This window comes from Trichosurus vulpecula, chromosome 3 (assembly GCF_011100635.1).
Source record: "Trichosurus vulpecula isolate mTriVul1 chromosome 3, mTriVul1.pri, whole genome shotgun sequence".
NCBI classification, from domain to species: domain Eukaryota; kingdom Metazoa; phylum Chordata; class Mammalia; order Diprotodontia; family Phalangeridae; genus Trichosurus; species Trichosurus vulpecula.
The window spans coordinates 400,502,802-400,644,670 of NC_050575.1; the positions used below are offsets into that span (position 1 = coordinate 400,502,802).

Genomic DNA, 141,869 nt, shown 5'->3' on the forward strand with positions numbered 1-141,869 from the left:
TCCAGGTGTGGCCTGGTCAGACTTTTAGTATTGACATGGTGTTCAAGTAGGCCTTAGTAGTTAATAGAATAGTAGGCTGATTAGGGGGTGTGATTTGAAGGATCTTGCACCCCATCACCCCCAAATATCCTACCCATCTGCTAGCCCCACTGATTAAAGTTTTGACATTAGATTCCTTCGGATTAAGGCCTTCTAGTCTTCAAGAGCCTCCTCTTAAAATATTAGTGCCCGTGAGAGAGAGAGCACCCATATTGTTAGTTGAGATGGTTTTTCACTTTATAAGCTAGTTAAGTTCAGGGCCTTATGGGTGTGGGAAACAGGACAGGTAAGTTCTGAAGATGTGGGATAGTCCCATGTAATGATAGAAAGACCACTGGTTAGGGGCTCAGGATACCTCAGTTCTACCCTGGTTATGTTCTTGACTATGTAACCTTGGAGCCTTCATTTTCCCTCTGGTAAAATAACGGGGTAGAGGTGAGGCTGTTAGACTAAATCAGGAGTTCTTTGTCTATGAACTTCAGAAAAAATTAATGCCTATATTTCAATATAATTGGTTTCCTTTGTGATATAGTTTATTTATGCATTTAATAACATTATTCTGAGGAAGAGTTCCACCAGACTACCAAAGCAGTCCATGACACACAAAAAGGCTGAGAACCTTTAAACAACATTTGACTACTAAGGTTCCTCTAAGATCTAAGATCCTTTGAGGGGGATCTCTGGGTATTGGTCAAGGTTTGGTGGCTTTTGGTGGTGGGGGGGAATAATGAGGGGATAGGATGAGAATACCAGGCAGAGTCTCAAAAGGAGAGGTTAAGAGAGCCCCAAAGACCAACCTCATCACCTTCACATTTTTGGAGTTGGCCAGTCCACCATTGCCAGACTCCTTTTCCCATTTGGAAGAGAATCAGACTGGGCTTGAGTGACCTGGAGTTAAGACGTCTAGGGTGGGGTTGGTATTTGCTGCCAATTCCTGGGTCTCCCCTCAGCCACCACACCCACAAGTTGGTGTTAGCTCCTCCCGACACCAATGTTGAAAGAGGCATGGACCTGCCTACTCCCGGGATGCAGAATTGCTTGACTTGGCGGTACTGGAGGCCGATTCCTCTTTTAGACTTGGGTAGAAAAGGATGGCAAACCAGCTGAACATGAAAACACCTGTAAATGAGGAGAGGTTGCCTTGAGCCTTGGAGGTGGAAGCCAGCCAGTGCAGGGCTGAAAAGTGGGGGTGTATGTTGTGAGGGGACGTGATGTACAGCATGACCAATTATTGGGCATGGACCCCAAGAGTTGGCATGTCTTAGCATTGACTGCAGGCCAAACACCATGTCTTTTTCCTCTCTCTAGCCATCATGGAGCTGGAAGACAGGATACCTGGGTCCTTGCCTCCTTCCTTGACCTACGAGCTGATCTTACATGATTCTTTGGAAAAAACCATGAAGACCTGAGTCAAGAGACCTCCACTCCAGTCTCTGCTTTGCTATTATCTATTTGGTGACCTTAAAGAATTTTATTTCTCTGTAACTTATCTATTAAATAGGGAGAGTGAAAGACATCTCTAAAACGAGCATAATACTAGCATCTATCTGAAAAACTGTTAGGAGGATCTCAAAGTAGGTGCTTTGCAAACCTCAAAAACCATGTAAATGTTAGCTGGCAATATGACTAGCTGTGTGACATTGGGAAAGTCACTTGGCTTCTCTCTAAGCTTCAGTTTCTTCTCCCAGAAAGTGGGGCTAATAATAGTACCTACCTCACAAAACTGCCATTGGGATCTCAAATGAGACAATCCATGTAAAGTGCTTGGCAAACCTTAGAGCCTTATATAAATGTGAAGCACCATACAAACGTTAGCTGTGCAACTGTGATTATTACCGAGTTGTCGCCTTAGGCAAGTCACTTAACCGTTCTCAGACATTTCTTCATCTGTCAAATCCTGCCTCCCAGGATTGTAGTGAGGATCTTGAATGAGATAATGTATGTATATGGAGTGCTCTGCAAAACTTACAATGCTGTGGGGGCTCTGATTATTATTGCTAGCTGGGCACAGAGCCACCTTCAGTCGGAGTGTCCTTAGCTATAAAATGGCGGGAACAATAGCCCCTACGGCGCAGGGATTTTATGAGAATTGAATTAGATACTATGGAAAGTACTTTGTAAATCCTAGAGTGCTATAGAAATATTATTGGTATTACTACTACTACTACTACTACTACAACTACTACTACAACTACTACTACTATTACTATTACAATTACTATTATTACTACTACTACAACTACTACTGCTACTACTACTATTACAACTACTACTACTACTACTACTACTACTACTATTACTATTATTATTACTACTACTACTATTACTACTACAATTACTACTATTACTACTACTACAACAACTACTACTACTATTACTACTACTACTAGTACTATTACTACTACTACTATAACTACTACTACTACAACTGCTACTACTATAACTACTACTACTATTACAACTACTACTACAACTACTACTACTATTACTATTACTACTAGTACTACTACTACAACTACAACTACTACTACATTACTACTACTACTATTACTACTACAATTACTACTACTACAACTACTACTATTACTACTACTACAACTACTACTATACTACTACTACTATTACTACAACTACTACTACTATTACTATTACTACTACTACTACTACTATTACTACTACAACCACTACTACTATTACTATACAATTACTACTATTACTACTACTACAATACTACGCTACTACTACTATTACTATATTTATTACTACTACTACTATACTACTACAATTACTACTATACTACACTACTACAACTACTACTACTATTACTACTACAACTACTACTACTACTATTACTACATTACTACTACTATTACTACTAATATTACTACTACTACTACACTACTACTTACTATTACTACTACTACAACTACTACTACTGCTATTATACTACTAATTACTACTAATATTACTACTACTACAACTACTACTACTATTACTACTACCACTACTACTACTACTATTACTACTACTACTATTACTACTACTACAACTACTACTACTACTACTACTACTACTACTACTACTACTACTACTACTACTATGACTAACACCACCATCACTACCACTACTGTTACTGCTACTGCTAGTACTATTTGGGGCTCCTGTTTTCCTCTCCATTCCCAGAACAGGTTGGTCTTTCTTTGGTTTGCCTCCCAGGGGAGGTGGGGAGAGGTGAGAGTATGTGACACGTTAGAGAAGGACCAGGGTCTGCAGGTGTTTTTACCTTGGAGAGAGTTGAGTAGTGTGAAGGCATAGATGGCCGTCAGACCGATCGGGTTGAGGAGGACCAGCCCCCACGTTCCTCCTACCAAGCAGGAGAGGCCAAGCACTGTGATGACCCCCTTCCAGGTCTGGTTCTGTTCCTTGCCTGCCTTGGAGCCACGGAGGTGGAAAATCTTCCAAGCTACCAGGCCCAGGACCACACCACCAAAGAGGAAGGTGACAATGAAGTAGCCATGGACTGTGATGTGCAGGGCTGTTTTGTCCTCTATCCAGCACCTGGCCAACATCCAAGGTGGTCAGCACAAGGAGTGAGCCTCTTTCCTTTACCCTGCCCTTATGGTTTCCCTTCTTTTCACCCTGGACCTGTCATAGAATGCCTGAATCTCAAAGTTGATGGGGATCCCAGGGGCCATCATGAACCCATCCCTGAACAGGGGTGGCCTCTTCAGTATTCCCGGCAAAGTCTTCATCTGATTTCTAGTGATACAGAACTCCCTCACTCCCTTGAAGCTCAGGTAGTTTCCTGAAACCAACTTTGACTAACTTTTGTTGTCCTGCGGTGACCTTGGGAACTAGCCCTGCCTACTTTAGTCTCATTACAACATGGGCAGGAGAGAGGATGTTCTCCATTTTTACAGATGAGGAAATGAAGGTCTCAGTTTTTCATCTGTAAAATGAGAGGGTTGGGGCTCAATGAGATTATCTCTGAGGCACCATTTAACTCAAATTCCTATGATAAATAGCCTCATGACTTGGTGCTTCCTTTAGAAATCTCCCCCTCCTGCCTTCCCTGTTTTCCCCAAATTTAGAGGCAGCAGAAAGCTGAGGTAACTCACAGCTCCAAGGTGGTATGGTTAGCCCCATCTTTGATGGTGTAGCGCCCGTAGCTGCCGATGATTCCAGTGATAAAGACCACTAAGATGGGAAGTCCTGGACCCCAGAGGGAGAGGAGGAAGAGGAAGAGGAATAATGGAATTTCCCCTGAGTTCCTCCCATTTGGTGCCCAGACCTGGAGCTGAGGTCAGGCTCCATCCCTACCAGACACACTGAGGACAGTCACCTACCCCAGCCCACCAGACACAGCTTCAGGAAGTAGTGGCTTATGTATGTGTTGAAGATCTTGATAGCCAGCAGGTACAGGTGGAGGGCCTCGATCCCCATCCAGGTGAAACAACAGAGCAGGAAGTAATGGAAGATCCCTCCCTGTGCCCGGCAGGAGGTTCCTTGCTCTGGGGAGTTGTTCCCCAGCATGATGATGAAAGTGAGATTCAGAAGGACCAAGCTGATGCTCAGGGCCACATGGATTTTGGGGGCATCTTCTGACTTGAACCTCTGCTTTGTGAACCTAAAAGGGGGACGTAGGGACAGGAGGCAGAGAAATGGAGCATGAGGAGGAATGGAGGTAAAGGAGTAGGGGAAAAAAAAGGAAACCAATCAGAAGGAAGCTAACGAGTTCCTCCAAAGCAGGAGACACTTTATTTAAGGTAGAGAAGAGAAATGATAGCAATCCTCGTCAGAGTGCATTGTACAGTCAAAGCACTTCCCCCAACAGCCCTGAGAAGTAAGCAGGATAGCTCTCATCCTCTCATTTTATAGAGGAGGAAATTCAGAACCAGAGACATGAAGTGTCCAAGGTCACACAGTGAGTTAGAGATGGAATGAAAACCCAGGTCTTCTGACCCTTCTCACACCATCTCCCAAAATGACCACTTTCTGTTTCCTAATGCTAGCACTCTTCCTTCAAAAACACCTTGTATTTACCTCATTTATACACACTCACACATATATAGATACCTGGATGTATTTACCATACACATATACACGTATGTATGCATGTGTATGTGCGTATACAGGCATTATGTGCTTGCCTCCTCCGTTAGGATGTGAGATTATTGAACATGGGGCTTGTTTCATTTATTGTGCTTCTATCTCAAGGGTCTGGCACATGGTAGGTGCTTAATGGATGCTTGTTTCCTTCCTTTCTATGCCTTGATGCCTCTCACTGTAGACTTATAGCTTGGCAAAGCTGTAAAAAGGACTTTAAAAGTTATCTAGTTCAACCTCTTGTTTCACAGATGAGGAAAGTGAAGTCCAGAAAGGAAACACAGACTGCTCAGAGCCACACAATAAGAGTAAAAAGATCTCACAGTCAGGCAGTGGGAAAGGGGGCTTTGTTAGACTGTGCTCTTAGCTCATCACCTTCTGGGCATGCAGTCATGTCTCTGAAGGTCTTTAAATTGGCACAGAGCCATCTAAAAAGTAGAACCAAATAGTCCATTGAGTCTGGGCTGAGGAGCCAGATAGGGCTATGGCCCAAGGCAAAATTTATTAGCCCATAAAATTGGAAAAAGAATTAAGTTTTCTAGTTGCAAGTCACCTTGGTCCATCTCCTCTCATTTTACAGTTAAAGAAACTGAGGCGTAGGGAGGCAAAAGGACTTTCCCAGTTAGAAAGGGGTTTGAGCCTAAGCCTTGGGATTCTAAACTCACTGTGCTTTCTACTACGCTGTGTGGCCTTTGCAGCATGATGTTACTATAGCAGCAAATCTTCTAGGGGAGTGTAAAGAAAAGATTTATTTCTAAAAGCGAGACCTGGGCACGCACTGAATGCCCTTGTTTCTCATTTGTTTATTTATTCATTATATTTTATTTATTTATTTATTCTCTCCCACCTTTCACTCCTTACCCCAAATACTTCAAATTGGGAGTGGGGGGGAAAGAGAATGTTTGAATATTTCCAGGTATGTTCCATGCAATGTATCCTTAGGAAGCTTTTTGGGACCCATGCTTATCCAGAAACCCCTTAGCTAAGCATTATGTTTCCACAGTCTAATAGATGTGAGGTACTCCACATGCTCCTGCTGTCTAGCTACCATTTCCTTATCAGATTGGGGAAAGGAGAGATTCCTGGTTTAGTGAGAAAAGCACTGAAAAGGATGTCAGAACACCTGGATTCAAATTCTGGCCTTGCCAGTAACTAGCAATTTGACCTTGGACAAATCTTAGCCCATCGCTACCTTTCAATTTCTTCTTCTATAAAATTGGGATGGGGAATGAATTAGATAATCTCTACAGATAACCTGAGCTCTAATAATTTATGAATTAAGAAGGAAGGTTAAAAAAGGAAGAATTTAGAGGGAAAGAGAAGCTGTGGCCACAGGTAGCCTCGTGGAAGGAAAAGAAACCTCAGGGATGTCAGCACCAGGGACAGATCCTGAGACATGACGTCAGCTGCCTCCACTCCCATTCGGTTTTTCTCTTCTTCAACCATCTTTACAAGGGGACATTGTTGCCTAGACCAGAGTGTAAACTCCAAAAGACAAGTCCCCCTGACTGAGTTTTCATGGACTAGTGACAGAGGCATCCTCACTACCTCTGAAAAAGGCTTTTTGTTTTCCTAATTATGCTTTTAACATTCCTGTCACCCTCTCCGCAGCTGTCCTGTGCCCTTGTATGACCCTAGGCAAGTCATTACACCTCTTTGAACCCCAGTTTCCTCATCTATAAAATGAAGAGGTTGAACTAGGTGATCTCTAGGGTTCCTTCTGGCTCTGGAGCCTGTGATCGATCATGAGTAATGATGTTTTCTCCATCAATTAATCAATTGATAGTTATCAAGCTTACCTTGTGCCAAGAACTGCGCTAGATACTGGGGATAGAAAGACAAAAGAATGAAATAGTTCTTGCCTTAGTGAGCTTATATTCTATCAGAGGAGAATGCATCCATACAAAATAAATACAGGTTGGTTTTTCTGGGGAGGAGGAAGACACTAACAGCTAGGAGGGATCAGGAAGTTTTGAAGGAAGCAAAAGATTTGAAGACATGAGAGGTGATTTTCTGTCTAGCAAAGGTAATGGCTGGTAGGTAGTAGAGGATGGGCTTGGGCATTAAAAGAGTCTTGCACCCTAGGAGAGAAGCTCTGCCCTGTTGATCACACAAAATTGGAGAGTTGGACCATCCCCCTGGACCAAGAGGCTCATTCAGAAACTGGGGACAGAGAGAAAGAGAGAGAGAGAGAGAGAGAGAGAGAGAGAGAGAGAGAGAGAGAGAGAGAGAGAGAGGCCATACTTGAGTGGTGTGGAAGTGGGGATAGGAAGTTTACCTACCTCAAGGCAAAATAGAAGATTATGGCGAGAAACAGGAAGCACAGAGAGGTGCCACAGCCAGCAAGAGAGATTTGAATCAGAGCCTTCACTGTGGCAGCATCAAGGACTGGCTTCTATGAGATGCACCCCCCAAAAAACAACATAACTTTATCAGACAAGGATAGCATACAACCTCAAAGTCCTCCTCAAACTGGAGAGACTCGGTTCACACTGAGTGCATTGACCAGAAACACTAGGGAGCTTGGCCATTAGGGGAAAGTGCTACCCCACTCTCCTCCCCAGGGGCCCAGATATGTCACCAGCAATAGGGCAAAGAAGGTCAGGTGGTCACAGAGGCAGATGGTTTGGTTGGTCCTTTGCTCTGTGGAGCAACCTGTGGGTTTCCAGTCTCCAGTCGTTCCTGCAAAAGTACCTATTAGGATCCCAGAAGGGGAAGCCATGGACCAACTCTCTCTCTACTCTCCACCCTGCCTAGGCCCTGGGCATCTGCCCCTGGATATCAGGAGACAACGATGTGATGAGGCAGAGATTCACCTACCTTTACTGTCATCCCAGAAAACACATTGGAGTTTCTGAAACCACAGAAAAAAGGATTTATTTCTGAGTGTGGGTTGAATATATTTGCACATTTTTTTGTGATGTGTACATATGAATGTATCCATTTGTATGTGTATCATTTGCCTTGCATGCATGTGTGGGGATGTGTGTGAGTTCTGGATACAAACATACTCTATATTCATATTCCATGCACATACATCTGTGTGTTTGTTCAGGTAAGTATGTATTTGCATATATGTGTATGCTTGCATCTGAGCATGCATTTATTATTGTCATGTGTGGGTATTGTGTAAGCCTACATATATATGCATGCATGAATTTGTGTTTATGTGTGCAAAGATACAAGTGCACATGTATGGGTTTGTGAATGGCATGCTGGGGTAACATGCCACTGGGTAGTGCTGTGGAAGGTTCCTGATCCTTCCTGTTCCCTCCTACCTTCTGTAGGCTAGAGATTTAATCAGCCACACTCTTAGAACATTTAGCTAACTTTTAGCCTAGGGTCAATATAAGGGCCCCCAAATCTAGGTGGTCCCTTCTTCTTTTGGAATTTATATCAAATAAAAATTATTAATACAATCACAAGAGCTCAGAGCCCCTTATTTAGGAAAACTCCTAACATTCAGACATAGGTTTGGCTCAATGCCCTGATTTAAACTTTGTGTACTTCTAGCTAACCCTTGGCTTCTTTATCCTGGAGGCAAAATCAGGATAAAGGAAATGCTTAGGTAAGAGAATAGCAAAACATCACCTGTAATGATAATAATAATGATAACTGGCATTTAACTAGTGCTGGACAAAGCACCTTCCATGTACCTTTGCCCACCTACCCCACACTATCAGCTTCTGTTTGTCTCTCCCCATCAGATCGGAGTATCTTTGAGGTTAGGGATGGTCTCTTTTTTGTACTTGTATCCCCAGTCCTAGCACATAGTAGGTGCTTCATAAATGGTTGTTGACTATTATCTCATTTAATCCTCAAAACAACTCAGTGAGGTAGGTTCTATTATTATTCTCATTTTGTAGGTGAGGAAACTGAGGCAGAAAGAGGTTAAGTCGCTTTCCCAGGAACACACAGTTATTCAAGCAGTGTGTATTAGAGCGCTTGATACTGGGCACATCACCGGTAAAATAGGATACCTTGGGGAATTTAGCTAAGTCTTTTGAAGAAGTGATCGCAGCCAGCAGTTTCACTGCAAATTTTATGTTTCCAAGACACTTGTAGACTGCAACCCCTGTCCTCAGTTTTCCCCTTCTTTTCTGTAATTTTGGTCTCCTTTGTGTTTCTCCTTTGACCTGCTGAGGCCTGTTAAATCCCATACAGTCCCTCTCATTGCTGCTGCTACAGAATGCAGATAATCCACTCTAATTCATCTTAGCTAGATGGAATCAGGAAGACCTGAGTTCAAATGTAGCCTCAGACACTGACTCACTGGGTAATTCTGGCCAAGCCATTTACCTTCTATCTGCTTCAATTGGGGCAGCTAGGTGATGCAGTGAGTAGAGCACCGGCCCTCGAGTCAGGAGGACCTGAGTTCAAATCTGGCCTCAGACACTTGACACATGTACTAGCTGTGTGACCTTGGGCAAGTCACTTAACCCCAATTGCCCTGCCAAAAAAAACCTATCTGCCTCAGTTTCCTTGGGCATAAAATGGTGATCACAAAACCAGCTACTTCCCAAATCCACTGAGATCTTATCTGTAACATGCTTATCATAGTGCCTGGCACATAGTAAATGTTTATAAATACTTACTCCCTCCCCCTCCTCCTTTACTTTGTATGTCTCTTTTAAAACTGCCATGTATATAGGTCTCTCTTCCAGATCAAAGACTGCAGTAGTCCAAATCCTTTCAAGATTGAAAGAGAAAGTTTGTCCTTCTAAACTGTAAGTCCCATGGGATGAGTCAGTTCTCAAATCTCTGTTCCACATACACATATATGAATGTATATGTACCCAGACTGATCTGCATTTCACACATGGGTGCATTTGTATGGATAGTTATGTCTGTATTTATGTGTGTGAACATGTACGGATATGTGTTTGTTATGTATTCACACGTGCATGTGTTTGTATCCATTTGTATGTTTGTCATATATGCAATGGTATGTGTCTATGTATATAAGTCTATCAGTATGTATTTAAGTACGTATATTTGTAAATTATTAGCACCCATGTGAATATATGCACGGTATGCATGCATGGCTATATATCTGTAAGGATATGTGTTTGTCCCATTCCCCTACTCATCAGGGCTGAGGGTTTACCTGGTCCTGCTGCTGGTGGGAGAAAATGATCTCCACAGGTTCAGACAAATTCTTAGTAGGCTCAGTTCCAACCTGAATGCCCACCATGCGATTGTCTAGCACAGAGCTGCTGAACCGTTGGCCAGTGGCTGAGCCCTAAAGAGAGAAGAGAGGCCATCTTAGGCTTCAGGAGGAAGTATCCCCTAATGACCTTCTCTTCCTCCTACCTCTCAAACGGGTCCCTGGGACACTGACATGGGGAGCAGAGTTCTGAGCTGGCTCTCTGCAATCTCAAGGCACGATTAAGTAGATAATAAATAAATAATGATAGCATGCAGAAAAAGAACTGAAATAGAACTATGTATGGAATAATTTTACACATATATAGCTATTTATGTCTAATAGTAACCATCTTTAGGGTGGAGGGGCAGGAGGGAAGAAAAAAATTTACACGATAATTTTGTTGTATATTTGAAAGAAATAGCAAATTGTGCACAGTAGATTTGCAATCTCATATGCAATCATCTTTTTATTGTATTGTATTATGGAAATTCTTGTTTTATTCCATAAATTAAAAATAAAATAAAGTAATAGCTTCCATAGACTATATGGAATATTTTATAGGATTTGTATATTTTATAAGGTTCTTAAATGTTATACACATGATTTTAAGATCTCTTTCCCCCGACAACTCTAAGACTGTTTATATAAATATTCTATTCCTTATACATGGTGGGGAAAACCAAATAGGAAGGGTTTTTAACTACCCATACCTCTTATAGATAACTGGGAATTACCTATATTTGAAAGGCTTTCACAAAAATGTCCAAAATTCAAACCCCAGGCGTGAGCAGGATAAGAGGTTTGAAGGTAGCCAGAATCCTCACATAGTACTCAAAATACAAGTAGTAGCAATATACATAAAAGAAGAAAAACAGCTTAATATCACATTCAAAAAATAAAAATTAAAAACAAGAGCAAAGGGAAGAAAAGTGCTGATATATGAAATTTTTATTACATAGTAAATAAAGCACATTAAATTTATATATACACGTATGTCTAAATATGGTAGAATCAAAAATAGAGGAAGCAAGGGATACCCTCCAGGATATCCAAAGAGATGTCTTCAAATAGATAAATGACACATTTAAAGACATTAAGCAATATTTAACACTGGTAAGGAAAATATGTGAGGCAGCATGGCACAGTATATAGAAATTCAGCCTCAGAGCCAGGAAGATCTGGGTTCAAATTCTTCCTCTAACAAATACTGGCTATGTAAACTTGGGCAAGTCATTTCACTTTTCTCTGCCTGAGGCAACTCTCTAAAACTCTAAATCTACTTTGGGCAGCTAGGTGGGTCAGTGGATAGAGTTCCTGGGGTCAGGAAGATTCATCTTCCTGAGTTCAAATCCAGCTTCAGCCACTTATTAACTGTGTGACCCTGGGCAAGTTACTTAACCCTATTTGCCTCAGTTTCCTCATCTGTAAAATGAGCTGGAAAAGGAAATGGCAAGTTACTCCAGTATCTTTTCCAAGAAAACCCCAAATGGGTTCACAAAGAGTTGGACACAACTGAAAACAACTCAACAAATCAAGAGGAGATTTTCTTATTGGGAGTTTCTTATACCAGATTCAGATTTTTCCTACTTTTTCCTACCTTTTCCCTACTCCCTCCTTAACAAAACACAAGAGCAAATAAAAGTAGATCTTGTAAAAAGTTTAAAAAAATCCCAGGAGAAAACTGAACTAGAAATAAAAGATGTCTTTTAAGAAAGATCAAGATAAATAATAAAGAAATTGTGTAATCTGAAAAAAACATGAAACCTCAAAAAGAAATCCATAGAAGCCGTCAATTAGAGGAGAAAACAGAAGAGCAGGTAACACAGATCAACTAGAAAAACACATTTGGAAGATCACTGAATTATCAAAAGTCCAGAAAACATGCAGCCTCATATGATATGCCTTAAGGATAGAGACACAGTTTTAGGATTACTGATAGTCTAGAAAAATAAAAAAAAAACAAAAGAATCTAAACACTTCATTCCAAGGAATGGATTCATGCAACTTTATAGAAATAGAAAGAATCCATAGGACTCTGACATGAAGAATCCAATGTTTGCCTCACCTACATATAATATAGTTAAACTCTAACCATATCAATCAATAAGCATTTATTAAATGGGACAAGGAAAGCACAAACAAGAAATGATGTAAGACTTAGAATAAAATACAGAAATAGCATACTAAGGATCATCAAATAAGGCAAAAGCAAACTTCTCAAAGAAGGCAACAGCAGGGGTTGGAAGAAAGTTTAATAAAATATTTACAACATTAAAATTCATGGTCCATTTACCCAGAATTATCTGCCCAGTGAAGCTCAGTACATAGTATGAAGGCATGAGATAGTCAACTGAAAAGCACTTAGGCTTTGAAAGGTTTTCAGAGAACTATGCACTTCAAGGAAGGCTTTGAATAGCCATACAATCCACAAGTCAAAAGGGTGAGAACTTAAATCTAGTTAGTTAATAACCAAGTTAATAGTTAATAACTAATAAATAAGTCTGTTAATAGCAACAAATGAAAAAACTTCAAAGTGTTGTGTTGGCTAAGTTGTTGAATTTTCCAAAGAATATTTCAGATAAACATATTTTAAAAGTTGGGGACAAAAGGGGAGGGAAATATTAAAGTAAATCTAAAGATACATAGAGAAAATTCAATAGGAAATGCCCTGTAAAAGTTCTTTTCAAATGTACATGGAAGTTACACAATAATAATAATAGATAGCACTTATATAGCGCTTTAAATTTTGCAAAGCACTTTACAAATTTTACCTCATGAGATCCTTACAATAGCTCTGGGAGGTAGGTGCTCTTATTATGGCCACTTTATAGATGGAGAAACTGAGGCAGAATGAGGTTGTGATATGCCCAAGGTCACACAGCTAGTAGGTTTCTAAGGCAGAATTTGAACTAGGGTTTTCTTGATGCCAAGACCAGCATTCTAATAGTGAATATATAGCTACATATAAAAATCAAGAGATGTTGCTTACCATATTTGTGGGTCTTAATACAAAAAAGTTAACAGGAAGCAAATGATACAATGAATAAAAGGCATAGTTTTCCCCACATGGAAATTTTAAAAATGGCTTATTAAAAAATGCTTGAGTAAGATAATTATACAAACAATACCGGATTACATTTTATTGGAAGTTGCCAAAGCAGTAGTCAGAGAATAGCATTGAATGCCTAGATCAGTAAGAAAGAGAGAAAAGAAACCAGCTAATGAGCCTGAACTTAAAATCATATACTAAACAATATAAATGAAAAGAATGGGGGCAGCTAGGTGGTGCAGTGAGTAGAGCACCAGCCCTGGAGTCAGGAGGACCTGAGTTCAAATCCAGCCTCAGACACTTGACCCACTTACTAGCTGTGTGACCTTGGGCAAGTCACTTAACCCAATTACCCTGCTTTCTCCACTCCAAAAAAAAAATAAAAAGAACAATCATAAAACAATCAAAAGTGAATGTTGCAAAATTATAAAGAACAAGCATGTCCCCAAAGAAAAGGTATGAAAAGACGTCTCATCCCACCCCTCCCCTTTGTAGAGTTAGGGGGTCTACAGGCATATTACATTGCATACATTTTCAGACTTTTTCATATATCGATTTACTTTGTTGATTTTTTTCCCCTTATCTTAAAACTTTTTTATTATATGGGATGAGAGGGGGGAGGGTACTGGGAGAATTTCTGGCGATATAAAAAAAATAAGATACCAATAAAAAGCTATTTTTAAAAATAAAAGTCTTGTTCCAGACACAAAGCAGTACACAAGAAGAAAAAAGGGGGAGAAAAGAAATAACAGAGATCAGGACGCAGAACAACTTACAAGAAGAAAGTGATTAAAATAACAAATAAATCCAAGAACTGTTTTTTTTTAAGACAAAGAGGATTTTTAAAAGCAGAGAACAAACCCAAATCATCTGTATTAGAGATGAGAAAGGAGTGGTCATGAGGGCAAAAGAAATGAAGAAAATTAGCAGATTATCCCACACAGCTCTATGCTAATCAGTTAGAGGATCACAAAGAAATTGACAACTGCCTACGAGAATATAAAATTCCAAAATTAAAAGAAGAATGGGACACTCTCAGGAGGAGAAATTAAGCTGGCCATCAAAAAACTTCCCCGCAGAGATGCCTGGTTCAATTGGATTCAAAAGCACCCTTGTGCTGGTAAGTGTTTAACAACTGTTTAATCTACATCACTTTCTTAAGTCTAGTTTACCGGCAATGCAATAAATCAAGTCCTGGTTCATAGTATTTGCTGATTTCCAAGGTGCAAATGCTAGCACTGAAAATTTAACAATTGTTCTCCCAAGCTAGAACAGCTGGCTTTATCACACACCCCATGTTCTATCAAATTTCCAAATTTAATAAACTCATTCCAAACTTGTTCCAAAGAACAAGTAACTCTGACATGATGTAGACTAACTTAAAACATAACAAAAGACAGTAGGCTATCCAGCTTGTTCTAGGAGGCAAATATGGTTTTAATATTAAAACCTATAAAGACAAGGCTGAGCATGAAAAGTAGTATCATTAATATTAATGGACCAATATCATTAATTAACACTGACAAAAATATTAAATGTAAAAACAATACGACAATGCTACCCACTGTGACCAAGTAGGATAGAAAACAACAGCAATAACAAATCAGATTAACAAGAGAAAAAAATACAGTGTGATTCTTAATGGAGTTTACCTTCTATTAGAGGTGGGCAAAACATGTCTACAGATAAATAATAGGACAGCTAGGTGGTGCAGTGGATAGAGTTGGAATCAGGAAGACCTGAGTTCAAATCTGGCCTCAGACATTTATTAGCTGTGTGATCCTGGGCAAGTCACTTAACCCTGTTTGCCTCAGTTTCTTCATCTGTCAAATAAGCTGGAGAAGGAAATGGCAAACACTCCAGTGCCTTTGCCAAGAAAACCCCAAATGGGGTCACGAAGAGTGGGACATGACTGAAAAAAGACTTAACAACAGATAAGTAAGTAGAGATACATATAAAATAAATATAAAGGAATGGGGGCACCTGACAGAGTGGATGAGTCAGAAAGGACCTTGAAGAAGCCATTTGAGCTGAGCTTTGATAAGAGCTAGGGGGAAGAACTAAGAAGCAGAGGTGAGGAAGGAGAGAATTATGGGCATGGGAGACAACATGTACAAAGACACAAAGTTAGGAAATTAAACATCTATGGGAAATAGTAAGTAAGTCTGTTTTGATGGAATGCAAACAACTATGTGCAAACAAGGTATATGTAGGATAAATAGGAAATAATTAAGAGAGGGAAGGCAGTAGAAATGTAGAGAGGTTAGGAAAGACTTCCTGTACAAGGTTAAGATGTCAGTTGGGACTTACAGGAAGCAGTGATGGAGCTGGAAACTAGATTTCAATGGGTTGAGAATGGAGTGCAAGATGCGGAAATAGAGACAGGGAGTTTAAGACAGCTTCTTGTCTCTCCCATTAGATTGTAAGCTCCTTGAGGGCAAGAACTGTCCTTTGCCACTCTTTGGATCTCCAGTTCTTAGCGAAGTGCCTGGCACATAGTAGGTGCTTAACAAACGTTTATTGATTCTGTCTGTGAAAGATAGGGGAGATACAGAATTTTAATTTAAAACATTAAAAATTTAGGAATGAGAATTTAAAAAAATATGTAAAGCAACAATGGCCACCCTTACTACTTCCAGAAATCTTAGAAATAACAGTAACACCTGAAAAAGGAATTAGAGAAATGAGAGATTCTATCTAAGAAGTTAATAAATCCCTATCTAAAAGTGACATTTTTGTATAGGAGAAAAGTGTGGTAGATAGAGAGCTGGCCTCAGAATCAGGAAGAACCATGTCCTGATCCTACCTGACATGTCCTGGCTGGGTGACCCTGGAAAAGTCATTTAACTTCTTTGTATAGGCAATTCTCTAAGTTAGAGGGTGCTGACCTGTACTGGCAGAAAAATCCCTTCCCAGGAGTACCTTACATGGATGAAATCAACGGTGCAATTAAAAAAAAGATTGTACACCTAGAAAACCCATGATCATTAATGACAAAATCAAAAACCAATGGAGGTAATAAATGACTTTAGTAAGATAGTGAGATGATAAGATAAACACAAAAATATTTGTCTTCCTTTACACTACTGCCAAACTGATAAAGAAATATCCCTTGTGATAGCAATAAAATGCATCAAATATGTTATCACAGCTTATCTAAATGTACGACATACGATAAATTCAAAATGGTTATTGATGGAAATCAGAGGAGAAATTAAAATATGGAGCAATATTCCACATTCATGGTTAGTGAAAATGACTACTTCCCAAACTAACCTGTATACCTGATGCAACGCCAATCATGCTAGTAAAGGGCTGTTTCATAGAATCAAACATGATAACATTCATATAGGAAAACAAGTAAGACTCTCAAGAAAGAAAACCAGCAAAAGAAACAAGAATGACCATATTTCAAGATGTACTTTTAAAGTAATTATTATGAAAATTATCTGGGACAGGGACAAAATCAAGAAACAGACTGATGGAGCAGAAAAGAGAAAAAACAACAAATAGAAACCAACGTAGGTAATAAGGATTGTGCCCAATAAACTCAGAAATGCTGAATTATTAAAAAAAATTATTGGGAAGATTGAGTGGCCAAAATGGGTCAGATTCAAATCTCAATATAGGCTCTAAATGGGTAATCAATCTAAGTAAAAACAAATAATTAAAACTGGAGTAAATAGTAAAGTCATATTTTCCTCAGATGGAATAATTGGAGATTAAATTGATCGGTTTGATTATGCAACGATAAAAGGACTTTCCACAGCAAAAAACCATTGCTGTTAAAAGGAAAAAGATTGGGGAGGGGGTGGGGGGAGTAGCCATTGATAGTAATTAAAAGACTGACAGCTCAATAAGGAGATTATATATGTGTGCGTATAAATATGTTTGTGTATATATTTATATGTATGTGTATATAATGTATGTATTTACATTTGTAGATATATTATATATCTATTATATATGTACGTATATGCAGCTGTGGGATGCAAATGAATTAACAACCAGTTCTCCATGGAACTGAGCCAAGGCTCCATCCCGCTGCTGACGTAGTGGGCGCAGGCCCCGCCCCCGCTAACAACCAGTTCGAGGAACTAAACCTAAAATTAGGTACCAGTTCTACCGAACCAGTGAGAACCAGCTGAATCCTACCACTGCATATATGACATAATACATCCTCCCTCAATGGAATCACAAACATGCAATTTTCCTGGGAGGAAATAAAAAATAATAACCCCATGAAAAGATGCTCAAATACCCTATAATCAGAGCAATATAAATCATGAGAACCTTAAGAAGGTACCTTATATATACTAGAATGGCAAAAAAGATAAACATTCCGTTTTGGTGGGGCTATGGGGAAGAGACTTGAATACACGATTGCTGGAATAGTAGATTGACACAAAGATCTTGGAAAACTATCTGGCAATGTACAGTGGGAGGGACCAGCCCCTGGTGATTTCACTGGCGTAGAGAACTCACTGGACGTCTTGAACTGGATGCCTTGTAGACATCTGAAATTCAACATGTCCAAAACTGAACTCATCTTCTTTCTCCTCAAAACCTCCTCTTTTCCAAACTTCCCTATTGCTATTGAAGGTATCACCATCCTCTCAGTTTTCGAGGCTCTAAACCTCAATGAACTGAAACATGATGTCATTTTTGGCTCCTCACACGCCCTCTTATCCCCCTATACCCAATCTGTTGCCAAATTCTTCAATTTTATTCCTGTAACATCTCTTGCATATGCCCCCTTCTCTTCCGACACTGCTATCACCCTGGTGCAAGCCCCTGTTACATCATACCTGGACTGTTGCAACAGTCTGCTGGCAGATATGCCTGCCACAAGTCTCTTCCCATTCCAGTATACCCTTCATTCAGCTGTCAAAATGATCTCTCCAAAGCCCCAGTCTGACAATGTCATCACCCTACTCAATGAATTCCAGTGGCTCCCTTTCTCCTTCAGGATTAAATATAAAATTCTCTCTTTGGGATTCAGAGCCCTTCTCAACCTGCCCCTCTCCCACCTTTCCCGTCTTCTCACACCTTACATTCTTCCCTCTCACCACGTACTCTGGAAAGCAGTGACTCTGGCATCCTTGCAGTTTTGTTGATGCCAGGCATTTTTCCTGGCTGTCTCCCATGCCTGGAATGCTCTCCCTCCTTACTTCCACCTGCTGGCTTCCCTGGCTTCAAGTCCCAGTGAAATCCCACCTTCTACAAAAAGCTTCCTACCACCACCCCCACTGCACCACTCTTGCCGTGGTTCTAGTTCCCTTTTTCAGTAATGATTTCCATCTTATCTTGTCAATAGCTTGTGTGTACATAGCTGTTTGCTTGTTGTCACCTCCCCATCCCCATTAGATTGTGAGCTCCTTGGGGGCAGGAACTCTCTTTTGAATCTTTTGGTATCCACAGTGCTTAGCATGGTGCCTGGCACATAGTAGGTGCTTCATAAATATTTATTGATGGAGGAGGAAGCACTGGCTAGGCAATTTATGGTTTTCAAGAGTTGTCTGGGGCTTTAAGAGGTTAAGTGACTTGCTCAGAAGAACTAACTGTGGGGGTCATAGGTAGGATTTGATTCCGGGTCTTTCTTACTCTAAGGCTAACTCTCAAGCCTCCAGGCCATACTAAATCACAAAGTTGGTTCCACAAATGTAATTGCTAGAATTTTGTCCTAAAAGGATCCTAAAGGACCTTTCCATAGGAAAAAAATCATAGCCACTCTATCTGTAGTTACTAAAAACTGCTAACATTCCATGTTCAACCACTGGACAATAGTGAAGTTAATTATGACACATTAATACGAGGGAATATTATGGTGTCACAAAATGACAAATACGAAGTAAACAAGGAAATATGGAAAGACTTTTCCAAAGTGATGAAAATCCAGATCAGAACCAGAATATATACATATACCTACAACTATGTATTGTTTGTGGTTGTTCAGTTATTTCAGTCATAGCCAACTTTTCATGACCCTATTCAGGATTTCCTTGGCAAAGACACTGGAGTGGTTTGCCATTTCTTTATTCAGCTCATTTTACAGATGAGGAAACTGAGGCAAACAGGGCGAAGTGACTTGCCCAGGGTCACATAGCTAGTAAGTGTCTGAGGCTGGGTTTGAACTCAGAGCCTCCTGAGTCTAGGCCTGGTGCTCTATCTGCCACACCACTAGAGAATGAGATGGAGAGACAGAATCATGGAAACAATGAACATGAGTTTGGACAGACTCTGAGAGATAGTAGAGAACAGAAGGGCTTGGTGTGCTGTGGTCCATGAGGCCATGAAGAGATGGACACGGCTGAACAACAATACACGCACGCACGCACACACACATACACACACACATATATGAAGAGGGATGAAAATGTCTAATTATGGCTCTGTCATCCATACATATGTTATAGATGACACACGTATATACATATACATACATGCATGTATGTGTATATATTAAATACGTATATACATATGTGTGTATGTGTGTGTGTGTGTGTGTATATATATATATATATATATATATATATATATATATATATATATATATATATATATATATGAATAACAGAGCCATAACTAGAAATTTTCATACCTTGGGGGTGGGGAATTCTTTATGAAGCATACCCAGGACAAGCAATATGAAAAAACGTTCTCAAAGTACCCTTAAAGATACACTCTTGCTTGGCATGTAAACCGAGACCCCAGAAATGAGGCCGTTGGTGGTAGTGGGGCTCCCCTGGTGTGTGGCACCTAGGAGATGGCAGGTGTGTGTAGAAGCCATCTGGTAGCTTCCTATTTTAACTAATTCCTCTTGCCCAGTGCTAGGCTCACCCCCTCTCCACTGCTGAAGGGGTACAAACACTATCCGGGCTCTCTAAATTCCAGCACCCTGACACAAAGTCCCGATTGTCCTGCCCTATTTATGATTCTAAAAACCAATGTCACGGGCAGTGAAACTTCAGACAGACCAAAAAGGGTAACGGACAAAGGCATATTTTGTTACTTTGTGTCCCGTCATTCCTTGGGTTCTACTTTGCTAACTGCGAAAGGTTTTATGTGAGATTTTATTCCTTTTTCTGTACATTTGTATACTTATTTGTTTATTTTTATTGACGGTTATTTATTATGCAATTCAAAAAATTTTAAAGAGAAACTCAGACTCTGCCTACCCTCTCTCCCCGCTCGGACTCTGCCTCCTCTCTCTCCATTCAGTTGCCAAATTGATCTTCCTGAAGTGTAAATCTGACCATGTCATCCCCCATTCAACAAATTCCAGTGGTTCCCTATTCCCAAAATCTTCCGTTTGCCTTTTAAAGCCTTCTCCCTTGCCTGCCTTTCCACTCTCCTTACATCTAATTCTTCTCCAAATACTCTATCCACTGTCATCCAGTGACACTGGTCTCCTTGCACACAAGGCACTCCATCTCCTGACTCCTGACATTGTCACTGACTGCTTCCCATGCCTGGAATTCTCCCCTCCTCATCTCCACTTTCTGACTTTCCTGGCTTCCTTCAAGTCCTTGCTAAAGTCTCACCTTCTGCAGGAAGGCTTTCCCAATCCTCCCTAATGCCAAAGCCTCTCTTGACTTATCCTGTGTATGTTTTGCTTGTCCATAATTGTTCATAGCTCCTTGAGAGCAGGGATTTTTTTCCTTTGGTCTTTCTTTGTATCCCCAGAGCTTACCACAGTACCTGGCACATAGTAGGTGCTTGATAAGTGTTTGTTGACTTTACGACTACCATTTGATGCTCAGGTTAGCCCCATAAGCCCAAATTGAGTCACAAAGAGTCTGACATGTCTGAAATGACTCAGTAACAACAATGAGAAGGTTAATACAAGGAAGGAAGAATGAAAGGGAAGTCGGATCTCTCTGCTCCCTCCATTTACAACGGAGTGCTAGGTAACCCCTCACCTTGAATATGTCCCCTTCTCCAATGTTGATGACCGCCAGGATGACTCGGACGGAGGTCATGTTTGGTCTTCTCAGGCTTTCAAATAGGCTTCTGGGTAGCCGGACTCTGTCGGGTGCATCCATCTCATTCCCATTCAGTGATGCTGGCACCTGTAATTGCAATCCAATCATCTTCCCCTTCGCCAGAGGGCTCAGAGGCTCTATCGGTCCCACCAATCAGATGGAGAGACTGGAGCATCTTGTGGCGGAGAGACTAATCCTGAGAGAGTGAAGGGGAGGAACTCTTGGAAGCCCTTCTAACCTCAAGAGTTTGAGATGAGGTCTAGAAATCCTAGTCCTTGTCTGCCTCTAACTCATTATGTGGGTTCTGACACTCACTAGGTGACCTTGGACAAGTCAGCTTATTTAGTCAGTTTCTCCATCTGTAAAGTGTTGGGGGAAGAGGTTGGACGAGACCAGGGGCAGTCTGGTGAAGCCTATGGATCCCTTTTCAGAGTCATTTAAAGAAAACAATTGAAAGAAATGCTGAATTACAGTTAGATGTTGGTGAGAATAAAGATGTTATTTTCCCTCCATCCAATTTCACAGATCCCCTGAAATTTCTCTGTGGATGTAAGATTAAGAACCCCTGGACTAGATGGTTTCTGAGTTCCCTTCCTCTGAATACTAAGATTCTATCTCTGTTCCTCATGGGGGAGGGGAGAGGCACTGGCCTTCCTAGGGCCAAATCTAGCCCTTCCTGGAATAGACGAGATTTGGGAAGGCATGACCTGAGTGGAGGAACTGGAAGGCAGACTCAAAGTGGTGGGGGAAAAAACATAGCTGGAGAGATTGCATGATTCATGAGAGTCCTGGTAATCCCAAGGGATATGGCTGAGGGGAGTAGAAGACCAAGGGTTTGGGAACCATTCACCTGAGATGGGGAGATGGAGAAGAAGAGGTCTTGGGAAATGTTGACAGAGACATTGTGGATGGTTGCCTTCACCGCGGTCTCATCCAAAACAGGCGCTGGTGATTTTTCTTTAGACAATTCATCGAACTTCTTTATCCAGAATCTGCAGAGGGGAATGGACACTGGGCCAGGAGTTGGGAGATCCTGTAGATTGACTCGGCTCTAACCCTAAATTTGCTCAGGCCCCCTCCCATGCTTCTGTATGGACGTAGAAACTTGGGAATAAATGACTAATGTTCATTCTGCCCCTGACTCATAGCCATTGGCTGCTATCCAGAAGATGCTTGGGATGATTAGATTTCCAGATAGCATCCCTACCAGGCAGAGCGAGTGTGTGTGTGTGTGTGTGTGTGTGTGTGTGTGTGTGTGTTGTGTGTGTGTGTGTGTGTGTGTGTGTTGGGCATAGTGGGTGGGGATGCTTACGTTGGGAGGTTCTGGTGCTTATTAGGACCTTCCCACCCTCCACCAAGGGTTCTAATTAATATTCCTAGTGCTGCGTTTCTGGACCCCACCTTGCTCCAAACCTAATCTCCCAAGGCCCAATCCACAACCTCTTACTTTAGGGGTTCAGGTACAAACGGAGAGGGGCAATACATAAACCCATCAAACCTCTTCTATTATGGGGATGGGGAAGAGACAGTGTTTGCCTGTCCTGAGTGCAAACCACTCACTCTCAACTGGCACTGAGTCTCCCCTTCTTTATCTAGTTCAAATGAAGTCACAGAACCACACTGCAAACTCATCTTCTGCAGAAGACCTCTCCTGGTTTCCCTGGCTCCTAGTGCCTTCCCCACTAAGATTTCCTCCATTCTATTCTGCGTATATCTTGTATGTATCTAGTTATTTACATGTTGTTTCCCTGTTAGAATGGAAGTTCCTTGAGGTCAAGGGCCATTTTTAACCCTTCTTTGTATCTCCAGTACTTAGCACAAGGCTTTGACCATTATAGGTACTGAATAAATGTTTTTTGAGAGAGACAGAGACAAAGAGAAAGGGACAGATAAAGACAGAGGGAGAGCAGGAGAGGGACACACACACAGAGAGAGACAGAGACAGAGAGATTAAATCTCAGGGTTGGGAGGGATTCCTGGAGGCCATAAGTTCAAACTGAACTTGGATTCTACAACTTCTATAACAAATCAGTCTCCAGCTTATACCAGAAGACCTCAAGTGATTATCCATTTTGGGTGGTTTCCATCATTAGGAATTCTGTCCTTACATCATTGTACAGTGAACCAAGCATTGGCTTTGGAGTCAAAAGACCTTAGTTCAAATCCCAGTTTGCCAGTCCCTAACCTATGTGACCTTGAACAAGTCATCCAACATCTCTTGGCCTCAGTTTCTTCATTTGTAACATGAAGAGATTAGACCAGATGACTTCCGTGGTCCTTTATAGCTTGGGAATTATTATCTTGAAAACTCAAATTCGAAACTTCTACCCATTGTTCCCAGTTCTTCTCTCTAGGACAAGGAGGCTAAATCTAATCTCTCTTTCCCAGGATGATCAACAAAGACCTGAATGTAGCCATCATGTCTCCCTCAGTCTTTTCATCACTAGTTCCTTTATCCAATCCCAGAGCATGGCATGGTCTCCATTTCCCTTCCTGCCCTTGTCACCCTTCCTTCTCTGACTGCTCTTTAGCTTATCACCAGACGTCCTAAAATGTGGTACAAAGAAGTGCACACAAAACTCTAGATCAACAGTGTCAAACTCAAATAGAAACAGGGGCCACTAAGTAGTACATAAGGTTCCCTGTGGCGTTCATATTGGCTTAGAAAGCCACATGTTGATATCATCTAAGCTTCATTGCATTTTTATTTATTTTTGTTAGATATTTCCCGATTACATTTTAATCTCTCAGGAAACACTTGGGATTATTGTGGGTCAGGTGCTGCTGTGATCCACATGTTTGATACCTCTACTTCAGATATTATCTTACCAGGACAGGGTACAGTGGAACCATGGCCATCTTCATTCTGGCCACCATGCCCTTTCCAATGCAGCCTGGGATCATTTGCTTTTTTTAAACTGTCACATCATACCATTGACTAACATCGATCTGCCAAAACCTCCAGATATTTTTCATATGAATTACTGTCTTCCACATTTTGAAGTTGGGAAGTGGATTTTTTGAACTCAAGTTTGAGCCTTTTCATTGATAACAATGAAATGTCATCATATTCTATGGTGCCCATCATACTAACCTGTCAAGTTCCTCTTGGATCCCGACCCTGATCCAGGGTGCTAGCTATTTCCCCTGGTTTTGTGTCCTCTGCAGTTTTCATAATTATTCACCTACACATTTACCCAAGTCACTGATAAAAAATATTTAGTAGCACAAAGATGAGGACAGATTCTTAGAGAACTAGCTCTCCTGAAGACCTCCTTCCCAAGTCAAATGGACCCATTAATGAGTATTCTTTAGATCTAGTCGTTCGACTAGTTCTGAGTGAACTTAACCAAATTATCATCTAGTTTACTCCTTTTTTTTCTTTTTTCTTTTTGCAGGGAGGAAAGCAGGGCAGTTGGGGTTAAGTGACCTGCCCAAGGTCACACAGCTGGTAAGTGTGTTATGTGTCTGAGGCCGCATTTGAACTTCGGTCCTCCCGACTCCAGGGCTGGCTCTCTACTCACTGCGCCACCTAGCTGCTCCTAGTTTACTTCTTTTCATCTTGTCCACTACATGAATACTGCAGGATACTTGTTAATTGCTTTGCCTAAGCCTAGCATCTCTCTGAGCTATTGGTCTAATGACACTGTCAGAAAAGGAAATGAGGTTAGTCTGGCATGGTCTCTTTCTGAGGGAAAAATGCTGACTATGACCACTACTTTCTTTTCTAGATACTCATGAACTATCCCTTTGATATTGATTTTTACCATTTATCAATGTCCCATGGTTTATAGATTCTACTCCCTTCTGGGATTTTTTGTTTTGTTTTCATTCAGAAAATTGAGATAAGACTCGTCCATTTCAAATCATATATCACTATTCTGTTCTCCACAATCTTTAAAAGATGACTGATTAGCAGTCATGTCCACCAATTCGTTCAACAATCTGGATTGTGATTGATCTAATTCTGGTGACTTGAATCTCTGGAGGGTTGCTAAGTACTCTCTTGTCCTTATCCTTAGTGGAGAAGAGAAGCAAAATAAGAATTGAGTAGTTCATCCTTCTTACTGTCATTTACTCTCTCCTCATTCACCCATTCTGAGCTAGGGTCGTATATTTTCCTTTAATCTTCCTCTTCCTCATATTACAGCTTTTAAAAATAACCCACTTTTTGTTGCCCTTGGTGCTTATCGTTAACCTCAATGTACCTTGAATGTTAGTGGTTTACCACATTTTGGTACATCTGCCTCTATTGCCACCTTTGCTCCTACCTTCAATTCGATTTAATAGTTATTAAGAGCCTAGTATGAGTGAGCCATTGTGCTAGATGGTGGGGATACAAAGAAATGAAAAATAGTCCTACCCTCAAGGAGTTTATGTTCTACTGGGGGACATAACATGGAAACTCATAAGTAAATACAAGATAATTTGAGGAGGGTGAGCATACTAACAACTTCTGTTTTGTGGATCTTAAAAATCTAAGGAGAAATCAGTTTCTTCTTGCAGAGCAGAATTAGATCCAGAATAGTAGCTCCCTTCATTTCTGCACATTTCTGAGGGATGAAATGACCATTCTCACCTCTCTATCACCTCAGGCTTACACTTTGGAGTACTTCTGGTACATGAAGTAAAGCATCGAGCAGCCGCATACTGAGACGGATCCGGGGCTTCTCCAGAGCAGTAATTTTTTTCTTTCTCCTTGGCCCTCACAGGATCTAGAAGACATGGCCCCCAAAGAAAGAGGAAAAGGACTCACATGTACAAAAGCTATTTATGGTAGCTCTTTTGTGGTGGCAAAGAACTGGGAGCTAAGGAGGGTGCTTGTCAGATAGGGAATGGCTGACCAGATTAGGGTATATGAAGGTGGTAGAATACTTTGGTACTGTAGGAAGTCACCAAAGGTATGATTTCAGAGGGTTTGGGGAAGACTTCTATGAGCTGATACACAGTGGGATGGGTAGAACCAGGAGAACAAAATTATGAAGAACAACTTTGAAAGATTTGAGAATTCTGGTCAATGTGATGACCAAGCATGATTCCAGAAGGCTGATGATGAAACCTGCTACTCACCTCCTGACAGACAGTTGATGGACTCAAGGTATAGAATGAGGCACATTTTTGGACATGACCAATAGGGGGTTTCCTTCTGCTTGACTATGCCTACTTGTTACAAGGGTCTTTCTTTTCTTTCTTCCTTCCTTCCTTCCTTCCTTCCTTCCTTTCTTTCTTTCTTTCTTTCTTCCTTCCTTCCTTCCTTCCTTCCTTCCTTCTTTCCTTCCTTCCTCCTTCCCTCCCTCTCTTCCTTCCTTCCTTCCTTTCTTTTTCTTTCTTTCTTTCTTTCTTTCTTTCTTTCTTTCTTTCTGTCTGTCTTTCTTTCTTTCTTTCTTTCTTTCTTTCTTTCTTTCTTTCTTTCTTTCTTTCTTTCTTCCTTCCTTCCTTTCTTTTTTCTTTTTCAGTGGTAGGAAAGGAGGGAACAAAATGTTTCCTAATTGAAAAACAAACCAAAGATACGATCCCAGAGATACAAACGAAGTTTCCTTGTGCCTCATTAGAAGTGTGAAGTACGGATGGAGGGAGTGATGGGGAACTGACAGATCCCATCAATACGTCTTTGCTCTTCCATGAAATCTTCCCTGAGTACATTATTTGAAGATGGCCTTCCTTTCCCATTACACACCTAATCAGCCCTTTAATATATATTGTCATATATGATACATCTTGTATATTAAAATGGATAGAGAGCTGGTCTCAGAAGTGGGAAGGCCTGAGTTCAAATCCTGCCCTTGACATATTGAATGCGTGACCTCAGATAAATCACTTAAGCTTTCAATGCTTTAGGTATCTCTTTCAGAGTAGGTACCAATATACTATGGTAGAAGATACTTCTCACCAGGAGCTCACTATACTGAAGAAATCTCAGATTTGGTTAAAAGTAGATAAGGAACAGTTGGCACAATACTCTATTCCCAGCCTCCCTCACAGTAGTGTGGTCAGATACAATTACCATAAGGGATATGAAAATACCTTTCAGAAAAATGGCAAAACCCCATACATATGTTTATATTAGTGTTAAGCATTAGAATTTTTTCATATGTATGTGTTATGATCAGGCGTTAGTATTTTTTATTCGAAGGTTGAGGAAATACAAGAACACTCTAAGGGATCATACTTTTTCTTGAGAGATGGAAAAGACCTTCAAAGCCTGCTGGTTTATAAGAGAACAAGAGGAAAACCAGAGAAGTGATATACTCAAGGTCACACAAGGGTTAATGAGGAGCCAGCTGGGATTCAGCCCCTCATTCTCTGCCTTCAGAGTTCTTTGTACTAAACCTGGAGGATCTAAATCTTTCCTTTTTAGAATACAAGTGGGAAAGGCCCAAAGTGAAGACCTCTACTGTCTCTGATGAACTCTCTATGATTCCCATATGACAGTCTGCTTCACTTTCATTGCTCTCTTGTGGTTTGTACTGGCCGGCTTACTAATGTGTGTCACTGGGTCATTCTCTCTCTATGCATAAGGGTGAGTATATCCTATCACCCTTGGTAGAGGTTGAGTTCTTGGGGTTATACAAGGGGTCTCCCATTTCTTCTGTCTCATTGTTGGGTCTAGCAAATGCTGTTGCTAGTCTAGCGATGGTAGAAACGCTCTCCCCTCTCCCTCCCCTCTCCCTTTTTTACAACATGAGCTTCTTGAGGGAAAGGAGTGTGTGTTTTGGCTTTCTTTAGATTCTCAGAGTGCCTGGAATAATTAATAAATGCACACTGACTGACGGCTAGGGGTCCAATCTATAAACAGTGGAGAATGAAGAGCCTGCCACACTTCCTCTTACAAATGTCACATATAATAATGACAATTCAAATGTTGGCTCCTTCTGTCACTGGCTATGTGAAATTGGGTCAGAGAAAGCTTTATGGAGGTGTTAAGACTTGAGCTAGGCCTTGAAGGACATGCCGCAAATTCAGAGACTAGACAGAGATCCTAAACAGACAGATAAAGCTAATGTTTCCCCTCACAGATGCCACTCTGTCTGATAGGCAACAACCCAGCCCCAGCTGTTTGCTCCCCTTCCACTTCTGAGTCCAACCCTCAGTCCCTCAGTTCCCTGAAAGGAGGAGAAGATCTTGTTTTGTCTCCTAACTGACTAAATTCAGTCCCAGAAGGGTAAGTAGCTCTTAGGAAGTAGGAGGGATCATTTGGCCTACTCACCCAGTTGAAGCAGGAGAAGAAGCTGGAGAAGCATGGTCCCCAGGTCTGTTGGTGTATGTCGGCTTGGTGATGCTACCGTGACCGGTCTCAGCCTTGTTCTCTCCCCGTAGGAGACCCAGACAGATCTCTCCCAATGTCTGTCTGAGCTGTGCAAGGCCCCGTGATCATTCTTCATCTCTACGATGTCCCTTACACTTCCTGTTTGTCCATTCTTCCTGTTATGAAAGATGGTAACTGTCACAGATGGATGTGAGGATTAGGGCACAGACATTCAAGTCATATCCTGAGAGCTCCTCTTCATCCCTCTCTATAACAGTTACTATGAGAATAAATTGTAGTTGGGGCTGGATGCACGTCACTGCCAGGCAGGTCCCTGGAGGCTGGGCTAGGAGAGCAAAAAGTATCTGGGGCTTAGGCCAAGGTCACTCTTTCCTGGAGGGTGGGGAAGGACTCCAAACTTTCCCAACTCCATGGCTACCCAATTGTCCTCTGAAGGAGCCTCTTTTTGCTAACAAGGCTCCATCAGGCCTGCCTCTACACCCATCCTCATGCTGGAGAGCATTTCTGGCGAGGCTTCAGGCAGGATGTGCAAAGAGGAAGTCAGTCGCTTTCATATTTGGTGTTGACCTGTAGCTCTGGCGTTTGGCCCACCTGCAAGTGCACTTTCAAGAATTCCAGGTGGTAGCCTTTCCTATGAACCCAGGATGGGATCATAGCACTGTATTTAGAGCAGAAAAGGACATTAGAGACCATCTAGTCTAACCCTTTCATTTTACGAATAAGGAAACTGAGGAAATTGTTACATATTTTATGGTTTTATATGTACATGGTATCTCTCCTGGTAGAATTAACATCCTTGATGAATTCTCAACCCAAGAAAGAATAAAAACAATTATAAAAGATGAGATAATTTTGATTATGTGACATTGAAGAGTTTTTGCACAAATAAATCTCATGCATCTAGAATAAGAAGGAAAGCAGTCAATTGGGAAAACATCTTAGTATCAAATATCTCCAATACAGCCTTGGTATCAAAAATAAATAGAAAACTAACAGAAATGTATAAGACAAAAATTTATTCCCTAGTGGACAAGTGGTCAAAAGATATGAACAAACAACTCTTAGAATAAGATTGCTAACTATTTACAGCCCTATGAAAGAATCCTCTAGATCACCAGTAATAAATCGAAACAATGTTGAGGTTTCCCCTCTTGCCAATTTGATGGGTATGAGGTGTGATCTGTGTAAAGGTAGGCACAATAATGTGTTATTGTTGGAGTTATGAATTAGCCCAACTATTTTGGAAAATAATTTAGAATTCTGCAAATAAAGTGACCAAAATGACCTTTAACCAGATATTCCACTGCTAGGCATATACTCCAAAGAGATCATTGAAAAAAAAGGCTCTATATATACCAATATATTTGTAGCAGGACTTTTTGTCTGGTAGCAAAGAATTAGAAACAAAGTCTATGCCCATAAATCAGGGCAATGGATAAACAAAGTGCGGTACCTGAATGTAATGAATATTACTGTGCTATAAGAAATGGTGAATGTGGTGAACAAACAAACACACGTGAAGACATGTGAACTGATACAGAGGGAAGACCAAGAGAGCCGGGAAAACAATATATTCAATGGCCAGAAGGATGTAAAGGGAAAGAACAGTTGTCACAGAATGATCTCATATGAATATTGTAAACTTTCTAAGAATGATCTTGGTGGCAAAGAAGACGTGATGCCTCCATCCCCTTCTCTGCAAGGGTTGGGGGGGAGGTGTCTACAGATGTGGAACACTGAATATATGAATGTCAGATTTTTTTTGAGGGGTTTTGTTGATTTTTCCCTTTTATTTTAAAGAATATTCTTTGTTTATAAGGAGTGGCTCTCTGGCAAGGAACAAGAGGATGAATACAAGGGGAAATCTAGGTGATATAAAGCAAAGGAAATCAATAAAATCTATTTTTAAAAAGAATTCAAGCTTTTCAACTGCAGAGACTGTTTCATTTATGGCCTAAATCTAGCACATAGTAGGTATTTAATAGATGCTTATTAAGTGGCTCTTCCAAAAGCCACATATTGTGTGTCCTGTCCAACTCTTGGTGACCCCATTTGGGATTTTTTTGGCAGGGATACTGGGGTGGTTTGCCATTTCCTTCTCCAGCTCATTTGACAGGTGAAGAAACTGAAGCAAAGAAGGGGAAGTGACTTGCCCAGGATCACACAGCTAGGAAGTGTCTGAGGCTGGATTTTAATGCAGATAGATGAGCCTTCCTGACTCCAGCCCCAGCCTTCTAGCCATTGCACTACCTAACTGCACCTCCTCCCAATATCGTAGTAATTATTAAAAGTGAGATTTGAAGTCAGGTCCTCTTACTCCAAAGCCAGCTCTCTCTGCACTCCACCACTTTAGGCACCAGCCTAATTACTACTCCACCAATCTTTCCCATGAGGCTTTAGGGGATATCCACCAGGTGATACTTGCTTTCCACCAACAACCTTTTGTGCATCCAGTCTCTCCCACAGAAGTGGACGCTGCCTAAGGGTCAGAACTCAATCTTCTATTTCCTCCATTATCTCTTCCTCCATTCTCTTGACACCCCCTTCCCTGACTTTTAATCTCTTCTACCCTGCCCAGCCCAGATCCTTTGCCTAGACAGAACAAGGCTCTGTTTCTAAATCTCCAATACGTGACTGAGGCCTTGACTTGGGGGAGAAGTTGTCCATGGTCTCCTGCAAGACGTAGGGACTGAGTAGAAAGAAGACAACAAGCCAGGAAGCCAGCAGTCCCTGCCCTGACTTCTTGTTCATAGGAGCTGCCTCTCATCTGGGAAGCCAAACAGTGACAATGTATGAATTTCAGATAAAATAATTCCCTGCTTTATTAAAAAAAATACCAGCCCTGACTTGTCTACATGGAGGGCTACATGGGGGCCTATTTGCAAAGGGCTTTGGGATCCTTGGATAGGGGGGTGTGCGGAGTCTTGGTGAAGACCTCAATAGCTGGAATGATTGGGTTTTCCAGGAAAAGACAGGCTTAGCAGAGCAAGGGGAAAGCAGCCTCAGTAATAGGCTAATTCATCGGCATCAAGTGCTCCCAGCTGTGAATAGGATGGAGCATGGCCACAGTAGGGGATGAGCTAATGGAATCAGGAAGGAACAGATGAGGCCTCCAGCACCACCATTATCCCATCCCCAGGCCACCTCTTACCCCAGAGGTCTAGCAGCAGCTGTGAAACCTTCAAAGTATAGCTTAAATGAGCCTGTGGTCTTCAGGCACACCCTCCCAAGCACTTCTCAGAAACCCCCCTAAGGGGGATAATTGTTTCCTTAATAGAGGATAGTCATCCACAGGTCAGTCCTCTATATGGAGGCTGACATCCCAGGCCTAAGGATGGGGAGTGAGATCAGACTCTTGATGCTGGAGGCCAGCCCTATAACTAACTTAAGTGAATGGGATATTGTCCAGGAGAAATCTAAGTGGGAGCACACTTCCTCCTTCTGCCTCTCCTTGAGTTCTTCTATAGGCCCAGGCCACCACCCTCAGGATCCTGCTGTGTTTTCCATCTCCTGGATGCCCCTCCCCTAGAATTCTCTTTTTTTGAGGTGGGAGATGGGGAGGGGGAGGCCTAGACTTAGAGCATCCCCTCCACCCTTTGAGACTACGTTCTAGGCCAGACTGTCCTTCCTACAACTGCCACCACTGACTCTCCTTCTATTTTTTCCCTGGGTACAAAAAATCCTCAGTTATGGCACTTATCTTTAAATAGGAAAGTCACCTAGGCAGGTATCTGTCATCTCCTGACAAAGGGGCAGGGTAATCCACAGACAAAAATTCCTCTATATTATGATTTGCTCTTGATTTGATTTGAGGCTTGGCTTCTAGTCTTGACTAGCTCATGGTGTGAACTTAGGGTCATTCTCTTTCCTGATCTGGGTCATAATTTCCTCATATAAAAGGAGAGTGTTGGTGTGGTACATTAGAATTAACCTAGATTTAGAATTAGAGGACCTGTGTTGAATTCTCATTTTCCTCTTAGTAGCTGTATTACTTAGGGCAAGCCACTTGACCTCTCATCTATTAAAGGGGAATGAACTATAAGGTGATTTCTATGGATTCTGTCTCTAAATTCTATGATTCGGTCATGAGATGATCTGTCTCAAAAGTCCTTCCCAATTCTGATATTCTATGATATACGATTTCAAAATATCTTGGCCATCAGCCTGTCCCTGATGGCTGAGATTCCCACGGTCAAGTAGCTTGGACATAAGGTATCTGGTCTTCAGAAGGCCCTTGCTATATAGGAGGGACAACCTGCTAACCTGTTAGTGCCTGCCAATAGCTGCACCCAGATTGGCTCATCAGATTATCCAGCTCTCACTTGGCAGGCCCTCCAAGGAGAGGAACCAGAATAGTAAACTTCTGAGGGTGATAGGGCCTCATTAGTCTCCCTCATCCCTTGAGCCTTCTCTCACTGAGAGGCAGTATGGTCTAAAGGCAGAGGACCTGGGTTCAAATCTCAGCTTTGCTATTTGTCACTTTGTATAGGTCATCACTGAGAGACAATCCTCTCCCTCCACCTCCACCTCTACCCCCCCTCCCAGATCCCCCTTTTCTCATCTGCAAAACAAGCAAGATCATAGATTTATCGATAGAAAGTGAGTTCAAAGGCCATCTATCTTTTTTTTTAGATTTTATTTTATTTAGATTTTTTTACTTTTCGTTTACAACACTCAGTTCCACAGGTTTTTGAGTTCCAAATTTTCTTCCCCTCCCTCTCCTCCCCCCTCCCCCCAAGATGGCATGGAATCCAAAATATGTTCTACATATACCTTCACGTTAAACATATTTACACAATAGTCAAGTCGTAAAGAAGAACCATGATCAATGGAGTGAATCATGAGAAAGAAGAAACAAAACCAAAAAAAAAGTTGTAGAAAAAAAAAGAAAGCAGATAGTTTCCTTCAATCCGCATTCAGACTCCATAGTTCTTTATCGGGATGTAGATAGCTCTTTCCAGCATGAGACCTTTGCGGCTGTCTCTGAACTTTGTATTGCTGAGAAGAGCCAAGTCTGTCAAAGTTACTCATCACAGAAGCAATATGTCTGTGGTTGTGTACAATATTCTCCTGGCTCTGCTCCTCTCACTCAGCATTATATCATGTAGGTCTGTCCAGGTTATTATGAAGTCCATATATTCCCCATTTCTTATAGCACAATAATATTCCATTACATTCATATACCACAACTTGTTTAGCCAATCCCCTATTGCTGGGCATCCCCTTGATTCAAAGGCCATCTATCTTGATGTCTTTTTCTTACAGTTGAGGAAATAGACACAGGAAGACTGACTCTTCCAAGGTCACACAGGGAGTGTCGGAAATGGGATATGAACCCCAGGCCCTCAGACTCTATAACTAGTTCACTAAAGACCCTTCTCTAAAGCTACAACTTTTGTTAGGATATGCAAATATATTTCTCTCTTTTCTTGGTAAGTAGTATTTTATTTTTTCCAATTACGTGTAAAGACAGTTTTTAACATTCATTTTTATGAGATTTTGAGTTTCAAATTTTTCTTCCCCCTCCTTCCCATCCCCCCTCCCCAAGATGGCAAGTAATCTGATATAGGTTCTACATGTGCAATCTTGTAAACGTATTTCCACGTTAGTCATGTTGTGAAATCAAAAACAGAACAAAAGGGAAAAAGCCACAAAAAACAAAAAAGGAGAAAATATGCTTCGATCTGCATTCAGACTCCATAGTTCCTTCTCTGGAATGAGCCTTTTGGAATTGTCTTAGATCAATATATTGCTGAGAAGAGCTAAGTCAATCACAGTTAATCATTGCCCAATGTGGCTGTTACTGTGTACAAAGTTCACCTGGATCTGCTCACTTCACTCAGTATCAGTTCATGTAAGTCTTTCCAGGTTTTTCTGAAGTCCACCTGCTCATCATTTCTTAGACAACAATAGTATTCTATTATATTCGTATACCACAACTTGTTCAGCCATTCCCCAATAAATGGGCATTCCCTCAATTTCCAGTTCTTGGCCACCACAAAAAGAGCTGCTATAAATATTTTTGTACATGTAGATCCTTTTCCCTTTTTTATGATCTCTTTGGAATACACACCTAGTAATGACATTGCTGGATCAAAGGGTTTGTACAGTTTTACAGCCCTTTGGGCATAGTTCCAAATTACTCTCTAGAATGGTTAGATCAGTTCACAACTCCACCAACAATGTATTAGTGTACCAGTTTTCCTAAATCTTCTCCAACACCTATTATTTTCCTTTTTGGTCATTTTAATTCATCTGAGAGGTATGAGGTGGTTTTAATTTGCATTTCTATTTCTCTAATCGATAGTGATTTAATCAATATTTAATTTAGTGATTTAAAGCATTTTTTCATATGACTATAGATAGCTTTACTTTCTTCATTTGAAAACTGCCTGTACATATCCTTTGACCATTTATCAATTGGGGAATGACTTGTATTCTTATGTATTTGACCCAGATCTCTACATAGTTTAGAAATGAGGCCTTTATGAGAAACACTTGCTGTAAAAATTGTTTCCTGTCTTTCTGCTGTCCTTCTAATCTTGGTTGCATTGATTTTGTTGACAGAGATGTATTTCAAAACTGACAAGCTATGTCATAAATCTGTTACCTCTCCCCCATCTCATCCCAGTTTTCTAGATCCAACACAGGGTTAGGACCCTGATGTGTTGCTTCTCCTGCAATGTGGTTGATGAAGGACTAACCCCAGCACCCTGCCTGACTGTAATGACTATGTTGTCCATCATGGCATCCACCTAGTTGAGGCTAGGGTTTGGGAGGGGAGACAGAGTAGTTTTAGAGGCATCTGGGAAGGTTGGCAGCACAGATATCCTTTAATAAGCCAACATCAGAGGATTTGATCAAAACCACAGACTATGTACAATATTAAAAATATATACAATGAGCATGGTGTATGACAGCTGCTAACAAAACAAGTTATCCCAAGAAGGTGGATCGACTGGAGATGGGAGGAGTGGGAGGCTCCTTCTGGGGAAGATGAGGCCGGAGACTGCAACTCCCTAATCCTAGCTGTTCTTGGGGGCTCAGAACGGAGATTTGGTCTTGTGAAAAGGCAGTATGGTATAGAGGAGATCAAAGATGGAGGCCTGACTCTGTGACTTTGTATATTTCACAGCCCCTCTCTAGGCCTCAGTTTCTCTAGCTGTAAAATGAGAGGGTTAGACTACATGATCTCTAAGAGCTTTCCAACTTTGATGTTCTTTGGTCTCCAAATTAGGACAGTAGACAGCCAGCTCTCCCCCAACCCCCCCCCCAACTACTTCCCATAGAACATCTTGGTTTTCCCTCACATTAGAACAATGGATGAAAATGAGAAGGCTGATGGCTGGGATTTTGGCTAAGAGCTATTCATTTCAAAGTTAGGGGAAGAGCCCACAGAAAAATACTCCATAACCCTATGCTGTTGGGGTAGGGGGCAGAAGATGGTAGGAGCTTTTAGCTCTATAAAAATCTGAGTACTGACTGTCATTTCTGCCCCTGAACCCAAGGACTGGCCCAGGCCAGGAGAGGCTGGTGTCACTCCTGTGGCAAGGGACAGAAAGAATGAGTTTGGACCTGAGAGGTTACCCCAGACCTGGGTCATGGTTGATCTGGAGAAATTCATGACTTACACCTGCTCTGAACTTAAAGGGATTCTCCTACCTGGGAAGAATTCCCATCTAAATAAATTCATGACAAATATTTGATCATTGACCTTCCACTTGAACAATTCCATTGATAGGGAATGTACCACCTCATTCTATTCTATTTTGGGGTACCTCTAATTAATTGTTAGAATGTTTCTCCCCCACCACATGTTGAGCTGAAATCTGAAACAACCTCAGGAAAAAAGTAGTTGAGTCTAGGGAATTTACATAGAACCAAAGTTTTGGTTCCTCCGGAGAATGGATCAGGAGATGTTCTTTGTTTGGTCTCCAGGCTAAAGCTGAACCAAGATTAAGTTGGAATATCTGAAGCTCCATCTCGAGCTTTAGCCTCCTTGAATGACAGAAGAGCTGACAAATGTCAGAGCCACGAAAGCCCATTTCTCTTCTCCTACCACTCCATTCAAGCCTATCAGCTCCTCTTTCCCCACCGCAACACTAAAGATGACTTTCATTCCTTAAAACACCTCACATGCCTTTCCTCTTCTTCATAGTCATCATAGCAAGAGTCACTCCTGGGCCAAAGAAAGCCCCCCACTGCTTTGTCCCATTAGACTCTGGAGTCCGCAGCTCCAGAATATTTATAAGGAAGGAGAAGTCCAGTGAGACAGACTGAGAAAGTCCACACATGAGCCAAAGGTGAGGGGTGAGAGAAGGAGGAAAGAAGGCCAAGGGCAAACTGGTTTTCTCCTCTCCTCTTCTCTCTGGAGTTGGCAGGCATGTCCCCTCAGTGCCTAGATGCTTCTGCGAGAAGTGCTACCAGAATTGATGGGTAGCTTGACGCTGTCCGAGGTGCTCTTCAGAGGGGAAGGGCCGCTGGCCTGGAGCTTCATTGACCAATACCAGAGGAAGATCAGGAAGCCTGAGAAGGGGGAGAGACAGAGAGAGTGATTGGGTGGGGGGACACCTATCCAAACCTATCCTTCCTTCAAGGCTCAGCCCTCATGCCACCTACCTATAGGTCCTAATGCCTCTATAGACCAGCCTGACAGCTCTGGCTCTAACCTGTTTGGCCCTTCCTCAGAGCTGCTGCTGAGGCTCTGAACTACACAATTCTCCATTTAATCATTTACTGTATTATGTGATCACTGAGTTCTTCTCTGTGTGAGTCAGATGTTTTTCACTACCCTGGCAGGTCCTCAATGGAAAGGACTGGTGTAGTGGAAAGAACCCTGGGTTAAGGGTCAGGAGACATGGGTTTGAATCCGAGCTTGGCAACTTCTATCTGTGTGACCTTAGGCTAAATCACATCCCCTCTGAGCTTCCGTTCCCTCATCCATAAAATGAGAGGTTTGGACTGGATGACCTCTAAAGTCTTTTCTGTGCCTGTGTGTTCTCCTGAATCTCCTATAGCATCCCCCAGGGCCAGGCCTAGAGTAGATGTTATTTATCACCTCGCTATAAGACACTTTTCTAGATGCCTCCAACTATTGGTACTTCTTGCCTTTAAAAAAAATCTGTTCAGCCATGTTTGACTCTCCGTGACCTCATCTGGGGTTTTCTTGGCAGAGATAATGAAGTGGTTTGCCATTTCCTTCTCCAGCTCATTTTCCAGGTGAGGAAACTGAGGCAAAGAGGCTGAAGTGAAGGGTCACACAGCTAGGAAGTGTCTGAGGCCAGATTTGAACTCAGGAAGATAAGTCTTCCAGATTCACTCTATCTGCTGTGCCACCTAGCTGCCAAATCACTTGTTTGTTTGATAACTAGGTGGTACCCTGTCTAGAGTGCTGTACTTAGTGTCAGAAGGCCTGAGTTTGAATTTTATCTCAGATAAGCTATGTGCCCCGGGGCAAATCACTTAATCTCTCTGTCAGTTTCCCCATCTCTAAAATGGGAGCAGCTACCTCCCAGGGTTGTGGTGAGAATTCAACAAGTATTTTGCCTATCTTAAGGAGCTATATAAAAGTTAGCTATTACATATTTCTTCTGCATGCACATTGTAACCCAGCCCCCACCCCTAACTCCAGTAAATTCGAAGCTCTTTAAATTCAAAGGTAATTTTCTTCCTCTTTTTTGTCTTTGTATCTACAGTGTCTGGAACATAGGAGGAGCTCAATAAACACTTTTGGACTGGCTAATAGAGAAATGACTTCCCATGTATAATTAATGTCATATTGATGCCTTCTCAGTGGGTTGGAGAGGACCTAAAGGGAGGGAGAGAATTTGGAACTCAAAAAATTTTAAAAATAAATGTTAAAAAATAATATTTTTTAAAACTGAAAAGAAAAAAAAATATTTGTTGATTCATAGAATCATAGATTTAGAGCTAGGAGGGACCTTAGAGGCCACTGAGTCTAAACAGACCCCCTCATTTTACAGATGAGGAAACCTAAAACAAGAGAGGTTAAGCCATTCAGCTGGTCAGGATTTGAGTCAGGATTTGAACCCAGATATTTCTCATGCCAATCCTAGTGTTCTCTCCATTGAGCCACATTACCAAGAATGTCAAGGGGAAGACAGAAGGGTCAGAAGACTTAGACTTATAGCACCTTCAAAGACCTTACAAGTCATCTAGCACAGTATCTCATCTGATTATTCTCCCCTGGTGTTGGACAGAGGCATTGGATACAGCAAACAAGGATTGGGTCCCAGCAAGGGGGTAGGAACCCTGTGCTACTCTTCCCTTAGGCCAAGTTGGCTCTGGAGAGAAGGGACAGAGAAGGGCCTGTACCTACCTTGGAAGGAAGTGATGATACTGAAGAGGTAAAGCACGACCAACTGGAAGGTGCCTGAGGTGAAGGCAAAAAAGACCAGAGCCCAAGGGATGCCCAGGACCAGGCTTAGACCTAGCAGGGTGAGGGCATGCTGCCACTTCTGGCCACGTTGGTTCAGCCGGAGGATCTGCACTGTCATGGTTCCCAGCATCACAATGTTAAACAGAAACACCAGGCAGAAGTAGCCCAGGTTCATGATGTAGCTGATGATAGGGTCCCTGATCCAGCACCTGTAGGAGGCCCAAGGCCCAGGAGGGGAGGAAACAAGAAAGGTGAGAAAACTGAGACTAAGTCTACCCCAGGGGGGGAAAAGCTCAGAACTAGGAGTTAGGAGACCTGAGCAAGCCCTAGACACTAACCAGTTATATGAGGGGGAGAGATAGACCTGGAGCTTCTACCACTCTCAGAAGAAGGCAGACAGGGGTCAGCAGGAGGGTTCTGGGCATTTAAAAGGATGGAAAGAGGGATGCTAGTAATAGGAGGTAGGTGAAAAAATGAAGATCAATGCAACCAACTGGCAGGTTGGGCAGAGAGACAGAGACACATTTAATTAGTCATGGCCGTGAAGATAAGGTAGAATAGCTTCGAGGAGGGGAATTAGAACTAGACAGTCCCTAAAGTCTCTGCTCTCTTCCACACCATCCACACTGGACACATACATGGAAGGGTAGATGATGTCTTCAGATGACTTCTGGACAGTGAGCATGATAGAGCCATAGTTGTTCCCATCCACCAGTGCTGTCACTATCACCAAAAAGAGAGGGAGCCCTGGAGGAAAAAAAGTCCCAGAATTACCTTCTGCCCAGCCAGATACAACCCTTTCCTCTCCCCCCTCCCTGGCCCTACCCAGCTCTTCCTATGTGGCAACTGCTAAGAGCCATGTGTGGTGTTGCTGAGGAAGGTAGGGAAGAGGAAACTGCCTGAGAGCCCATCAAACCTTGACCCACTTGCACAAATATTTTGATCTTCAGGAAAGGATTATTAGGTCTATTAAAGACAGGGGTAGTAAGATTAAGAGAGAACATGGAATAAAACATCTTTAAGACTGAAATTTTAGGAAGACCCCTTAGAAAGATACTCTGACATTTCCCTGAACCCCATCCATCCTAAGGACAGAAGCTGCCAGGTGAGAAGGAATAAAAGTGACTTAGAGAAGAGGCCACAAGACTAGGTGACTGAAGGGAAAGGTCAAAGGTCATAGATATAGGTGGCAGGGACTTTTATTGATGAGAAAACTGAGACCCAGAGAAATTGTATGACTTGCCCAAGGTCATGCAAGTAGCAAGAAGCAGAAGAGGGATTTGAAGCTAGGTACCATGGGTGATACAGTGGATAGAGCACTGGCCCTGGAGTCAGGAGGACCTGAGTTCAAATATAGCCTCAGGTACTTACTAGCTAGGTGACCTTGGATAAGTCACTTAACCCTGTTTGCCTTAGTTTCCTTGTCTGTAAACTGAGCTGGAGAAGAAAATGGCAAACCACTCCAGCATCTTTGCCAAGAAAACCCCAAATGGGGTCACAAAGAGTTGGACAATGACTGAAATGACCAACAGCAACAACCATGGAATGTACCATCTGTGTCTGGCTAACTACAAAAATAATGATATCATAGCAAGTGACAGAAAGGTCTGGAGTGGGAGTATTTGAGGGGGGAGGTTAAAGTGAATTCAGTCTAGATATCTTGAATTTGAGGTGACAGTGAGACATTCACATGGAAGTGTTGAGAAGGACATTGGAAGTGTGAGTTGAGAGCTCAGCAGAGTTGGACTGGAGACATGGCATTGGGATTTGTTCATACAGAGGGAAGAGAGTTCACCCAGGGGAGTACTGAGGGGAGAGTAGAGGAACAGAGACCGTGACTTGGGTTTTACTCATGGTGTGGAGTGGGGAAGGAAAAAGAAAAAGCAGAAAAAGGGGGAGTTAGATTGTATCTCCCCCAGTACCTAACCCATTACTCTGTATACAGAAGGCACTTAATATTTGTTGAGTGAATGATATAGTTGACATCTATATAACACTATAATTTACCGAGTGCTTTACATGCAATATTTCAAAATGGATAAAAGAATGAACAGCTAGAAACACCAGAATAGTACAGTCATGAGAGTCCAGGAAGGAAGGCATTTCAGGATGGAAGGAGCAGCCCACAGAGTACATTATTCAGCATCAGTACATCAAATATAAGCCCTCTTTACAGGGTCTAGTTGACATTTACCTCCCCCAAGATACACTATTCAACCTCCTCCACCTCCACCTGCCTGCCCCAAGATCCCCTATCTGACCTCCCCCACTTCCATCTGCCTGCCCAGGATCTGCCACCTGACCTCCCCAACCTCCACCTGCCTCAGGACCCATGATCTGACCTCTTGCCCCCAACCCAGCCAGCCTGCTCACCCCAGCCCACAAGGCACAGCTTGATCAGGTAGCCGTGAACATAGGTGCTGAAGACCTCCACCACCAGCCGGTAGAGGTTATAGCCTTCGATGCCCATCCAAGTGAGGCAAGCTAGCAGAGAGAAGTGCAGAAAAATGGCGCTGGCCCAGCAGCCCATCTCGTTCTCCAGGAGAGCAACAGGTTCACTGAGTAGAAAGCTCAGGTCCAGGAAGAAGACAGAGAGCAGGAGGTTCATGTGAACTTTGATCGTGTAGTCTCTCTGCTTTCTCCTGAAGGAAGCACAAAACCATAGGATTTAATGGTGGAAAGAGGCCCGAGGGGCCAGCTGCTCTAACCCCCTTACTTTGCAGAGGAAGAACCCAGAAGTCCCAGAGAGGGGAACTCCTTCAGCCACTGTCACACGGGTGCCAAAGAGCAGAACCAGGGTCCACACCCAGCTAACCCCAAAGGTGGCATCCTTGTCCCTGCAGGATGTGCCACACACACAAACTGGCAGTGAGGAGATTGGTTGATTTCAAGTCACAAGACCTTGGTTTGCATCCCACCTCTGCTAGGTCCTTGCTGGGGGACATTAGGTAAGTCCCCTCTGGGCTTCGGTTTCTCCATTTGCAAACTAATGGGGTCAAGACTAAATAATCTCTGAGGTCCTTTCCATATCTTAGATCCTATGATCTGCCTAGGGTCAGCCCTAGGTCCGAGGTTCAGGATATCTGGAAAGCTCCCGAGAGTTTGTAAGCATGCCTCCTCCAGGCAGCCTCCTTCAGGAATTTGTGTTCGAGGTAGTGGGGTACAGTAAGAAAAGCTCCAGATGGAGTGCTGAAATTGAAGACACAGAACATGCATTCAAATCCTGCTGCTACTTACTGCCTGTGACCTTGGGTAACTCACCTAACCAGGCCTCCATTTCCTCATCTGTAAAAGGAGTGGGTTGGAGTGGATGACTTCTAAGGTCTTAATGTCTAGATCTTACCCGGCCTTCAATTCTGTGACTTCAACTAACTAATTGGCATGTAGACAATAGGTAAATTAAGGGGGGGGGGTGGCCACATGGTGCCTTTAAGTAACTAGTTTTCCCAGGGCTTTCAAGATAGGATTGAATTTACTAAAACCCAATATGCATGCCACTTCCCAGGAACATGGAATTGTTCATCTCCACTGTGGTGGCTGCTCCAGACTCTGAGATCAAAGTGAATTGTGGGAGATAGACTCACTATCTTTGTGAGTGCATGGATTCCTGGATGTTAGAGGGGTGTCAACCACAAATGCTTCAGGGGATGACCTCCCTTCCCCTTTTCCCCCATAGTCCCACCCCCTCCTCCGGAGGCCAAGTTGATCTATACCGAGAGAAGAGGTAGATGGCAATCGTCAGGATGCAAGCCAAGGCCGAAATGACGCAGCCAACGTAGGAAAGGAGGGTAAGATAGTGCTTGTGGATGACGTCAATCTCCACGGAAGAGGCCTGTGGTGGGAAAGGAGCAATATGATGAGCCCAGGTGGAGCACCGAGAGAGGTTTGGGAAGGGGCAGCGTGGGGCATATCCCATTACTCACCATCAGTACAGCAAAGTAGGTCAGATGGTTGCAGAAGCAGGATGTGTTGGCTTCCCCCATCTTTGTCTTGCAGCCAGAATCACTCCAACTCCCGGGGCTTCCAGCTGAGGATGGGTTCCAGATAAGTTCCAACCCCTCATGGGGTACCTTAGGCAACTCTAAGTCTAGAGTCCCAGTGCCATGTCATCTCCTCCCCCTTGGCACAGATGAGCACAGGGGAAGACGGACTTGTTGATGAATTATTCAGTGTTATATCATTGGGTTCTCCTGTTCTGCAAAAGGGTTCTCCTGTTCTGATTAGCTCTGGGGATATGCCACAAGGTGCTTCAAGCTCGTGATGGGTGCTTTGGGGCAGACCAAGCCTATACTCCCTCCTACCACCTCCAAAGGTCAGGTTCACATCCCTAAATAAATCAGCCTGGCTCTGTTCTCCTGAAGTTTATCCCAGTCCTTCCAGAAGCTCCTTGTAGACCCCTCTAACGGGAACAATTTCCTGAATTTCATTCATCAGTTCAAAGTTTTGACCCCAAATTTCTGATTTCTAGCTTCACATCTGAGTCTTCTCCGTTCCCTTCCTGGGCCTCATCTCTGCTTCACCTAAATCTCTTCAGGTTCAACAGGAGCCTTCACCAGCTATGCTCACTCCCACTTCAGAATCTTTATTTTACCAACCTTGTGAGCAAGCAGTATGGCTCAGTAGACAAGCGCTGGATTTGGAGTCCCAGGGCGGAGTCAGATGTTAACTCTACCACTCCCTATAGTATAGTTTTTGTCTTGAAGACATGGGAAAAATAAAACTGGTACTTCCCTCTACTGATGGTACCTTCTCCTGCCTCTGTCACAGACTGGCTGTGGGACATCGGGTATGTAACTTGACCTTTCTGAGCCTCAGTTTCTTTATCTGTAAAATGAAGGTGTTGGTCTAGATGGCCTCTGAGATTTCTTCCAACAACTTCCAGATCTCTGATCCAATGTTTTTTTTTTTTTTTGCCTCCTGGCTGAATCCTAGCCATCTCTCTCTTTCAAACCCAGCTCAAAATTTCCCAGGTCTCTGCTCATCCTGGTTGCTTCAGTCTTTTAAACATAACTCAATAACCAGGGATTAACCTAATGCTGAGAAGTCAACTCCCTACTCACTCTCTCCATACTTACGTTCAGGGTTCTCTTCCCAGAACACACACTGTAGGGTCACATTCTTCTGTAAAAACCAAAAAGGGATGGATTTATTACCCTTAGCTCTCCCTGTAGCTCAATGGAATTAGGGGAGGGGAGGCACATGTGAATTTCAGAATAGTTTAACTCTAAGCCTTCATGTGCCGATATACTTATCTTTCTGGATAGAATTGACTGGTTAATTCAATCAAAATGGGCAGCAATTTCATAGACACAGATAAACTGGGGGAGGAAAGAAACTGGGGCAGGGGGATGAGAGGTGCAAAGGAAAGCAATGACCAATAGGTCCTTGGCTCCATCACTCACTGTTTGGGTGACTCTGAATAAGTCACTTCCCTTCACTGAGCCTGAATTTTCTCCACTTTGGAATGAGCTTAGATTAGATGATATCTAAGGTTCTTTTTAACTCCAAATCCTCCCCATTCATTCATTCATTCATATTTATGACTAGACATCCTGAACCCCAAGCACTTCCTTGGTGCACTGAGGAGAGAAAGGCTCTACTTTAAAGCAGGGAGACCAGTTAGACCCTGCCCTCTAGGATCACCCCACCCCCTCCAGGTGAAGCTTCTTCTACTCACCGGCTGTTGTTGGTGCCAGAAGGTAAGGACCACAGGTTCCTGGAGGTTGGACACCTTGGTGTCCTGTACAACAATACCCAAGACTTTTCCCCCGAGGACTTGGCTGGAGTTTTTATCCTGAAGACAAAGGGAAGGTAAAACTTGCTATATCTCTCTACTGAAATCTATTTTGTCCTGTGTCTGTTAGTGACTAGCTGTATGACCTTGGACAAATCATTAACTTTTCTGGGCCCCAGTTTCCTCATCTGTATAATGAGGGGGTTAGAGCAGCTGGCCCCTTAGGCCTCTTTCCACATCCATAAAGGAACTGTAGACATCAGAGAACAAGCTCTAGTGGTGATGGGTCATGGTGTTCTTAGCTTTAAAGCTTTTTTTGTGTCCCAAGTCACTGAATAGGTGGCCACCTACTCTGCTTATGGGTAAAACTGGCTCTGAGAGTCAGGGATGTTATGAGGAAAAAGCTATGGAAATGTGAGTTATGTTATTATGATTCATCCAATTTTAGCCCCCGGCTTTTCTTGTTCTCCTCCCACAATACACTTATATGAACTGCTTTTCCTTCCCAGGAAGGGAGAAGCAGGCTAGCCACCCAGCCAGGGTACCTGGAATAGGGCCTGGCTGCTAAAATCCATGAGAAGGAGTCTCTTGTCGGCCTCTCCTCTCCTGCCTTTGGCCTTTTCAAAGAGGGCACTGGGCAGCTTCACAGAGTACTCTTGCACTGTGCTCTGGTCCATCTGCAAAATCCAAGGGATGGTCATCAGAGAATCTGGGCCCACTTGAAGCATCAGGTATGGGAACTACAAAGGACCTAGACCCTCAAAGGGCATGAAGTAGGATGGGACCAAGGAACCCAGACCACTGTGTCTCAGACAGACCACCCCAGAGCCACAATCTTTAGATGGTTGCTCCAGAAGTAGGAAAGATGATTAACCCCACCCAACCATGGGCCATAATACTTTGTCTTGGCCCACTATAGAGTCCATTCTGAGCTTAGTGCTGGGACCATGAAACCAGCTGGCTTTTGCTGGCCCAGGTTCCTTCTCTCATCTGTATTGAGACCAATTCCTGGTTCTAGACTTCAGTGGTCAATTTTCCCCTTTCCTCCCATTCCCCTTTCCCTCTTCTTTCCTCCTCTTGACTGCCCAGATACTGACCTTCCCTTTGGAATGGATGTGCAGATCTTTAACTCCTGGCTTCAGTTTCCATACAGTGGCATTGATCTTCTCCTCCTCGAAGGAAGCCTTATCCCCTTTGAAGTGTACGCCCACTAACTTTGACTCTAACCTCTGGAGATGCCTAGAAAGTAAGAAGAGAAAACAGAGGTCCCCTCAAGTCGCTAAAGTCTGGGTGTTGTGGAAAGAACACGGGATTTTGTGATCAGAGAACCTGGGTTCAAGTCCTGCATTTGACACTAAATAGCTGTGGGACCCTGGGAAAGTCACCTAATTTCTTTGAGACTCAGAGACTTCTTTGAGACTCTGTTTCCATATATCTATCTAACCAGGATGTTGTGAACCTTCAAGCACCCTAAAACTATCAGTTATGGTTATTTCTATTACAGAGAGACAGATAAGGGGACAGATCAGGGAGACAGAGAGAGAAAGGTACAGAAGGGAAGGAAGGAAGGAAGAAGTAATTGGAGGAGCAGGAAAGAAAGACAAAACATGGAGGAAGAGAGGAGAGAGAAGTGACAGGAGAACAGATGCGGAAAGGGGAAAGCAGGATCAATTGCTAAATATTTATTAAGCACCTACTATGTTCTAAGACTGGGGAAACAAAAAGGGCAGAAGACAGTCCCTGCCCTCAAGGAACTCACAGTCTAATGAGTGAGACAATAAGTAAAAACAAAATGCAAACAAGCTACATACAAGATGAATAGGAAATAGTCAGAAGAGAGAAGGCGCTGGAGTTCAGAGGGTTTGGTGGAAGGCTTCCTGTAGGAGGTGGGGTTTTAGTTGGGGCTTAAAGGAAGGTGGGGAGATCAGGAGACTGAGCTGAGAAGTGAAAGTGTCCTGGGAGAGAAGGAAAAAAGTTGGATTTCAAATCCACCTCTGTCTCTAACTCTTAGTATGTCCTTAGGCAAGTCACTTTTGGGCTTCAGTTTCTTCCTCCAAAAGAAAAGGTTCTTAACCTATTTTTTTAATTGATAATTGTATTTCAGTGTAATTGGCTTCCTTTTTAATTGCTTGTGTTTTGTTTTTATGCATTTAAAGACATTATTTTGAGAAGGGCTCCAGAGGCACCCCAGTCTGTCCCAGAAGGCGAGAACAGAGATCAGATGTTCTCTAAACTCTGTTCTTTGACCTGACATTAGAGAGGAAGCTTAATTTACAAAACTTTAAAAGCCTCTTTCGTGGTTGCCTGATACAGCCTCTCCTTTTACAGAATAATAGGCCAAGGGACTTGCCAAGGGCCTCAGTCAACAGGGGTCAGCCCTGGGTCCCTGGCCTCCAGGTCCATGGCTCTTTTCACATGATCACAGAACTCTCTGACAAAGAGGAAAGAGATTTGGGAAGGCCTCAGGAAGTAGTGAGCTCCCCAACCTTAGAGGTATTTAAGCAGAGGCCACATATGGTCACTTGCCAGGTAGGGATGTCTTTTCATGTATGGTTTGGACCAGGTCTCTTCCAAATCTAAAATTTTGTGATTCTAGGAAATATGACTCAAAGCTTCCTCAATTCTTCCTTTCAACCCCTTCCTCCCACCCCACCCCTTTGAGAGCCTGTGGCTGGAGACCTTCCCAGCCTATGGGCCCCATGCTTCTCCCTATCCAACCCCTCTGCAGTGCCCCTGAACCCTGACACTGTCAGACAGCAGCAGGAAGTACTCACCGGCTGACAGAGATAGATGATGGCTTCCTGCCTATCTTTTCAGGCCTCAAGAGCATGCTAAGTGTGTGTAGTTCCCGTTTTAGGTCACACATGTCAACCGACCCATTGTGGGAAGAGGCATCACCAGGCGGATCTGGGGAGGGCAAGGGGGGTCACAGTTAAGATGGGCTCCATCATCCCCACTCTACCTGCTCCCCCCCTACCCAAGCAGGGCAGGGCTGCTTCCACCAACTTGGCCAAGGTGCCCAGTTCTCCTAGATGTTGGGGACCTTAAATTAAACTCATGTTCCTCCACCTTCAAACCAATAGGCTCATACATCAAGCAATCAGTGTTTATTGAGCACCTACTAAGTGCCAGGCACTTTGCTAAACCCTGGGCATACAAAGAGGCAAAAGACTGTCCCTGTCCTCAGGGAGCTCACAATCTAATGGATCAAATTGTAATCTAGTTTCCTTTTGGGCCCAAGGAGGCCCAATTCAGGGTCACCTTCTCAGTGAAACCTTCTCTGATCCCCTGGTTTAAGGTGACCTCTCCGTTCTCAGGTTTCCCACAGCACTTGAGCACTTCTTTTCGGTTGCCTTCCCTGTCCTCATAAGGTAGTTATTTGTGTAAACACCGTCCTCATTTGTGTAAATGCCCTCCCCCTTCTTCTCCATTTGATTAGAGTTTCCTTGAGGGGAGGACCTTGTGTCATCTGTCTTTGTACCACCCCCCAACACAAAGCATGGAGCTTTGTACACCTCCCCAGTACTCAGCCCAAGATAGGTTAGACCTGCCATCCTGCTGAGATGCAGGATTGGGAACAGAAAGCAGAAAAACTCAAAGGGTGGAGGAGGGTCGAGAATGAAAACCCACCCAGCCCTAGCTCCCTCCAGATCTGTGCCCCCCTCCCATCATTACCGTGGAAATGGAAGGTATATCGAAGGCTATTAGGAATGCTGGTGTTCTGTGGTTGTCTCCAGGAGCTGTAGGAAGGGTTCTGCAGTAAAGGCCCCTGCACTGGGTCTGCCGCCTCGAGACGGCTGAAGCACAGGAATTTGTGGGCTTGGTCACTCAGCTCATAAGAAGTCTTGCCATAAATGAATTGGAGCTTCTTGGCATTTGGAAGCCAGTAGAGGCAGAAACGATATGGCCCCAGGGGAGCAGGAAAGGACCAGGACTGACGAGATTCTTTGGCAGGAAATGGGGCCTTGATTGTTAGGACCTCTTCCGTATTCTCGATGACAATGTGGTGGGAATGGCCTTGAATGTAGTTCAGTCTGCTCGAATGGGTCTGATTCCTTTCTCCACAGAAACTGAACTCGTCTTTGTGGTTACTGCCCTGTATCCCTGTGGCACAGAAGGAGAAGTCAATATATCATGAAGTTCAGCATGTTTGTGGCTGAGGGACAAGCTACCTAGGGTTTCCTAATTCCCACCCAGGAAGGCAATGTGAGATCCAGGCCCTACATCTTAAACGAATGAACAAATGAATGAATGAACAAATGAATAAAATGAAATGAGAGTATTTGACTCCATGACCTCTGAATCCTATGGACCTCCCTTTCTTTTGGGCCTTACCATCCTGACTTCCTAAGCCTTCCCCTCCCAAACCCCACTATTCCATAATCTCTGTTGAGTAGGTATGATAGTCAATCTCACAGACTTTTTAGCTCCCTAAGGGAACTTAGAGCACCAGGCTTGTCATCTTCCTATAATACCCTTATGTAAAGATTTTTCCAAACTGTGTAGGGCCCTGTATAAATTTTTCTGGGCCTCAGTTTCCTGATCTGCAAAATGTAGAAAGGAGAAGAAAGAGGAGAAAGCATTAGATAAGGCAAATCCAGCAAGTATTTATTGAGCATCTACTATGGAGGGACCACAGTACTGTGACTAGATCGCCAGCCTTGGAGTCAAGATGGCTTGTGTTCACATCCCCTCTCTGACACTTGCTACCTTTGTGACTTTGGGCAAATACTTAACCTCTCTGGGACTCAGTTTCCTCTTTCATAAAATGAGGGGGTTGGGCTTGATGGCCCCGAAGCCCTTTCTAGCTCTAGGGGTCTCATTGCCAGGAACTCTAAGGTCCCTTAGGGCTCTAAGAAGTCTATGAGGTTGACTGTCATATCTACTCAACAGAGGTCATGGAATAGTGGAAGTTGGGAGGGGGAGGCTTAGGAAGTCAGGGTGGTGAGGCCCAAGGGAAAGGGAAGCCCATAGGGTCTGGAGCTGGAAGGAACTTCAGAAGTCATGGAATCATATCCTCTCATTTCATTTTATTTATTCATTTGTTCATTCATTCATTTATTTTAAATATTCATGAAAACATTTCTGAGCTCCAAATTATGTCCCTCCCTCTGCCCCTCCCCCACCCGTTGAGAAGGTAAGAGAGCCAGAAGGACCATAGAGACCACCTCTTCCAGCGCCCTCATTTTACAGATGGGGAAATCGAGGTCCAGAGAGAGGAGTTAATCCTACTAAGGTCACACTGGGAATCAATGGCAGAGCCAGCACTGCTGACTAACTCTAATCTGGAAGGCTTCCCCCTGTGCCATATTTTTTTTGTGCTGGATAGAGATGCCAAGACAAATGGAAAGAAGTAGATTCTGGACAATGCACTCAGGGAGGGTCCATCTGGGGAGGGGATACTCAGGGAAGAAGGACACAACACCTTGGAAGAGGAAGAACAGAGTCGTGTAGAAAACCACTGCTCGAGGAAATGCCTGGCCTGCCATTGTCTTCATCAGTGTCCTAGGGAGGTCACCACCTGAAAAAAGTCAAGATCAGCATCAACATTCAACCTGGTATTTTAGTTTTTTCCTTTCTAAGGCCGTGGAGTCAGGAAGACCTTTGTTGTAGTCCCACCTCATAAACGTCCTAGTGGGTGACCCTGGGCAAGTCACTCAATCTCTAGTGGCCTCAGTTCTTTCATCTATAAAATGGGGATAATCATAGCACATACTTCACAGGGTCGTTGTGAGGACCAAAAGAGGGCTGACATATGTAAATCAGGGAGTGCATGGCAATGAACTGAGTGCAAGGCTGTAGAAGTTTTTTAAAACATCAAGTCTGAGGATTGTGCCTGAGCTGTCAAAAGAAGCCACAAAATCCTGGAGCAGGAGAAGGCCTTAAAGATCATCAAATCCAATCCCCCCATTTCACAGATGAGGCAGCTAAGTCTTGTTCAGAAAGTTGGTGCCAGTATGGTGCATTTGGAGTGGCTCTGCCATTCACTGACCTCGGATGGATGAATTATTTCCTCAAGTTGGACCCATTCCTTCATCAGTATAATGAGAGGGCTATATTGGACGGTACCTGTGGTGCCCTCTGATCCTAAGACTGAGGGTCACCTGAATTCCTTTCCAATGCCCTAGTCCACTATACCTCACTGCCTTCCCAACCACCAGAAGCCATTTCATATGTTCCCAATCGCAGAGGTGACTTAGGGCTAATGACAGCAGCAAAGCCCAGAAACCACCAGGGCTAGAGGAAAATAAAGGAGAAACAGCAGCGAGGTCCCAAGGTTGGTACCCAGATGAGGGCAGACAGCACCTGGACGGCTCTTCCACCTTCTGCCACAAGGGGGAGCCATGGCTCATTAATTTCCTTCTCTTCAGGTAGAAATGTCACCTAACTTGTTTCATGCCTATTACTTGGGCTGTGGCTAGGGCGCCACCCTTCTTTAAATGGTCAGATTATCTCAGGGAATTGTTTGTACTGGGGCCCTTAGTAAGGATCTGGGGGGCTCTAGAGATGGAAGACACCTTAGGAATCTTGTCCCCTGGCGCCTTCAATTAGTAAAGAAGGAAACCGAGACCTAAAGAGATTAGTGGACTTTGCTCAAGCCCAGAAATATCCCAGCTGGAATTTGAACCCAGACCCATTGAGTCAACTGCCACTGCTCTTTCCAGTATAACATAAAGGGTTTTCAACCCACCTGTCCAGTGTCATTTGATATCCTTCCTTTTAATCACTTTCTACTCTATCGAAAATGGAAGACTGTTTCCTGAATGGTAAATCCCACCTTCAGGAATCTGTGCAAGCCATGTGCCACATCTGGGAAGCACTCCCTGCTCAACTTGGGTAAGAGGCCCCTCCCACCCCTAACCTTAACCCTAACCTACCCCAGCCATATAGAGCTTTCTATGGCTTTCCCCAACCTGCCTTTTTAACTTTATTGCTCAACTTCCCCCACACCATGGTCTTCATAAACATTATTCCATCTCTCTTGGTCATGTCTTTGCATTGGCTGTCTACCATGCCTGGAAGGCACCAGGAAAAGGGAAAACCACCATCTCACTATTCAAAGGGTGACTTCTTTCCATTTAGACTTGGACTCACAAAGTGACAGAAGGGACCTCAGCACATATAAGGTCAAAGCTGGAAGAGACCTTAGAATACACGATATCACAGCTGGGGAGGTGAGCACCTAGAACAAAGAATGTCAGAGTTGGAAGGGATCTTAGATCAGGGAATGTCAGAGCTGGCAAGGACCTTAGAACAGAGTATGTCAGAGATGGAGGAACCTTAGAACAGAGGATGTCAGAGATGGAGGGACCTTAGAATAAAGGATGTCAGAACGGAGAAGGACTTGTGGAACACCTGAAAAGCAACTTGGTTCAGTGGAAACTGCATATTTGGAGCAAGGAAGTCCTGAGTTTGAATCCTACCATGGATAATTACTACTGATAAGAGGCTGGTCACAACCTCCATGAATTTCAATTTCTTCATCTATAAAACAACGGCACACAATGCCTCCATCCAGGGTTCTTTGTGAGCTTTAACACATATAAACTATCACCACCTGGTTCAACCTTCCCATCTTACAGATAGCAAAACTGAGGGCCCCAGATGAGGAAAGGGTCTTAGCCAGCATCACATTGCCTGTTAACTGAAGAGCCAGGATCAACACCTAGGGTTTAGTCAGTCTAAGCTCAGTCTACTGCTCTTTCTGCCCCCCACTTAAGGATCTAAAAGGCATTGGAGAATGGAACCAGAAGAATCCAAACTTTAAAATAGTATAAAATTGGGCATCATCTCCTGCATGGAAAGCATGTAGTCTGGGATAGTCAAATGAATGGGAATTATGTTTCTTTCCTCTTTTATACCCTCCAACTCTTCAACTGACCATCCTCCTCCTGGTTTCCCTTCCTGTTCTAGATGGGGTGGGGGTTGGGAGAAGTAAAGCAGAGTTTTCAGAATGTTTTTACCCAATTCCAAAATGGTAAATGAAAACAGAGCTGAGCCCAAAGTCCTATGTCCAGTCACGGTTCACTCAGTCATAGAGTGGGCCACTCAGCAATTCTGGTGACTGGCTGAGGAGGTAATTTGGCTCATTAAGTATTTACTGAGCTCTCCTTTTGTGTTAGGCAAGGCATGAGTGAGGAGATAAGGTTCATATCCAAATAATAAGACAAAAGCAATGAGATAATATGCCACCAAGTGCTATACAGAGTCATAGTATCTCAGTGGGCACTTCTGAGATCGTGTATAGTCCAATCTCACTCTCCAGAATTGTGCTTAGTTCTGGGCATCCTGGATAAACCAGATAGTGTCTGGAGAGGGGTAATCTGAACAATGAAGGACCTTGAGCCCATGATGGAAGACTGGGTTGAAGGAACTGGGGATGGTTAGCCTGAAGAGAAGACTCAGGGAAGGCTTGTTACATTGTTGTGTTTGTCCTTCATTCTCTAAGAGGACCATGACATCAGACAATAAGGACATGATTTGCAGTTGACTTGGATTTGAGTGAGGGAGGACGGTGCAAGGTCACCAGCCTCACTTTCTCCTCCAGAGCCATCTGGGTCCAGTGGCCAGATACAGATCAGGAGGACCGGGGATGGATTAGCTATACAAAGAAAGGCGAAAGGCAGTCCCTGAGCTCAAGGAGCTTAATCCAATGGGAGAGACAGCATGCAAACATTGAAAACAAGCAAGATATGTAGGATAAATAGGAACTGATCAACAGAGGGAAGGCACTGGAATGAAGAAGGATTGGGTGAGGCTTCCCGTAGAAGGTGGGATTTGTGCTGGGACTTTAAGCCAGGAGGAGATGTGGAGGGAAAGCATTTCAGGCATGGGGGACAACCCTAGAAAATGCCCAGGTTCAGGATATGGAGTTTCTTGTGCAAGAAACAGCAAGGATGCTGGTGTTGTTGAATCTCGGAACATTTGAGAGGATGCAAAGCATAAGAAGACTGGAAAGGGGTGGGCATGAGAGGGGCTTCGAGTATTTGGAGGAGCAACTAGATATGTTCCATTTGGTACCATTGGGCAGAAGTAACAGCTGCGGGGAGGGGAGCTACAAAAAGATAAGTTTGGATTTGATATCAGGAACACCTTCCTAGCGATTGGAGCTGTCCCAAATTTCTAGCAACGGCTTTGAGGGGTGGTCATTTCCCCCTCTTTGGAGCTCTCTAAGCAGACCACTTGTCAGACATGACAATCAGGGAGAATTCCTTTAGTGTATTGGTTACTCCAGATCACCACTGAAGCGAATGAATGAATAAAAAAGCATTGCTTTCAAGTGATGACTACGTGTCAAATATTATACTAAGTGGGTCTCTTCCTGCTCTCCAATTCTATCCTTCTGGGAATTCCCTCTCCGATGTTCCTAACATATTCTCTAAGTGACAAAAGGGCAGTCGGAGGGGTGTGGGGAAGGCAGTGACCCTAGACCACTTTGGCTGGCTGATAACAGTTGGGTAGAATTATGAGCTGATTACATGTGTATAAGGCTTCAGGACTATTTTAGTACCAGCTGCCTGAGGACCTTCCCCATCAGCTGACTTCCTGGGTAGGAGCCCAGCCCAAAGTACCGGGCAATCACTACAATTGGTCACATCCTTGATGCTATCTCCCTGAAGAAGCCAGGACAGCTGAGCTGTGGGAGTAGAAGGGCAGTTCCCATTGCCAAGAGCCTAGAGGACCAGAACAGGTCCTCCCTCCATGGAGAGATGCCTGCAGCCAGCACATAAAAGCTGGGATACACTGAGGTTTGGCTGACCTCCTGTAAGGTTCCAGAGCCAATTCTCTTAGGAGCAAGGAGAGATAGCTAACCAGCCTCAGCCTGGGGGTGATAGTTCCTGGGTGGATTTCTTTGTGCTTCTCTGCTCTCCCCAGGGTTGGATAGATTCTGAATAATAGATAGCAATTATATTCTTTTCTAAAAGTTGCAAAATGCTTTCCATACATTATCTTGTAACCTCACAACACTGTGAAGTCAGTGCTTACTTGCATGCCCATTTTAAAGATGAGAAAACAGAAGCAAAGCAAGGTTAAGTGATTTGCCCAGGGCCACACAGCTAATAAGTATGTGAGCAAAGATTCAAACTCAGGTCCTTCCTAGCTTTAAGCCTAACACTCAGTCTGCTGGACCACATAGCTTCCTGTTCCTAATGAAAGCAGTGTGTGATTTCTTGGAAATGGCAATGTACTGGGAATCAGGAAATGGGAGATCTGGTCCTGGCTTTGTCTTGCTTACTAACTCTAAGACTCTGGAGGACTGACTTTCTCTCCTTTGGCCTCAGTTTCCTCATCTGTAAAATGAAAGGGTAGAACTAGGCAAAAGGCTTGTGCTCCTTGGATTTGGAGAACATGCAAGGGTTTGCAGGTGATGTTTCTGTAACAAAGTCAGTGGTAGCTGTGGTTTTGACAACACCTTCCTGGGCTGGCAGGAGAACTTCTCTGGGGACTCTGAGTTCCTGGCATTCTGCCCTCTGTTGTCTCTTCTCTCTATTCTCCACCTTCAATCATCCTTTCTTTTACAGAGCCCAATGCGTGGCACAGAGAGGGTACAGTGGATTGCTGTTGTTTGTCCTTCATTTTGAAATAGAACCAATGACATCAGCAGGGTGATAGAACACTGGGCTTAGAATCAGGAAGACATCTTCCTCAGTTCAAATCTGTCCTCAAACACTTCCTAGCTGTATGACCCTGGACAAGTCACTTCACCCTGTTTGCCTCAATTTCCTTATCTATAAAATGAGCTAGAGAAGGAAATGACAAACCACTCCAGTGTCTCTGCCAAGAAAACTCCAAATAGGGTCACAAAGGGCCAGACACAACTGAACAATGTTTGAAAACAGAATTCACTTTATCTTGTGTCTTGGACCCTTTTAATAGTCTGGTGAAGCTTATGGATCCCTTCTTAGAGTAATATTTGTTGCCTACATTCATAATTGAAGGAAATCTTAAATTTCAGTGAGAAGTCAGTGACAATAAAGATGCAATCTTTTTTCTATCCTGTTTTATGGACTTTATGAAATCTATCCACAAGCAGTCTGTGGACCCCAAACCAAGTTCCCCTGTTCTAAGAGAAGGAAAGAAACCACTAGAAGGGTCATGCTCCTATTCATGAAAGCAATTTTCCTGTTATGGAGACAAAGACCTGACTCCAGATCAAGACTGGGTTTCTTGGTAGTCTGGGTAGGGCTGACAGAACTGAAGAGATGGAAGTGACCTCAGAGTCCATGCAGTTCGAACCATATCTAGATAAGAGTCCCCTGTGCAACACACATGACAAGTAGTCAACCAGTCTTTACCTGAAAAAGTAAGGAGGAGCCTACTACTCCCTGAGAACAGCTCATTCTACTTCTGGATAGTTCTAAAGATCAGGACACTTTACCTTACATTAAGCCTATAGACTCTAAAACAGCCATTGTGCCCTAAGAAATGATGGAAGGGAGAGTTCCAGAGAATCTGAGAAGACTTATATGAATTGATGCAGAAGGAAGTGAGGAGAAACAGGAGAATTATTTGTACAATGACAACAGTATAAAGACAAACAAATTTTGACAGTCTTATGACTTCTGATCAGCACGATGACCAACTGTGATTCCAGAGGACCAGTGATCAAGGTTGCTGCCCACCTCCTGGTGGAGAGCCAACGGACTCCAGATGAAGAGCAAGACATACATGTTTACATGGCTAATGTGGGAATTTGTTTTCCTTAACTATACATATTTGGTTCAAAATTTTTTTTCTTTTGCCTCCCCCCTTTTTGTAGGGGAGGAGATGGGAGGGAGAGAGAATAAATGCCTGTTAATTGGGGAGAAAAAAATAGATAAAGAATAGAATTCATCTGGCTCTGAGTTCACTAAGGGCAGGTAGGTACTATCTCTCTATGTAATCTTGGGTTTCAGCTTCCCATTATTCATTTTTGCACCATCCTTTCAAGTTCAAAGATTATTCTCTTTGTCAGAGAAAATAGAGACAAAGGAAGAATTGAGTAGTTCTGCCTTCTTCCTGTCATCCGTTTATTACCATCCCATTCACCCACACAAGCTTCTTTGATCTGATCAGAGAAGGTGCTGTGTGCTCTATGAGTAAAGCAGAATTAAAGTAGCTCAAAAGAAATGTGAGATGCGCGAATTTAGAGAATCCACCCCAAATATCCACATGGATTATTTGTGTCTGACCTGTGGTAGGAACATGCCGAGCTCATGTTGTTCTGATCAGACAGTCGGGCACACTGAAACTTGACTCTAGCATAGTGATGTCACTTTGGTCCTCTTTGAAAATGAAGGACAACAACCATCCCCCAATTAAGCTAAAAATACCCCACTTTTATGTCCTTAGCTTTCTTTGATATTTTTAGCTTATTCTGAGCTCTAACACTATTCTTAGAAGATCGTATCATTATTTTTTCTTTATTTTCTGTACTTGCTTAAATCTTCTACAAGCTTTTTGGATTCCCTGTGCACTCACATTAGTTTTATCTAGCCTCAAGTTTCTCAACTTGTTTTTATTTTAATAATTATTCAGTTTAATTGATTTCCTTTATAATCTTACATATTTGCATTCTGAAACTTATTCTGACAAAGCTTCACCAGAATGACCACCAAAGGGGTCCATGACACAGAAAACATGAAGGACCCTTGATTTAGACAATTTCCTGTTTTCTTTTTCATTGGAATTCTTTCTCTTTACACATTCAGAATTTCATTATATCAAACCAACCATTGCTCCTGGGAATGACTTTCTTGGAAAAGATTGGTCCAAGGTATCCTATCCATCCTTCCTCTGAGCTCTTTGGGAACTGCCTTCCCCAGATCTAGTGTATATGTCCCACAATAGCAGCCTGCAGTTCCCCTCGGTGCTGAAATCAGGTCCACATTCATAGTTCATCTCTTCACTTCCTCCAACTTTTGAAAGGCTTAAGTAGTGTGTGAGTTCCTTAGGGTCAGAGGCCCCTGTCTTATTCACACAACAGAATTGCATGATGTGAGAGGTGGAAAAGACCTCTGAGATCATCTAATCTGGGTGTCTTTTAAAAAAAATTTACGAAAGGGAGTTTGATTTTTAAATAATGTATTAAATATTTATTAAACATTAAATGCTTATTAAAATGAAAATTTATTAAAAATCTAAAATTATTATCTATTATTTAAGTACTTATTAAATATTAACTAGTTTATTATTTATTGATTTTAAGTAACAGGTCTTTTAAAAAATGTTTTCCTTTTATTACCCTTCTCTACCCATTAACAAGTTAAAAAAAAAGAAACAGGAAAAAAAAACCCAAATCCCTCAATGCATAGCTAGAGCCTGGCAAAACAGATTCCTACATTAGCCATGTCTAAACGTTTATGTCTCTTTCTGCATCTTGGGTTCATCATCTTTCTCTCTGCCAGGAGATGAGTGGAATGTTTCATCTTCATTGTTTTGGACTTGCGGTTTATCATTTCAGTGGTGGGAGTTCTAAAGCCTTGTATGGTTCTTTTTCTCTGTCAGGTTATCATCATTGTATAAATTATTGCCTTGGTTCTGTCCCATTCCTCTGCATTGGTTCAGAGAAGTTTTCCCAGTTTCCTCTGAAATTGTCTACCTCATCATTTCTCATGGCACTATAACATTCCATTACATTCATGTATCATAATGAGTTTAGCCATTTCCCAGTGGGAGGATGGCCCCTTAGTTTCTAATTTGGGGTTACCAGGAAAAGAAATACTCTAACTATTTTTGTACATATTGATCCTTCTTTCTTTGGTTTCTTCTGGGTGGTGGCCACCCACCCTGGGTCATAGGGAATACACAGTTTGGTCACTTTTGAGCACAGTTACAAATTGCTTTCCAGGATGGCTGTAGTCCAGGGGTTCTTAACCTCTTGGTATCACAGCCCCTTTGACAGTCTGGGGAAAAGTGGACATCCCTTCTTAGAACAATGCTTTTAATGCTTAATGTAAAATCCATAGGATTGCAATGGAAACCAATTCTATTGAAAATGTCATCAAAATGCTGCAAATTCCAGGCTCATGGACTTCTTGAAATATATCCACAGAGTCCTTAGGGTTAGAGGACCCCTGACCTAGTCCAAACCACTGATTTTACAGATGGGAAAATGAGACCTGGAAAAAAGTGATGTGCCTAAGGTCTCTAAGCTAATAAGGGTCTGAGCCAAGATTAAATAAAATAAAACAACTCAGGTCTTCAAACTCCAAGCCCGCACCACACTTCTGCCTCTCTAGCCATCCTGATTCTTCCACACTCGCCTCCCCCACAGCACTTAAGTAAAGTGCCCTTCACCTAGGCGATCAGAAAATAATGGAAGGGAGAGTCCAGAAGCATCTAAACTTCAATTAGAAAACATAGGCTATGTTTCCAGGTGTAAGTTAGCCCAACATAGAAGTTGATCTGAATTTTTCTGAACAAAAGCTCAGACTTTGTCTTTGACTTGCCATAGAGGTCAACCAGTCCTCAAATTCCGCTTCTCTCTCTCTTCTCTCCTTTCTCTCTCTCCTCTCTTCCTTCTCTCTCCCTCTTCCTATGTAGCCTACTCATGGGCTCAATAGTAATGCTGATCATCATGGAAGCTTTGACTTGCTCTGTTTCCAACCTGGGCCAGTTTACCCCTCCATAGACAGCCTCCATGCTTCCCTGCTTCCAGAGGCTCACCATATTGGTGTCAGACTAATTACAGACAACAGATCAACTTAACCCTACTGCAGCTCAGAACTCCTGAGCTCAAGAAATCCGCCAACCTCAGCCTCCCTGGTAGCAGGTATTATAAATGTGTATCTAATTTCTTTACTCAGTCGAAGAAAGAAGAAAAGGATAGATATGTACGAAAATATTGATAGCAGCTCTTTTCCTGGTAACCCAAAATTCAAAGCTAAGGGGCCATCCTCCCATTGGTAAATGGTGTATCAACCTCACACTACTCTCAAAGCTCCCCCCCCAAGTTCCTGACTTTATTAATTGCTGGCCTTGTAGGCTAGCTTCTGAGGGCTGGAATGGAATGGTGGGTCCAGAGCTTAGATACCATAGATCTACCATATAAATTAACCCAAATTTGGGAGAGTTAAGGTTCAAATCTGAAAGACTGACTCATCAACTACATTCTATATGGAAGCTAGAGAAGGACTTTACCTGGACTCAAATAAGTCACTGGTCAGAGGGTCTTCACCACCCTGTCTCCCATTGCTAGTGCAAACTTCAGAGTATTTACAAGAGGAAATTGAAGGAGAATGAAAAGTTCTCCAGAGTCTTAGTTATCCCATCAAATTAATAACCTCCCATCCTCTACTATAATGAACCCCTGGGGGTGAGCTGCTAATTAATAAACCAAACTAGCCAATCCCAAAACATTGATAAAGTAGACCACTACTGCATCACTGCCCTAGGCAGTGGGTTGTGCTGTGGGAGGGAGAAGACATCATCCTTACTTTTCTAGGGGAGCTTCTAGACTGATTGAAAAGACAAGACTCCCACCCAGGGAACAGAGGCTAAGAGAGACCAGGATAAGGTATGAATTGCATGGTACAGAAAGTGCTCTAAGGAAGGGAATGATTGTTATGGGCTGGAGTGGGTAGCAAAGAATTCACAGAGAAGACTAGAAAGCCGTGTAGAATTTGGGTAAGTGGAGAGCAAAAGAAAAGAGAACAGCAGGAGCAAAGGTATGGAGGCTGGGATGACAGTATGTTTAGGGAACATCAATGCGACCAGAGCCTATGTGTGGGGAAGTAGTAAGAAAGAAGTCTGGTGGTACAGGGTGCCACTACATCATGGAGGAGCCTCGTACATTAGATCGAAGGCTTCTCTTAACTCCTGGGACTACCTTTCTTCCTTTTATGAGTTGTGAGAATGTAACATTGGAACGTAAGCTCCCGGAGGGCAGGGATCGATTGGCTTTCTTTTTTGGCTGTATTTGTATTCCTAGCGCTTAGCACACAGTAGGTCCTCAGTAAACCCTCCACCTCTATCTATCTTGCTTGCTTGCTTTGTATACATTTGCATACCTGTCCTCACACTGTCGAGAATGGAAATACTTGTTTGCATGTTATCTACCTGCTTCATACCTGAGAGTTTGGTCTTTATCCTTTGGCCAATGGGGAGCCATTGAAGGTTAGCAGATGGGGGAACAATTCAAACAGAACTTTGCATGAGGAAGTTAGTGGTGATTGAGGAGGAAGACCTGAGAGGCGGCCCCGCTGAAGCTTCCCACAAGGGCTCCTTCCTGTTCAGACAATGGGCCCGTCGAGGTCAGGGACCGTATCTCCTTCTGCCTCTCCCCTCACTATGCGCAGCTCTGTTTGCTTCCCGAGGTGGAGTCACTGAGATCAGGCATGTGGCCTGCCTTGCAAGAAGGGAGTCAAAGGTGGTGGGGAAGGAGTGAGAAGAGGGAAGGGAACAGGGTGGGAGAGTGTTGCTGGAAATGGAATTTTTAAACTACACCCACAGAGCTAGAAATCTGCCTGGGCGCTTCACTTCCAACGCAACTACTGGACACAAACACCACCAAAGAGCTGGACACCTGGGCAGAATCCAGCTAATCAGATCTAAGGCCTGGGATCGGAGTGGGGGTGGGAATTAGCTCTTTCTGTCAGTGAAGGGATCCATGAATGATTTGGAGGAATCACTACCAAATGTCTTGTGGGGCTGATGGAACCCCCAAGGTGTCTAGGTGGGGTAATGGATAGAGAGCTGGACTTGAGGCCAGGAAGACCTGAGTTCAAATCCTGCTTCAGACACTTACTAGCTGTGTGACCCTGGGCAAATCACTGAACCCCTCTCAGCCTCAGTTTCCTCTTCAGTAAAATGGGGGTGATGATAGTGCCTGCTATTGTTGTGAGAATCAAAGGAAATAATATATGAATGGCGTTTTTAAAGCCTTAAAGCACTATATACATGCCAGTGATGATGATGATGATGATGATGATGAAGATGACGATTATGATTATTATCATAGAGCTAGGACTCCTAAGGCTCTGACAACTGGTAGGGTTGGGGGTCTGGGCCATAGTGCCTTCAGATCTCCACGAACCCCGCACAGGGAGGTATTGTTACCAAATGACATGTTATAGGGGCAGCTGGATGGTATTGCAAATAGAGTGCTAGACCTGGAGTCAGAAAGACCTGAGTTCAAATCCTGCCTCAGACACTTACTAGCTGGGTAACCCTGGTCACAGCACCACTGTTGGCCTCTGTTTCTTCATCTGTAAAATGGAAAAAATAATAGCACTTACCTCGCAAGGTTGTTTGGAGGATCAAATGAGGTGGTATTTGTAAAGTACTTAGCGCATAGTAGGCATTTATTAAGTCCCTCCCTCCCTTCCTCTTTCTTTTCTTTCTTTCTTTCTTTCCTTCCTTCCTTCTTTCCTTTCCTTCCTTCTCTTCCTTCCTTCCTTCCTTCCTTCCTTCCTTCCTTCCTTCTTCCTTCCTTCCTTCCTTCCTTCCTTCCTTCCTTCCTTCCTTCTTCCTTCCTTCCTTCCTTCTTACCTAAATAAATTGTGGCTTCATAATACAGTCACTATTGGATACCCACGTATCAGAGTTTGGCCCAGAGAGATATTCAATGAATATTTTCCTGAATAAGTGAAATCTAATCAGTGTACAATCATAAAAACCATGTCTGTTTGTCTGTCCTTGAGATGTACTAAAAACTTCCTTTTCTAAGCGGATTGGCCTCCCTCATTTTGTTTGCTTGGGCTCAGGCTTGGGGGAGGAGTGGGGCAGGAGGCAGAGAACGTGGAGCTGGCCTGGGACTCAGCCTTCACTCAGTGTCTGGCTAGTAATGTGTCTCCCACTCGGGGCAGGGGTGGTTGAGGAATACAATCAGTGCTACATCTACCTTGGGAAGCCAGCAGTTAGCCAAGGAAAGTGACAGAGAAATTCCTCAGGCCACAGCTTCCTTTTTCCCTGCTAAGTGGCTTCCTGCGTGGCTCCCCAGACTGAGTCAGATCCGGGATGAGAAATGCCAAACGTTCCTAGTTGATCCACCTAAGACTTTCTTTGTAGCATCAGGCTCTCAGAGGATCATAGGATTTTAGATATGAAAGGTACCTTCGAAGTCATCTGGCCCATCCCCCTCATTCAGTGGGTGTAGGAGCTGAGGCCTGAAGTCGTGTAAGTGATGGAGATAGCATGTGAAACCAGGTCTTCAGGACCCAAATTCAGTGTTCTTTCTCCTACACTGCCTTCAAGGTATTTGTGGTGCCTAGTCTATTGTCCTTTCTGAGGTGAACCAAAGAACCACGACCCAGACCCCAGACCAAGGCTGGTCCACTGAGGGTGTTCCTTCACTTGCCTGATAAGACCTCTCTTTGAGTCTTAGTTTCTTTATCTATAAAATGAGAGAGCCAGACCAAAGGACTTCTAGGTTTCCCTCTAGCTCTAAACCTATGATTTCATGGTTAAGTCTCTCTCTGGATGTCCCATGATGAAGACTCTGCAGTAGGAGGGGCTACGTGTCTCGTGCATGTTGCACTCACCTCTCTGCCTTCACCATTTAGGTCAGAGGGTTTAGAATCCACCCCTCTGATGGGCAGCAGCTATGCTCTGGTCCACAGAGCTTTTGAACATCATGGAATCCTAGAGGTTTATGCCTGTAAAGTCTCCTAGCAGTCAACATCTTCAACTCTCTCATTTTTACAGACAAGGAAATATGCCAACCACAGTTATTAATAGTAATAGCTCACTCTATGCTATAACAAGGTCAAAAAGGATATATGATCTGGACAAAAAGTCACACCATTAAAAATACTTAAAAGAACAAGAGATTAGGTACCTTTTGTTGCCAGTAACAGTTATAAGTTAGAGGGGATATAAAAGATGAAGTAGATAGTATTGATTACATGAAATTGAAAAGTTGTAGCATAAATAAAATCAGTGCAGCTAGGATAAGAAAGGAAAGTGTTGATTGGGAAAGCCTTTGTATCATAGTATCATGTATCTCTGATAAGGTTCTCATGTTCAAGATATACATATATATATATGCATGTATAGAACTAAGTTTCTCTCTCCCTCCTTCTTTCTCTGTCCCTCCCCCCTCTCTCTTTCCCTTCCTCTCTCCTTCTCCCTCTCTCCTGTGCCTCCCTCTTCCTCTCTCTTTCTTCCTTTCTCTCTTCCCCTCCCTTTCCCTCTCCTTGTTCCTCTACCTTTTCCTCCCCCAGATGCCCCAATAGATAAGTTGTCAAAGGATACAAACATTTTACTAAAGAAGAATTGCAAACTATGTGCAAGAATTTTTCTAAATTACTAATATCAAGAGGAATAAAAATCAAAATAACTCTGAGATTTACCTCATATCCTCCAAAATGGCAAAAGTGAAAAAAGATGGAAACAGTCAATGTTCATCCACATGCATACGCTGTTGATGGAGCTAAGAATTGATCCAACCATTCTGGAAAGCAATTTGAAATTTTGCTGAGAAAATGCCTAGGATGCGTACATTCTTTGACTCAGAGAGCCCACTGACAGTCATATACCCAAAGGAGGTAAAAACAGAAAGAAAGATCTCATATACACCAAATTATTCATAACAGAGTATTTTGTGGCTGCAAAGAACAGGAAACAAAGCAAAGGCCCATTGATTGTGGGATGCCTAAACAAACTGTGGCATGTGACGGTATATTGTTGTATCAAAAGAAGCAGTGAATATGAAGAATTCAGAGAAGACTTATATGAACTGATGAAGAGTGAAGAAGAACCAGTCAAACAATAAGCATAACAACTGCAACAAAATAAACAAAAAGCTTTTCAAAATCAATAGGAAAAAAATCTTGCTTGATGTGTAAGTATAATGATCAAGGTTGGCTGTGGAAAAGAGTTGAGAAAATCCACCTCTCCTTCTTCTTTGCAGAAAAGGAGACTGTGGATGTTGACTATGACATGTCTTGTTTGAAGTGTAGGTTGGTTTTAGCAAACTGCTATTCTTCCTCTTTCTTTTTAAATCTTGGTTACCAGGGCCATCTTATTGGGGAAGGGGAGCATTATGTTCAGAAATAAAGACAATGTGAAAACAAAACAAAGATGATAATAGCTCACTCTTGCTTTACAAACATTTTGTTCAGTCCTCACAGCAACCCCAGGATGTACAGGGAGGACCTGATCAGTGCAAATAATGGATCCCCTGAAGTGATCCCACATATTTGAATTCCAATTATCAGAAATTTTTATAATGTAAATGTGGTAATTGGTTCCAGAGCAATGGAAATATGCAGTGCAAATTGACAACCACTTCAGGAAGAATCATTATTTGCACTAATTGAGACCTAGATGTAGGTAGAATAACTATTCCATTTTACAACTGGGAAGACTGACTTACCTAACGTCCCATAGCTAGTAAGTGTTGGAGCTGAGGTGGGAAACCAAGTCTCCTGATGTCTAGTCCACTATTTTTTTCTACTTCTCTACGCTACTTTTCATTTATCTTCAGTGTCATGGTAAAGGACTAATTCTAAGTACTAACCCCTTCTTCAAATAAGATGTCAATAAAAGAAACATGGAAATCATCTAGCCTCATTTTGTCAATAAGGAAACTGAGTGCTCAGCAAGGAGAAGGGACTTGGCCAAGGTCACATACTTGTATTAAACAGAAGATCAGGACTCAAGTTCTCTGTCTACAAATTCAGTGCCCAGGGAAATCTTATCACTCTCTTCTGGGTTCCTTTTCTCCTACCTTTATAACCCTATGGCTGAGCTCCCATGGAGGAGGAGAAGTAGTGTTATTGGGGAGGACAAATAAGGTCATCACAAGTATTTGGAAATCCCCATCTCCTGTGTCCTGGATCAGTCTCGGCCTTTCTTATTCATCTCCTCCTATTACTGAAAAATCCTAAAAGTACACCCAGTGCCCAGGCCTCTTCACAGGGAAGGGCAACAGTGAGCTGGATGGCTCTTTGTACCAGATGGTTTAAGACTTGCTGCTCTTCAACTTTGGAATGCATCACGTCACTGATGTCTGCAGGAGGTCACCCTCCCAATCATTCTTGGCTTAATGGTCTGTGAAAATGAATCTAGGTTTTTCATTACTAAGCAAGGGGGCACATTGGCTTGGGACTCAGAATCAGCCATGCTAATTCAATAACATGGGTAAGCATAAGATCTTAGCATTTAGGAGCAAAAGGGACCTTAGGGATCATTTAATTAATCAATCAACAAGCATTTAAGTGCCTTGTTGCGTAGCATCTTGACATGAAAGATAAAGAGCTAGATTCAAAGTCAGGAAGACCTGGGTTCAAGTCTTGCCTCTGACACAATTCCTCTTAATGCCTTCCCTCTGTTGATTATCTCCATTTTATCCTGCCTGTAGCTAGGTGGTTCTGTTGTAGATAGAGCACCGGGCCTGGAATCAGGAAAACTTATCTTCCTGAGTTCAAATCTGGTGTCAGATACTTACTAGCTGTGTGACCCTAGGTAAGTCACTTAACCTTGCTTGTATCAGTTTCCTCATCTGTAAAATGAGTTGGAGAAGGAAATGGCAACCCAGTACCTTTGCAAAGAAAGCCCCAAGTGGGGTCACAAAGAGTTGGGCATGACTGAAAAATGACTTAACAATGATAGCTTGCTCATACACAGTTGTTTGAACGTTGTCTTCCTCATTAGACTATGAGCTCCTGAGAACATGGAATGTTTTTTTTTCCCTTTCTTTGTGTCCCCAGCACTTAGGACAGTACTTGGTGCACAGTAGGTGCATAATAAAATAAATGACTGGCACATACTGGATGTATGACTTTGGGACTTACCTGTTCCATATTCTAGGCAACTGTTTAAATGTTATGAGTTACAAAGAACGTGCCAATCCTGTATTAGGCAAGAAAGTTTTTCACCGGAGAGGACACTAAATCAATAAAATTACAGATATCGCCTCTATTCCTGTCCCTTTGCGCTAGCGACTGAGGAAACTGAGGCCCAGAGACTAAATGAGATGCTATTGGATCATATGATCATAGATTTAGGAATGGAAGGGTCCTGCCAGGTGATTGGACTCAATATGTAGATAACTGAGTGTTGACTTAATATCCCGTCTTCTTCCCACCCCCAATACCAGAGGATCCCAAATTTAGAGCTAGGGACCAAAGAGATCATCTAGTCCAAACTCCTCATTTTACAGACGAGGAAACTGAGGCCCAGAGAGGTGTTGCTTTTAATTATTTCCTATTTATCCTGTATATAGTTTGTTCTGTAAATATTTGTTTGAATGTTGTCTCCTCCATTAGACTGTAAGCTCCTAGAAGGCAGGGACCGTCTTTTGCCTCTTTTTGTGTCCTTAGTGCTTGGCAACAGTGCCTTCATAAATAAGTACTTAATAAATGCTAATTGATTGATTGATTGGTGACTTGCCCAAGGTCACTCAGGTAGAAAGGAGCAGAGCCAAGATTTGAACCCAAATCCTCTGACCCCAAAGTCACCCTGTGCCATGCTGCCTCCCATTATAGACTTCAGAGCTGCAGGGGCCTTGGAGATCACCTAATCCAGGCGTTCTTAAAATGGGGTCCATGAACTTTTAAAGACAATGTTGATAACTATATTCCAATATAATGGTTTCCTTTGTACTCCTGTGTGTTTGATTTTATGCACTGGGCTGCCGAAGGAGTCTATAACGTTAAATAAAGTTAAGAAGCCCTCATTATGGTCCAACTCCCACACCTTACAGATGAGGAAACTGAGGCATGGAGAAGCAAAAGGTTTTGCCTGAGGTGACACAGGTGTAGTTGGCAGCACAATCAATCCAAACTTACACCCCATTTACTCCAAATCCAAAACTTGGGACTGCAGAATTTTGGAGTTGGAAGGATTCTCAGGTCTTTCTTAGTAACTTCTACCAGTTGCTCCGGGAATTTTCCTTTTAATAGGGTTCCATGCTGCCACCCGGAATAGAATAGAGAATTTCATTCCTTTATACCCCCCTCCCCAAACCCCCATTACCTGGGGCCAGATGAGTCCATTCAACATAGACATGGTTTCTCAGATAACTGTTGCCAGGCGGCTCCCCTTGAGAAGAAGGTAGAATTCACTTCTCCATCAGAGCTGGAAGGAGCCTCTAGAAGGAGCCTGAGGGTCAGGCTCAGACTCCAGAGAATTTCCCTTGGGGGAGCACCATCCCTCACATGACCCTTCCCACACATACACATGCACACTCACTGCCTGTACCCTATCAAGAACACAGCAACGCCCTAGACCTTGGATTGCCCTTCCGCAAATACATCTAAAAGAACGGAGAAGACACAATGGAACAAAACTCAGCCAGTTGGGTTAAGTGAGTACTACAAAGGGTGGGGGTGTTGGGGGGAGATGGGGCGGGGAGAGAAGCAGGTGGAGATCAGGGGATAGATATTTCATATCCTGAATGAAGATCTTCCCTCCACATTTTAGGGGCTTCCTGGAACCTAACAGAATGTCCTGGGGGAGGGGTCCACCTTTGATGTTCCCACAGCTTTGGATCCCCCCCTAACCCCCTCCCCTCCAACCTCTTCTTCCGGGCAGGGAAAGAGATTACTTTCTGCGTCTCAGGAATGTGAGTCATTTCCTCTCCAGGGGGAATGGGAGGTGGGGCTGGACGCTGGACTATTCCACCCCAGGCCCCCATGACTCCCTTCCCTTCCCTGTACCTCTGTGGACTGTTTCCTTCCCAACTTTCCGCTCTACCTTTTTTAATCCTTTCTCCAGTGTTTGCTGGAGGACTGGGGTGAGTGAAGTAGGCCTGACTGGGCCTTTGGACAATGTGACCTCACTTCAGCTTGAAAAGGGCTGAGGGGGCAGTGGGAGGGAAATGGAGAGATTCACCAACAAGCAAGGGCAACAGGGCTCCCTGCCCTTGAGCCTGAGCCTGATGCTCGATCCACTCCATCTACGAGGGGCTTAAAGAGGACCCCTCTCCAAGTCCTGCTTCCTCCTAAGTCTGGCTTACACCAGGAGATAGGTCATAGACAAGAGCATCTGAGAAGTCATGCCACACTGACTTGCCCCCTACTCTGCCCACTGGCTATGCTTTGGGGTCAGGAGCCTCCAAGGCCATGTCTCTGGCTGAAGAATCGGTATGGTGCAGATGAGGACAGAACTCTAGACCCAGAGGAAGGAACCCAGGACACTAGTATTGGTCTTGCCACTAAATAGCTGGATGACCCTTCATTTTCTCCTCTGTATCATGAGGGATTGGAACTAACTGGCTCTAAGATCCCTTCCAGCTCTGACATTTTTGCTGCTTAATTCTCCCTTCACTAGCCTCCCTCGGTCTATCCAGAGTGAACACTGGAGTCTGGCCTTGGAATGGGCTGATTTCAGAGAGGTCCAGCTTGGAGTCTCAAAGGGAGCCAAAGGGTTCTGATGGAATTTCCCATTCTACCCCAAAGGGGAAGGCTCCCTAGAATATGGGCCCAGGTTCAGAGAAAAAGGAGGGAGAGGGCCCGGCACAGAAAGATGAAAGGGAGTGTAGGAACACTCAAAGCAGGCCCACCCTTGGCAGAGAACTATAGGCTGAGTTTGGTCTTCCTAAGAGGCAGGTGATGAGAATAAGGAGAAATAAGGATGCTGATGGGTGGGTGGGTGGGTCCTTGAAGGTAGAACAGAAGCATTTGGATCAGGTGTGACCAACAGGAAGCTCTGTGGACCCTTCCTGTCCTTGAGCCAAGGTGGGCAGACTTGCTGGTATTTGGGGGGCTTCAGTTTTCAAGGTCCTTTCACATAGGTTGTCTCTGAGAGTCAGGATGACCCTAATTCAGAACCTACCCTTGAAGCTTCCTAGCTCTATGATCCTAAGGAAAGGCCCTTCCTCATCTGTAAAATGAAGAGGTTGGATTCAGTAGCCTATGGTCCTTCATGCTCAGTCTATCTTCTGATCCCCACAATGCCCCTGTCAGGGAGGTAGCCCAGGGACTAGAAAAACAAACACCAGAATTTGGAGTCTCAAGGCTTGCGTTCGAATTCTTGCTCCATTGCTTACCACCTGAGCTTGACGTTGAATTAGTCTTGGCATCTTTATCTATAGAATGAGGAGTAAGGACAAGATGATTACTAAGGGCCTTCTAGCTGTAGAGAGCAAAAATAGGCCCCATCAGAGGTTTGCTTAAGGGAGGGAGATCCAGAGGCAAATAGCTGAAAACTGGCAATTTCAGCTGGTGAGGCTGCAGGGAGTGCTGGCAGTGAGGGTCACTTCAGTTTTCAGGTATTTTTTCAATTAAATGAGAATAAAAATCAGGATAAGTCTTTTCTTTTAAGATCACTGAGACACCAGAAAGTCTCTACCTGGGGCCAAAATCACATTCCTGGACCTGAGCTCTGCCTGGATGAATCCAAAGGCGGAAATCCCCCAGGGAGGACTGATCTGCCAAGTACTTCAGGGGTCTCAAAAGAATTCCACCCATTGGCACAGCACTTGTGATGGATGCCCGGCCCTGGCCTGAGCCCCCTGGCAATGGGGGCAGAAGAAAGGCAAACACGGGAAGATTCCTGGCTAGGGAAGGAGGCAGAACATGCACATGAAAATGACTTAAAAGGAAATCATCAAATGTACGTACGCCAGAGTGTGACGCTATTCAATCATTGAAAGGCTAGGGACCTGGCAACCTCACCTACTCTGCCTGAAGCTCAGCATGCAAGGACGCAAGAAGGCCCATGAGCAACTACAATGATGCCCCCGAGTCCCTGTACCAGAACCTGTTCCTGGTATTTTGAGAAGAATCCCTCTGGTCTCAATTGGTGCCTTATTTCATAGTCAATGACAACTTTACAGTTTGAACCATGCCAGTTCCATGTCTGGTCACGGCCACACCATGTTATCTACTCTTACCCTCATGTCCCCTCAAATGGAAACTCGGAATCTTTCCCTGAGTCTCCTCAGCTCTGATAGATGAGCTCCTGCTTTATCTTCCTATGGCCTAGGCCTCTTCTCCACTTCCCAGCCACCTCCTCGTCGTGCTCATCCCCAGCCTCATCCCCAGCTTTCTGACTCTGTTTTATGTTTTGTCTTGTCCCACCAGAACATGATCTCTTTGAGGATGGGGACTGTATCACTAGCTTGTATTTGTAACCCCAGGGTTTAGCCCAGTGGGTTTAGCCCAGTATCTTGCACATAGTAAGTGCTTAATAAATGTTTACTCTATCTATCGATCTTCTCTCTAACCATTCATCTCTCCATCCATCTAGCTATCCATCCAACTAGCTAAATATCCATCTATCCATTCATTCATCTTTCTATCCATCCATGTAGCTAAGTATCCAGCTAGCCATTCATCCATCTATCTACCAGTCCATCTATCCATTCATCTAGCTGGCTATCTTTCTATCTATCTGCTTAGTTATCTCATTTCTAAGCCTTTCTCCAAACGTAAGTCATACATTAGCAGTAGGGGAAGTGGTCACAGAAGTAAATCCATTGAAAAGGAGCAGAAAGTGACAGGGGAAGAGACAGAAAAACTACGAAAAAAAATAAAGCAAACATAAGAATTAAAAAGTCCTAGCCATCTGGGGTCATTTAATGTAGGGGAAGCCATCTCTCAGGGGTCACTGAAGGCATTGTTACCATACTGAAAGTCTTCAAGCCAAGATTAAGTTAAACTCTTTACACTAGGGGTTTCTGGGATCTGTGAATAGATTTCAGGGTGTCCATGAACTTGGACCAAAAAATTTCATGTGTATGTACATACAAATACATATATAATACATTGAATATATACATATATAATATATACATAGAATGTAACTGGTGTGCTTTATAATTTTATGTGCTTTATGCATTTAAAAACATCCTGAGAAGGGGTCCATAGACTTCACCAGACTGCCAAAGGTGTCCACGGCACAAACAAGGCTAAGAACACCCGCCCTACCCTGGCCTCCTCCAGTGACTCCTTGGGATGGAGAAGTGACCCTGATTTCCCCAAGGCCATGCAAACCTTACATCTTATTCTACAGTTTGGTGATACTGGTCTCCTTGGTGTTCCACATCACAGGACACTCCATCTCCTGACTCTGGGCATTCTCATTGGCTCATCTCCTTGTCAGAAGACATTTTTCCAATAGCAAGGCTGATGACTTTGGACAGCTCTGCTTCACTCATATCCAATTCACATGGCAGTCAAGACATCACCCTTGTGATGTCATTGGTCCTCTTCAAGAACAAAGAATGAACAAAAATCCCCTTTTCTAGGACTGTCCTTTCTCAACTCGGTTTCCTGGTTTTCCTCAAGTCTCAGCTAAAGGTTTACCTCATGTAACAAGTCTTCCCTGGTCCTCTTTAATCTTAATGCCTTCCTTCCAAGACAGCCCCCAATTCATCCTGTATACATCTTGCTTGTACAGAGTGTTTGCATGTTGTCTCTCCATTAGACTTTGAGCTCCTTGAGAACAGGGACTGGTTTTTGCCTTTCTTTGTACCCTTAGTCCTTGGCGCAGTTCTTGGCATATGATAAATTATTATTTGTTAATAAATCAATATCCTTGTTGACTTCACAAAACTTTGACAGGTACAAAGAGACTCATCACACTAGAAAGTGATGTGGTGGAGCAATGGTAACTCTTGAAATGATTGACTAAAGCATGGCAGGGTGTGATCCAAATGGGACAGACTAGTCACACAGATGTAATCAAGGAACTTTTCACGTATTTAGGTATCCATGGCTTATAATATTATAAGGTCAGGGAGGCATGGGATCCATTTTTAGAAAGATTGCCACTCAAAATGGTGACAATTTTTTCAAAAGGTTTTGATGCTGGAAGAGTATCATGGATTTATTTAGAGCTGGAAGAGACCTCAAAGCTCTTTTAGTCCAACTCCCTCACTTTTCAAATGAGGAAACTGAGGTCCTGAGAAGTGTGTTGACTTGCTTACAATCACATGGATGACCTTAGTAAGCAGCAGAGATGGAATTCCAACCCACATTCTCAGATGTGTGAGCCAGCTCTCTCTCCACCGCCCCATGCTGCCCTACTAAAAGCTTCAGTTATCCAGTGAATGTATTTACAATGGAAGAGCTCATTTTCTGGTGGGGTTAAACAAACAAAAAAAGGCCTGGGATTTGGGAGAAGTGGAGTCCACAGCTACCGAGTGGGATCCTGAGTGAAGAGGGTCAGGAGGTATTAATCACTAGCTGCTATGTCCTTACCGGAGAAGATATGACTTGAGCCGGGTTTTAGAGTAGGGGAGGTATAGGCCTGGGCCCCACAGTTTCCCCAACAAGAGTCATCTTTAGGAATAGAGTTGTTTTTCCTCTGTAGCCTGAGTTACTGACCAGAGAGGATGGGGCTTCTAACAGGTTGTGGGAAGCATAGGGGGAAGGAAATCTCACAGCTATAGGTGGTTAGTGAGGGAACCAGAGACAAAAACCTCATTCCCCAACACCACTCCTTTGCACACATTTATTTGCAAATGTGTCTGACCCCAAAGGCAATACCCTGACCATAGATGGCTGAAACCAGTCCAGAGGCCCAGGATGGCAGTCCCACAGAGGGTGACTCCTCTGTCCATGCATGCAGCACGGGATCATGCTGTCCAAGCTTGCACCATAGCCCTGTCTGGCACACACATCCCTTTAGGAAACACTTACAAAGTGGATGACCAATCCAATGCCCAGCAGGTGAGGGCAGGATTTACTCATGTGGCTTTTGGGAAAAGAGAGAAAGAATAGCTGTTCTGGGCAGTCAGCCATCACCTTCATTACCTGAGGAGGTATACACATCCAGACCCCCTCTACTATCTCCCCCTCCATCTCCCATACCTTTCTAGACAGCCCTCTCTCCCCTCAAGCCACAAACTTCAACATCTGTCTGAGTTCTCCTTCTCTGTCTGCTTCCGATATTGCCCAAGCTGGCGAGATGAGGTCAATGATTTCTCAGGCCACTCTGAGGAGGGCAAAGGAAGGCAAGACACTGTTCCAAATGTAACTCTTGGAAGGTAGCCACCAACCTCTCTCTCCTTTGTACCTTGTCTCCCTCAGAATACCAGGCCAGACCAAGAGTTGGGCTGGGTCTGGGGGAGGTGACCTTGGTAGGAAAGAGCAGGGCATTGAGCAGACAATCAGTTCACAAGCATCTATTAGACACTTGTTCTGTGCCAGGCACTGTGCCAAATGCTGGAGATACAAAAAAAGGCAAAGACATGGTCTCTGTCCCCAGTGAACTCATATCTATAGAGTATATCCCATTAGCAGGTGGGGGCAGAGGAAATGGGGAGCCTAGAAAGGCTTCCTGTAGAAGGTGGGATTTCAGTGGAGTCCTGAAGTAGGCTTAGGAGGTAGAGGACACATTCCAGACGTCAGAGCAGACAGGGCAAAGGCAGAGTCAGAGATAGAGTGTTGGGTTGGTGGAAGAGCCAATAAACCAGTGTTTCTGGACCATAAGGAAGAAGAAGACTGGAAAGGTGGGAAGGGGATAGGTAAAGAGCTTTCAATGCCAAGCAGAGAAGTATTTGATCCAGGAGGTAATAGGTAGCCGCTGAAGCTTGCTGAGTAGAAGGTAGGGGAGAAGGGTGGGTGGAACATGCTTAGAACTTAGCTTGAGAAAAATCCTCTTTCCCCTTATGGGGGGAAATCCCCCTAAGCAAGGGTGGACTGGAAGACAGCCACATTTAAGGCAGGGAGGCTAAGTAGAAGGCAATGTTAAGAGTCCAGAAGAAAGGCAATGAGAGCCTTCATTGGCATGCGAGTGTGCAAATGGAAACAAGGGGTTGGATAAGAGAAACATCATGAAAGGTAGAAAACACGTCACTCAGAAACAGATTAAACATGGGCAGGCTGTGAGACTGAGGACACAGGACACCAGAGTTGTCAGCTGGGTGACGTGGAGGGTGGTGGTAACTTTGACAGTAATAGGGAAATAGGGAAGAAGGGGATTAGATGGTAGCCTGGGTTGGTTGGTAGAACCACTGGACCCAAGGTTTGTTGTTATCAACATAGAGGGAGAGTTCTGCTGCTCGCCCTGTTTTGGCCAATTTTAAACCTTAATGGCTTTGTTATTTCTTTCTTAAAATTATTTTGGGGCATTGGTTCTGCTCAATATTTTTATCAATGACAAAGAAGATTAGGGTTTTATGCTCACCTCTGTGTGGGCGACAAGGATCTTTCAGGAAAGCATAGGATGGGCTGGCCAACAGAGACATGAAAGCTACCATGGGCGGTGGTCTTTCAGCACTCCCAAACCAAGCAGACTGACCAGTACATTGTCTTATCAGAGCCACCCCAACTTTCTGACCTTACTGACCAAAGGCCTGCAGCTGGGAGATAGCTGGGACAAGCAGTAGGAAACAAACTGTCAAATCTTGTAACAGATCCTATGAAAATAATACAAGGAGTTTTGTTGTTCAGTCTTTTTCAATCACGTTTGACCCTTTGTGACCCCATTTGGGATTTTCTTGGCAGATATACTGGAGTGATATTCCATTTCTTTCCCCAGCTCATTTTACAGATGAGGAAACTGAGGCAGACAGGGTTAAGTGACTTGCCCAGGGTCACAAAGCTAGTAAGTGTCTGAAGTTGGATTTGAACTCGAGGATGAGTCTTCCTGACTCCAGGCCTGGCCCTCTGTACACTATGACACCACCTAGTTGCCCCAATAGGAGGAGTAATTAAGTCCAAGTCAGGTGAGGGGAGAGTCTGGGTCTCCCTTCCCTTTGTGCAGAGAGACCCAGGATTCCCCCAAAGCTGCTGCTGCTGCTGAGAAGAAGCTGAGTGAGATCAGGTTGGGGATGGGTTCATCCCGGTCACGGCCAAGCAGTGCAGGGGGAAGTCAGCTAGCCACGACTAAGTTTGATCATTTCCATGATGCTGGAAGCTAGGAATGGGGACTGGAGCTGGGATTTAGAGCACTTCCTGATAAGGGGACAAGGAAACATCTTTTACCAGCTTCATGCCAGTTCCTCCTCTGCCCTTAGGTCTTAGAGAGATGACCAGAAGTTTAAAAAGTAAAATTATTGTGCCCAGAGTCACCCAACCAACAAAGCTATCTCTCCACTAATACACAACTATCTCTGCTAAGAGGCTGCCAGGTGTTACAGGGGATAGAGCACTGGGCTGGGAATCAGGAAGACTCGTCTTCCCGAGTTCAAATCTGGCCTCAGATACTTACTAGCTGTGTAACCCTGAGCAAGTCACTTCTCTCTGTTTGCCTCAGTTTCCTCATCTGTGAAGTGACCTAGAGAAGGAAATGGCAAACCACTCCAGGATCTCTGCCAAGATAACTCCCAATGGGGTCACAAAGGGCTGAACACAACTGGAAAATGACTGAACTGAATCTCTGCTGAAGAAACACTCTCTCAAAATGTGAATTTTAACACATTTTTTAAATTGCACAACCTTTACAATTCCTCGTTTTAAACTTTTTTACTTTCTAAATTTTGGACAACATTCTAGTCATGTCCCCTTAGTTATGGCCCTAGGCTGAAAGAAAAACAAAACAAAACAGAAAGAAGACAAGTCACAATCTGGCTGTGAAAACCATGTAGCTAAAGGCAGATCCTTGCCTGCCAGCACTGACAAGGAAACCGATGTGTGTCCGGCACTGTAAACACTATTTTTGGCTCAGTCAAGAAAGAGGAAAAGAGAAAGCAAAGAAAGCTTTCTTTTAGAGAACCTTCCAGAGGGATTCCAGAGCCATTCTGGGAAAAGGAACGTACCCATTATTCAGCTTACTGTCTTCCTTTAAAGGAGATTGAGCCAGGATGCAATGACTTTCTTGCTTCATATGCCTGGTTATTAGTAGGTATTCATGAGGCATTTCACTCCCCTTTTCTAAGAGTTTATGATGGGAAACTGAGGGGCTGCCCCATACATCCTTCATAGGGGAAGAATAGGAAACTACCTTTGATCACATTTGAGAATAGGGAATAATGTGAGAAAAGTCTGTTCTCTTTGAGCACGCAGTCAACGACACTGGCAAATAGGATTTAGTTTGTGTTTCCAGACCTTAGAGAGGACCTAGTCCAACTTCCTGACTTTGCAGATGAGGAAACATAGGAGCAGGGAGGTGAATGGGCTAAGTGACAAGGTGACACAGCTCAGCCAGGCTTCAAACCCAGGTCCTTTGGGGCTCTTTCCACCAGACCGCAACGTTTTCTTACCTCACTAGATCTTCACAACAACCCTTTGAGGTGGGTAGTGAGTGAAATGCATTAACAATTGCCATCTTAAAGGCAAGGAAACGGAGACTTGAAAAAATTAAGTCACTTGTCCAAGAACCAGGATTTGAATCTAGGTCTCTGGGCTTCAGGTCCAGGGTACTGGGTACCGTTTAGTAGTAAGTCACTAAAAAATTCCCTTTCTCCCTCTTACTGAAAAAAGCCCTCTCTTATTTCCTCCCCATCTCCCCTCCCATCGAATGCTTATTCCTGTAATTGGGGAAATAAGTAGCTCTAAGGAAATGATCCAGGCTTAGAAAACTTTGGGATGCGTTGTGTCACCACGTCATGTTATGAGAGGCGGCGTTCCAGCATGGAGAGGAAGCTGGCCTTGAAACGGGAAAGACCTGGGTTCCAGTGTGGCTCTGTGACCCTGGGCAAATCACTTAATCCCCCACTTCTCTTGGCAAATCTCTAAGATGATAGATAAATGGCACAGAGGTGTTAGCCTGAATTCTTGTGAAAGTTTCCTTCTCTAGGAATTCCTTACATTCATGTACCATGATCTGTTCACCCATTCCCCAATGGATTTCCAGTTCTTTGCTACTACAGAAAGTGCTATTATGAATGTTCTTACACAGATGGGTCCTTTCTGGAGCAGTAGGGTGGTGGTGGGTGCTGGATCTGGCTCATACTAGCTTTCAAGAGCTGATTATTAAACTTTCAGTGCATCATGGGCATTTACATCACAAAAATCAACAAACCCTATAAATCAGGGTTTGATTTATTGTTTTGTTGCTTGTCTAGACTTAAAAAGTGATGGAGAAGATGGTTGATAACGCAGATTGGATTGAAAAGTGTGTTGCCCTGTTTGAGACCCAGTTGGTAAACATTTACCAGCACACCTTGGACCTCTTCCTCGTTCTTGGATCTCTTTGGGCTGTCTACCTGTGGGATCCCAGGCAAGTCACTCAGCTTTTCAGTGTTCTAAGCAGGCACTCTAAGATCACACATTGCATCTCCATGGGTGGAGGGAAATCCCTTTAATTCCTCAGTGCCCTCTTTTATTTTTTTTTAATTTATTTAACAGATTTAGTTTTCAGCATTGATTTTCACAAGAGTGTGGATACAAATTTTCTTCCCATTTCTACCCTCCCCCCCACTCCTAGATGGCGTATACTCTGGTTGCCCTGTTCCCCAGTCAGTGCTCCCCTCTGTCACCCCACTCCTCTCCCATCCCCTTTTCCCTTCCTTTCTTGTTTGACTTCTTAGGGAGGGTGGGTGGGAAGGGAAGAGGGGAGAGAATTTGGAACTCGGTGCCCTCTTTTATGCCCCATTAGGGGACCTACTGTGTGTCAGGCACTACACTAAGTGCTAGGGATACAAAAAAAAGCAAAAACAGTCCTTGGCCTCATGGAGCTCATTCTAATCAGGAAAGATAACATCAAGACATGCAAGATAATGCAAGACAAAGACTTGCACTGGACTGGAAGGTCAGAAGTTGTTGCCTTGATTAGTGTGTCTGACTCTTCATGACCCCATTTAGGTCCAATTTTCTTGGCAGAAATACTGGAGTGGTTTGCCATTTTCTGCTCCAGCTCATTTTACAGATGAGGAAACTGAGGCACATAGCACTAAGTGAGAACACCTGCATTCAAACCTTGACCTGGCCACTTGTTATCTGTTTGAGTTGGGCAAGTAATTTTTACATCTTTGAACCTCAGTTATCTCATCTTTAAAATGCTGATAAGTAATACTCATGCTATCCATCTCACAGGATTGTTGCAAGGAAAAAAAAACTTCATTGACTTTGAATGTAAGTTGTCATTCCTGCTACCTGGGTGACCCTGGGCAAGTCCACCTTTCTAAGATTCGGTTTTCTTGCTTTTAAAACAATGTCTGTACTATTAGACGTAGAGACACAAGGCTTTCTCCCTTTTGATACTTTGTATCTATGCTTTCTATTTATTCTCTTGCCTATATGTTACATGTGCCCCCACTAGAGTGTAAGTTCCTTGAGGGCAGGGGATTTTTTGTTTGTTTTTGTATGTTGTATTTAGTGAACATTTAATAAATGTTTGTTGGATACTATTTATTTCACTGAACTGTTTTAGGAAAAGTGCTTTTCAAACCTTAAGGTATCCTATAAATGTAATTATCACTAACTGTGTGACCTTGGACAAATTCTTAACCTCTCTATATACAATAAGGGGGTTGAACTAGGAAATCTTTAAGGTCCCTTTCAGCTATAAGTCCTGTGACACCAAGTTGCCACTAGACATCTAGTTTATTGTTTGTTGTTCAGAAGGGACTGGGAAGACTGGGAGGACAGATCTGATGGACCCTGAGCTCTCCTGCCTGGCTGTTTGATAGCTGCTGTCAGCTTGGGTTCTAGGCTCCTCAGACACCCAAAAGTGAGGCCTCCCCACCCTCAGGAAGGAGAAGGAAGTAGCCACAGCAGCCCAGCCTGCCCCACTTCATTCCATATGGCAGGTGACACATGGTTGGGTTTCTCTCCTTGCCTCGAGGGTTTTTTCTAAGATGGGCACTGTGTCCATCCTAAGAACTTGACCCCTTAATGAACATTCAGTCTAGTTCCTGTTGTTGACAATCCCACACTGAATCTGTTAGTGTCTGATAATAATAATTAGATGCTTGAAGAGGCTGTGGGGAAAGAGGGAGGAGGCCCCTCCTGAGGCTGAGGCCTCCCTACATAAAAGGAGGGTCAGATGATGAGGGCAGGGGTCACATGCCCACATTTATTGCCTTCACAGGTTCATAACGAGAGCTGACATTTATATGGTACTTGAAAATTTTCAGAGCAATTTACAGAAATAGCCCTTTCTTGGCAAGGAGACCATGGAGACCAAAAGTTCTTGGGCTTCCCCTCTACCTTCCATGGCCCTTCAGTCCTTCCTTCCAGCAGGGAAGACATTTCCCATCAGTCCCTTTGCCCATAAGGGACAACACAATTATCCTCTCATTTGTTTCTCCCAGCCAATCTGTGAAATGGGTGCTATTTTACAGATACTCTCTGGGCCTCAGTTTCTTCATCTGCAAAATGGGAAGGCTGGGCTAGACTAGATGGACCCTGAGATCACTTGTGACTCTGGAGCTGTGACCCCAAGTGACTTACCCATGGTCACCCTATTCCTAAACGTCACAGGTAGAATTCAATACCAGGTCTCTTTTGAGGCTAGATCCAGAGTTGCATAATGTCTTGTGCATAACTGGGAGCAGCTATAAAGAACTTAGGGTCTCGGATCTAAACCCAGAAGGGGTCTCAAAATCCATTTACTCATATAAGCAGATGAGCAAACTCAGGGAGTTTAAGGGACTGTCCCAAGGTCACACAGGTAGTAAGCAAGAATTGACTCCTCCCTCCATTTCATGGTACCTCCTCCATGGGCAAAGAAAAAGGTTCTGCCCTTTCTCCCTATCCCTCTCCATGGCTCCCTATTGAAGGCAGTTCTGAATAGCTTCCGTCCTTGCAGTTAGTGGGTGTTCAGTGTCAGGTATGGAGGCAGACTGAGGACCAAGAAGCTTGGGAAAACAGTACTGGGACAGGAGCCTGAGCCCGTGCCCAAAGCTGGTGATGGGCAAAGCTAGGAAGTAAACAGCATCTTTCTTTGGCTCCCTCCGCTCTTCTTTCCCACCTGCCCTTCCACACACATGTAGGGGTCTCCACTAATGGAACCCCACCCCCAACCTCAGTTAATTAACTCTTACTAGGGTGCTACCCAATAGGGGTTAAAATGTTACCTGTCTCAGAGACAAAGACAAGGAATGGCTCTCCAAAGATAGACTTCCAAGGACGGAGATAGAGGAAAGAAGGAGGCCTTCCTGGGACCCTTCAAATCATACCAAAGCTGCTGAGGATGAGGGCTCAGTCCTGGGGTTTTTGATGTGATGCTTTAATCATGTGACCTGGGAGCTGTGTTGCTGGGGAGTCCATCGACATACATGTTGTCTTTTCTCACCTATGTGACCTTAGGTAAGTCCCACCCTTTCTCTGTAGCTCAGGTCCCTTATTCATAAAATGAGGGGATTAGACCAGATAGCATCTAAAAACCTTTCTGTCTTGAGGTCCTGTAGATGTCATCTCAGGAAGGGGCTCTTATTGTAGCTCAAGGGAGGGCCCTTGGATTGGGTTCGGGAGGGTATGGTGGATGATGGTGTGAACCCTAAAATCTGCTGCTGGATGTCCCTGGGAAATTCTGGGGTCCACACAGGATGCCACATTATGGGGGAGGGGCACTAAAATCCATCCATTATTAGCCCACACTCCTACAATCAGCTATTGTACAGGACGTGTGACCCCAGCCTACAGACACATTCTCAGACATCAACACGGCTTCAAGAAATAATGGCAAAATGCATTTTGTGGACTGGCATGTGCCCAAGCCCTGTGTGACTAAGCATATACACAGAGTGAGTGCTTCATGCTTTATAAGACCAACTTTCTTCTCTTTTGGCCTCATCTGGCAGAAACAGTATAAGGTACCATTCTCCCATTACACAGATAACAACACCAAGACTCGGGGAGGTCAGAACTGCTATGTAGTGACTCAAGTAGAAACCAGAATCCTGAGCTTCTGAAAGACCAGCCTTTGGAATTCCACTACTCGGATAACCATGACTGAGGAATAGAACTTGCCAGGGTGGATGATGGAAGGCAGAGTTGTCCTGGTACCACCAGTGAACTGAGAGGCTAAGGGAAGCTCGGCCCACCTTCCAATCCAGCCCAGTCCACATGAATCCCTGTCCCTTCTCATATGAGGTTAAACCTATTCCAAGGGGCTGAGATCCTGATGCAGGAATGAACTTAAAAAAATTAATTGGATAACTGTTTTTAATCTAATTGGTTTCTTTTGTACTCCTTTGTGTTTTATTTTGTGCATTTAATAGCATTGTTCTGGGAAGGGGTTCATAGGGCTTCATGATAATAGTAAAAGGGACCCCGATACAAAAAAAGGTTAAGAATCTCTGGTCTGGTGTCTCCATCCACATTATCTTGCTGCATGTCCCAAAGCCATCATGGCTGCAAGACTGGAGGTTGGATGCCTGGCCATTGGCTCCCAGCCCAGAGCTCCAGACTAGGAACAAGAGCAAGGGCATCCAAACCTCCAGGAGGTAGCTGAGCAAACTTCCATGAAGCTAGACCATAGGGCAGGACTCCTTGAGTAGTAGGGGTAGGGGGTTTCTGGGGATTGGTGCTGGCCTATGTGGCATGATAGACTTGTAGCTTTTTTAGTTAGCAGGGTCCTTAGAGGTCATTTAGTCTAACCTTCTCATTTTGCAGGTAGGGGAACTGAGGCTCAGAGAGTTTGTATAAGAGATCGCAAGTAGTAGGACCTCTGTCATCAAATTCAGCATGATTTCCTATCTGCAAAGGGCAGGGCTTGAGTTCTGGAAACAGGGCCCTGCTACTTCCTACTTCTTCTGAAAGGACAGAATTAAACCATTCTGAGAAGAAATTTGGAGCTACATCCCCAAAGTCACTAAACTGGGCATGCCCTTTGACCCAACAGGACCACTACTAGGACTCCCAAAAGATCATAGAAGGAGAAAAAGCCTGCATGTGCGCAAAAATATTTATAGCAACTCTTTTCATAATGGCAATAAACTGGGGACTCAGGACGTTTCCCATTAAACTGGGGAATGGCTAAACAAATTAGGGCAGATGGATATAATGGGATGTGATAAGAAATGATGAAAGAAATGGAGTCAGAAAAACCTGGGAAGATTTGTAACAACTGATGAAGAGTGATGGGAGACAAAAACCACAGAACAATTTACACCATAAAAATAATGTTGTAAAGAAAACCAACTTTGAAAGTCTCAAGAACTCTGATCAAATACCAGCCACGAGGATGAAGGCCGCTACCCACCTTCTGACAGAGAGAGGTGATGGAGTTGGAGACGTAGGGTGGCACATAATGTTTTTCGACAAGGCCAATGTGGGAATTTGTTTTGTATACCTTATGTATACCTTAGGGGTTTTGTTTTACTTTCATTTCAGGTGGGGATTCAGTTAGGGCAGAGAAAATAAATGGTTGGTGATTGAGAAAAATTAGAAAAATAAAAGGAAAGGGTAGTAAGTGCATTTGGGCCAAGGGCCATGATTTGAGGTTTCTGAGCATTCTGTTGACTGAGCTAAGGAAGCACAGAGAATGGTTTCTCTTCAAGGAGAAGGGAAGCTGCTCAGAAGGATTCATTGCTAGTTTTGGGGCTGGGTTTGAGGGGGAGGAGAGTGGGGATGTATCTTTTGACTGAAGAAGCTGTTTATGTTCATAGTGTCACATATTTAGAGCTGGAAGGGGCTGAGTTCAACTCATCTAACACCTTTATCTGACAGATGAGGAAACCGAAGCCCAGAAAGATGGACCCAGGTCATGAGTATCAGAACCAGGAATGGAACCCGGTTCTCTGACCCCAAAGCCAGCCCTCATTCCTGTGCTTGTGGCTGTGTTATGGAAGGGTCACAATCAGCATCAATGGAGAGACTGCTCATATCAATTAAATTGCATCTGCTTCAAGTATTGGAGGCAGTGGAAAAGGTGGCAAGTGTGCCTGAACTCAGTGTCAGGGTGCCTAGGTTCGAGTCCTAGCTCCAAGGCCTGACAACTTCATGACTTTTGATCCCTCTCGGCCCTGGTTGCCTCATCTAGCAAAAATACTTGTGTGGTGGATAGAACCCTGAACCTGGAGTCAGGAAGACCTAGGTTCAAATCCTGCCTGAAACACTTACTAGATGTGTGACTGTGGGTAAATAACTTTACTGAGCTTCAATCTTCTCATTGGTAAAGTGGGGAAAATTGTTATAATACTTGTAAGGCCCCACCTTACAGGATTGGTGGGGAGCCCAAATAAGACAGTGGATTTAATGTTGCTAGGTAAAACTCAAAGCATTATGTAAATTTCAGCTATTTATTATTTCTTATCTCATCATTATCATCATAGGATCATCCATTTAGGGCTGGGCTTGAGGATTTGATTGGATTATATGTTTGCAGGGGGCAAACTCCAATCTACAAGGATGAAATCTCAGAGAGGCTGATTTGGCTCAATGTAAGAGGTCTAATTTGTAAGGCCACCAGGTGGCGCCATAGTGCACAGAGCACTGCCCCTGGTGTCAAGAAGCTATCTTCCTGAGTTCAAATGGGCCTCAGATGCTAGCTGTGTGACCCTGGGCAAGTCACTTCACCCTGTTTGCCTCGGTTTCCTCATCTGTAAAATAAGCTGAAGAAGGAAATGGCAGATCACTCCAGTATTTTTGCCAAGAGTACCGCAAATGAGGTCACGGAGAGTAAAGACAGGACTGAAAAATGACTGAATAATAAATTTGTGAAGTCTTTATGTTATCACAAGTGATGGAGTCAAGAAGAGCTAGGTTCAAATCCTGCTTGGCCAGGGGGTTCCCTCTAATAATGTAATGACAGTTCAGTCCCTCTCCCCCATCCCCATCACAGAAGCTGAGAGTTACAAAGGACTTCAGTGATGACTCAATCTGATTGGCATCTGACCAAGGACTCCCCCCTACAATCTATCCCTGCTTTGTGCCAGCCAAGATGGCCCCATGGGTGGCCCCCCACACAGGGTTTCCTCTTCTGCATCTATGACTGTGAACGAGCTGTCATCCCTACCCCCCATGCCTGGCATGCTCACTCTCCTCCCCTCTTTGGGCTCATGAAGCCCCTCCTCACTCCCTTCGAAGTTCAGCTAAGTGTGGCCTCTTCCACGAGGCCTTCTCTGATTCCCCCAACTTACTGCTCTCCATCCTCAAACCCCAAAATGATTTTGTATTTCTACTGCAACAACAACTCTTGAATTCTTCTCTCACTCATAGGGCCACCCCCTCATCACCTCCCACCTGTATCACTGCAGCCACCTGCAAGCCTCTTTCCTCTCAAGAGATCTTCCAAAAGCTCGGGTCTGACTGTATCTGTCTCTACTCAATAAACACGAGGGACTCTCTATTACCGCCAGGATCAACTGTAAACTTCCCTTTGGGGCATTTAGGCAGCTGGGTGGTGGCGTGGATAGAGCACCGGGCCTGGAGTCAGGAAGACCCGAGTTCAATAATGGTCTCAAACTGTGTGACCTTGGGCAAGTCACTTATCCTGTTTGCCTCAGTTTCCTCATCTGTCAAATGAGCTGGAGAAGGAAACGCAAACCACTGCAGTACCTCTGCCAAGAAAATCCCAGATGAGATCATGAAGGGTCAGACACAAGTAAACCACAAAGATGTATTTTGCCTATACCAGTGCTGTGTCCCTTGAGGGTAGGGACAAGGTCAGTCATCTAGCATTTATGGAGCACCTATTTTGTGCTGAGCGCTGTCCTAGGCACAGAGGATAAAGAAACAAAGAGGAACAAGCACTACTCCCAAGAAACCCAGAGTCTGATGAGGAAGACAACACGCCGACAATTGTGTCTGAACAGGATCCTAGTATTACTTGTTGGACTAAATTAGAAACCACTTATTCCAACCCCCTCGTTTGACAGGTTTGAAAACTGTGCCCCAAGAGAGATGAAGATTTGCCTAAGGTCATACTGCTTGTGTGTAGCAGAGCCAGAATAACAAAGAACTTCATAAATACACTTTAGATTCACAAAATCACAGCCTATGGGGGCTGCTAGGGAGTGCCCAGTGGATAGAGCACTGGTCTTGGAGTCAGGGACACCTGAGTTTGAATCTTGCTTTAGGTACTAGCTGTGTGGCCCTGGGAAAGTCACTTAACTATACTTCAGTTTCCCCATCTGTAAAATGGGAATAATACTGCCACCTACCTGCCAGGGTTGTTGGGATAAAATGAGATAGGATCTTTAAAGCACTCTGCAAATATTAGCTACCTCTTCGCATTTTTTTGAGGACCAAACGTATACAAAGCGATTTGCAAATCTTTAAGTGCCATCTAGCACACACCCCCCCCCACACACATCCTATAGAAGGGACCCTTGGAAAGAAGAAGGTCAAGGGACTTGGTCAAGGTCACAGAGAGAGTGGCAGAGCAGGGACCAAGTCCCAGGTCTCCTCACTGCTTGTCCAGCATTCTGGATGCAGCACTGGGAGCTGTCTCTATTAATAAATAACATTCTATGGATCGGCTGCTGTTTTTAATTGGCCAAAGTCTTCCTTCAAGTCCACTCTGTGCCAGGAAGCAAACTGTTCTTAGGCTTTTAACCTGAATACAATCTAAGGATGGAGCCGCTGAGTTGTTTCTAGGACAATGAGTACCTCGGTGTCCTTGGGGAGCCCTCCAGAGGCACACACAAATAGCCATGTCCTATTCCCGGAAACTGCCCTGCTCAGGACTCCCAAGCCCCAGCTGCTGCTCTCCCTGGTCTTTGCCCACAATTTGAATGTCCTTTTCATATTCAAACACACTGAACACTCTCCAGCTCCAGGTTCCTTCCCTGTAAGAAGGCTCCCACTTCCTCTGGGTCTGCTTGGACCATCCTAACCTAGGAAAGTGAGGTCTCCACTGAGGACCAGCATTCCAAAGGAAACGCCCAGAGGTCAACGGCCTCTGGTCCGACCAGCCAAGCACATGGAGACCCCACCACAAAAACCTGCCCCCACAATTCCAGCCAAGTGCAGCCCCATGCAACAGTCTGGATGCTACCAGTTCCCTTTATTGTTTCAAATTCATTAGTTAATTTTACAAGCATTTAATATCTTTCTCTCCCGCTGCCTCCTCCCCAAATCGAAAAAGAAAAAAGAAAAGGAAAGGAAAGGAAAACCCTCATAGTACATATACATAGTCCAACAAAACAAATCCCCACATTGGCCACATTCAAAAATGTGTGTCTTCACATGTATGGACACGACTGAAACGACTGAACAACAAAAACATATTTTGTATGTATCCATGGCTGTACGTGCTGTGTCTCTGGAGGGTAGGGACAAAGTCAGTCATCCAGCATCTATTAAGCACATACATATGAAGAGGATGAACTTTGACGTGTGACTGGCCTTGCTGATTATGCCTGTAGCAGTGAACACTTATAAGACTTTTTCCCACTTTCGTGGTAATTTACTCCCCAGTAGCTCTCACACCAGTGGGCCACTTACTAAAAGCTGTTTTATTTTTCTTAGAAATCTCTCCACTACAGGATCACTTTTTAGAAGCAAAATTTCACAAGTCCCTGCAGTCTTTCTGTGAAGTGACCAGTTTTCGAAGATAAATAATTGCTTGTAAATTTTTTAAAAGGTATGTCTCATTCTGCGTTTTAAGTCTATTACTCCTCTGATCGGAGATAAATAGCATCCACTCCTAGAGAGAATGGCAGAGCTGGAAAGGAATTTTAGAGCTGGGAGGTACCTAAGAACATAGAGGGGACTGAGCTGAGAGTAACCTTAGAACACAAAGTGTCAGTTCTGGGAGGATCCTTAGAACACAGAGTATCAGAGCTGGGAGGGACCTAAGAACATAGAGGGGACTGAGCTGAGAGTAACCTTAGAACACAAAGTGTCAGTTCTGGGAGGATCCTTAGAACACAGAGTATCAGAACTGGGAGGGACCTATGAACATAGAGAGTCTCAGCTGAGAGTAACCTTAGAACACAAAGTGTCAGTTCTGGGAGGATCCTTAGAACACAGGATATCAGAGCTGGGAGGGACCTTAGAACACAGAATGTCAAGACTGAAGGAACCCTTAGAAAATAGAGAATCGGGGCTGGGAGAACACTTAGAGCATAGAAGGTCAGGGCTATGAGGGGTTATTGCACCTTTTTTTAAAGATGTTGTAGCCCTAGGATAAAGTATTTTTAATACAAAGGATTCTTTCAATTACTAGCTACAGAGTAGCATGTTGTGTTAGAATCCCTCTCCATTCACAAATCAATGACCAATGCTTGCCCTCTCTCATATAGGTGACCTCTGGTTATGACTTGTTCACAGGTCACAGGAGAACAATCCAAGCATCCACGTCTTTTGACTCAGTACGAATATTCCATTACATCCCATATTTGGGGTGTCTTCCAGGATCATTCGTTTTTATATAGTTATAGTATACTCATGAATTGCTCTTTAAGAAAAATTGCCCTCCTGTGTCAACGTTTTTTCTTTCAGATCTCTGAACCCAGTCTTTATATGTGGAGCTGTGACCTGATGTGATGCAAATTGAGATTATTCAAAGCAGAGAATTCTGAAACCCTCACAAAAGCTTAATCTATGTAGAACCAATGTGACAAAGTTCTTGTCAGTTTCTACTTGTGTCAGACTTTCTCATGTCCCTCTCTGAATTTTCTTAGATTTCTATTTTGCACACTGGCAAGAATACAAGAAAGTACTTAAAATGAAAATCACATTTTTTAGTTCTTTAAGGGTTAATAGTGGGTTTCAAAGGTAGCTAGATCACTGGGCTTGGGATGAGAAAGGCTCATCTTCCTGAGTTCAAATTTGGCCTCAGACACTGACTAGCTGTGTGACCCTGGGCAAGTCACTTGACTCTGTCTCATTCTCATCTGTAAAATGAGCTGGAGAAGGAAGTGACAAACCACTCCAGTATCTTTGCTAAGAAAACCCAAAATAGGGTCACAAAGAATCAGACAAAACTGAAATGATCTAACAACAACAGCAAATGGGTTTCAAAGAATCATGGGGTAAACCTGGAATCAAAGGCAGTATGTTTAGTTCAATGTACGTAAACGATCCAGCTCATGCAGGGTGTCCTTTGAGTTATTGTTTCTGTAGTGGCGAAAAGTTCCACCGAATCATTAGAGTCTCTCTTTTGGTCCCCATCATACCAACATCATAGGGTTGTTTAGTTATTTCAGTTGTGTCCGGCTTATCAAAATATGTATTTTTTAAAACATGAAGGAGGGGCAGTTAAGTGGTGTAGTAAATAGAGCACCAGTCCTAGAGCCAGGAGGACCTGAGTTCCAATCTGACCTCAGATACTTACTAGCTATGTGACCCTGGGCAAGTCACTTAACCTCGGTTGCCTCTGAATTAAAAATAAAAACACTAATGAACCCCCGTACTCTAGGGCACAGAAGAAAGAGCACCAGACTTGGAGACAAAGGACTCAGGTTCAAATCCCAGCACAGCTACTTACTAGATATAAACTTGAACAAATCATACTCTCTCTAGGCCTTGGGTTTCTCATCTATAAAATGAACTAGTTGGACTAGATCAACTTAAAAAATCCTACTCCTAGCTCTAATAGCCTATATTCTAAAGCTCTTCCCAGCACTGATATTCTGTGATGCTATAGCTGTAAAATCATCTCTCCCTTAAAGGCTCGACGAGGAATAGGAGAGGACAGGCTCGGCTGAGGATGCCAATACTGCATCTAGTCCGAGGCCTGAGGCTGCCAACCCTAAATGCCACAGATAATGTCTCCATCCTGTCTCTGGAGGCTGTCAACAGCTTCAGAATCCATAAGGCCACAGGCAAAATGATCGAGATTATGACTTCCCTGGGAGATCTCTTTGTCTTTCCACTGACTGCAGAGGTTTCCACTTATCAACAAAGACAATTTGTCCTACTCAGCTCTTGGACCTTGGGAAAAACTGAACTTTTCTAGTTTCAGCTGGAGAATACAAACTGTTAAGTGGCTGTGTGTGTGTGTGTGTGTGTGTGTGTACTAGGTAAAGCTCTTCAGACCCTTTGCCCGCTTCCTCCCCCTTCACACACACACACAGACACACACACACACAGACACACACACACACACACACACACACACACACACACACACACACACACACGCGGCTGTGAGAGGGGTCCTTTATTCCAGTCTCATTGTTTGAATTCCCTCACAGCCTGGCTGAGGCTTGCTTGATCACAGTGGGAAAGACATGGCAATTCTTGGGGCTGGGAATTTGCCCACGTGATCTCCTTCCCTCCCACCCCATCTGTCCCCATGACTCAGATAACCTGGGGCCATTGCTCACCCCCTACTGTTAGAGAAATCAGCCTTCAAATCAGCTGCTGGGGTGCGGGGGGGGGGGGGCAGCATCCATAGCTCTCCTATGATTCTGGTCTGAGAGTGAGGTCAGAGGGATCAAGAGTCAGGGAGACTCTTGGCCTAGGATGGTGGGCTAGGATCATGGATTAAGAACTGGAACACCATAGAGATCCTCTACTCCAGGTATCCTTAACCTTTTTGTGTCCTGGACCCCCTTGGCAACAGCCAACCTATGGACCTCTTCTTAGAGAACCACTTTGTTGCCTATATCCATAAGGAAATACTAAATTTAGAAAGTGGTGAAAATTAAGATGTAGTTTTTTTTTTCTGTCCAGATTCTTAGACCCAACGAAAACTGTTCACCAATCCCCATGGTTCAGAACTTTTGGTCTTGTCTAAACCTCTCACTTTACCGTTGAGGAAATTGAGACCTGGAGAGGTTAAGAGATTTACTCAAAATCACATAGATAGTATTAAGCAGGCTATCTGGGATTTGAACCCAGGTCTCAGGGTTAAGAGGTAGCTAGGTGGCACAGTGGATAGAATGCTGGACCTAGAGTCAGGAAGACTTATCTTCCTGAGTTCAAATCTGGCCTCAAACACTTACTAGCTGTGTGACCCTGGGTAAGTCACTTCACCCTCTTTGCCTCAGTTTCCTCATCTGTAAAATGAGCTGGAAAAGGAAATGGTAAACCACTCCAGTATCTCTACCAGAAAAACTCCAAATGGGGTCATGAAGAGTTGGCAATGACTGAAAAACAACTTAACAACAATAACAGCAGCTCAGGGTGTGGAGCCTTTGTTCTGAAGACTTACATGGCCACTTTGAGGTTTTGGTGGCCAGGGAAAGAGTCAAGCAATTTAGCGAGGTCTCAGGGAACACCGATCTCATCCCAGTTCTCATCACCCATGGATAATTATAGCAAAAACTCCTGTTTCCAAAGCACTACACAATTTACAAAGTACTTACCTCACATTGGCTTTTAGGAGCTATAGGTAATTAAAGTATTAGGCTTTTTAGATGGGGCAGCTGAGCCTGAGAAGGGAAGGGACTAGGCCAAGGTCACACAGCTAGCAAGTGAAGTCAGAACTAGATTCTAGCATCCTCCTGGACCCTTCCAGCTATATTGCCAGCTTTTCTGAAAGCTTACGGTTCCTTGTTTGCCCAAAGAGGGATGGGCTAATGATCGCTTCCTCACCAACCTCAGAATTCAATGCTGGGAAGCAATAATTGGTATGAAGGCATGAAACACAGAGTGCTTTGCAAATGCACCAATGATGACTTGGAAAAACAAAGATGTCTCCTGGCCCTCCCAAAGGTGATGTTTAATGCCAGTGGTTCTCTCGGTGAAAAGTACCAAAGAGATCCAGATATCTGGCTGAGTGACAAGGAGGCTGATTAGGGACAAGGGAAAATTCAGTTCAAAGCCTTAGGAAGGAAAGGGTTTGGACCTGGTGACTGTTCACCTCATGAGTGGCCCAAACTGTCTTGCCCCAATTCAGTGTCCAGTGCAGAGCTCTGGACACAGCAGGACTCGGTAAACATTTGTTTTGTTTCAGTAAGAGACCTTAGAGATGATGTAATCTGGCATCTTCCTTTTATAGAAGAGGAGAAACAGGCTAGAAAGTGTCTTCCCCAAGGTCACGGAGCAATTTAGTATTTAGTGTCAGCCCCAAGAAGGTTGAATAGGGACTGGAGAGGGGGTGTTGTTCTAGAGACAGGTAACTGTGGTCTAGTGAAAAAGAGGGCAGGTTTAGGGGTCAAAAGTCCTGAGTGTGAATCCTGGCTCTGACACTGTGTGATGCTGAACAAATCACATCAGTGCCTTATGCCTTGGTTTCCTCATCTGTAATATGGGATCCTACTCCATAGGCTGCTTATAAACCTCAATTCACTATAGAAAAGAAAGTTAATGTCATAAGATTGAGAGCTACAAAAGCCCCTAATTTTATGAAAGGAAGAATCCGGGGCCAAGAGTGGGGAAGAAGGTATATTCAAGGTGGTTAGCAGCAGAGTTGGTTTCCGAATTCATGTTCTGGGATCATTGATCTAGAGGTGGAAGACGTCTCAGAGGCCACCCCATCCCACCCCCTCATTGCAGAAACGGAGGCCTCGGGGTGATCAAATGACTCGCCTAGGTCCCCACAGGGAGTGTGCCACTACGCTTTCTCACCATGATATTGCCACGCTTTCCTTCTGTTTCCAAGCTCTCAAGACCTTCCCAAGATCTTGGGGCTGGTAAGTAACTCACAGAGTAAGCAGCCGGCTGGCTATCACTCAACCATGGAAAAGGGAATTAAAAGAAAAGTTTCTTTCTTTGAGAAAAAAAGGCATAGTCCCATCGAGGCATTTGGGATATCCTACTAAGGAATACCTGATAGGTTTAGAAGCATCTCAGTCCTGGCCCCGGGGCAGGGCTCAGGGTGCTAAAAACAGTGGCTGGCACTGGGCAAAGGCAGAAGAGGCAGAGCACTTCTCTAGCAGCCCGGCTTGGGCACAGACATTGCCCACTGGCAGCTGGGACCCAACCCCAGGGCACAGGTGCTTGCAAAGCTGCTGCTGAGCAAACCCGAAAGGATTCCCAATCTTTTTTGCTGATGAAGGTTGAAGCATGGGGGTCTGTGACATTTATAAGTGTGGTCCGGTCAGCTGGGGCTCAAATGCCCAGGCAGGACAGAGCCCATATCACCAACACGGGCATCTTGGCAATGCCTTACATTGCATACACACCCAGGCTTGTACAACTGCCCTGTGTGTGGAATGAGATGGCAGGATTGGGAGCTGGAAGGGGCTCTTTGAGATTATTTGTTCAAATGATTTGTTCAAATCCCCCCATTTTAGGGAGGAAAATGAATCACAGAGATGGGATTTGGTTTGCTTCCAGTCTAGGGAGGCCACACATACTTAGTACTTTGTGTTAGCCCCAAGAAGGCTGGATGGAGAGTACAATGTCGCTCTGAATCTATCCAATTCAATAAACATTTATTAAGCACCTACTATGTGCCAGACTCTGTGCTTAGCACTCTAGATGTTAATGCTACCATTTACATAGTTCCGTAAGGATCAAATGAGATATATTTGTCAAAGTGCTTAGCACAGTGCCTGGCACATAGTAGGTGCTTAATAAAGGCTTGTTCTCCCCTCCCTTTGGAGATTTTTAAAGCACTTGACATTATTTATTTCAGCTGATCCTTGCAACAGCCCTTTGAGATAGGTGCTCTTATGACAATAAAAATATGCATATATGATTATAATAATAAAAATATTCATTTTAAAGATAAGGAAACTGAGGCAGAGAGGTTAAGTGACTTCCTCAAGGGACCACCCAGCTAGTGAGTGTCTAAGGCAGGATTTGGACTCAGATCTTCCTAACTCCAAGTCCAGTGCTCTATTCCCAGCACATTTGATTTTTTTTGAACCTCTTGTGAGGAAGAGGGTGGAGAGAGAGGCATAATTGATGGGTGGGGATGTGGGACTCCCAAGAAGGGGAAATGATTTATTTAAGGCCATGCACCTAAGTCAGGGCTGGAGGACTTAAGTTTCCTTGGTCTTATGAGTGGCTAACTTAAGAATTTAACTTTACTCCCAGGAGTTATCAACCTATTGCTTTAAAGGAATGATTTCTTTTAAGCCTTAGCATCCCTGGACATAATAAGCAGAAGGGTCTGAATCTTGAAACCTTAACCATGGCCAGAATTCTGTAGTGGTCTCAGGATTCTACCCCATGCTAAAACCCTTTCCTCTGGGACAGAATGATCAAAGGACCTCCCCACCAACCAATCCTTTGGGGAACTTACACAGGGGAACTTTATTCTGAAAAAAGGGATTGGGGGTGGTAGAATTTGGATCAGCCTGCGGGGTTACCTGCAACTAAGGGAGTGACCACTTGAGTCATGATAAGGTTGCCTGGTATTGAACCCTTAAGAATTAGGAGGCAATGTCCTCATGTTATATAACTCAAAGACGCCTCAAGAAGGAAGCTGCCCCTAACAATGGATCTGTGGGGCCAAGGGGACCTTTGCTTTTCTTGTTCTAGCTATGACCTGCTGCCACTGCCCCAGAAAGGAGGCTGGGGTAGAGAATCAGCTGTGGCAAGCCTTGGCCAACCTTATCAGCTGGAAGCAGCCGGAGAAAACCTGGGCTAGTCTGAGGTTTGGCGGTTGACAGTTTATGGGAATTAACCTTCCTCCCAGCCTGTGGTCCCCCACCTGCCTTTCTCTTAGGCAGCTGGGGGTGGGGGTAGGTAGAGGAGGGGAGGGAGGAAATCCTTGAACTTTGGCAGCAAGATATTTTACAGTTACAACTGAAAAAAGCAAGAAGGGAGGCCCAGGGAGGGTTTCTTTCTGCTACTTTCCCTTATCATGGCAAGAGCTTTGCTTCCCCAGAACAGAAACTTTATTTCCTTCATCCTAAGTCCTTGTTGGGGCTTTTTCATTTTTATTGTTGAAGGGAGGCCTGCCCCCACAGTCCTCCCTGGGACATTTTGGGGAAACCACAACTCTGTCACTACACACCCCCTCTTGTTATCACTGGCAGTGATACGATGTTTACTCTCAGACATATGGGTGACTTCCATCAATAATGCCCACACAGCTGGGTACCAACATTTGGCTGGCATAGAGAACCCTCACTCCCCGACATCTCCTGCCACTTCTTTCTGTTGGCATATATAAGAAGGAGAAGCTTGGTAAAACCAAGGGGGAGCCAGGAGTGGACACCCATCCTGGTTTAGGCACTTACTGACTGGGTAACCCTAAACAAATTACACCTCTTCTCCAGATCTTAGTTTCCCATGCAGGAAGTAATGATATTAAATAATACTAAATATATAAAACATTTTAAATTATATAAAAATAATAATAAAATAATGATGTTCTGTGACTTTGGGGAAATCATTTAACCTGACCTCTAGGGGCTGCCATGGGCAGCTAGGTGGTGCGGTGGATAAAGCACTGGGTTTGGAATTAGGAAGATCTGAGTTTAAATCTGATTTCAGACATTTTCTAGCTGTGTGACCCTGGGAAAGTCACTTTACCCCTTTTTGCCTCAATTCCTCATCTGTTAAATGGGGACACACTGGAGAAGGAAATGGTATCCTTGTCAAGAAAACCCCATGGACAAATTGGGTCACAAAGAATCAGACACGACAGAACCAATTAACAACAATTATGGGCCACAAAATGGGGAAAGGGGAGGGGAGAAGGTCTGAGTTAATGATCTCTAAAGACCCTTACTCAGTTTGCATTCTGTGATTGCTTGAACATTTCTGCAAACATATAATTGCACCTCTCCCCCTCCCCCACCCCAGTCAACGCAGTCAGTCCCCAGTCGGGGGCGGGGGGGAGGGGCGGGGGTAGGGGCTTCTTTCCCCCGAGAAACGTCTGATTCACCCAGATCTCGCAGTTTAGAAGCTACTGCCCTTAACAGTACTTCACCTGCCCTTCTGCTCCCTCCTCTGAGCCAGCCTGGCACCAACAAATTCAGAGCATCTCTCAGGCTCTGAGAATTTTCCATAGTACTCCCCTCCACCCTGGATTCTGGCTAGATTTCGAGGAAGCTCAGCACCTACACGTGAGTGGGATCAGCCTCCCCATGAAGGGTCCTCCCTTCACCCTTCCATTCTACCCCACCCCATGCCAAGAGTTGGTCATTTAGGAAGAAGGTGGCCAAAATCAAGTAATCCTGTATCCCTCCACCCCTCCCCACACCAACCTCCATTCCAGAGTTCTCTGAAACAAAACTGAGGCAAAACTTAACTTCTAACAAGTAAGATATGTCACCCCTTACTCCGGAATGACAGAACTCTGCGTAGCCCCAACGCCAAGGCTGGCAAGCTTCAGATGTGCCCAGGTGACTCCCCACCCTTAACCCCAGTTGCTGGATAGGGCTGGATAGCCCTATGGAGCTCCAACTCTGGGAGGCACCCCCTCCCAGGCTCCTAGGCTCTCTGGGAGTAAATAGAAGTGATGGTTGGGATCGAGCAGCCCGGAATCAGTACCTGGTGGTAAGCTGGAGAGACCTCCGCTGAGGCACGAAGAGGGTAGTCGGAGAGGGAGCTGTGGGATGATTTGAGTCACCGAGTGTGGGTGAGTAGTTGAGTGAGCGGGCACTCTAAGTCACCCTCTTCCCCTGCAGTGGAGGGCAGGCAGCCAGTGAGAAGGGAGGGTGGGGTATGTGTGTGTGAGTGTGTGGTGATGGTGGGGGGGAAGGCGGATAGCTCCTTTTCCTTGGATCTCATTTGTTCTCCAATGAATGAAGAGAAGTGAGTCAGTCAGAAGGGTTTCAGCCTGGCTCAGATGCAAATGAAGAAGGGGGCGGGGTGGAGAGACTGGAGTAGGGAAGCCTGGTGCCCCGGCAGGGATGGAGAAGGGACAAGGGAACTAAGCTAAGGATGCCTGGGACTTAATCTGAAAGGTTTAGAGTCCTTCTAGTCACACCCTGCCTTCCTCCAAACCTCAAACAAATCAGATGCTTAGGATGGAAGCTTGGGAGAGAAACAGTGTCCCAGGAGAGGCTGAGGTTCTATCATCATTACTGGCTGGTGCCCAGACTCAGCCACGAGGGAGCAGGTTCTTGAGGGAGCATGAGGAGTGTGGGGACTAGAATGGATTAGGAAAAGGAAAGGCTGATGGGTCACTGAATGTAGAGCTAAAGGGGTCCTCAGAGGGAAGCTAGTCCAACCCCCTCATTTGACAGGTGAGGAAAGTGAAGCTGAGAAAGTTTAAGCAGCTTGTGAGAGCCCTTAGGTTCAGGTCTTCTGACTCCAGCTCTTTACTCATTATCATATCCCATAGTTTCTCTTTCCTTGCCTTGATGGTCAAGCCCTGCCTTTCTCGGGCCCTCAGAAAAGCCTGGATGGATGACCCCACCTCTTAGTCCTCAATGCCCAAGGGAAGATTAAATTCCAAAGGGATAGAGAGAGTCAGAGTGGGGACCCCCACTCTGCCCCCTGTCCTTGGCCCACAAGAAACTTCTCCCCTTGCTTCTAGGATGAATCCATATGATTCCCAGCCAGAACAGGCTCTTTTCTCATCATATCCGGTATGGCTCTTCCTATGAGTCATCTCTCTGAGATCTATGGTGCTGACCCTTTAGGGCATACAGAAGGTGTGCCCAGCTTCAGCCCCTGAACAATCATACCCAAGGGCTGGCCCATTTTAGCAGATCATAACACCTAGAACTTGGAGGGATTTGGAGATCACCCAGACCAAACACCTCACTTTACATATGAGAAAAAAAAGGCTCAGAAAGGTTGAATGATTTCTCAAGGTCACACAGGTAGTAAGTGGCAGATCCGAGATTTGAACTCATATCCTGGGACTCCAAGTAACTTTCCATTGCACTTGTCACTCAGGCTAGTGAAGCTACTTGGCTTTTGACCCAAACACTTCATGTAGGATATTATCCACTTGAGGGATGAGGGGCTGAATGTCACATGCCCTTCTTGGGAATGGGGAAAGGGGACATTACATTTTCAATGACAGACTGGTATGCCATGTTCACAAACAGAGCCCAGAATGCAGGATTTCCAAAGATGAGGACCCTATGGGAATTTCCTACATAAGCCAGGGTTGCTACCAGATCTCAGGCAACCTCATAGGTGCTAGCTATCATCCATCTAACTACCTGACCTAAACCCAAGATGGGCCCTGGACTAAGGAAGGAAGGTCTTCAAGGAGTTTCCCCATTTAATCAAACCCTCCGCCTTAACCCTGCCCCATTCTGCCAGGGGGCTGTCTGAATTTCACAGATGCAGAATAACTTCCTATTCCTCGGGGATGGAGTGATGAAATTAAGTCCCATCTGGCAGATGGTGGCACATCAACTGACTTGGAAATGAGTAACAATAGGACATGAGCGCTTGCCCTGCCCTCCTCGGTTCTCATTACCAGCCTCCACTAAGATGCCACAAAGAAAGAAAAACGAAGCCCCTTGGGCAGTCATAACGCCATCTGGAAATTCACTCATTCCTTCAACAAATATTTCCAAAAAACTTGCTGTGCCCAGTTTTCTCCTTGGTACTGTGGAGGCTGCCTAGCTTCTGCCCTCAGAAAACTTACGTTTTGTTGGGGTAATGACATATATACATGTAACTATAAGGGGAAGCAGAGAATGAAGTATGAAGTGCTTTGGGGGTTGGGGTTAAGAAAGGAATTTTGAATGCAGGACAGTGGAATGAGGGGATCTGAGATTACATCCCAGCTCGGTCACTTAGCACCTGTGTGTCCTTGGGCAAGTCACTTAATCTTTGTGTCTCAGTAGTGGATTAGACCAGATAGATAGCTTCTGAGTTAGTTCCCTTCCAGCTCTAAGTCTTTGATCATCTGAGGTCCCTTGTGGCTATGGGAATCAAGGATGGCTTCCTGGAGTGAGTGAACTTTGAGCTCTTTGAACATGTGCAAGAATTCAATATATAAAGATACAGAGAAGGACACTTCAGGAAAAAGGAACAGTGTGCACAAAGATGGAGCAAGGGAAGAGAATTGAATGCCATCAGAGGATAGCCAAGAGTCCATCTGGTCTGACTGAAGTCCATAGGAAAGTTGGGGTGGTGAGTTGGGAGAGGTAGATGAGGGCTAGATTGCGCAAGACCTTTAATGCCTGTTGGATATTAATACAGAGCATGAGAGAGGAACACTCAAGAATCCCTGTTGGAGGACTGCAGGATTTCAGAGTTGAAAGGGACCAGACCAGCTCCCTCATTGTACAGGTGAAGGCACTTAGAGCAAGGTCAAGGGTCTTGTTCAAAATCATACAACCAGTGAATACTGGAAACCAGGATCCAACCCATGTCTTCTAACTCCAGCTCTCTTTTTGTTTAGACTATACCTTATGGCCCCCCATCTGGCCCCATCTTAGCCCCATCCCCAGTCCTTCCTACAAGATCACATTTCCCCCAGATGGCATTTTTGTCCCAGCCTGGCGGCTGGTTCTTACTCCCTTAGGAGGCTGGGAGGGGTAGCAAAACGGTGTTCCTAACTGAAGGAGTTGATGAGTTCAAGGCACCAAGACCAAATGACATACATCCGGTGAAAGGAAAAAAAAACTGATGCATATAACTGCTGAGCCATTGTCAACAATCTTTGAAATATCCTGGAGAACAGTAGGCATGGCACAGAACTGGAGAAGGGCTAGTATTAACATTATTTTCAAAAAAAATTTAAAAAAGGAAGATATTGGATGCTTTAGTAGGTTCAGTAAACTGGACTTTGATTCTTGACAAAATTCTAGCACATATTATTAAAGGGAAGGTTAGTGGACATTTAGAAAAGGAAGCAGTAATCAGAAAAAGTCAGTATAGTTTCATTAATGACAGTTTATGTATGAAGTAAGCAAACAATATGGAAAACAATATGTGCAATGAATTCAATGATGCAAATGAAAACAATAGTGAAGGGTGGCCCAACTCGGACTATCATGGCCAGAGAACAGATGGTGAAACATATCTCCCTCTTCTCAATGGAGGAGAGGTGGGGGACTATAGATGCAGAATGTTACATATGCCGTCAGCTAGAGTTACTACATTTCACTGTTTATGTTTAACTTCTTTCAGTGCTAGAAGGGAGGATACGCTGAGATAGGAAAGTGAGGTAAAAATAAAAGAAATCAGTAGAACTTTAAACAGGTTATGTCAGATCAACTCCATTTCCCTCTTTGTTAGGGTTATTAATGGAAATGCAACAGATACAGTTTACCTGATTTAGCATAGCAGTTAGTCTCTCATGCTACTTTTATGGGAAAAGAGGGAGACATGTGGACTGGATTATAGTATAAAATTAGATGGTTTCAATTGGTTGAATGGTCTGATCCAAAGAGAGGTAACAAAGGATTTGAAGTCAACTTGGAAAGAAAGGTTCTAGTGGAGGGCCCCAGGGATGTGTGTTACTTAACCTTTTTATCAATTACCTGTGTAAAGGGATAGTCGGGCAGCTAAACGGCACAGTGAACAGAGTGCTAGGACTAGAGTCAGGAAGGCTCATCTTCCTGAGTTCAAATCTGGCCCCAGATACCTACTAACTGTGTAACCCTGGGCAAGTCACTTTACCCTGATTGCCTCAGTTTCCTCATCTGTGAAATGAACCAGAGAAGGAAATGGCAAACCACTCTAGTATCTTTGCCAAGAAAACCCTGAAGTTTTATTGTGTATTAGAAAGTATAAAGTCCATTCTTAGATCTCTAGTGTACAAAAATAGGCAACAAGTCAGATTTAACCAGTGGTCATAGTTTGGTCACTCCTAGACTAGAAGACTGGTTTAAATCTAATGAGATAAAATCTACTAGTAATAAATCTAAAGTTTTACACTTGTGTTTAAAAAAGCACTTCCCAAGTTCATGAAGAAGGAAACTTGATTATAAAACCAATCCAATGCAAAAGACCTGAAGGTTTTAGAGGACCATGAGTTTAATATGAGATAGCAACATGATATGATGGACAAAAAAAGCTAATGATTTTAGGCTGCATTGAGAGGAAATCCATCCAAGACTAGAAAAGTGATCATACCACTGTATGCTGGTTAGGACAGACTATACCAGAATATCTTGTCTTTGGTGCCACATTTTAGGAAGAAATTGACAAGGTGGGTAAGTGTTCAGAGAATGGAAACCAGAGTGAGGAAGGTACTTGAGATCATGCCATATGAGGGTCAGCTGAAGGTGCCCAGAGTTAACATTTACATAACACTCTAAGTTTCACAAAGCATTTTACAAATATTGTCTCATTTGATCCTCAACAACCTTGGGAGACAGGTGCTATTATCATCCCCAATTTACAGACGAGGATACTGAGGCCAAGAGAGGTTAGAAGACTTGCCCAGGGTCATATAGCTGGCAAGCGTGTCTGAGGCAGGATTTGACTTCAGGTTTTTCTGACTCCAAGTTCAGACCCTCTGTCCACTACTCCAGCCAACAGCCTTAGTTTTTCTCTTCTCAGGAGAAGAGATTTGAGAGAGTGTACATTATAGCCTCTTTCAAATATCTGGAGGGATGTCTTAGGAAAGGGATTAGATTCGTTTCATGCCTGAAGACAGATCTAGGAGCAAGGGGGCAGAAGGCAAAAGGAGACAAACTGAGACTTGATGTAAGGAAGAACTTGGTACTAGTGAGATCTGTCGGCAAGTAGAGGGAGCAGCCTTGAGAAGCAGTGGGTTTCCCTCCTCCTCACTTTGGTCTTCCACCAGATGCAGAATGGCCTGTTGTTAGCCATGGGGTAGATCAATTGCAGGTTGTACTGGATGGCCTCTCCAGTGAAGAGATCCTGGGGTGCTGCTGAGACCTAACTGCTAGAGGTGTTAACTTGAGGCGTCAACTTGCTCCATCATGACTCTTAATTCCCGTGGGAAACACACTGGTTTAGACAACACACGCCTCCCAAAAGCACGACAATTGCCAACACCCCTGCAGCCTATGCCAAGGTCCTTGATAATGATGCAGTCCCCCACCTCTCCCCCATTCTTTCTCCAGGACTCAGACTCTTTGAAGAGCCCAGCAAGACATGATCAGCTGACAGTCTGTGTACCCTCATGACTCAGCCACCCTCACAAAGGGCACAGTGTGCCTGATGCCAGCCTCCTTCCCCCCCCCCACAAGCCAGCACAGAACTTGGAAGCTAGATGTGGCAAGAGGGGACCCCCTCCAGGGGGCTGGTCAGCAGTAGCAGATGTACTGATGAGAATCAGGAAGACACAAACAAAAGCTTAGTCCCCTCTTTTTATTGGAGTTGGGGGATGGGAGAGGGAGGGATTTAAGCAGCTTCGTTGGAACCAGTTTAAATGCTGAAGAAAGAAGCAGAGGAAGCTTGGCAGAAAGAGCAATCGTAGATCTGATTTGCCAGGGGCCTTATTTGGTGCTCTGGAGCAAGCCTTAGTTCTGGTTGGTTCCCTCAAAGGGAGGGGCTTGGGATCTGGCCCTAATCACCCACCTGGGTTTACCTAAGTCTGGTTTTAAAAGTAATTAGTTCTTTTTAAAATACAGTTGACTCCATTTGCAATTAGGAAGATTAGAAACTCTTCCCTGGAGTCTGGATGGCACGTGCCCTGCCTTAAACTGATCCCTTCCACACCCACAGAGGATGCCCTCTGAGATGCCATTTCCCCCTGGCATCTGTCCTTCCCTGACCATAGCCAAGCAGGACTTGTGCCCCAGCATTCCATTAAACTACTAGACACGCATGCCTGCTATTCCCACCACTGAGAATTCCCATGCTCCTCTTTCTGGCCGGTCCCTGCTCCAGCATCGACTCTTCTTCATCTCTGATGACAACACTAGTTGCTTCCTCATGATGCCAGTTCAACTCCACGAAGGCATAGACAGAGAAAAATGAAAATAGCACCTGCCCTCAAGAAACCTCCAGTTTACTGGGGAGAAACAACATATCCACAGATGGGAAAGAGCAAAACATATAAAAAGTAAAGATAGAGCCATTGAGGCAGTGAGTGCTAACCATTGGGGAGGATCAGAAAAGGCCTATGCTAGAAGCTGGCCCTTGAGATGGGTCTAGAATGGACCTGAGATAACAAGAGGGAGAAGTGTCCCCTTTAACCTAATAAAACCTATATTTACAGGACACTTTAAGGTCTACAAAGTACTCTCCTTGCAATAGCCCTATGAAGTAGGTACTGTGAGTATTGGCATGCTCATTTTAGAGATGACGAAGCAGAGGCTCAGAGAGGGTAAGGAATTTATCCATGGTCACACAGCCAAGCCAGGATTCTGAATCAGTCATCCTGACTCCAGGTACAGCGCTCTTTTCCTACATTCTGCAGAGTTAATGAGGCAGGGAGGCTCCATACTGGGCACCTGCGGCATGCAAATCTTTTGCTAGGGGCTGTTGGGAAGGTAGATCCTCTTCTCTTTGGCTACACTGATAAGGGCAAGTCATGGGCATTTGTGATGGGAGGAGGAACAGGGTGATTTCCTGGCTGCTGCCCTGCCTGACTGCCTGCTTTTGCCTCCCACACTTCTCCCCAAGGCCAAAGTTTGTTCAGAGGCCTTCGGTCCCTCCCTGAAATCCATGGAACCCAGCCTCCTACCTTCCCTCTTCCCTCCCTCAGGGGCCAAGCCCATGACATAATGTCTAGAAACTCGTCTTCGAAGGATAACTCCCAAGTGCTACCCCACCTCATCCAGGGCCCCTATTCCCATCGAAGTAGCTGCCTCCCAACAGAGGAGCTGGGAATTTGGAAAAAACCACCTGAGGTGCTGTAAATACCTTGGCGGAAAATAGAGATGGTGTAGGAATCGTGGTCATATGGGCCACCTAAAGGAGAGGTCTATGGGCCAAAACAAGGGGATGCCATCTGGGCCAGATTTCTGTCTCCTACCCTCCTGCTGGCTCCCCCTTGGTCTTCTTTAAAAATGAAATTCCCTTATGAAAAGCAAATATTAGAACCCCAACACTCTGCGTGAATAAGGACCCTGCAAATATTGGGGAGCTATTCTGAATGGGAGTGCTATTTTTAAGGGAGGTCGCCCATAGAGAGGGCTCTGGAATTAGAGTCACAGAGCCTGGGTTCAAATCCCAGCTTTATTCGGTGCTTTCTGTGTGAGCTTGGGCAGGTCCCTGGACCTCAGTTTCCTCATCTGTATGAAGAAAGCACCAAACTAGGTGGCATTCCCGGGTCCCTCCCAGCTCTAGACTCTGTAGTTATGAATCAATTTCTGCTAGCATGTGAATTAATATTTATTCTAGACTGCAGGTACAATGTGAGGGGCATCAGGGGTGACCAGAGAAAGAGAGACACAGAAGACTCCCAAAGACACATCCTGGTTTCTAGAGCTGGGGTTTGAGAGAGAGCTCTGGCCTAGCCTCCTGCCTTCATGCAAGGAAAAGGTTGCTCATTTCTATTTCACTGAAGAGATCCACGGTCTACTTAGAGGAAAAACTAGACTCAGAACCTAGTCCTCCTGCTTCCTGGCACCAAACAATAGTTGTTCAGTGGGTGGCAGAGGGAGGGTATTTGAAGCCTTCCTCTGGCCCTGAAAAGCTTTAGCTGGAGGTGGGGGCTAAGGGTGGAGAAGAGTTTCAGGGGGAGCCCATGAAGGGGACAGTCCATTTATGGGAGCAGCCCTATTGGAAGAAAGGGTGAGCTGGACCCTGTGTGCTTAAGATTGGAGGAAGGCAGCTTTGGGAGAGGGGTGCCATGACAACAGGACCCCCAGGGTGGCAACTTGGGGATGATTTCAGGGTGAAGCTCAGGGTCAGTGACTGCCTGGGGCAAGAAATGTGCCCTCCCATCCATGAGGAAGTACACCCAGGGGTGGGACCCCGTGCACCTTGGGCTGTTTGTGACTTTGCTTCCTTGAAATCTCCTTAATGCCAGCTCACATTTCCATTAAGGTTTACGAAACACTTGACTCCCAGCCCTGCGAGGTAGCTAGTACAAGCATTATTTTTAACCATTCTCTAGATGAGGAAACATGGCGTAGTAGAGAACCAGCCTCTGAGAGCTGGGTTCAAGCCCTGACTCCCAGTACTGGCAGTTGTGACCCTGCATAAGTCACTTGCCCTGGATTCTCAGGCAGCTCTCTCTATAAGTTTCAGAGCTGGTGCCAATCTGCATTGGCAGAGGATTTTTCCCATCTGGGAGTTCCCTATACCAATGAAATCACAGGGATGGTCTAAAAGAAAATTAACAACAAGATGAAGAAATCGAGGTCGAAGAGACTTACCTCGAGCCACTTAGCTATTAACAATCCTAACCACAGTGCTCATATGACAAGAATGATAAGGGCTAGCATCTACATAACCCTCTAAGGTTTACAAAGCACTGTGTATATGTCATCTCATTTGAGGATCGCAACAATACTGGGAGATGGGTGCTATTATTTAACAGATGAGGAAACTGAGGCTGAGCATGGTAAAGTTCCTTGTCCTTACAGAGCTGATAAGTGCCTGGATTTGAACTTCGGTCTTCCCCATGGGAGCCCAGTGCTTTCACCACTGCACCACCTATCTGCCAAGGCTGGAACCCAGATAGTCTAAGCCCAAAGCCCAGGCTCTTTTTATTAACCCATAAGTTAGGTCTTCTATTTAGCTCCAGATTGTCTAGGGGCATAGTCTGGAGCCAGACAGCCCAAGGCTTAAGGAGTCATATTCAGTTCTAGATGGGGAGCCAGGGACCCATTTGAGAGGGTGCTTTTTCCACTACAATAAACCTTTCAATAGCTCCACCTTCACTTTATGGCCTTCCCCAAACTGCCTTGACCTTGGGCCAAAATACCGTCCACCCTCCTCTTCTCTGCCCTCCTGATCCCCCCACCCCCAGTCAAGACTAATGAGCTTTCCCTGAAGGCACCTGCAGCCCGGATCCAAGACCAACCCACTCCCCACCTCCTATGCCCTCCTGCCCTCCTTTCTTCTGCCGAGCATCTGTGCCCGCCTGATTTTCTCATTCCCAGTGGCCCAGGGGGCTCAGTCAGTTAATGATTCCATTATTTGCAGGGGCTACGGCTGCCAGCTGTGATGCCTGGGTCCTCATTAGTGAGGGGAGCCCAATTAGCGACAGCTGAGGCTCTGCCCAGGCTGGCTTTGTATACCCTCAGACGGGCCCCATCCCCCTTCCTTAGCCATAGAGGGAGAAGATAAAGGGGTAAACCAAGGTCCCAAGGGGAAGCAGAAACACACTTCTGCGGCTGACGTCTCTGCGCCCATTGGATGATATCAGCATGAGTGGCAATTAATGGATTTCCCTAAAGGCTCAGAGGAGGACCTGGCATCATAATAACAACAATGACCTTAAAATTCCTGGTGGGGGAAGGGGGAACAGGCACATTGGCAAAATACGGGAATACCAGCCAGGATGATGCACAGAGGGGAATTTTGTTCTTATTAACCCAGGCTCCCCACTGAGCCTTCACAGAAATGTAACTGATTATAGAAACAAACTAACACACACACAAAAGCCTTGACAATATCCTTGAGAATTCAGGAAATAGATTAGCAACATCTACAAAAACATTACCTACAATTATCCTGACGTTACACTGATCTGTAAAAATGTGAAAGCATTGTTTTGAGAAGGAGATGCCGTACCAAGGACTCACATATCCACACATGAAAAGCTTTCCAAATCGGGAGACCTGGCAGTGGAAATCAAAACCATGTGGGGACAGGCAGCAGTTTTATCATCCCCATCATCCTATGTGCGCTGAGGATGCTTGCAGGGAGCCTACTGAGGCGAGCTTCCAGCCCAACATTTCCATTCAATCACAAAAAGTCATTGTATACACCTGCACAATAATCCTTCATACATTTAACATAAGAGAGTAATAGTGAGAAGGTAACTTGTGCTATCACTGTTTCTATCTGGACTCCATCAAAAATATGAAAAGAATGAAATGATTGTTATAATAACTCGTCTTTACATTTTACAGAGCTCTTCTCTCCCAAAGGCTTGTTAGGGAGTTTTCATGAGCTAGAAATAGGGACTGGAGCTGTTATCCTACTGGCAGGAGAGACTTCTGGGTGAGGAAAATCCTTTGACCAATGCTGATGGGCTCTTCTCTCTCTCTATTAGGCATAGCAGATTGTAAGCTGGACTTAGAGCATAGAGGAGGGTGGGTTCACATCCTGCCTCTGAGCCTCAATTCCTTCATCTGTAAAATGAGGGCATTAGACTGGATAGCTTCTGAGGTCCTTTCCAGTTCTAAATCTATGACTTTAGAGTCTTAGAGAGTTTGGGACACTGAGATATTAAGTAGCTAGGGTCACACAGCCAGTACACGACAAAGGTAAGATTTAGGTTCAAGCAGGTCTTCCTGGCTTTTAACTTCTAAAATTTTATTCCATATCTATTTAATCCATAACAGCAAATATTATTATTATTATTATTATCATTATTATTATAGACAATCAGGGTTAACTTGTCCAGGGTCACACACCTAGTAAGTATCTGAGGCTGGATTTGAACTTAGGTCCTCCTGACTTCAGGGCCAATCCTCTATAACACCAAGTATTAATGTTGACTCCTTCCTTTCTCCCTCTCTCTCGTGCTACAAATCCAATCAGTTGCCAGGTCTTGTCATTTCTACCTCCACGACATCTCTTCCAACCCTTCCAGTCCCTATGCTCTCTGCTCAGCACAGCCCTCACTACCTCTTGCCCAGCTTGCTGCAATAGCCTCCAGGTTGGTCTCCTTGTCTCAAGCATTTCTCTTCTCTGATCCAGCCTCTACTTCCCTGTCAAAGTGACATTCTAAAGCAGCAGTTCTGAGAGGGTTGTCTGAGAATCCTTGGGGCTCCCTGAGACCTCTTCAGGGGTCTAGGAGGTCAAAATTATTGTGATTATATTCAAATAGTTAATTTCTAATACTATATAGTAGTAGATATCTACAACTATATAGCCTATATATATTATACATTAGGTAACCTCACTATATATTATATGTATATATTATCATGATATGAGATATGACATGACATATCATATCATATCACATTATTACATATATGAATATATATAGTATATATGTATATAGCATATAATATCTACACATATGTTATACATATAACCTATATATAATATATTACGTAACCTATTTATTATATATAGTCTATATATACTGTATAACCTATATGCTACATAACCTGTATATAGTATAATATAACCTATATATTATATAACTAAATATAATATGATATTACCCATATACCAAATAACATAAATTGATATAAGAAACTCTGAATAAGGAGATCTCCTCTTGATTTGCTGAGTTGTTTTTGGTTGTGTCCAACTTTTTGTGATCCCATTTGGAGGTTTCTTGGCAAAGACACTGGAGTAGTTTTCCATTCCCTTCTCTAAGTCATTTTACAGATGAGAAAACTGAGGCAAACAGTGTTAAATGACTTTCCCAAGGTCATATAGATAGTAAATGTCTGAGCCTGGGTTTGAACTCAGGAAGATGAGTCTTCTTGACTCCAGGACCAATGCTCTGTGCACTATGGTGCCATCTAGCTGTTTTTACAGATGAAGAAATGGAGACCTAGGTCTCCAAAGGTCCCAGGGGTGAGCATCTCAATGCAGATGATTCCTGGATATATATATCCAGTCCTAGTTTCTCTCCTGAGCTGCAGTCCTACATCAGTGATGGCTTTTTGGAATTTTCCAATCAAATGTCCCATAGGCATCTCAAATTTAATATATGCAAAATAGAACTCATTATCTCCATTCCCTCTTCCCAACTTCCCTGTTGCAATTGAGGGCCCCATCATCTTCCCAGTCACCCTGACTCACAACCTTGGTGTCATCATTGAATCCTTATGTGTCATAATCTACCATTTCTGCCTTCACAACTTCTCTTGTATACATCCCCATCTCTCTACTTATATAGCCACAACCCTGGTTCAATCCCTCCCCACTTCCTGGTTGGATGATTACATTAGCCTCCTAACTGGTCCTCCTGACTCCCATCTCTCCTCACTCTAATCTCTTCTTCACTCAAGGAGGTTTTTCTAAGGCACACATCCATCCAAGTCACTTTCCCTCCCTGGGAGCTCCAGTGGCTCCCCATCACCTCTAGGATCAACTGGGAACACCTTTGTTTGGTTTGTAAATTTGGCTCCATGAGCTTTTCCTTGGCACCTTCCTCCCTTTCCAGTCTCCTTCCACTGGACTCTCTTCCGTCACTCTGTTTCAGCAGCACTGGCTAAGGGCACTCTGTGGCCCAAGTGCCTCCCACACCTGGAACGCTCTCCCCTCAACTCCACTTCTTATTTCCCTTGACTTCCTTCATGACTGCCTACTCCAGGAGGCTTCTCTCCATCCTCCCAGATGCTAATGCCTCCCCCATCAGTGCCTTCCTTCGGCTCTTTATGTATCTCATGGTGCTTAGTTCATTGACCGGTTGTCTCCCCCATTAGACTGTAAGCTTCTTGAGGGCAGGGGATGTTTTAGCCTTTCTTTGTATCCCCACTACCTAGCACAATACCTGGCACGTCATGATTATTTAACAAATGCTTGTTGATTTGACCAGGATTGGAACCCTCTGACTCCAACCAAATAAATAATGCCTCCCATAATACCGTAATGCACATACCTTAGAGTGGATAGGACCATGGAGTCTCTATACTCCACAGGCCTCTTTCCCACCCTCCTGCACCTTTGGTGTTATTTTTGATTTCCAACACTAGGAAAATTATAGACAATGGGGTGCCACAATGGGTCCCTTGAGCTCCCCTAAAGTAGCCCCTGAAGTCCAGAGACAGCAATGTTCCTTACTCATTACCAACAGTCTATTTGTCTGAAGCAACCTCTTGCTTCCTATATAAACAAACCCGGCCAAACAGGCCTGAACAAACCGGTTTCCTGGGGGTGCCTCCCCAAAGGCTCTGAGCCTATCTTCCCAACCAACAAAGGAAAAGATCTGAAGGAAAGCATTGGGGAACCCAGACTCACCGCCAGACAAGAGCAGGGCTTTTTAGGAAGGCAGCAATTCTCTTATGCTTTTCCTGCTTGGTCTCATTAAAATAAAAACAGCCACTTCCCTATCTACAGCCCTTTATTAATTTACACATGCCGTTTTTCAGCCCTAATCCTCTGAGATCCATATGTTTCACTGTTCTGTCTCTCCATGCTAAGATCAAGTGTATTATATCCATTTTACAGATGAAGAAACTGAGACCCAGAGAATTCAAGTTACAAGTCCAGCCCTCTCCACTACATGAGGCTGTGTCAGAAGTAAGTTCCTTCTCCTAGAGAAGTCAAGCCACTTGAGGGCGCTGCCTTTGGAGTTTGTTCTCCAAACAAAACTGCTCTAACAGGAAAAAATGAATTCTCTCCTCGAATACTGTCAGCTACATTCTTTATAGCAGTGTGCGCTCCTGAGCCATACATTTGGGAAACTCAGACCTTCTGCCTGCCTTTCTCTTGGTCTACCAGAGCTGCTATCGATGGGGACAACCCAGACACTGAGGGTACTGAGGGTCCTACTGCTCTAAGCTGAAGGGAGATCAAGGCACAGGAAATAAAGCTAAATTTGTTTCCCTGAAACACCTTGGGTAACAACAGAGCTCCCCTTGCTACCTAAAGCAGGTTGAGGGCAGTGTTTCCTAAGCACTCCATGTGAAGCCAGAGGTTAAATCCTGGCCTGGCTTCAAGCTGCCTACTTTAGCAAGGTGGTGCAGTAGACAGACGGAGAAAGGAAAATAAGATCAGAAGGCTTTGATTCACATCCTGAACCCAACACTCACTACCTGTGGGGCTAGGTACAGAACACTTTCATCTCTTCCTCTCCATTCTTTCCCATGTAAAGTGAAGGGATTGTAACTCTACAGTTACTTCCAGCACTCAAGTTTATGAGCCTTCATCCTGGGCCTCAGTTTACTCATCTGTAAAATGAAAGACGGGCCAGATAGTTTCCAATGTTCCTTCTAGCTTGGACTCCCATATGCGCAAACTGGCTCAGGCTTCTGAGATCTCCCTGGATGGGGGGAGATAGGACGCCCAGGTTACCCTTCCTCTCTGTCTTGACCCTTCACCCTGCTCCCCCACACCAAATGATTTAAATATTTTACCTCTCAGGCTGTCTCCTCCACAGAACACCCTTGCCACCACCTCCTTGATCTCCTCCTCCAGCAGCTCTGTCTAGATCACAAGCATCCAGTGTAAGCTTGTCTCAGGTGTAGGAGGGCCCTAGGTGAGACTCCGCCCTTTCTGGCTTCTGTTCCAGCCTCGTATGCCCTTGCCCACCTGGGTCGGTTGGCTGTAGTTGGTGGGGGTGGGGCTGGTGCCAGCCGGAAACTGAACTCTCCTGCCCTGCCCAGCAGCTGCTGCAGGGCACAGCCCAGGCCAGACACTGGATGCAGGCTCTAATAAATGCTGTGGGAGACTCAAGCCCTAACCTGAAATCTGAGCCTCGCAGAGCCATATGTCAACAAAGCCAGGGATGGGTCCAGCCAGTACTCAGTGGGTACAGAGCCCTGCAGGGTGTGGGGAATGGACGTCCTGAACTTGTCCTTGAACTTGTAATCTAAGAGACAAGTCAGGCTTGGTGCAGGCAGAGAGCAAATGTCTGCAGAGCTCGGAAATGGAGAAAGCCCTTAGCCATGGTTTTTCATTCATTCTTTTCTACATGTTCTCTGTATCAAGAGGGAATCTTTTCAACTATTGTATTTGTATCCCCAGCACCTAGCAAGATACTTGGTGTTATAATAATAATAATAATAATAGCCAGCACTTAGATAGCCCTTTGAGATTTGCAGAGTCTTTTACAAGTATTACCTCCTTTGATCCCCACAAGAATCGTGTGAAGTAGGTGCTATAGTTAATGCCATTTTACAGCTGAAGAAACTGAGGCAGACAGAGGTTAAGTGACCCAGCCAGTGGCACACAGATTAATAAGTGTCTGAGGCAGGATTTGAACCCTTTGTCCTGACTCCTAGTTCAGAGCTCCATCCACAAATGTCAATTGATCGATTGATCTTCCTCATCACCATCACCATCACCATCACCATCATCATCATCACCATCACTCAGTCACCATTAGTACTTTGTTACTGAGACCTTTTTAAGCTATGTCTGACTCTCCATGACCCCATTTGGGGTTTTCTTGGCAAAGATACTGGAGTAGTTCGTCTTTCCTTCTCCAGCTCATTTTACAGATGAGGAAACTGAGGCAAACAGGGCTAAGTGACCTGCTAGCAAGAATCTGAGGCCAGATTTGAACTCACAAAGATGAGTCTTCCCTAACTCCAGGCTCAGCGATCTACCCACTGCACCACCCTGCTGCCCCCATTAGTACTTGAAGGTTGGCAGAACACTTTAGACACATCATCTCATTTCATCTTCACAACGCTTCTGGGAGGTAGGTACCATCGATATTATTATTTCCATATTACAGATGAGTAAACCGAAGTTCAGAGGTTAAGTGAAAATGATGAGGTGCTTTTACTGGACAGAAAACTCAATATTAGTCAACAGTGTTTTGTGGCAGCCAGAGAAACGCCTGCCATTTTTGGCTGCCTTAAGAGAGACGTGGCTTCCGAGAATATGGAAGCCCCCTGTACTCTGCCCTGACCAAAGCATCCCTGGAGTGTTATACTCAGTTGGGGGGGGGGGAGGGTGGCTGTTTAAGGAGGGCCTTCATTGATGACCTGGAGAGCGTCCAGAGGAGGGTAATCAGGACAATGAAGGGCCTTGAATTCAGGGCAAAAGAGGATCAGGTGAAGAACCGGGGATGATTAGCCTGCAGAGCAAAAGACTAAGATGAGGAGTGGGGAGGGGAACACAAGGGAGCCCAGAAGGCAGAGCCAAAAGAGGGGCAGAAATTGAGAAAAAACAGCTACAGGTTTGATGTCAGGGAAAAAACAACTGCCCAGCAATCAAGCTATCCCAAGGTGAAATGGATTGCTTTAGGAGGGAAGGAAGGAAGCATTTATTAAGTACCTACTGTGTGCCAAGCACTGTGCTAAGCCTTTACAAATATTAGGTCATTTGATCCTCATGACAACCCTGAGGGTAGCTAGGTGGCGCTGCAGCGGATAGAGCGCCTAGCCTGGAGTCAGGAAGAGTCATCTTCCTGAGTTCAAATACGACCTCGGATCATCTAGGACCGTCCTCAGTTTTCCTGATCTGTATCTGTCCACTGGACTCAGATGGGTCTGAGGGAGATAGTGAGGCTGGTGACTGCACAGTCCTCCTTCACTTAAATCCAATTCTCTTGCAAGTCAATACAACACCTTCCTGATATCATTGGTCTTCTTTGAGAACGAAGGACAAACAACAACACCTGATTTCAGATACTTACTAGCTGTATGGCCCTGTTGGCCTCAGTTTACTCATCTGTAAAATGAGCTGGAAAAGGAAATGGCAAACTACTCCAGTATCTCTGCCAATAAAACCCAAATGGGGTCATGAAGAGTTGAATACAACTGAAACAACACCCTGAGAAGTAGGTGTTATTATTATCACCCCCCCCTTTACAGTTGAAGAAACTGAGGCATATAGAGTTTAAGTGGCTTGCCCAGGGCCATAGATTTCATGTCTGTGGCTGGATTTGAACTCAGGTTCTTTTGACTCCAGGCCCAGCATTCTATCCACTGCACCGTGTCACTGCTTCTATAGGTAGGAGGTAGATGAGTCACAGTGGTGTGAACAAGGGACTGAACTTAGAGGCAGGAAGACTTGGGTTCAAATCCTTGCTTCAGATTCTTACTTTCTGTGTAGCCCTGGATGAGTCCCCTAAACTGTATCTGCCTCAGTTTCTTCAACTGTAAAATGAAGTGGGTTAGATTTGATGGTCTCCAGGGTCCTATCCAAGCCTCAACTGACAGTCCAATGGACCTCCTTGGTGGTCTTCAAGCAGAGACCAGGTGACCACTTGCCAAGGATGTCATAGTGGCGACTAGATGCCTCTAAGGGACCTTCAACTCTAAAATCTGTGATTCTGTGACCTGCCCATGGTCACACCATTAAGGAAGTGATAGGAAACAGGATGAGAACCCCAATCTTCCTGACTCCATGTCAGCACTATGTCTTCCAGAAATGAGGTTGCCTCTCAAATCATAGCCTTTAGAATGTGAAGAAATCAGAAGCCCAAATCAGTTATATGACTTGCCCAAGGTCACACCAACAATAGGTGGCAGAATCAGGCTTCAAACCCAGGTCCAAATTCAAGGCCCTTTCTACTTCAACCTGCTTTTGAGAGGGTGGGCTTAACTTGGAAAACTTCCTGGAAGAGATAGGATTTGGGAGTTGGGAGTTGAGAATGGAAGCCAAGTTATTGAGTCTAGGGCCATTGCCTTCTGGCGAAACCACCCTGGGCAACCTCACTTGGATGAACCCCACATCTCTAAGCCCACGTTAGAAGCAGAGGAAATTTGAGGATGGTTTGGGGTAAGGAACTGACAACCCCATTGTTTCTGAGTAGCCCATAAGATCAGATTTCTTGGTTGATAAATATTTCTGTTGGGTAGTTGTGACTTTGAGAGATGGTTATGGTATCATATGGGCAATTCAGGTGGGGGGAGGGGTCATTGTCAGGGAAAGGGACGATTGGAAGAGGAAGCACGTAAGAGTATCTGGAAGCATCTGAGACACCCTGATAGACACAGGGAATGTAGATGGAGGGGACACACCAGCTGCCTACAAGCCACCCACTCAGAGCTCAATCTGGAATCCCCTGGGATTTCCGCCACAGCCTATGAATGGCTCCAGCCCATGGTCTCTGAGAACCCACCAGCCCCATGATGCCAATCACATAAAGGAAGGTGATACCAGGGGTGATAAGTAATCATTTCTGCCAAAGAATTTCTGAGCTCGCCACCAGACCGATGCAGCAATGATTTCCCCAGAAGCCAACCTACACAACTCCCCTTTCACCCAGTCACTCTGAACGCCCTGACCCTGATGTTGGTATAGACATGAGGCATCTACAGGAGCTGAATGTTGCTGGCTGCAGGGGTGATAAGGCCAGGGACCAAGATCTGCTATTGGATGGGGCCTTCGTCCTACCTGGGCTGGGGTTGAGTGGGGCTCCTTTTCTGCTTTACTCTGTTTCTCTTTCCCTTCACCCTGCTGTGAGCTGAGCTTCTCAGTCACTGCCACCAGCCCCACTTCTGGCTCCCACTTGGACAGCCAATTTCTTCTAAACACAAGACTTGTTTATTTTGTCCTTTCTTTGTTTTCTGTGATTCAGTTATAAATACAGTCACCACAAATAAATCATGATTTGGCTAATAGCTGCCATTTATTTATGCAGCAGTTGATATACATTATCTCATTTGAGCTGCCTTTTCGTTCATTCAATAAATATTTATTAAGTGCCTACTATGTGCCAGGCATTGTAGTATGCACTAAAGACACAAAAAGAGGCAAAAGACAGTCCCTACCTTCAAGGAGCTTACAGTCCAATGAAAGAAACAACATGCCAACAAATACATTCAAAGCAAGCTATATGCAGAATAAATAGGAAATCAATTAAAAAGAGAAAACACTGAAAATAAGAGGGGGTTGTGAAAGGCTTTCTATGGAAGGTGGGAATTTAGTTAGGACTTAAAGAAAGCCAGGGAGGGAAGTAGTCTGAGCAGAACAGGGAGAGTATTCCAGGCACAGGGGAGAGCCAGAGAGAATGTTGGGAATCGTCTAACAAATCCGGCAGAAAAATAGGTAAGTGAAAGCCTTATTACCCCATTTTATTAATTAGGAAACTGAGGTTCTCAGTGGTGAGTGATTTGCCCAAGTTTACAGGTCTGGAAGTGCTGAGACTGGGATCTGAATGCGATTCCTGGTTAAATCCAGTGCACAGGATAAATTTTCAAGGAAGTACACAGTCTTATGCACGAGCTTGTTTTAAAAAATATTTCAATAAATGTTTATCAAAATAGACAGGTACATGGTGCAGTGGATAGAGGGTTGGGCCTGGAGGCAGGAGGACCTGAGTTCAAATCCAGCCTCAGACACTTACTAGCTGTGTGACCCTGGACAAGTCACTTAACCCTGTATGCCTCGGTTCTCTCATCTGTAAAATGAGCTGGAGAAGGAAATGCCAAATCATGCCAATATCTTTGCTGAGAAAACCCCAAATGGGGTCAGGGAGAGTCAAATACGGCTGAACAACAAGGTTTCATAATTGGTTTCCTTTGTAATTCTGTGAATTTTATTTTGTGCATTTAAAATCACGATTCTGAGAAGGGTTCCAGAGGTTGCCCAAGGGATCCAGGACATAAACTCAGTTAAGAGTTTATGGGAAAAGGGGCAGCTAGGTGGCGCAGTGAGTAGAGCACTGGCCCTGGAATCAGGAGGACCTGAGGTCAAATCCGGTGTCAGGCACTTGACACATGTACTAGTTGTGTGACCTTGGGAAAGTCACTTAACCCCAATTGCCCTGCCCCCCCCCCGAAAAAAAAACCAAAAAAAAAGAGTTTATGAAATGAAGCTTTGCTAGTAACTAGGGAAAATAGGCTGAGGGAATAGGTACCTCTCCTATGCTTTCCGCAGTACATGAATCCCTCAGATAAGAGGACTCCCTCTGTTAATGCAGGTCAGTCCTTTTCTCTGCAACTTATAGCTTTAGATGGTTGCCTGGGGTGCTGAGAGGGTTAACTGTCTGTCCCGGGTCACCCAACCATCGTGTGTCAAAGGGAGAATGAACTCAGGTCTCTATCCATCAAGGCATGCTGTCTCCCAAGATAAATTAGGCATTTGCTTATTCAGTCTTCTCAGTCATGTCCGAGCCTTCATGACCCCATATGAGGCTTTCTTGGCCGAGACAGTGGAGTACTTTGCCATCTCCTTCTCCAGCTCATTTTACAGGTGAGGAAACTGAGACAAACAGGGTTAAGTGACTTGTCCAGGGTCACACAACTACTAAGTGTCTGAAGCCGGATTTGAACTCAAGAAGATGACTCTTCCCGACTTCAGGCCCAGCGCTCTATGCACTATGGCACCCCCCACCTGCCCCAAATTAGATAAAAGTTCATCTTAGAACAGAACTGTCAGCTTTTATACAGCCTGGAGGAGGTTGTTTGATCCAATCACTAAGAATGTGGCCATAGAGTGTGTTGTTACTAGCTAGCATCTGTATAATAGTGCTTTGACGTTTATGAAGCACCTTACACATCATCTCACTTGATAGAATAAGCCAGTGAGGTAGGTACCCTGATTATCCACCATTTGCAGATGAGGAAACTGAGGCAAACAGGCTAAAAGACTTTCCTAGGGCTACACAGCTAGTGATTACATAAGGCAAGATTTGAACTGGGATTTTCCTGAATCAAGGCCCAGCACTCCACCCCTTACGCCACTTAGCTACCCCAAATTTAGGGTCAAATGTTAATGAGATTTTGTTGGGATGGGAATGATTAGAGTCAGACCAATGGTATCACTTTTTAGGAGGCAGTCTGGCATAATAGCAAGGATATTGAGCTTGGGGAAAGGCTTTGATTTTTATGACCTGAAACCAACTCGAACCGATTATTAAATTTTCTGTGTGAGCACTCACACCTTGGAAATCCCAGGTGCAGGAGTCAGGCTTGATTTATTGCTTTTGTCAATTGTCTAGACTTAAGAAAACAGTGGAGAAAATGTAAATGCAGATGAAACTTAAAAGTGTCTAATGACTAGATACCTGTGTTTCTTTTATTTTTCTCCCCAGAAAGCCTCTTGTTAAATATTTACCAGACCATTGCCACTTACTAGCAATTCAGGCTCTGAACAAGTTATTTTCTTACCTCTAAAATTGGCATATTAATACATACCCTTCTTGCCTCACAGGGCTGTTGGGAGGAAAGAACTTTGTAAACTGTCAAGTGTTACAGAAATACAAGTTATTACCACTGTCGTTACCCTCTGGAATCACTAACCTAGCTACCAGTTGCCCTCTCTGCTTTCTGGCATAGTTAGCTCCATTCCTATATATAAGCCTTCCTTGGCCTCAAAATGTACCCAGCTGCACGCCGACTTGGAAGAAGACCCTGAGAAAGGGGTTGTTCCTTGGCCTCCCTCCAAACCCAATCCTGTTTCCTTCTGCTCTCTGAGGCTAGAACTCTTTCTGACCCTGCCAGTTAGTTTTACCTCTCAGGGGCCACCTGTGATCCAGAACTTTAGGGAAGGCTCTACCCACTCCCTATAAGGGAGAGCTCATTTGAACTCTTGACTTCTTAAGTCACCTCAGCCCTTGAGAGAATGGGGATTCATTAATGCCTCAATCGATCAATAAATAAACATTTGTTAAACACCTACTATGTGCCAGGCACTGTGCTAAGTACCAGGGATACAAAAAGAGGCAAAAGACAGTCCGTGCCCTCAAAGAGTTACAATCTAATGGAGAATGCAGTTGTTACTGTTTTTCCTTCATTCTTGAAAAGGACCATAACGTCAGGAAGGTGATGCCACGACTTGCAAGTAAATTGGCTTTAAGTGAGGGAGGGCTGTGCAAAGTCAGCAGCCTCACTATCTCCTCCGGAGCCATCTGGGTCCACTGGCCTAATATGGATCAGGATGACTGGAAATTCACTGAAGGCTGATTTCAGTTCTCTCCCTGTGCAACTCCAGGAGAAGCCCCTCCCAGCCAGGGAGAACAATGAGAGCCTCACCTGCTCGGGGCTGCTACCCTCACAGCTAGTTGATATTTGCACAGGAAATGCACACTTGGTTTAATATTAACCGGAGCAAACAGATTTAGGGTGATCAAATTGTCTGGGGATGGTGGGGAGGGTGGGGAGATAAATAATGACAAAGAAAAATGATGTAGTATCTAAGGTGTCTTCCAGCCTTAAAGTTCCCTGATTCTCTGAAATGAAGCTTAGCTGTAATTTTAGATCATCCTCTAGATCCATTCTGGCTATGGGAGTGGGGAATGGAGCTGAATGCTGGAAGAAATATACTCCTAAACACTTGTTTGTGGTGCCTGAGTGTTAATATTTTATTTCTAGAATCCTCCTGCCTTGGACCAGTGGGAGACCAACACCAAAGATGGGTAAGAGGTGGATGTGGGGGAGACAACTGGAAGTAAGAGAGCTGTCATTCTCTGGGGCTGCAAATCGGGGATGAGAGGAATAGCTCCGAGGCTAGTCCTTAGAAAGAAAGGGAAGAGAGGAAAATGAAGATGCAGGCCAAAGAGAGATAGCAATAGGAGAACAGAAACAAGAGAATAGCAACAGTGGTAGTGTGGAGTAGTAAAAGAATATTAGGTTTAGCTTCAGAATTGTTGTTGTTAAGTTGTTTTCAGTCACATCTGACTCTCCATGACCCCATTTGGGATTTTCTTGGTAATGATACCAGAGTGGTTTGCCGTTTCCTTCTTCAGCTCATATTACAGGTGATGAAACTGAGGCAAATAGGGTTAAGTGACTTGGTCAGGGTCACATAACTAGGAAGTATCTAAGACCAGATTTGAACTCATGAAGTTGAACCTCCCTGACTTCCTGTAGTTTTATATTTACTTATATGTATTCATGTTGTTACCCCCAAAAGAATGAGATCTAAGACTTGTTTTCATTTCTATATCAATGGCACAGAGATTGAAACATGGCAGGCCTGGATAAATGAATGTTCAGTGAATGAATGAATGGACCAACCCCCTTGATGCCCATCCTGTTCCCCTCCCCAGATTAAGAGAGAAATTTTTAGATTCCCCATATTAGGGTACATGTAATGTAATGAAGAAAGCATAAGGCTCGTAGTTGGAAAGCCTCAGCTCCAGATCATAGTCCCTAGAATCTAAAATGACAGGATGGAGAGGAAAACACAGTTAGCACTCATATTTGTGAATGTGAATGGGATGAACTCACTCATAAAATGGAAGAGGATAAAAGAATGGATTAGAAACCAGAAGCTAACAACATGTTGTTTACATGAAACACACGAGATAGAAAAGTACACTGAGTGTATCAGAGTATCTGGGCTCAAAACCCAGTCCTTCTGTTAATGAAGCTGTGTAACTGTAAACAAGTCAATTAACATCTCTGGAACTTTTTCTTTAATCTGTAAAAAGAAAGACTCAGAGGTTTTTAACCTTTTTGTATGTGATGGATTCCTTTGGCAGTCTGTGAAAACCTGTGGGCCTCTTCTCAGAAGAGTGTTTTTAAATGTCTAAAATAAAACATATAGGATTACCAAGGAAATAAATCCTATTGAAACATAACTATAAATTATCTGAAGAGAGTTAGGTATTATATACATACATATGTATGTGTGTGAATGTATATATAAACTCACATGCATATATTCATATATACAAACATATATGTATATAAAACCAAAAGCCTATCCCCAATGGATAAGTGGCTATAGGATGTGAGTAAACAGTTCTCAAAAGAATTGCAAACTATTAACAACCACATAAAAGAATGCTCTGAATCACTAATAATAAGAGATATATGAATCCAAACAGCTCTGATACTTTTACTTTACACCCTAAAAATTGTAAAAGATGACAAAAGCTGGAAATAGTCAACGTTGGAGGGGTTTGGGGAAGAGGGGAACACTGGTCTATTGTCAGTGGAGATGTGAATTGGTACAGCCATTTTGGAAAGCAATTTGGAATTAGGCAAATAATCTAAAATGTCCATATTCTTTGGCCCAGAGATTCCACTACTTGGCTTATATCTCAGGCAGGTTATTGATAAGAAAGAAGTCTCCATATACACCAACATATTCATGGTAGCACTTTTTAAGGCAATTGGGGCTAAGTGACTTGCCCAGGGTCACACAGCTAGTAAGTATCAAGCATTTGAGTGCAGATTTGAACTCTGATCCTCCTGAATCCAGAGCTGGTGCTATATCCACTGTGCTACCTAGTTGCTCCTATAGTAGCACTATTTGTGATAGAAAAGAATTGGAAACAAAGTATACCATCTAGGGAGTAGCTAAACAAATTGTGACATGTGCATATAATGGAAAATTCCTATGCTCTAAGAAATGACAAACTCAATAAATACAGAGAAGCTTGGAAAGATCTAAATGAACTAATTCAGGGGAAAGTAAGTAGAGCCAAGAAAACACTATACACAATGACTAAAACAATACAAACAAAAAGAACAAACACACAAAAATAAAAAAATGAATGTTACAAAATGATAAAAGACAAGTATGATGCATAAAAAAGAACATATGTGAGAAGACAGCGCAGCTTACTCCTCTGAATGGTGTGTACATTGCACATGTTTTAAGATTTTTTCATATGTTATACTGATTTTTCTTCTTTTTGTCTTAAAAAATCTATTTGTGGCTCTTTGAGAGGAACAGGGGGAAGAATACTGGAGGAAACTATGGTGATATTAAAAATGCATCAGTTAAAACTTATTTTAAAAAGAAATAGTATAAAACATTAAAAAACACAGTTCACAGATCCTAGGTTAAGAACCCCTGAAATAAATAAATTTTAAGGTCCCTTCCAACTCTGAATCTGTGATCCCATGATTTAGAGGCACCTTTCCATTTCTAATTCACAAAACCAGATCCCTGTCCAACCTTGCAAACGAGAATAATGAGTCTAGAGACATCAAGTGATTTGTCCAGGGTCACTGAGGTAGTAAAGTACCTACCTGGACAGACTGGGGGTTCCCATTGGGACTTATGGAGGGTCAGATAGAAAAGCTAGTGGGCTGAGGAACTCCTGAATTCTGCTGAATGGGGTCCAGGTAACCACAGTAAAAAATGAGCCCCAACAGTGAGCAAGGCTAGAAACCTGGACCACATCTAGGCACCTGGCTACTGTCTACCCCATGAGGTTCACAAAGGGGACTGAGCACCAAGGAATTCCTCCAGCCCCTGTGGGATCTTGATGTCCTTGGCAGTGAGCCTCTTCCTACCCACTCCCGGCTCCTCCTGATTCTCCTGCAAGGGTAGAAAGCTCGAGAGCTATGCACCAGCCTACAGGTACGAGCTTGCCGGTGAAATGGTTCCCTTCAACCTGCTGGGTCATATCCTGAGCCACAGGGGAGAGAGGCAGGAGCCAGCAACGTCACCCACATTCCTTCTGGTGAGCTCAGCCCCATCTCAGAGCCCCTGGTAGGTTACACAGACCAGATTCCATGCATTAATTACACTTCTATTAAAAAGCCTCCCTCTGAACTCTGGCTCAGAAGTCAGGAGAGCTGGGTGTTGGCCCAGGCTCCCCTGACATTGGGTATTGAAATGTTTGCATTTGGATGGGCTGTTAAAGTCGTAATAAAAATAAAATTTTAAAAAGTAATCATCGAAGCATAGACAGAGCTGGAAGGAACCAAAGAGACCATTTAGTCCAGCCCTTTTATTTTACAAAAGAGGAAACTGAGACCCAGAGGGGTTAAGGGACAAGATTATAAATGTTTCATGCCCAGGTCCTCTGACTGCAAATCCATCAGTCTTTTCTGAAGTAGACCTTAGGTATCAGTTAGTCTAACCTTCATTTGTGGAGAAAACTGAGTCCCATAGAGGGGAAGCATTTTTCCAAGGTCACACAACACTCAGGTGACCTAGCAGGGATGTCCCTGGGCTCCCCTACCCCCTTGCTTTTTCTTCACCCCGGGCAACCAACTCACTTTGTTTTTCTGACCTCAGCCCCTCCTCTGTGAGATGGGGCAAGGCAAGAAATAAAGGAATACAAGTCCCTTCTCTGCCTCCCTCATAGGGCTATTGGATGGCCCCATAAAGATAATGTCTGGGAAAGGACTTTGTGGTAGAAATGTCACCAAGATACCTATGTGAAGGAACATCACCCTGAGGGATGTTTCGTCTTTAGGTCTCTGAATCCCAATCACCTAATACAGTGTCTGGCACATAATTGATACTTAATAAGTGCTTGTTGACCAATGGTAATACTTTATGCTTTTCAAGGCTCTCACATAAATGGTCAGCAGATCGGCAAGCATTTATTAAAAGGCTCAGCACAGCCCAGAAGCCTGCTTAAGTGCTGAAGATACAAAGTAAGGCAAAAATATAGTTACTGCCCTCAAGGAGCTTGTGGTCTAATGGGAGAGACAACCTGAAAATAATTAGGTATGTACAAGATATACAGGGTATCCCAAAAGTTCTAATGAGGTTTCCTACCTCAGAACCTCTGATATAGGTTAACCCAGGGGTGGAGAACCTTCAGCTTTGAGGCCACATGTGGCCCTCTAGTGTGGCCCTTGGACTGAATCCAAACTTCACAGAACAAATCCCATTAACAGAAGGATTTGTTCTATAAAACTTGAACTCAGTCAAAGGGCCACACTTGAGGACCTAAAGGGCCACATATGGCCTTGAGGCTGAAGGTTCTTCACCCCTGGGTTAAAGTATTAAAGCTTAAAACCACACGGAGACTTTGGGGACATCCCGTATCTAAGGTAAATGGAAGGTAATTTTAGAAAGAAGGGATGGGGGCCATTGGAAGAGAGGTCCCAAGAAAGGTCTCTTGAAGAGGGAAGATTTGAGCTGAGTCCTGGAGGAGGAGACGAGGAAGAAGAAAATTCTGAATATGGGAGGCAGCCAGTGAAAAACTGATGGAGAGTTGTGTCAGAGGAGCAGCAAATAGGTTAGCATCACTGAATGTCAGAGTATGTGGAGGGGAGTGAGGAATAAAAAGATAAAATAAAAAGAAGGGGCTGGATTGGCAAGAGCTTGCAATGCCAGAGAGGGGATGTCTAATTTGATCCTGGAGGTAATAGGGAGCCACTGGAGTTTATTGAGGGGAGGAGGGTGAGACAGTCTCCTCATCCATAAAACAGGGGTATAGACGAGCTCCAAGATCCCCCCTCCCCTTGAACACACCTCTTTCTAGCTCTCAGACTGTAGCTGTCTGAGATCACGCAGTGAGTCAGCACAGAGGCTGGGGAGGATGCCCATCTCTCCCCTTTCAGCCTTGTGCTTCTTTCCACCTTGCGCTTTCCAGTTCGCAAACATGACGATATTTGTGTTGCCCTGCCCCGTGAAGTAACTGTTCTCTCAATAGATGCTCCCATGTCACCAGGCTCAGTCAAAGGCTTTTGGGGCTCCGATACGAACAGGGTGAGTCACAACTTTCTGGGTATTTTTGGCAGAGAAGATATAATGCTCCAAACTCCGTTGCAGGAGCTTAGACTGATTAGCCATAAAAGAGAGGAAATGTATCATGCTGCCTTCTGAAGGTAGAGGTCGTTGAGATTGAATGACTCATATCCCTTTCCCCCAACACACACACACACACACACACACACACACACACAGCCATACATACCCAGACATACACACATACACTCATACATACACAGTCATATATACATACATACTCACATGCTTACACACCCATACACCCACACTCATACATATACACACACACTCATACATGCACACACACTCATACACGCACACGCACACACACACGTTCTCAAGATAGCTCAATCTGTTTCTAACATTTTGGGAGTTTTGCAAATTCAGTTCAATTTAGGTAACATTTATTAAGCTCCTACTATGTGCAAAATGTACAAAGATGAAGTGGAAAACAGTCCCTTGTTCAAGGAATACACACATTACTTGGGGGGGGGGGATAAGACATGTTAACAGATAAACAGAGATGCAATCATTTGAGGAGAGTGAACTAACTGAAGGGGAATAGGGAAAAACCTTCTCCCAAGACAGTGGCACCTTGAAGGAATCAAATGTTTCTAAGAGGCAGAAGGGAAGTACATTGAAGGGACAGGGAACTGCCAGTGCAAAGGCCTGAAGGTGGGAGATGAGACACTGACTTAAAAATACCCAGGAGTTCAGATTAAACAGAAGTCAGAGTGTGTAAAGGAGAACAGTGCAAAATAAGGTTTGAAAGATAGGCTGGAACCAGACCATGAACAGTTTTAAATGCCAAAGTGAGGAGTTCGAATCTCATCTAATGAGCAATAGGGAATCCCTGATATGTCTGACCTGTGCTTTAAGAGAATTATCTGAACAGCTCTTTGGAGGATGGATGGTCGAGCTGGGGAGACCAGAAGTAAGGAGATCAGTTATTATTATATTGTTATAAGACTATCGCAATAGTTCAGGCCAGATGAGAAGAGAAAACAAATGCAGATGGCGGCCTTAGATGTAAGAAGGAGTCAGATAAAATAGAGGTTTTGGAGGTTATGAAAGCTGGCAATAGACTGGATTAGAAGAAACCATTTCGTTTGGGTTTTAAGTGGTTTTTTTAAATTTGTTTGCTTGTTTTTAAAGCTGTGTAGAAGAAATCTGTTTTACAGCAGTGCCCCTAGGCTGAGTATTTCTGTGGGTATCTCTTCCTTTATCCTTATGGTTTTTGTCTACTCCCATGTTCACTTTGTGCTATCTACCCTGGTATCTGACCATGGCCCCTTCCTCCACCAATGCCCTCCTATGATGCCTCATTGTGGTGGGAAGAAGGGGGAAACATGCATTCTTAAAGACAATAAAGTATTTTCTAATTTATCTGCCCCATCCCATATCTTGTTCATTTTCTCCTTTCCTCAGCCTATCTCATATTTATAGATGCATCCTCTATCTGCAGAAGAATGGAAGTTTTTTCCATGTTGAATCCCTAGTACCCTGTACATAGTAAGCTCTTAATTAATGACTATGAATGGAAGCTCTGGCAGGTCCTACTAAGCTGGAATATTCTAGTCTGTTTAACTTCTCTGATATCTGTTTATCTGTTTAAGGGGGTTAAATGGCTATTCACTATTGGGGATGGTTTTTTGTGTAAACAGCTTTTGTCCGGAAGGAGCTAAGCTCAGGAGTTTAAGCCAAGGTCTACCCTCCCCCTTAAGAAAGACCAGAAAAGCAGCTATCCTTCTGAATCAGACTCATCCCCCAGATTACCAATATTTGATGGGACATATAGATATCATTCTAGCGTGATACTCAGGGGTGTGTTGGAGCAAGTTTGTACAGGCTCAGGAGAGGCAATTATTAAATTTCTAGTGTGAGCAATTGCACTCTGGAAATTGGCCAGCACTACAAATCAGAACTCGATCTATTATTCTGTTGATTGTCCACATTTATGAAAGTGTTGGAGAAAATTTTAAGAAGGCATATTAAATTTAAAAGTATGTCATGCATTTCTAGGGAGCTGGTTGTTAAACATTTACCAGTACACCCATGTTGATATTCTTCTTGGAGGTGAGAGATGGAGCAAACTCACAGCCATAGCTCTTTTCCTGCTCCCCTTAATGCAGAAATCACAGTCTGCCTTGGAGAGAAGTGAGCTAGATGCCAGAAATATCCACATGCCACCTGAGAGCCACATCTACGCATTTAGACAACCCGTTTGGCCAAACATTATCTTACATATTATTTGAGGACCAAAAATTTACTTGGATTAATTTGGAGAGACTCAGTACTAGGTTGTTCCCAGTGTGATAAATTTTTTGGCAATATCAGCTCTCAAAGACCATCTATTCCATAGAAAAGTGGAGAAGCTGCATTGGCAGAGAGAACAGCCACACTAATGAAATTAAATTGTTCTTGTTTAGTTTGACTCTCCTTGACCCCATTTGGGGTTTTCTCGGCAAAGGGACTGGAGCAGTTTGCTATTTCCTTCTCCAGCTCATTTTACAGATGAGGAAACTGAGGCAAACAGGGTTAAAAGACTTGCCTAGGGTCACACAGGCTGGTAAGAGTCTGAAGTTGGATTTGAACTCAGGTCTTCAGGGCTGATACTCTATCCACCGCACACCTAGGTGCCCAAAATGAAATTATATTTCCTTGAGTTACTGAAGTATATTCATTTTGGTTCTGGCTAGTTCCATTTTCCTGGGTAGATACATCTCTTCCAGGAAAAATTCTATCTATGTTTCAAGGCCCAAGTCAAAAACCACCTCTTCCATGAAGCCTCCTCTGATGTCTCGCAGTCAAAAAAGTTCTCAACTTAAAAAAGGGAGTGGGGGCAGCTAGGTGGTGCAGTGAGTAGAGCACCAGCCCTGGAGTTAGGAGGACCTGAGTTCAAATTCAGCCTCAGACACTTGACACACTTACTAGCTTTGTGACCTTGGGCAAGTCACTTAACCCCAATTGCCCTGCCCTCCTCCCTCCAAAAAAAAAAAAGCTCTCAACTCCATTTTACAGATGAAGAAATTGTCCCCTGCCCCCATCTCCTCGATCACTTTGTACCCCTCAAATGACCCTCATCATATTCTGCCTTATGCCATAGTTCGGACTCCACTGGACTCTCTGAAGAGAGTCAGTTTATCCCTGATCACAGAGTCATCGATTTGGAACTGGAAGGGGTCTTAGAAGTCTTCAAATCCAACCTCCTCTTTTTATCAATGACAAAAAAGAGGTTATGGTTTTCCCAGGGCCCCACAGGTAGCAAGTGGCATTAAACAGGATTTGAACCACCAGGGTCCTCAGACGCCAAACCCATCATTCCTTTTACCACTCTTGGCCACCATGACTCTAAGTCTTGTTTGAATAGGCCAAAAGATGAAAAGAGTCTTGAAACCAAAGGGTGGAAATTGATGAAGGACCATGACAACATCTGCTCAAAAGGATGACACAAGAACCAGAGGAAACCCAAAGCCTCAGTGTCTTCACATTTCAGAGAAAAGTAGTGCCTCCTGCCCCTCCCCTACCATGAGAAACTGGGCTCTCACTTAGTTCCTGCAGCAGCGTGGGACAGAAAGCAAGGGCTCTTCCTGTTTCCGATCTCAGCATCTCAACACAGACTAGCTGAGTGGAAAGAAGACCATACTTGGCATCAGATGCTTTGGGGTGGAGTGCCACTTCTGCCACTCACTGGGCATACCAACTTACCTGTCTGAGCCTCTGTTTCCTTATCTATGGAGTGGGCCAAATACTTCTGCTACTTAGCTTATAGAGCTGCTGCAAGAAAAACTCTTAGAAGTGACAGGGAAGGCAATAACAATATAACCCGGGGAAGGGGGATGACTGGGGAACCCCCCTTCCAACAGGCAAGCAGGGAATACATTTCTTTAAAAAATGATCTGCTTGTGTTCTCTTATTTACATGGCAATCACGTCCCTCTGACTCTTCTCTCTGCCTTCAATAGAACCCTCCCACTTTGTCACAAAGAACACTAGTTATGGCACGGCTACCATTTAGGAAACACATGATCACACTGGCCACATCTTGACAATATAGAACTGAATTCTACACCTCTCTGCTAAGAGGAAGGAGGCATGGGAATGAACTCCTCATGACTCAGAGAAAGAGGACGTATTTCTCTTGCTCTCTCTAGACTCTAGCCTCACTTCTGTCTCTTCCACCTGGCAGCAGCTCCTTGACCATTCATATCCAGCCCTTCCCTTGGAAATCTTTCAGGATGAAGGGCCACTTGATTCAAGACAAGTCTCCCTCTTTCCCTGTTCCCCAATCCCATTCCTAGTTATTCAAAGTATAGTCTGCAGGAGTTTCCCTCATACTTTAGGAGGTAGCTCACAAGTATTATTACACCCATTTTGCAGACAAGGAAACATAAGGTGATGTGCAAGAATTGTCATTTTCATTTCATAGATGGAAAAACTGAGACCCAGAAAGGTTCATTGGTGTCCCCATAATCAACGTCAGAGCCAGAATGAGGAAGCATGGTGTGATGAGTGGGTAGATTAGAGCAATGAATTTAGAATCAGGAAGATCAAAGCTCCCCTCGGGTACCTACTGCTCATATGACCCTGCCTAAGTCCCTTGATCTCTCTGGGCCTTGGTTTTCTCATTTGCAAAATAAGGGCGTTGGACTCACTGACTTCCAAGGTGCTTTCTAGCTCCGACTCTATGGACTATGATCTGGAGCTGAGGCTTTCTGACTACGACCCCTATGCTTTCTTCATTACATTACACGTACCCTAATATGGGGAATCGAAACATTTTTCTCTTAATCTGGGGAGGGCAGCAGGATGGGCATCAAGGGGGTTGGGCCATTCATTCATTCATTCATTCACTCAGCATTCATTTATCAAGGCCTGCCGTGTTTCAATCTCTATGCTGGAGATACAGAAACAAAAACAAGTCTTTGACCTCATTCTTTTGGGGAAAACAACATGAATACATATAAGTAAATATAAAAACAACAGGAAGTAAATATGAGGTCATTTCTGAGAGGGTTCTAGCAATCAGAGAAGGCTTTGTGTAGGAGGAGATTTGGACTGATCATCAAAAGCATCTGGGGATTCCACCAGGGGAAGGCGGAGCCCTAGCGCTCCTTTGCAGAGGGCAGTCTTTGAACATCAGGGGTTTCCCCTGAGTTTTCGAGGCAGTGGCATCTAAACAGCCCCAGGATTAGAATACCACCCAGGAAGAATGGTATATCCTCTTTCCTATGTAGCTCACCTTTTGCCCTGATCTGTCAGCCATAGGAAAATGAATGAATGAAAAGACATTCCTTAAGGACCTACTACGTGCCAAGCACTGGGTTAAGTGCTAAGACTTAAGTACAAAATTGAGACAATCAAGGAGGCTACAATCCCCTTCTTGGCTATGCTTCTAATTCTAGAGGCCTTTGCCACCAGGATTCAGTTGCCTTCTCATGCTGGAAATTCCTTCAACACTTGAGGCCTTCCCACCCTGGCATATCCTTCCACCATGTTGGGCCTCCTTGTCTCCTTAGTGAGTTTCTTTGGGGACCTCCATTTTGGGGAGTCATGCTTCACTCCTCTGGTCAGCTAGGTGACCCAAATAAATTGATTGATCAACATTTATTAAGTGCCTACTATGTCCCAGGCACTTTGCTAGGGACACAAAATGAGGCAAAATGCCTAAGAGCACTGAACCTGGAGTCAGGAAGACCTGAGTTCAAACCTGTGTGACCCTTGGGCAAGTCATTTAAACTGTCTGCCTTAGTTTCCTCATTAATAATAATAATAACAAATATATAATATATGCTTAAAATATAATTATTATAAATATAATATTATTATATTGAGATCATAATAGCATCTACCTCCTAGGATGGTTGCAAGGATTAAATGAGATACAATTTTTTAAAGCACTTAGCACAGTGCCTGGCACATAGTAGGCTCTTAATAAGTGCTTGTTCCCTCCCCTCTCCCCTAGCTGTGCTTCTGATCCTAAGAACTTTAACACCACACCCTCACACAGGAACCTCCCCAGCCTCCTCACCCCCTGTAGCTTTTCTGTGTGGTTTCCCCGTTAGAGTGTAAGCTCTTGGAGGGGAGGGAATGTCTTTCTTTTTGCTTGAATTTTCACTCCCAGCACTTAGCACAGTGTCCGGCACACAGTAGGCACTTAATAAATGCTTGTTGCCTGCCTACCTAATAAAGACAGACAACATATATAGGGAAGTAGTGGCCAGAGAGGGGTGTTTTGTTTTGGGGAACCACTGAGGTAGCAAGTAGGGCCAGAGAGGAATTAGTCAATACATTTTCTTCATTGCTAGTAGCAATGGGAGTGTGGATTTGTTTATGGTTTCCAGAGGAAGCACTGGGTGAAGTCCCCAAGACCATGGTCTCTGGAGATACAATGGTCCTTCTTGCAGGAGGGTGAACGGCAAGAATTTGGCCAACGAAGAATGGCACCAGCCTAATCTCCACTCTAACCCTGATATTCCTTCCTATTTCCCCTACATTAGGGTTAGACACCCTTCCCTGAAACAATTCTCCAACAGTCTAGTGGGGGAGGTAATCCAGTTGTTCCCTCCTTTGCCTTCCTTGGTCATTGGTGGAAATAAATCAAATTCTCTCTGCTGGAGTCCAGTGTCTCTGAAGTTCCTAAAGTATGGAAGCCCTCAGGTCCTGCCTTCCTGGAATTCTCTCTATCACCTTGGGGGTAAGGGAAAAAAGGAAGCTCTGACTATTCCCTTAAGAATCCACTCTAAGCAAAGCCCCACTGGACATTCATTCATACAACAAGCCCCTAGAACTCACATTTAATGGACCCTTAGAGTTTAACCCATCCTTGCCCTTCCAACCTTCCCTCGAGATAGCAAGTACAAAGGTTCTCATGCCCATTTTATAGAGAGGAAAGTTGAGGTTCAGAGAAATCCAGTGACTTAGGCAGACCCAGCTAGCCTCAAGTAACCTTGACAATCCTAATCTCTCCTGGGATTTTTTGCTCCTTGTTTTCTTCTTCTTCAACTACAAACTTAGGAACACATCCCTTCTTTCTTATAGACTGGGAGGGGTGTAGTCTGTGTAGCAACACTGACCTTGGAGTCAGAGGACTGAGTTCAAATCCCCCCCTCTTGCTTTCTGCCCTGTAGCTACCCAGTTGGGTATATGTTACTGCCCCCATTAGAACATCGGCTCCTCATTTTTCGTTTTTCTATGTACACCAGTACTTAGCTCAGTGCCCGATACACAGTCAGCCCTTAATAAATGCTTGTTGACTGATTATTTGAGATTTGCATAAAATCACTGTGTCAGCCTTGCACAACCTGCCCACCTCCAATTCACAGAAAGCCAAGTTTCTTTTAAAGGACGACTCGTCTGACACCTCCTACAAGAAGCCTACCCTGATCACTCTACCTATCCACCCTCATTATTAGTTCTGTTTCTCTTGAAATGACTTTATATTACTCACTATGGTAATTGTATAAACTCCATGTTTACTTATTGGCAATGTGTTGCAGCCTCTTCCTTTCCCCCAGCAGAATTTATCTTTTTTAAAGGCAATAGCTGTTTCACATTTGCCTTTGAACCCTCCTGCCTGGCACAGTGCATGGCACACGGTAAAGACTTAATGACCAAATGAATCGCATCAAGCAGCTCCTCCCAGCTCCCAGAGCCCCCTGATGGGGAGGAAGCCGTGACCCCATTTAATGGTGGGGGAAAAATTACCATGTAAGAATAGAGGCAAAACAGAATGATCCCCACCACTCACCCGAACCACAAGCCTCAGTAACAGTGAAGCAAAAGAGGTGATTATCTCAGAAGCAAGTTGGGCTTTTTCCAAGGCCCTACATTCATGGTACCAGGAAGTGGACCTGCCTGTGCCTGCGCAGCTTGTAGGAACCCATAACAGAAGTATCCACCCTTACCTTCTGAAGCTAAAAATAAATAGTAATAGATATTAATAGAACACTTCAAAGGGGGCTTTACACGCCTCATCTCTGTCAATCTGTACACCAAGCTCTGTGAGGTTGAGAAAAATAGACACATTTCCACCCTCCCACCTCAATGCCGATGCATGAGGAAGCTGGGAGCATTCGCTCCCCTCAGGGGGACATAGGAGGAGGAGTACCCCCACTCTGTGGCTCTGAGTCCTCTTGTCCCCCATTGCTTTTTGTGTTCCCCCTCAGATCAGAGGTTGATGAGGGGCAAGCAACCTGAATGCTTCAGTTACAGCAAGCAAAGGCACCTTGCTAAAACTGTCTGCTTGTTCAAATTAAAAGGAAGAGAGGATGGTAGCTTTAGAACTGGGGAGGGACCCTAGAGCTCATCAAAGGCCAACCCTCTCATTTTACCAATGAGGAAACTGAGGCCTGAAAAAAGTTATTTGATCTGCTCAGGGTTAGCCGCAATGGACTTGTCTATAAAGGAAACATCTGTTGGAGCCATGGAGGGTTTTGTCTCTGACAAGGGTCAGTAAATACCCCTCATTGAATTCACAGGACAAGGTCTTGTCTGGCAAGTATTGCACCAACATCCCAGTCCAGGTAGAATTCACTGTCCAGGTCCTTGCCCATAAGACTACGGCCCCTGAATCTAAGAGGAGCCTTCCAAGGAGCCCAGGGAAGTCAGAGCGGGACAACCGGAATGCTTCAGGTCTAGACCACGGGAAAGGAAAATGTATATATGTAGTAAGTTAGTCAATACACATTTATTAAACTCCTACTGTGTGCCAGGTACTGTACTAAGTGCTGGGAATACAAAGAAAGGAAAAAAAACAGCCCCTGCTTTCAAGGAGTTCGCAGTCTGGTGGGGGAATCAACAACCATGGACAAATAAATTATAGATAGAATAAATTGGAAACAAATAATTGGAGGAAGGAGGATGGGAGGAAGGATGAGGCCTCTAGATGCTAGTGAGATTTGTTTAATTAGCTCTTGGTTTGCTGGGTCAATCAACAAGCATTTATTAAGTGCTTACTATGTACCAGGCCCTCATAGGTCTTGCTATCAGCTCAGGTGTTCCCTTCTGTCAGGGACCCAGAATCCCTCACTCCTCTCTCCCCTGACCCCTCAGAAAGGGACAAGAGTAGGAGTTCCTCCTTTGGCCCAGGTTTGTGGAAGTCCTGGGGGAAAAACAGGGAGGATTCAGCCAAATAACATTCGCAGCTTCCTGGATGCCTGGTCATGTCAGCATCTTACTGGAAATGTGGCCAGACCAAGAGGACTGTCCAAGCGTGGGAAGCTTCTGGTTTCCTTCAGAGCTAAGTGAGGATGAGGGCATAAGAGAGAAGGGAGCAGAATATGACCCAAGATGCAGTTTGGGGATGAAAAATTGAGACCCCTGACCACCCTCTCCTCCCCTAGAGGGAAAAGGAGGATTATGGGAAGCAGGGAACCCTTTCCTGTAGACCCTTTGCCCCCAAGTTAGAAATCAATCATCCTGAACTCTGGTCACCTTTTCTGATGTCTGCCCTCCCCAGATCAGCACAGTCAAACACTGGGAAATTTTCTGAAATCTCTCTGGTACCTCACCTGGAAAGAGGTGTTTATTGGGTTTTTGCATTATTAGGGCAGATTTTTTATACTTAATTAATTATTTTAGTTTAGTTTAGCTTACAACACTCAGTTCCACAAGTTTTTGAGTTCCAAATTTTCTGCCCCCTTCTCCTCTCCCTTCTCCCCCAAGAGGCATGTGATCTGATATAAGTTCTATATATACCTTCACATTTTCCCAATAATCAAGTTGTAAAGAAGAATCATAACCAATGAAATGAACCATGAGAAAGATGTAACAAAACCAAAAATCAAATAAAATCAAATTTTTTAAAAAAAGAGAGAGAGCAAATAATTTGCCTCAATCTGCATTCAGACTCCATAATTCTTTCTCTGGATGTGGATAGCTTTTTCCATCATAAGTCTTGGAGTTGTCTTGGAACCTTGCATTGGTGAGAAGAGCCAAGTCCATCAGTTAGTCATCACAGAAGCAGTGTGTCATACAGTGGTTGCATACAGTGTTCTCCTGGTTCTGCTCCCTTCACTCATCATCAGATCGTATATGTTTCTTCAGGTTCTTATGAAGTCCGTCTGCTCCTCATTTCTTATAGCACAGTAGTATTCCATTACATTCATATACCACAATTTGTTTAGCCATTCCCCAATTGATGGGGATCCCCTTGATTTCCAATTCTTTGCCACCACAAAAAGAGCTGCAATAAATATTTTTGTACATATGGGTCCTTTAACCCCTTATATGATATTTTGGGATACAGCCCTAGACATGGTATTGCTGGGTCAAAGGGTATGCACATTTTTATAGCCCTTTGGGCAAAGTTCCAAATTGCTCTCCAGAATGGCTGGATCAGTTCACAACTTCACCAACAATGCATTAGTGTTCTATTTTCCCACATCTTATCCAACATTTATCATTTTCCTGTTTTGTCGGGTTAGCCAATCTGATAGGAGAGATGTGGTACCTGAGAGTTGTTTTGATTTGCATTTCTCTAATCAACAGCAATTTAGAGCATTTTTTCATGTGACTATAGGTATCTTTAATTTCTTTCTCTGAAAACCGTAGGGCAGATTTTTCAACTGCACCATTTCCTCTTTCAGCTCTCCTCACTAAAGTGCCATAGCCATGAGACCCAGGAAAAGCTTACCAGCAGCAATAGCCAATACACAGCTGGGGATGAGAGGGACCAGATGAGATTCCTTAGTATTTACATGAAGATACTCCTCAAGTGGTAGGATGGGGGTAGACTACATAGTAAAGACAACTAGCAGGTGTGGTGACTAGAAAACTAGATGTGGAATCAGGAAAACCAAGTTCAAATCCTGTTCCAGACACTTATTAGCTATGTGACCTCAGTCAAATCATTTGATCTTTTCATGCCTCAGTTTCCACATCTGTAAAAAGGAGTTGTACGCAATGGCCTGTAAGTCCTTTCCAGCTCTCAGTTCATGACTCTGAGATTTTTCCATCTGATAGATAAGGAAACTGAGGCCCATGGCTGTGAAATACCTTGCCCAAGATAAGCCAGCGAGTTATCAGTAAAGTGTTGCAAACCTAGGTGAAGCACGCATAGCTCCTCTGTTGCTAAGATAAAAAACTATTTTTGGAATTGAGGGTTATTCTTGATGTTTTGGGGAAATATCAGCAACCAGTTTCCATTAGTCAGCGTCTGTGCTATTGAGGTTTTGGGGTTGTGGGCTTGTTCTAGGAGCAGATCTGGGACTTGGGGGCGGGGGCGGGACTAGGGTTAGTGAGAGAGCCTCAGCCGCAGCTTCCACATCTCTGAGGATACCCACAGATTAAATTCAACGAAGAGTAGGGTTCACAGCTAGAGCTCAAGTTCAAGTCGTCTTTCTCCAAGGATAGTTCTCTTTCCACTCTATTTCAACCACAACTCATTGGCTTTGCGTCTCTCCAGTGATCTTGCTAGATTCCTAGGAAAATGCTACAGAGATCACTAAAGAAGGCCAGTGAACACCTAGAAAAGGAAATAGTGATTACAAAGAGCCAACATTGCTTCATTAAGAAGAGATTAACCCTATTACCATATCAAGCCAACAGATAATGGACCCCATGGCATATTGTATGTTCTTTTTTTTTCTTTTTTTAGTTAATTTATTTATTTTTAGTTTTCAACATTCATTTCCATAAGTTTTAAATTTTCTCCCCTTCCCTCCTCTCCCCCCTCCACAAGACAGCATACAATCCGATATAGGCTCTTCTTATACATTCATATTAAACATATTTTCACTTTAGTCATGTTGTATAGAAGAATTAGGATGAATGAGAGGAACCATGAGAAAGGAAAAAAACAAAACGAAACAACAACAACAAAAAAGAAAATAGTCTGTTTCACTCTGCATTCAGACTCCATTGTTCTTCCTCTGGATATGGATGGCATTTTCCATCATGAGTCTTTTGGAACTGTTTTAGGACCTTGCATTGCTGAGAAGAGCTAAGTTTATCAAAGTCAGTCCTTGCACACTGTGGCTGTTACTGTGTACAATGTTCTCCTGGTTCTGCTCACTTCACTCAGCATCAGTTCATATAAGTCTTTCCAGGTTTTTCTGAAGTCTGCCTGTTTATCATTTCTTTTAGCACAATAGTATTCCATTACATTCATATACTACAACTTGTTTAGTCACTCCCCAATTGATGGACACCCCTCAATTCCCAATTCTTAGACACCACAAAAAGAGCTGCTATAAATATTTTTGTACATACGGGTTCCTTTCCCACTTGTGTGATCTCTTTGGGATACATCCCTAGAAGTAGTATTGGTATTGCTGGGTCAAAGGGTATGCACATTTTTATAGCCCTTTGGGCATAGTTCCAAATTGCTCTTCAGAATGGTTGGATCAGCTCACAATTCCACCAACAATGAATTAGTGTTCTATTTTCCCATACCTTCTCCAACATTTATCATTTTTCTGTTTTGTCATGTTAGCCAATCTGATAGGTATTATTTGGTACCTCAGAGTTGTTTTGATTTGCATCTCCCTAATCAATGCATATTGTATTTTCAATGCCTTCCAGTCAATTGCATGATTGAGAGAACTTACAGTCTACTATAGAAAAACCATCAGTGAAAACTTGTCTGTTCCTTTGTGTTTTCATCAAGAATGCCCTCAATGCTAGCACAGAGCATTTTCACATCTATTTTATATAGTTGAGAATATGGGCACATGGTTCAGTACTTGTGATATCTTTCCCCTGATCTCATTTTTTATTTTTGTAAAATTGATATCTGTGATTTTTTTCTCATTATTTTGGAATTATCCCCTTTTTGAGATAGCTTGAATATCAATTCCTGAGCACCTCTAAAATGGGGTCACCTCTAGCACACATATCTTCTGTCTACATTCAGTCAGGTCCAATCATTCTTCCAGACTTCATCTTACCAAATGTTGTTGCTATTTCTTTACATGATCCATTGGATATAGACCTGATAGAATGCAAATGTGGAAGTTGATCTTTTGTTGCCAGTGAAAACGGATCACTATACAAACACTATCAGAACTGTTCTCTTTCACAGTTGTTTGCTGTCCTCCATCTAGAAATGCTCTCAAACTAACTTAGCCTGCCAAAATCTCTGGCACTTTGTTTTTACCTCAATTGTTTTTTGCTATTTAGTTACATGCTGCTTAGTCACAACTTTCTGTCATCCTCAGCAGGTTTCTACAAATGAGTTTGCCTTTGAAACTGATGCTTCCCTGGGAAACAATTTTTACAGCCATTGTCTCTGATAAAGGTCTTATTTATAAAATGTACAGACAACTGAATTGAATTTATAAGAATACAAGTCATTCCCCAATTGATAAATGGTCAAAGGGCAAACAGGCAGTTTTCAGAGATAAAACTATCTATAGTCATATGAAAAAATGCTCTAAATCACTATTGAGTAGAGAAATGCAAATCAAAACAACTCTCAGGTACCACATCTCTCCTATCAGATTGGCTAACCCGACAAAACAAGGAAAATGATAAATGTTGGAGAAGATGTGGGAAAATAGAACACTAATGCATTGTTGGTGAAGTTGTGAACTGATCCAACCATTCTGGAGAGCAATTTGGAACTCTTTTCACAGGGCAATAAAAATGTGCATACCCTTTGATGCAGCAATACCACTTCTAGGGATGTATCCCAAAGAGATCACAAAAAAAGGGAAAAGGACCCACATGTACAAAAATATTTATAGCAGCTCTTCGGTGGTGGCCAAGATCTGGAAATCGAGGGGATGGCCATCAATTGGGGAATGGCTAAACAAGTCGTGGTATATGAATGTAATGGAATACTATTGTGCTATAAGAAATGGTGAACAGGCAGACTTTAGAAAAACCTGGAAAGACTTATATGAACTGATGCTGAGTGAGCAGAGCAGAACCAGGAGAACATTGTACACAGTAACAGCCACATAGTGTGATGACTGACATTGATAGACTTGGCTCTTCTCAGCAATGCAATGATCTAAGACAACTCCAAAAGACTCATGATGGAAAATGCTCTCCACATCCAGAGAAAGAACTTTGGAGTCCGAATATTTGCTCTGCTTTTCTCTTGTTGATTTGTTTTGTTTCTTCTTTCTTGTGGTTCCTCTCATTAGCTCAAATTCATCTGTATATCATGACTTATGAGAAAAAATATGTTTAATATGAATGTATAAGAAGAGCCTATATCAGATTGTATGCTGTCTTGGGGAGGGGGGAGGAGAAGGAGAGGGAGAAAATTTAAAGCTCAAAATCTTATGGAATGGGGCAGCTAGGTGGTGCAGCGAGTACAGTGCTGGCCTGGAGTCAGGAGAACCTGATTTCAAATCTGACCTCAGACACTTGACACACTTACTAGCTTGTGACATTGGGCAAGTTGCTTAACCCCAATTGCCCTGCATTCCCCCCTCCAAAAAAGGGGGGAAAATCTTATGGAAGTGAATGTTAAAAACTAAAAATAAGTAAATTAATTATATTTAGAAAGAAAATAAAGAAAGAAAGAAGGAAAGAAAGGAAGGAAGGAAGGGAGGAAGGAAGGAAGGAAGGAAGGAAGGAAGGAAGGAAGGAAGGAAGGAAGGAAGGAAGGAAGGAAGGAAGAAAAAAAAAGAAAGTGGTGTTTCCCTGGATGGCATGTTGCTCTGCTTGATAAGGAGATCAAATGCCAATTGACTCAAGCTCTTTTGACCTCTTCATTGTGGCAACTGTTTTGGTTAAACATGGCTAAGAAATAGTGATAGAATCAATGTTTTCACGTGTCTGACTCCCGGCTTCCAGAGTTGTCATCTTGTAGCAGGTTGGGTAGGAGCTGGGATACAGTATCATCTCATCTTTATCTTTCTTCAGATTGGGTATTGGCTTTAGCCTTCACTTAAACAACAGACCCACTGGTTTTATACACATGGGAGATTTAAAATAACTGCTCTGTCCATAACCAGTTATTTCTTATCTATTAAGACAGTTTGATTGGTGTGTATGTGTGTGAGTATGTTGTCAAGTGCTCATCATGCTGAATGACACCCAATTCTCTTTTCAAAGAAAGTCTTCCCGATAGGCAGGGATGAGACTTTGAGTGTCCTGCAAGTCTTGGGCCACTTTCTTTTCTTGATCCCAAACTTATTTTTCACTTTATGCTCACGTGCCAAATGAGTCACGATGGCGTGACTGAGTATCGGAATATTGTTCATTTAATTGGAGGGCCTCATCATAATAGAACGTCTCTATTTCTTCACCCTCTGTGCCTCATATCATTATCTTCATGGTGGTCTACTTGTTCACACGTTTAATGACCACTGAGAAGTAGCACACGGGATGTCCCATGGGATAATGTTTCCTGTTGCCTATGAATGTGTAGCAAAATAACTACTTTGTTTGCCTCAACAAGGAAAAACTGAGCCATCCTCCTATTTAACTATAATTTCTTGATCTCTGATATCATTTGTAGTAAGAATACCAAATGTGGATGTGGCTTATTTTCTCTAATAGATGCAAAATGTCCCAAAAAATCTTAGTGCAGTTGAGTGCTTCAGTAAGTTTGATTTTAAGCTTTAGCTTAGCATGTTAAAGTGACCTAAGATTTTGGGGACATCTTGTATATCAGTAAATTCTCTGCTTATTGGGAAGTTTTTTCATTTAGAGAACCAATAGTGAAATTCAAGAATTAATTCAATTCCGAATGATTGATTCTACTGCCTCCTTTCTCTTCCACCCTCACTTCCTTTATAATTGACCAATCACTCGGTTGTCTAATTTTTTGGAAGGTATTCAGCCGTCCCCAGAAGACAGTATGGAACGAGACAGAATTGAAATCTGCAGAAATGTCGTCCCACTCATTTGCATCAGCAAACATTCGACTTTTGTGTTGTGGTCTCTATTTGATGATTCATAAGAAAACTACTTACCAGCTGTGAGGTCCTGGGCAAGACATTTAAGCTCTCTTAACCTCACTTTCCTCAGCCATAGAATAGAAATGATAATAGCATTATTTCACAAGATGGTAGAGATGACCAGACGAGATATATATACAGCACTTTGCCAACTTTAGGATGTAATATAAATGCTTATGAACCTAAGTTTCTTCATCTGTATAATGGTGATACCTCACTCGATAGTTGTGAGGAAAATGCTTTGTAAACCTTAAAGTTTTGTTATTATTATCTCTTATTGTCTGAGAGCCATAATTATCACATTAGAAGTTGGAAGAGTTGCTTCCCCTGCCCACTGCTCACTGCTGTCTTCTTTGTGGCTGTTTCCAGAGGGTGAAGATTCCAGTTCACCCATAATTTGGATAGCATGAACTGAGCTGGGGGGAGGGGAAGGACTTTTTTTCCCACTCTCTCTTTTACCCCAGCTCTGAGAAATGGGCCTGTGGGTATTTGTTTCTTTTCTATGTCATTTGTCCTCTCTGTTTCAGATGCCAAACATGATTATCCATGGGACCTGGAAATCCCAGCCATGGCCACCTTGGAGCCAGATTTGTAGATGGGATGTTTCAGCCATCCATGCTGCCATGGAAGCCCTGAGAAGCCAGGATGTCTGGGACTTGAGCCTGGAGATTTGAACTTGAAACTGGGACTGTGCTCCACAGGAATCCAGAGCTAAGCTATGAACCTAATCCTCTGCCTCCTCAGAGACTGAGATGGAAAGGTAGCCCCAGCCAACGGTGATCTGAGCAGAAAGCAGGAGCGGCAGTGACACCTAGTGGTCATCCTTAGGAATAAGTAGTGCAAAGTTCAGTTCCATGCCTCCTTCCCACCCCATCTCCAATAAAGATGAATGATGGTAACTAACATTTGTATGTCTCTTCAAAGTTTTCTTAATTTTTATGCATATATGTATATACACACACACGCATATGTGTGTTTAGACATATGTGTATATGCGTGCACACGTACATACATGTATGTAATCTCAATTGATTTTGACCCTCTGTGAGGTAGGTGTCCTCAGTTTACAGATAAGGAAATTATGGAAGAGTGACTTTTTTATTTTTAGATAGGTAGATGGATAGATGGATGGATGGGTGGATGAAGGGAGATGGAGGGAGAGAGAGGAAGCATAAATAGATGGATTAGATAATTTATTAACTGCTTACTATATTTAAGACACTTGCTACAAAAACAAGAAAAAACATGCAGTTCCTACTCTCAAGAAGCTTACATTCTAATATGAGAAAACAAAACATAAAGGAGAGATGAGAAGGGGAGAGGGAAGAAGGGCGATGCCCTGCAGGGGCAAGACTGCCAGTGTGGAGAGGGGGCAGTGAATTGCTAGTTGATTTGTGAAATTATGAAATGGGGACAAAAATGCCTGGTTCTTTGGGCACTCAGCAAGAAAGACTGCCATGACAGTGGGAAGTAAGGTTTCAACCACACATTAATAAGGGACAGAGGGTGCAGGGGGGAACAGGTACAGAAAGTACAAGAGACAGGTAGCAGATGGGGTACAGAGGCAGATGTAGTGGGAACAGGGGATGAGGTGGTGGAGGAAGGCAGGGAGTGTGAGGAAGAGATTAAGGAGAAGGAGAGGCAGGGAGTATCACTCATGTAACCATGGATTAGAGTTGAGAACACTCGGCAGCATGGACCCAATAGATGTAGAAGGGAGAGGGGAAGGAGTTTGAAGTCTCATTTTTATTGTGTTTTGGTGGGGGCAACCAACACTTACCAAGACAGCTTGGGGTTAGTTCATTAACATGTCCAAATCACCTCAAAGATCACAGTAAAACTTTAAAGTTGACATATCCGTGTCCTCCCAAAGTTAGCAACACCATTTGGTCTTCTGCTGGTCTTTATTGTAGATATCTAAAACTTATCCAAGATTTACATATCATAGGACCAAATGGCCCTGACAGCAGTGACTAGTTGGTTCCCTTCCCTCCCCCCCAACTTAGCACATACCACTGGGATGTGACTTACAGTTAATATATGATAACAGTTTGCAAATTATGCTCCTTTGATCTTTGGGACAGTTTGTGTATGACTTCTAAGGTTTCTCTTTGCAATCTTACTTCCTGCTACTGCCCCTTTATGCTAGTTAGCTATTATTTTACTATACTGAGTAGAAGGTGGGGGTGGGGTTCGTCAAGGGGACCAGAACAAGATATATTTTTTAAAACAAACAGCTCAGAGGCTGAGCCAGGAATGAGAGCAGTGTGGTTGGGCTTCCTCATGATATGGAAGTTCCAGGAGGGCAACTTACCAATCGTTGATTTTGCCTCAGGTTAGAGTTGTTCCTGAGGGGCCAGCAAGTAAAGTAAATTGGAAATTAAGTTATTTGCCCAGGGTTCAGAAAGATATTAAGTGTGTGAGGAGTCTTCCTGGTTCCAGAACCAATACTCTATCCACAGGACCACCTAGGTGCATCTCTACCGGTACACACCTCACAGCTCTTTGTCTCCTGGCCCCACTGTTGACTCTGGATGGTTGACCAGACTGAATAGGATTCACAGAAGAGTATTAAAGATGGCTGATCACTCAACTATATTATAAGCTCTTTGAAGGCAGATACTGTGTTTTGCTTCTTTTTGTATCCCCAGAACTTAGCATAGTGTCTGGCATATTATAGGTGCTTGATGTTTATTGATAGATGGATGGATTCATCCAACCTGATCACTTGATGAAACTGAGTGACTTGGTCAAGGTCATCCATCTACCTCTCAACTCCCCATCCAAGGCTGTTTCTATGAGAAACCAAACAGCTGTGAATGAAACTCAGGACTCCTGCTTCCTGCCTTAGAAGCTAGGCCATCTGCTTAATCTTTTTTTAATTTGTTTTTTTAAGTTCTTATTTAGTATTTTATTTTCC

At 43.8% G+C, this 141,869-nt stretch overlaps 2 protein-coding genes across 4 annotated transcripts; both read right to left on the reverse strand.

Annotated features, from left to right (window-relative positions):
- Positions 1-1,054: 1,054 nt before the first annotated feature.
- ADGRG3 (adhesion G protein-coupled receptor G3) lies at positions 1,055-28,710 on the reverse strand. Its single transcript, XM_036750084.1, has 12 exons — positions 28,536-28,710; positions 25,908-26,043; positions 22,179-22,320; positions 21,266-21,415; positions 10,253-10,387; positions 7,966-7,999; positions 7,727-7,827; positions 7,428-7,540; positions 4,386-4,666; positions 4,158-4,251; positions 3,323-3,597; positions 1,055-1,158 (listed from the first exon to the last, which is right to left on the reverse strand). The coding sequence occupies exons 1-12, from the start codon at positions 28,708-28,710 to the stop codon at positions 1,055-1,057; spliced, it is 1,740 nt and encodes a 579-aa protein (XP_036605979.1).
- A 6,699-nt stretch (positions 28,711-35,409) lies between these two features.
- ADGRG1 (adhesion G protein-coupled receptor G1) lies at positions 35,410-67,832 on the reverse strand. 3 transcript variants are annotated; one of them, XM_036751224.1, is made up of 15 exons: positions 67,631-67,694; positions 64,003-64,103; positions 50,154-50,249; positions 48,404-48,832; positions 47,503-47,635; positions 45,826-45,967; positions 45,274-45,405; positions 44,672-44,788; positions 44,070-44,112; positions 42,918-43,021; positions 42,708-42,826; positions 41,368-41,636; positions 39,633-39,741; positions 38,935-39,203; positions 35,410-37,121 (listed from the first exon to the last, which is right to left on the reverse strand). In XM_036751224.1, exons 3-15 carry the CDS (start codon positions 50,224-50,226, stop codon positions 36,994-36,996), a joined length of 2,067 nt encoding a protein of 688 aa, XP_036607119.1. In that variant the 5' UTR covers positions 50,227-50,249; positions 64,003-64,103; positions 67,631-67,694; the 3' UTR covers positions 35,410-36,993. The 3 variants fall into 3 exon arrangements, with proteins under 3 accessions (XP_036607119.1, XP_036607118.1, XP_036607120.1); XM_036751223.1 differs by having other exon boundaries at positions 44,070-44,115; XM_036751225.1 differs by lacking the exon at positions 64,003-64,103 and having other exon boundaries at positions 44,070-44,115; positions 67,631-67,832.
- Positions 67,833-141,869: the final 74,037 nt, after the last annotated feature.

What these genes read in the sequence shown, in the direction of transcription:
- ADGRG3 (XM_036750084.1), bottom strand. Translation starts at nt 28,710, where the DNA reads ATGAAGAATGATCACGGGGCCTTGCACAGCTCAGACAGACATTGGGAG. An exon ending in CCCACCAGCAGCAGGACCAG is followed by an intron (nt 8,000 to 10,252) that starts GTAAACCCTCAG and finishes CTGTGGTTTCAG; the next exon opens with AAACTCCAATGTGTTTTCTG. An exon ending in ACTACTCAACTCTCTCCAAG is followed by an intron (nt 1,159 to 3,322) that starts GTAAAAACACCT and finishes CCTCATTTACAG; the next exon opens with GTGTTTTCATGTTCAGCTGG.
- ADGRG1 (XM_036751225.1), bottom strand. Translation starts at nt 50,226, where the DNA reads ATGAAGACAATGGCAGGCCAGGCATTTCCTCGAGCAGTGGTTTTCTAC. An exon ending in TCTGTTCTTCCTCTTCCAAG is followed by an intron (nt 48,833 to 50,153) that starts GTGTTGTGTCCT and finishes TCTGTGCCACAG; the next exon opens with GGATACAGGGCAGTAACCAC. An exon ending in ACATCCATTCCAAAGGGAAG is followed by an intron (nt 45,406 to 45,825) that starts GTCAGTATCTGG and finishes TGGATTTTGCAG; the next exon opens with ATGGACCAGAGCACAGTGCA.